The sequence below is a fragment of the Scardinius erythrophthalmus genome (genome assembly GCF_964197995.2).
Source record: "Scardinius erythrophthalmus genome assembly, chromosome: 8".
Lineage (NCBI taxonomy): Eukaryota > Metazoa > Chordata > Actinopteri > Cypriniformes > Leuciscidae > Scardinius > Scardinius erythrophthalmus.
This window is the reverse complement of record NC_138228.1, coordinates 10,769,990-10,914,168: the sequence shown is the minus strand read 5'-3', so window position 1 is coordinate 10,914,168 and position 144,179 is coordinate 10,769,990. Positions and strand designations below refer to the sequence as shown.

General features: G+C 37.8%; 5 protein-coding genes across 10 annotated transcripts; all 5 read right to left on the bottom strand.

Annotated features, from left to right (window-relative positions):
- Positions 1–44,139: 44,139 nt before the first annotated feature.
- On the bottom strand, positions 44,140–61,207 carry uacaa (uveal autoantigen with coiled-coil domains and ankyrin repeats a). 5 transcript variants are annotated; one of them, XM_081373188.1, is made up of 17 exons: positions 61,016–61,086; positions 59,416–59,525; positions 58,243–58,370; positions 55,522–55,610; positions 54,469–54,533; positions 53,693–53,750; positions 52,510–52,580; positions 52,297–52,403; positions 51,409–51,590; positions 50,812–50,849; positions 49,795–49,857; positions 49,627–49,654; positions 49,469–49,509; positions 47,705–48,898; positions 47,025–47,153; positions 45,443–45,508; positions 44,140–45,349 (listed from the first exon to the last, which is right to left on the bottom strand). In XM_081373188.1, the coding sequence occupies exons 2-17, from the start codon at positions 59,449–59,451 to the stop codon at positions 45,287–45,289; spliced, it is 2,358 nt and encodes a 785-aa protein (XP_081229314.1). In that variant the 5' UTR covers positions 59,452–59,525; positions 61,016–61,086; the 3' UTR covers positions 44,140–45,286. The 5 variants fall into 5 exon arrangements, 4 of the variants coding, with proteins under 4 accessions (XP_081229314.1, XP_081229313.1, XP_081229315.1 ...); XR_014030669.1 differs by lacking the exon at positions 61,016–61,086 and having other exon boundaries at positions 44,155–45,349; positions 47,705–47,825; positions 47,932–48,898; positions 59,416–59,581; XM_081373187.1 differs by lacking the exon at positions 61,016–61,086 and having other exon boundaries at positions 59,416–59,581.
- Positions 61,208–62,694: 1,487 nt separating this feature from the next.
- On the bottom strand, positions 62,695–69,053 carry morf4l1 (mortality factor 4 like 1). The gene is made up of 12 exons (XM_081372906.1): positions 68,872–69,053; positions 68,017–68,063; positions 67,259–67,326; positions 67,035–67,121; positions 66,762–66,842; positions 66,611–66,636; positions 66,248–66,336; positions 66,023–66,124; positions 64,194–64,282; positions 63,931–64,103; positions 63,196–63,280; positions 62,695–63,116 (listed from the first exon to the last, which is right to left on the bottom strand). The coding sequence occupies exons 1-12, from the start codon at positions 68,909–68,911 to the stop codon at positions 63,032–63,034; spliced, it is 972 nt and encodes a 323-aa protein (XP_081229032.1). The 5' UTR covers positions 68,912–69,053; the 3' UTR covers positions 62,695–63,031.
- A 2,424-nt stretch (positions 69,054–71,477) lies between these two features.
- rxfp3.3a3 (relaxin family peptide receptor 3.3a3) lies at positions 71,478–72,521 on the bottom strand (the record flags this gene model as incomplete). Its single annotated transcript, XM_081372747.1, has 1 exon — positions 71,478–72,521. One exon carries the CDS (start codon positions 72,519–72,521, stop codon positions 71,478–71,480), a length of 1,044 nt encoding a protein of 347 aa, XP_081228873.1.
- A 6,554-nt stretch (positions 72,522–79,075) lies between these two features.
- Positions 79,076–100,495, bottom strand: pias1b (protein inhibitor of activated STAT, 1b). Of its 2 annotated transcripts, XM_081372269.1 has the most exons (15): positions 100,183–100,229; positions 90,476–90,519; positions 89,937–90,381; positions 87,198–87,282; positions 86,828–86,875; positions 86,367–86,457; positions 85,832–85,966; positions 85,618–85,723; positions 84,919–84,992; positions 84,409–84,569; positions 83,591–83,721; positions 83,248–83,428; positions 82,885–83,024; positions 81,625–81,665; positions 80,407–81,448 (listed from the first exon to the last, which is right to left on the bottom strand). In XM_081372269.1, exons 3-15 carry the CDS (start codon positions 90,376–90,378, stop codon positions 81,131–81,133), a joined length of 1,953 nt encoding a protein of 650 aa, XP_081228395.1. In that variant the 5' UTR covers positions 90,379–90,381; positions 90,476–90,519; positions 100,183–100,229; the 3' UTR covers positions 80,407–81,130. The 2 variants fall into 2 exon arrangements, with proteins under 2 accessions (XP_081228394.1, XP_081228395.1); XM_081372268.1 differs by lacking the exon at positions 90,476–90,519 and having other exon boundaries at positions 79,076–81,448; positions 100,183–100,495.
- Positions 100,496–104,735: 4,240 nt separating this feature from the next.
- On the bottom strand, positions 104,736–109,672 carry skor1b (SKI family transcriptional corepressor 1b; the record flags this gene model as incomplete). The annotated part of the gene is made up of 8 exons (XM_081372140.1): positions 104,736–104,833; positions 105,101–105,166; positions 105,447–105,521; positions 106,646–106,720; positions 106,952–107,026; positions 107,107–107,217; positions 107,303–107,390; positions 107,936–109,672. The coding sequence occupies 8 exons, from the start codon at positions 109,670–109,672 to the stop codon at positions 104,736–104,738; spliced, it is 2,325 nt and encodes a 774-aa protein (XP_081228266.1).
- Between the last annotated feature and the right edge of the window lie 34,507 nt (positions 109,673–144,179).

The following is a 144,179-nucleotide window of genomic DNA, read 5'->3' as shown; positions in this document are numbered from 1 at the left end:
AGCTGAGAAATCAGATCTTACAAAGCTGGACCGTCCCCAAAGGCAGAACATGCTCAAGCACTAACGAAAGCGGCGCTTTAATTCTCGGGCACTTTCAGCGTGGCTTAAAACTCAGGCAAGCGTTAAACGTGCACTGATCGTATAGCCACAAAGTGAAGGTTAGAAGGACAGTGTGTGAGCGGCCAACTCAAGTGTTCACGAATCTCCACAGAGCTGCCTCAGACACGCATCCCGAGCTATGCTAATTCACTTGTCCCAAACCCTCTCATCAACTTGCCCTTATTTTGAGGTCACTATCGCATGCGTCACCACAAGAGCTCATCCAGGAAGCCAGAGAGTTTATAATGCGTGATTCTGGATGCACCCTCTGACAGCTGTCACTCAAGGACTCTCCACAACCCAACACTACGCTGATTTGATTGCTGATCTTTTGACCCACAGCCTCATTCTGTCTCTGCTCTAGACGTGAAGCAGCTCCCTTGAACAAGAGCTTGACTGCACTATGCTACGCTTAAGGGAGCCTCACACACTCGGTGAGATGCAAATAGCTTATTATGTAATCTTTTATATTATAACAATTTTTCATTGCCACTTGAGACGAGAGGCTGTGCAAATGAGACACGGTCAGGATGACAAGTGAAGGTAAGAGTCGCACCATACGTTTTGTGATTTCTCCATAATTGCTACGCTTCAAGCCCCTTCTTGACGTGAACACGGGGGGCACCGGGCTCCCAGAAGCCTGTAATCTGATGGCAGACACGTTGAACACTGCTAAGGGCCCCTCAGCCTGCTGCCATCCATCTTACTGGAGACAGTGACACTCTGAATCGAGAAGCCAGATAAATCTACATCACTCTCTTTTTAGCTTCAATATCAAATGAATTGCATGTGCACTGAAGAAAATGTGTCGCAGAGAATAATAGTGATCTCCTCAACTGAGAAATTCCATAAAAAGGATGTAAAAGCACCATGAGAAGTATCATCAATAACAGAACACTCACACCAAGGTCAAGGTAAAGAAATGTCAGTGAATAGCATCTTCAAAAAGCTATGGTACGTCTCCAGAGGACTTTGAACGTAGCACGACTTTTATGGTGCTTTGTCATCTTGGAAAATTCAATATACTGAAAAATAAACAGCAGCAGCATTAAAAGATTTAGTCACATTGGTTTGAAACATATGGAAGCTTGTTTCCGCCACTGAATAAAACATTTTAAAAGATAATTGCGACTTTTTATCTCACAATTGCGAGTTTACATCTCGCAATTCTGACTTTATCTCTCAGAATTGCGAGATATAAAGTTAAGGCCCGTACACACTGGGACGAATATCGGCGCGCGTTATTCGCCAGCGTTTTTCAACGCGTTTTTTGTGTTCACACCCAAGCAATTTTCGCTGACGATGAGCCGAGTGAACATGCAAATTCATTCCCTGACATTAGATGGCGCTTAATACCACTCCATAACAGTTCTCTTTTATCAAGATTTTTGTAGTCGCTGTCGCGTTTGTCATAGTTCTTTATGTTCCGACACCAACGAGACCAGCAGCTCTACATTCATCTTGCCTTGCATCTTCCTCGTCTTATTTCTTCCCGGCAGTGTTTAGACGCTACTCGGCGTATATCTTCTTCGCCGTTACGTATGTGTGCTCGGCAAGACCGTTTTGTGTTTGAGCGCCCCCAAGTTGTGTTTTACTGTAACTTCAGAAGCTCCAGACACGTGAGCAAAAGCGGCAATCTCATTGGTCGGATAGTTTTTGACGCGGCGCGTCAAACCAAAAAAACGAACCCGAGGCGTTTTTTAAAAAATGACGCTTTTACACGTGCCATTTTTCGCGTTGGTGTGCACACTCACATTGGCGCCCTTTGTTTAGTCACGAGGCGTTAAACGTCGGCGAATATCGCGCGCGAAATTCGTCCCGGTGTGAACAGGCCTTTAGAATTGCGTGAAATAAAATCGCAATTGCGTGTTATAAAGTCAGAATTGCGAGATATAAAGTCAGAATTACGAGATATAAAGTCGCAATTGCGTGAAATAAAGTCGCAATTGCGTCTTTTAAAGTCAGAATTCTGACTTTTTTTTTCGCAATAGCGACTTTATATCACGCAATTCTGACTTTATAACACATAATTTCGAGTTTATAGGTCTCGCAATTCTGACATCTTTTATAACGTCCAATTCTAAGGGGGGGAAAAAGACAGACTTTTTTTTCTTTTTTTACCTCAGAATAGTTCATATCTCACAATTCTGACTTTATAACACGCAATTGCGACTTTATATCATGCAATTCTGACCTTATATCTCGCAATTGCGTCTTATAAAGTCAGAATTGCATGATATAAAGTCGCAATTGCGAGAAAAAAAGTCAGAATTCTGACTTTATAAGACGCAATTGCGACTTTATTTCACGCAATTCTGACTTTATATCTCGCAATTCTGACTTTATAACACGCAATTGCGACTTTATTTCACGCAATTCTGACTTTATATCTCGCAAGTCTGACTTTATAACACACAATTGCGACTTTATTTCACGCAATTTTGACTTTATATCTCGCAATTCTGACTTTATTTCTTTATTTCTTTATTTTATTTCTTTATTTCAAGATGTAAACTCGCAATTGAGAGATAAAAAGTCGCAATTATCTTTTAAAATGTTTTATTCTGTGGCGGAAACAAGCTTCCATAGTAACAACATGAGGGTGAGTATATTCCTTTAATGTATAAGTCTAATAATGACCCGAGCCAATCCTGAATGTAACAGCTTTTGTCAGAAAGAATCTGTCAGTGCTTAATCCAGGCTTCCCAAACAGGAAAGTTTAGCTGTTCTGACATTATGTGAAGCTATTTGATCACTTAACATTTTCTTTTTTGTTTCAACAATGTTCTGTTTTAAACCACTATGTGTGGCAAAATGTATCTGGAATACAAAGTGGAGGTAATACAAGAGAACTGTGCATTGTTTAAACTGTCCTATGAAGCCAGGGAATGAGAGAAGGGTTTTTCCTAGTTTTTCTTTGGGGCAAAACCATCTGATGCAGTAAAAAAAAAAAAAAAAAAAAAAAAAAAAAAAAAAAACACACCATGAATTGGATTACAGGGAAAATCTTAATGTTGGCTGAAAAGTAGGTTAAGAAAAAATGCATATAAGTGCCTTGTTTCTTATTTTCCATAAAGGCTTCGAATGTCCATTTTCTGGTGATGATGTGGTCAGACCACACTGTGAAGAAATGATCCATAAAGACAAAGTGATATAACTCCTCTTTTAGCTGAGTTCCTAGAGGATTTGCTGAATTTAATATTTCATAAGGGACATTTTGTAGACTCCGGCCAAATCTAGAAACTAACGAGTTGAAACACAAATCTAAAAGACACCCTGCTCTCAGCAGCCAGTGAGGGGCCCATTAGTTTCAGTCGGTTTTTGCCGCACAGTTTAGCCTATGGGGGCCTGTTCAAGGCCTATGAAAAAGCAGCAGTGGTGTGTGAGCATGGCATGTAAACAGGCCTTTAATCAGGGAATGGTTTGGGGAGAGCTCTTTTTAATCTGTGATTATAACAGCAGATCAATGCGATTCCCGCTTCAAGCTGTGTCCAAGACAAAAAGGAGGATTTGCATCAAATATTCATAAGCAATGCTTCCTAATGGTTCTCCAGCCAGAGCCGATTTGGGGGGGTTATTATAGGATATTGTGCAGAGTCAATGAACTTACTGGAATCTTTTAATTACAGGACAGTGCACCTCTGCCGTCCCAGACGATTTCACTGGGGGTTTCTCTTGATCTGCTTGTTTCAAAGACCTGTTAATATGCAGAATGCAGTTGTGTATCGTCACAGAGGCTAAATGCAAAAGTTCATCCAAGCATTAGGAGTATAATCACACTTATAATGTGTGGATCAGGAGTGTTACTACATCATTTGGGTTAAAATATTGAATGTGTCCTTGTTATGTTTTACGTTTACGTCCTGAGTAATATAACATTATATTAATATTTTTCAGTGCCACTGCAAAATAAATCATTACCTGAGTTGTGAATGGGAGTTAGAAGTCTGTAATGAATATGGTAAATAAAACAGTGTAACAAGAAAAAAATGGCAAGAAAGATAGTTATATTGAAATGAATAGTGGAGTTAAATTCAGAAACAAATGAGTGAATCAAAAACCAGTGTAGTCCAGTAATGAGCCAGTTCTTTTTAATGAATAAAAAAGTGTAGTCCTGAATGAATTAATGAATAGATCAAAATGTTACTGGTTTGAATCAGTCTGACAACTCCTTCATTGAACTGAATCAATATCTGACTCACTTACTGAATTGATTATTCTTTTATGATCATTATTTTCAGTGATGTCCGTTTCAAATTAAGCAAATTTTGGGTCAGTGTCATTATATATGACATATCGTTCAAGATACACATTTGCATTATACTATCTTTTTTTTGATCAATTAAAGTGTGTGTGTAAATACATTGGAAAAAACACACATTGGCAAATAAAGTAAACATTCAGAGTTTACTAAAGAGTAGAGCAATTTTCCTCATAAATCTGGCAAGTCAATGGAAGAAAAAAAACCTCTTCTGCACAAATAAATTCCATTAAAATGAATTAGAAAATGGAAACAGATGTTTTTTATTGAATTATATGCCAGATGGTTTCATTTGCCTAATTAAGTCTCAAACTGTCAGTCAAGCTGAGTTGCGTGCAACAATTTGTCAATATTCTCTTATATTCAAGCATTAAAAGCTTGTGCGTGTCTATTTTTGGTTCACAAATCTACCTTGCCCAAAATCATAAATCATTTTTCAAGTACTAACTTAAAGCAACAACAAAAATCTATGATTGTCTAGCCGGGGTCGTTAAGTGCTAGAGCTAACACTTGCTCTCACTAATACAATCCACTTTAATCTTTTCAATGTTTGATTGTATTTGCTTGAAAGCAAACGCAACAAGTACATAATTATCAGACTAATTAAGCTGCCAAAACACAAACACACTGCAAGAGCACCTTCAGAACAGTGAGTGCATGATTCATTAGCATCTGCTGTAAGCCTATTAATCATCTAACAGCCAATTAGCGCACTGTTACCGTTTGCAGTGGATATGTAAATAAATTCCTGGGTTAATTTCTTCCTCTGATAATAAAGGGAACATTATGAAAATTAGCTGTGTGACTATGTAAATGATCTATGTCGTTAATTGCGTGGTGGCTGATAGTTTTTTTTTTTGTTGTTTTTTTGCCACGGACCAGAGATGCAAAGAAACATTTTCTCAGGCTGTTAGAGAAATTAAACGGGCAGCCTCATATTCCCGAGAGGCACTTGCAGCGTGCAATAATGACATTTAGCTGCCCCTCTCTCTGACTGATGATCATAATAATGCTTCTGCCTGGCAGCGAGCCAGTTATGGGGGGGGGGTGGTTGGTGAAGACCAGGTTGGACACACATTTAAAGACACAAACAGAAAATGGTGCCCTTGCACAGCTAGCCAAATTAACCGTGCCACACGTAACTAGCAGTGATTAATATTCATTAGCGACTAGTAAAAAGAGGCCCTTCCATTAGCAAATTAGCTCCATGTACAAAATACCAACACAATGTCACATGTCACCTCTGGCTGAAAGAGAAAACAGCATTAGCAACAGTCAGGTAATAGACTTTATTCAGAAGAGACACCATATTTCATTTGACGGAATCAAAAAAAATTCTGTTTGGGGGTCTTAACATCTAAAAAACATACATAACATGGCTCATAATTCATGAATACTCCAAATCTTATGAGATTACAACTCTGATTACATATCTCAATAAAGAAAAAAAAAACATTACATTGCTAATGTTTGGGTCCTCATACAGAGACATGAATAAAGGCAAATAATTTGGTCAAATTGAGCCAGGACTGAAACAAAATCACTAGAATAATTCACACCTTGTGGTAAAACAGAGACATAAAACTTCAATAATATCTGCGTACTGGGTTTTGATTTATTTCAGAGAAACTATTAAAACAATTTGAAGGGAAATAAGAGTTAATTTATCAAAATGACTATTATTATTTTATACATATATCAGTGAGGTCTCAGGAACACCAAACAGAAAAAAAACATTAAAGTCAACGTCAACAGAATATGAGGAAAGAAAACTTATGGGTTATATATTACAACTATATTTCTGCCCCTCACAGCTTCATTTTGTTTCCTGTCATATTAAATATGCCGTCTACTTTATTCTGCTCTACATAAGTCTATAAGAGAGTAACTTCTGTTATACAAAGCACAGGTTTACAATCTCTATATTCTTTAAAATCCATCACGTTTCTGTAGGTGTGGGGATCAAATGGGTTAAGATGATATTCTCTTATTTTACCTCAGCAGATTTGGTTGCTTTTCAGCCTCATGCTGTCCTATTCTCCTCCTCTCAGCCCGTGATAAATGCTGCAGGCTGCTCCTAATCATCCATGGGACAAGAAAGGAAATGAGGCCTAAGACAGAGAAGGAAAGAGAGGAGGAGGGAGGAAGAAAAAGAGAGAGACAGGGAGAACAACGGAGGATGAATGGGGCGTTTACTGCGGGTGACTTGGGTGATATTTTTTTTGCACGGCTTCCAGCTTATAGGGCCGCAAAAACATTACTAACAAGGAGTAGCACTGGATAAGCAGAAGAGTAATATCTGACTTTAGCAGTTCCCTTTGCACCCCCTGAAAACCCCCTCAGCTGAGCGCAGCCAATTGGATTATGTTTGGGATTATGCAGTGACAGGCCAGATGTTTTTTTCTGCATTTAACCGCCTAAACTGCGAATATTTCCTCTGGCTGTTTTGGCTCATTGAGCTACGATGTGAAGCCTGTCGATTGCCCCCTTGTGTCATTTCTCCCATCTGCAGGGTGATGACAAATAAGGCCAAATGTGAAAGGAGGTGTTCAGAAAAATGAAGGCAATAGTTTGTGTGGGTTTTTAGTTGTAGTCTACTGGACACTAAGTTTACATGAGGTCTTTACTTAAAATAATTAAGTTGCCAAGACTTAAAATCTTCCATCATTGTAACAATTAACGTAAGTCCATTCAACTCAAAATGGATGCCTTAAGTTTTATCAGCATAAAACCTTAAAGGGATAGTTCACTTTGAAATTAAATTTTGGTATGTTTTAGCTTACCTCAAGGGCATCCAAGATGTAGGTGTCTTTTTTTCCGCAGTAGTTTCAATTTTGATATTTCTAGGTCAAACTGTTCTTGTCTGTCAGTCGTATAATGCAGGTCTGTGGTCACTGTCTCAAAGAGCATGCACAGAGTCCAAATTAAAACAATTCCCCATCGTCCAAATTAAACAATTCCCCATCGTAAGTACACATTGATGGCCTAAGACACGAAACGAGCGGTTTGTGTGAGAAAACGAACAGTATTTATATCGTTTTTAGCTCTTATACACAGCCACGTCCAAGTGATCTGAGGGCGCGCGCGCATCCTGGTGTGTGACGTGTGCGCAGACTGGTGCATAGATGTATACACTAGATGTCGCCTTGTCTACGGCAGTTCATTGGAACGAATGTCTTTAAGGCGACATCTAGTGTATATATCTATGCACCAGTCTGGTCTGCATACACGTCACTCACCAGGATGCGCACGCGCCCTCAGATCACTTGGACGTGGCTATGTATAAGAGCTAAAAACGATATAAATACTGTTAGTTTTCTCACACAAACCACTCGTTTCGTGTCTTAGGCCATCAATGTGTACTTACGATGGGGAATTATTTAATTTGGACGATGGGGAATTGTTTTAATTTGGACTCTGTGCATGCTCTTTGAGACAGTGACCATAGACCTGCATTATACGACTGACAGACAAGAACGGTTTGACCTAAAAATATCAAAATTTAAACTACTGTGGAAAAAAAGACACCTACATCTTGGATGCCCTTGAGGTAAGCTAAAACATTCCAAAATTTTATTTCAAAGTGAACTATCCCTTTATATCATTGTTTTAAAGTGTTTTCTTTGAGAAAGTATACACATCAGAGAAAAGTGATAAGTGCATATGGTCTTATTCTGCTAAAAACATCACATAAACACTCATGAGACAATGACTATGTACATGCATTTGTCCAACCCACTACAAATACCTAAAGGAATATTTCATCCAAAACTTTTAATTCTCTCATCATTTACTCACCCTCATGCCATCCCCAATCTAGATGTTTTCCTTTCTTTAGATGAACCACAATTTTGTCAGTGTTTGGCTGCGTCTGAAATAGCATTCTTTCCTATACTATAATACAGGCGAAAAACAGTATGTCACAAAAGAAGTATGTCCGAATTCACAGTTTACTCATAAAAGAGTAGGCAAAAAGTAACAGGATGACCTACTACTTCCGATTCTAAAGTGTGTATCTACCTTTTTCCTTCACCCCATGACACGTCACGCAAATTATAGGATTAATATCCATTAAACTGTAAACAATCAGTGAAAGGCTCACTCAATGAACGCAATAATATGCTTTTTTTTTCAAAAGTGACATTATTCTCACCCTTCAACCATCAAGCATTAAAAGGGAACTGAAAATGGTAAAAGCATTAAATTAATACAAAATTAATAACCACAAAAGTTTGATTCTGTCTGCAGCAATGTATGGACAGGTTAAATATCACTGTAGTAATATTTGTCTATTTTATGTAGCATACATTGCCTTAATAAAAAATGTTCATTAACTTTAGCATTGAGTGATAATATTTCAAAGTACTTTCCGTCATTTTGACAGACAATAAATATTGTATTTCGCAGTATTTTTGCATCACTGAATCATTTTCCTGTTATCACTGTAAAGCTGCTTTGAAACAATCTGTATTGTATAAAGCGCTATATAAATAAAGGTGACTTGACTTTAAAATGAGATCCATTTCTTGCGTTTCTGCAAGAAGGATCTTTGTGAAAAATAAATAAACTTAAAATAATGACAATAATCGAGTAAATCGTGAGTTTACAGTTTTACTTTATGAGAATCGTTTTCTACAGTGTTCTGAGATGTAAATGTTACAGAGGTCCAGTCTTGAAATAGTAGCGGCACGCAGGCAGGTAGTCCATTATGGTGCTTCAGTAATTCTGATCAATTTAATCATCAAAGTAATTTTCCCTCTCTCTGTGCAGTTGATTGACCTCATTGTCACTCCGCTTGGTAACTTATTTCTCTGAAAGGTCTGCATCAGACTTCTGTGCTGAGCAGAGTCATTTCCACCTTGCTGCCGGCTTCCTCCTCCGCCGCCCAATCAATTAACATATGAGTAATACCAGAGCCATTAGAAGGCCGCCAGGATCTAAGGAGTGCTGTCATCCGCTGTCGGAACGATGGCTTAATTTAGCAGCAAGGCTCAAAGGAGCACTTACCCAGGGCACAATCCGGTAGAATCAATAACAACAGTCCAGGCTATATTGTTTCAAACAAGGAAACGGTGGGGAGACTATAAAAGCGTTCAATAGGTATGGCGGGGCCTCAGAGAGACAGCGAGAGAGAAAGACATGCTGGCTCAGCCGTAAATAACGGAGGCTGTAAAAGCTACCAGACAGCCACTGATGGGGAGATAAGCGGTGTGACCCACACAGAGGACCAGGTGAGGGGCACTATGGCACAGGACACACCATATCACTAATCTCACCTCTGCAATATCAGCTAAAATAACTTCAAAGTGGGCTGAACTCTATAGTGTCTGGTAAACTATCATAAATCAATGAGGTATGAGCAAGGATGCAACCCAATATTCAAGACTGGCGGGAGGAAATGTAAATCACACTCAATGTGTTTACAGCAAAATGCTCAAAATGTTTTGTTTTTTCTCCATTTCTGTCACCTGAAGAGTTCGAGTTCCTTGCCACTGTCGCTTCTGGCTTGCTTTAGTTGAGGACACTTAATATTCAGTGATATTATTGATTTGAATTTACAGGATGAGAAGCAAACTTTAACTGAGCTGGATGATGACACCACTCTTTTCTGCATAGCTGCTTTATAGCTGATTCGACTTTCAATAATTGATGAGTTTTGTCATTGAAGTGAATTGAATCAACACTGAACTGCCTCAAAGTGAATATCGACACTACACTGTAAAAACTAAAGGAGCCTCAAATATCCTGTCGGATACTCAAGGAACTTCAAAATGTAATTTTGGTGCCTCAAAGCTCTTTCTCCTATAGTAAGGTTACTGGAGGAGCATTGACAATCTTTGAGGTTCTTGCTGGAACTTATGGGATCCTTTAAGCACTTTGTATTTAGTTCAGAGGTTCTGGAGTCACCTTTTCATTACCATGAGACCTCGAAGTGCTTTGGGGGAAAATAGAGGAACTTGAATGCGATAAAAGGGTTATTGGAAGATCTTTTAACATTTAAGTGGTTCCTGGAAGATCTCTTATGTTAAAGCCAGCATCTGGAGGAACCCAATGGTTCAGTGAGGCCAGAATAAGATTATTATTATCCTATTATTATTATTATTAATAATATTATTATTATAGGCTATACTTAAGTTTGATTCACTATACATACCCAGGTGAAAAAAAACATAGGCCTACTATTAAATGTATTAAAAATGTACTTGAGTGTGTTTTTAGTAGACCTACAATACAAATATACTTTAATGCATTTTTAATACATTTAACAGTAGCCTACGTCTTTTTCACTTGGGTAGCTTACATTTATTTAGTATAAGCCTATTTTATTGAGTAATTTAAACCTTAAACAACAACACTAAATAACAATATTAATAATATGAAGAAGAAGAACCAGGAGGAGAGAAGTTTTATTCTGTCATGAAACTGCTGCTATTCCTCTGCTGTCGTCACTTCAGTGCTGCTCGCGCGCAACAAAGCTCAGCTGATCGACGTCATCGAGTTTGAAAGTAACGGCTCCTCTCTCATCAACGCCTGCCGCAGCTTCCGCCGCTGTTCGGCTCTTCGTTACAAGGTTTGTAAACTCGCCAAATACATATAAATACAGAGTATACTCACTATATATTCAAACACACACATATATAAACTAAATGTATTATACATTACTACGTTTTTACAGTGTTTACCACTCGTTTTGCACAGTATCTGGTATGAAGGTTTTAGCCGCGATGTTAACTACGTTGATCTAACGTTAATGAACAAATGGAAATGACTGACTTATTGTCTTAGATTGATTTAGTCATTCAGTTCAACATATTCTGTAGCCTACAACTGTGTCTTCAAATTGCTGATATAGCCTAACTCATTTATTTCGTCATTGGCGTTTGTTATGAATAACAAAAGCAAGTTTGGTCTGTTTTTGTTTAACCTAACTTTAACTTACTTACTACATGTTCCCTCATTCTCTCAAATACCATTTTAAAGCCATTTACTGGTCAATAAATATTTTGCTTTGTTCTTTTGTTTCCCCAGAACAACCATTACATTTCTAAAATAATCTGAACATTTCAGTGGCAACATTGAATTACAGTAAGTTACCTGCACCACATGCAAGTACTATGAACTTTATCTGTGTGAAATTGTTTGACTGTGTACTTGTGTTTTTTAATCAGTTATTCTCTGAAAATCTTTTCTCATGCTCTCAAATCTCATTCATGTTACTCAGAAAAATAATATCACAGGTTTGGTTCACAAATAATGCTATGCATTTTTTCTTATATCTTTATCATTTGCATTTGAATATAAGACATTTTAACTGAATTATAACTTCAAGTTTAGTCTTTTTTGACAAAAAAAAAAAAGAAAAAAAAAAGGAAAATGCTATTATATGGCCTCAGAAGACTTACAACACAACCCATAACACATGAGTTGTGAACTCATTGATTATTTTTAGGATCTTTTCTGGGACATTTTTGGAGCTTAACCATTTTTACATAAATTGTTTAATTGAATTGAACTAGACAAGTGTACATAAGAATGGTTTTTATGAATGATTTTAAAAAAAAAAATTCTGCTTGTGTTTCATGCAGTGAAATTGAATGGTGACTGGGATTGCATTATGCCTGAGATCTGCTTTTGGGTTCCACAGACAGAAAGTCAAACAGGTTTGGAACGTCACAAGGCTGAGAAATTTATTTAAATTTCACAACTATCACTTTAATAACCTTACTAACAGTACATTTTGTACTTTGCAGGGATCTCGGTAAGCTGAAATACAAGTTTGATCAAGAATAAAAATCCTCCTGTAGAGCTGAAAATCACTGAAGTGCCTGGACCATCCACCAGAGAAGAGGAAAAACAAGCGGAAACGAATCTGCTGTACCTTTTCACTTTTCTAACTCTTTAAGTACCTCACACCAACTTGGTCCCATAGTGACATTTTTGACCACAAACGAAATTGCTGATCATGTGGATTCTTGTTGAAATGACTGGAATTCACCAGTAAACATTCACAGAACAACAGATAATTTTACTACACCTTAATACTGTTTCCAGGTTGAAGCCTCTACTTCCTCTATCTTGTTTCATGAGAATACTCAACAACCATTTATGAACACTGTTGATTCAAGTCACAAATTTAAGCTTTTCAAAAGTCATAGTGTACATTACAGTCTCCAATCTCACGGCATCCCAGACTTCAACATTTTATGATTCAAAATAGCTGAATAACTAACCATCTGAGATTTCGGTATAGAGATAAAGGTTAGGATAATAATTTTCAGGAATATTACAGCACAATGAGTGTATATTAGCACTGTTTGTTTGTTTTTGGCATCTGATAGAGCTTTTGGACTTGGAAACAGTGATGTCAGACTTACCATCGGACTGAAACACAAATGTTTTAAAGTTAAATTTAAGACATTTTTAATTAGTCAAAATGTATTTTTTTACATTGATTTATTTCGTGGAACATATGTGTTTCCATGCATTTTGTTGAGATGTCATTTCTTGTTTATCTATTGTATATACATGGTTGATTATTCATGTTGCTTATGTATTATACTATTTTTTTGTGTATTCATTGATATTAATCTATAGTTAGCTTTTTTTCCCATGTGCATGGAAGTGTATGTATAAAAATTAATATCAAATATGTAATAAACAATTCTTATTTTGTATTTGGTTCAATTTGTTTATTATAATAGAAGTCAAAGGTAACCATAGTAACAACATGAAATTAAATATAAAAAAAAAAAAATGAAAATTGGTTCCTGGAGGCACCCAAAGTGGTTCCACACAGTGCCTAATATAAGAGTTCCTCAGGAAACCTGTGTGGTTCCTCAGAGAACCGGCCCTTTTTAAAGGGTGCCTAGAGGATCTTCAGACGGTTCCGCCGGTGTGGCGAAGTGAAGAACCCCAAAAGGTTCCTCCAGGCACCTTTTATTTTTACAGTGTATTGTCTTCTGCAGAGCTGCCTTTATAGCTAAATTGAACTCGTTTCATAATTGATACACTTTACACAGTTATTGAATCAAACTGAATCAACACTGAACTGACTTTTTTAGAGTTTTACAGCTGAATTGAATTTTATTTGCATCACTGATTCTATTATTTTCCTGTTTATCACCGTAAAGCTGCTTTGACGACTATCCTTTGAAACAATGACTTGACTTGTTTAAACTTTGAAATTGACTGTTTTTTCATTTAGTGTTGACATCAAAATGTTAACAGACATGCGCACATTGATAAGCTGCTAGAAAAAATAATAAAGATGTTTACAATGGTGCCGACTGGGTTTTGCTTAAACAATTAATGACCTTTATCTGACATATTGAACAGAGTTCAGGGTGTTTACATGACCTGTAATCACTCATTGATTGACCGCTTTTCTGAATATTAGAGAGAAATGTGTGCCCTGTGTGTGTTTATGATGGTTACGGGTTTAGAGATTTTTTCAGAGAGACAGCACCCTAATGGAGACACAAGAAGGGGAAAATAGACACTGACAGAGAGCAAGATATCTAACACTTTCAATGACAGACATAATAGCGGAAGAGACATTTTTTATAAACATAGTTGGCGAAAACAGTATTGACAGAACCTTATGGAACATAACAGGGGGGAGGGAGTGAACGGATGGATTTAATTTCCACAGCAATCAGTCTGACAATGGCACTCCTTAAATAAAACTAATGGTACTTTCCCTCGACAATCATGTACTAAAAAAGTTTTTTGCATGTAGGCGACAACTTTGTCAAAACGATCCCCGTCCGCGGAAAAATACTAAAATCGCTGTATTACGCTGCTAGGCCAGCAGTTGGAGATGTCACTTTGTAAAGAAAACGCCATTGTGTAAATGGTCCCTAATTTCATCGATTAAAAACAAGAGTGCAATTATGATGCCATTTGTCAGCCGTTTAATACAAGCTGCTTTTCCTTGCCAGCGTTTAACAATGACACAGCAGAGGAGGCCAGCTGAGTTAATAGCAGGACCCTTTCTCTGAGACCAATACTCAGGCACCCCCTCCAGGGCCCAGTCAATGTCACAGCTTCTCTTGTCGCATCATTTCCCTTGCCAGGAGGGGGAGAGAGGCCAAGTATTGATCAGCCTGTAATCAGACAAGCTGTTTGGAGCAGCAGGAAAAACTCCTTGCAGAAGTGCCTCTTGGCTTCACCGGAGATGGAGTGCAGTTTTTGTAGCCTTGTTGGAGGGATGAGTGGGGAGGGAGATGGCACTGATCCCCTCTGCTGACACCATCCATTAAGTCCGGCCTTGTCTGACAGCACACATCTGATCCGCCGGCTTCCACAGCAACAGAGGGAGAGAGACGAATGTGGACTTCTCTAAGGTGCATCAATGACCGCATAAGTCAAATCTACATCGCTCATCAATCACGACAATTCAAAAATAGCAAATTGAGGCCTTTACAACATGGAATGTGTCACTGCATGGAAGGATTTGTTATTAACATGCAGGATACGCATTTGTCCTGTCATTATTTAGTCATTCAGTTACCAGGCATGAAAGGTCGAGTCGAAACCTCGAGACAACAGAAAAGTTCAGGGGTCAACCAATGTTAATGTTGTCAAATGGAAATACTGCCAAAATTGTTTGTTTGGATAAAGGCTAGACAAGACGAGACAAATATGTTGTTACATCATGACTGTAATTATATGTATATGTATATATATATATATACATTCACAATGCTAATGTGGTACAGTTTCTAAAATAGGAAGTGAATAAAGAGTTTATAAATTATGAACAAGAAAACAGCAAACAATCAGAAAAAGTAGCAAATTCATTATCCTTCAACAATATTAATTCTGGAGATCAGTTTTTCACAATTAAAACGTGTTTTTGTTTATGTTAATGGATTTCTGATACATTTAAATTAATAAATGTTTACAATTTTTATAAATATTTCAAATTTACTTGACGCTTTTGTCATCATTAACTAAATAGTCAAATTTGCGGATTAAAATGATATGCCATTTCCGTCAGAGAGCGAATTGACAATTAAAAAAAATTAATATGATGAAATATTGAGTACATTTAAAGGACATTTTCATCATTTCAACAGACAAAAACTGCATATAAATGAACATGGCGTGTGTGGGGGGAAGCAACGCAATATGGAACTTTCAAAACAGCAGCACCAATACAGGAAGGCATTAACTTCCGAGTTACTGAGCCAGATTAATAGACAGAGAGAAGGATCCTATGAGTGTGAATGCATGTTTTCCTGCATGAATGCACCAGAATATGTATTTTAGTGATATATGACAGTTTCCTATGCTCCATTTGAAGAAGCGGAACAGCGTGATGTGTGTGTGTTCCTATTTAAGCACATCTGCTTTCTCGACCAGCGCTCGACCATCTGGAACTGCCTTTCTGCTAGAGTGCTTCAGTCAAGCCTCTCACGAGTTCCTTATTTTCAGTTAATGATCTGCTCAGAAACTATCAAAAACAAAGTGTTCTGCTGTCGCAGGCCCAACCAACAAATTTCTGGGCTCTGTGAACGGGCAAATAAAGCAGTCTTTACCAAATTAAGTCAGAATAGCCTCAAATTTTCCATCTGAAAATGAGTTTCACAGCTGATTGACTTTGATAAGCTCAGTATTATTCAGAGCAAATGAATACTCAACTGGTGAGAAAACGGAGAGGGAGCATCTATGGGGGTGAAAATTGACACTCAGCATGAATTGTGGTAACGGTTGTAATTAACATCACTCAGAGGCATCTATGAGGCGGCTTAAAGCTCAGGATAAATGTTCCTGACAAAACACGGAATGAGGGGGAAAGAAGGAGAGAGAGCATGAAAGAGAAAGGGACTGGACGGATGGAGACAAGGGACTAGGCACAAACTACCACATACAGCTCTGTCTCACTTTCCCAAGGTTGCAATTAATTCTTCCTCTCATCTTGTGGATCTTTGATGTGGCTACACTTCCATTTAAAGTATTAACACACACACACACTGGAGCCTAGGAAAGCCAGCGTAAATCTTACCAACTAATGACTCTTACTTATCTTAAAAACTAATGGGAGGAAATTCCCAAGGAGGTGCTCATTTTACCACAATGAATTGTTTTGTTCCAAATGAGCATTCACCACCAAAAACACAGGGTGCATTTATGGCCTCGAAATTTAAAAAAGGACATTTAACCACTATAATGGCGTAAACAAGTAACTCTTAAACTTTTCAGATAAAGTCTGATCAAATCAGACCACAAATAAATAAAACCACCATGACTATTCACATACATGGATTCGTGTAATTTGGGCTCTAATCATTAGACACACAATATAATGAAATTAGAAATAAAACATGACAAATAAAAGTAAAATATGCACTGCCCTGCCAAAAAAAAGTCACTGTTTGGATTTAAATGCTTAAGACTCTATGAGTGGATCATTATTGCAGTGATTATGTTTCTATCATGTTAAACGTTTGGCAACAGTTCTTACCCTAATTGATGGAGTGTGTAGCTTTTCATTTCTTAAACAACCATGTAGGAAGACACATCATGGCCATATTCCAGGATGATATCATTCATCAGGCTCAAATTGTGAAAGAATGGGTGGGATGTAGCGTGAAGAATCGTGTTCATACATGAATCCAGTCCAGAACTTCAATTCATTGAAAGTCTTTGGGATGTGCTGGAGGAGACTTTACAGAGTGCTGGACTCTTGCATTGTCAGTACAAGATCTTGACAAAAATTGATGCACCTCTTGATGGAAATAACATCACAAGACATGTCAGTTGCAAAACTATATAACATGCTAAACATAATAATCACTGCAATAATAATACAATCATTGACTGAAAATCATTTTTTTATTTTTTTATTAACTACTTTATACATTCCAGACCACCAGAACCACTGGTATGAGGCACATTGATGGCATCAAGGGTTTCAAGACTGCCAGAATAGTCAAGCTTATAAAAATCGAGCATGACACGTGAACGGTGGGGTCATAAAATCAGAGGAGAAATGACAGGAGCGTAAAGGCAAACAGCCGCCGAGTGTTTTCGCAGCGAGGAGGATAAGGAGGAGGAGGAGGAGTGCTGTGTGGGAATATGCAAATGAGACAGAGACAAAGAGACAGGGAGTTATAAGAGAACATAAACAAAGCTCTGTAAACAAACCTCCTCAGGTCACTCCACAGTAGGAGCGAAGGATAGGAACAGATTAAAAAAGGAGGGTGCGAATGTGTTTGTGTGTGCCTGCGATGGAGAAAGCGAGGGAGGAGAAGGAGGAGGAGGTCCGTGTGCATCACAGCTCCTCATGACTCCCCGCTAACGCACGGTACCTGCACGCGTGGTTGCCATGGAGATACAGTGCGGCGTAAGAACAGAGGGACCAACCGCTGAACCGGCTCTGGCTCTTTAACCCGTAGAGGGAAAAAAGCGCACACACCAACAAAGGGAATGATTTATTAAGTCCACTGTATACTAAGCCCCATTATCCAACCCATATAAAACCTGCAAGCGTTACAACTCATCTGATTTATGTTGAAGGCAATCTCAGAGGACACCTCCCTTTCCAAGATGCTCTCTTATTATCCTTGCCTGGCTGGGCTGAGCAGAAAAATGACATGTCATAATAATCTCGAGAACAGCAATCGGATGGAGCGGAAACACACGCTCCCCCACCTTATTTACAGGCAGAAATGTTTTTCTGTTGGGGTGAAAAAGCCAGACATAATTTCCTTATAAATAATTGACTTCTCCCATGTTAAAATCTCCTGAGAGGCTTTGGGCTTTATACACAAGAGGCCACTGCAGCATGCGCCGCAAATTAGCCTTTCACCGACGCCTCGCCTGCTCGCTGGTGAACAATGCACCGAGAGACTCTCTCTCCTCCCTTTATGCCGGTCCCCAAGTAATAACCTTCAACTAACCTTTAAACCTCAGTGAATAATTTAAATCCTATTTTCATATCAATAGGGGGTATTTTATCCGTATACTTTGCCGTCAGAGGGAGGCATAATAAAGTTTTCCCATGTGATTGGGGACGAGAAACAGGGGGTGGGGATGAGTGAAAAGCGAGCGGCTGATAGAGAGAGAGAGAGAGAGAGAGAGAGAGAGAGAGAGAGGGAGAGGGGAAGTGATGGAGGTAGAGCGAGGAGGAGGGAGGGGGTGCTGGAGATGCTATCTGAAGACATTAATGCAAGCATGAATTATTCAGTAATGACTACAAGATCTGTCATAAAAAATGCTGCTAACATCTGCAGCGTGTTGCGAGGGGGCTGTGGGGAGTGGGCAAGCCGCCGAGGAAAGGCGCTGAAGATAAACATGACAAATTGGCAGATCATCTGTTCAATTAGGACAGCGGAGCAGGTGCACCCAGCGAGCCAAGCTGTACCACACGGTGACACACTTACCAGCCAAAAACCAAGGGCATGATGGGAAATACCTTGTTTGCATGACAGTGATTTAGAGCAGTGTGCCATTGGATATCCACAGAAAGAACTAGAAAAAAAAAAGGAAAAAAAATCTGATATTCCCCTTGGTGCTCATTAAAATTCGACTGCAGCCTCCACCCTCTCTCTCTTCCTTTTTTCACTTTCTCTCTCTCCCTCCATCTTTCTGCTCTTGGCTCTCTCTTAGCTGCCTCCCTGGACCTTCCAGGATCATCTCTTATTAATTCATAAAACATACTGCTCCAGTGATTGGGCTCTGGGAGCAGCGGAGTAGCAAAACATGAGATATGGGAAAATATCACACGTGTCTGCAGCCAGGCTGCGAGTGAGGGAGCGAGAGAGAAAGAGAGAGAGAAAGTGGTGAACAGGGAACGAGGACTGTGTATATGAGACAGCAAGGGGAGGGGGGGCTGGAAGGAGGTAGGATGAGAAAGAGAGAAAGAGAGAGAGAGGGAAACATGTTTTGAAATATTAATCCATGGCTCTGGCCGTGGGCTGGTACACAGAGATGAAAAAGGCGAGAGAACCTTTGAAGCGGGAGGGGATGTTCTCTGCTGTCTCAAGGTAGACTACACAGTCGGCCATGTTGGAAAGTAGAGGAGAGGAGACATGACAGCACTCCGAATGACTAAGTTTCACCATCTGCAAAGAATGAAACGCAAGGTTTCTAGGCCTCTTAATATTTCAAAGACGCCTAATTGGTTTAGTAACGTCTGGTCCTGCTAAAAAAGATGCTGGCAACGTGCCTGAATGTACGCCAATTGCTTCAATCCAAATATTTCCTCGTGAATTTCCATCGCAAACGGATGCTCTTCAAAAACAAATTCGCTAAATCACTTCGAAAAAGAGCACATTGAGGAAAGTAATTATCATTAAGGCACACTTTGGCTAAGCATCTTGATGAACATGCTTTTCTATATCCAGAAGAATAACATTGAGAGGGCATCCTCTCTCTCTTTCTCGCTCATTTTCCACCGTGCAGCACCCTGCTGGGAAACTCTAAATTACCCACAGTCTGGCTATTCTGTACTCATAATAATGATAAAGTTTCTTTTTTCTAATTATGCAAAGAACACTCAATTAGCATAACTCGTCCTCTGTGTCACTACAAACAGCAGAACGCCCCGAGGGGCTGCCATAGTTTCATCGCACGGCTGTTGTTTTTTTTTCTCTCCCATTGTTTTTCAGTGCGGTAATGAAGATATTTGTTAATGAAGATATGAACAAGCACCAAGACCACCTCCCCCACCCCCGCCGACTCTGCAGGTAAGATGCCGCAGGGAACGGATCTGCTGGTTGTAACATCGCCCCCATTGGGTCTGCTGCGGTACTGCAGTGAGCCAGGCCTGCAGGGAAGATTAAAGATGATCATATAAGAACAGATCAAAAACAGGAAAATGTTACACCTTTGGGAGGAGGGGGTTTGTTAAAAAGCTCGCTGCACTACTCAATACCTGTTGGCGCTTCTGTTCTGGATGTGATAACGTCCATCAAAAAACACCCCGGGTTCTGAGAGCAAACAAATTTGCTCACACAAACACATGCACACACACACACACACACACACACACACACACACATGTAGGAGGGCAGATCCCTTCTCATCATGAGTGTGGATAGCAGAAGCATATGTCAATGTAAATTCAGAATCCATAGAGACATTTGCTAGGGGCGAGAGACAGACTGGAAATAATGGACAGGGAGGAAGTAAAGAAAGATGAGATTGCAGTTGAGCTTAAATAATTAGGGATGACATTGCTAATAAGTACACAATGAACCCTGTGCTGATGTGCTGGTGATCTGTCTGTGTAACTCTGTGCACACTAACAGAAAAGAGAAAATTACAGAAGAAGATGAACGCAAAAATTATCCATAAAGCCTGAGAGTAAGTGTCATTTCTGCTAAGCAGTTTTTTATGTCACGTGTCTTAATATAAAGCATAAAACATTCAACTCACAATTTTTAAAGATTGAAATCATATTTTTTAAAAAATGAATCAATCTGGTCTTTTGAAATATACAAAAAAATATTACATTTTTTTTAGAAGCAAAAAATGAAAACATTCTATCCTGTTTGATAAAATTACAAAATATGCTATGTTAATATCAAAACCTCAAAAGATTAAAAGTTAAATAAATATCAAAATGAGCCTGACACCCTATGTAAACTCATCCTTCACTGAGCAGTGGCTAACATTACCACTTTATTTCCATTCGTAATTTTTTGGTCATTGTGCACAAAATCAAATTATAATTGAAAGTTTAAGTGCATAAGCTTGACCAGCATATTTATGCAAGCCTTTTAAACCATTTCATAGAAATATTTACTTAACTGACCTCACATATTAATGTTCTGAAAGGTCCAAAATGTACAAGAACAACCTGTAAACCATAAACAGATGCTTTCTCTCTCTTCACATGCACTCAGATGGGTAGAATTAGCAGGGAGGAGCACCTGTATTCTTCCTCTTAACCAGATCACATACTGCACAGAAACAATTTGCTTACCCAACTACAATTGGCCTGTCTTCAAATTAAGTTCTTAGGAGGCCAATGTCAAGAGAAGAGCCAAACCAGAAGCAACCAAGAGACATGCAGCCCAATTACAACCCATATTCCACGTCAAGGACAGCAAGCCATTACTCAGCCTAAAGGGCACTGCGACTAATTCAGTGTAAGGACCCAAATTAGCGTCATCAAGATGCTGATTAGTGAAATCAAGTGGTTAAGAGTCTCAACACAGAGGTAAATGAAAGTTCCATAGACTAAACCCAGTCCCAAAACACCACTGTCCAGTTAGTCTGTTCTTCTAAGCCTTAGAGAAACACATCAGAGGAGATCTTTGTCACAGCTTTATCTAAGTTGAATCATGTGAGCTTTGTGAAATCCACTTTTCACCGATACCGTCGCCTCAGGCAGCATAAATATATGGATCTATAAAGACACATTGTGTGTGCATGCACCCAAGACTAAGACAGAATTGCACAAACTCCTTCATCGTTTAAACGTTGCGCTGATGCTGGAACAGGGCATGAATTATTCAGCGAGATGTCTCCTTCTTCAAACAGACAAACAGAACAGGATAATGCCTCCACAAAGCAAATGGTAAACATGACAATCAAAACAACGGAATTAATTAGGTAATTAGGGAAACAAAATAAATGTGAAATAATGATAAACTCTTCAGAGACAACAGCTGCAGCTCCGCAACTGTATGCGGATATGCAGATTTGGAAGTTGCTAATGCATAATTAGATCCCACTGTCAAGTTTGGTGGATGGTATCCAGTTTGTTCTTAAACTGCAGGGATTTAGAGAGCTCTCCGGGTCTTTGTGTTGAGATGAGATTCGAGAGATGTATTTACATAGACTTTACGGCAAAGAGGCCTTCCTCTTTCAACTCTTTAAACTGCTTTAAAGCACAAATGAATCAGATATGCGGATGCACAAGCAGTGACAGATTGTCTGCGAATGGCAGATCCAATCAAGTGGGTTATATGAGCGGCAGGTCAATCAGCACTTCTTATCAGACAGTCTCTCAACGTATCGCTAGTGCTGCATTTACGCTTACAGTTATTCAAAAATGAAAATTAGATTAGGCTCTTCACTGCGATGCGACTGCACTCCACCGGCTTGATTCGAGCACAGCCTCTGAGTAGCTTCTTCAATACAGCTCACTCCAAAAGCTCAGGGTTGAAGTCATAAGCACTGCATCAATTCGGTCAATAACTCAAAAGAAAAAACAAGGAAGGCGCATTAACCTTGGAGAGAATTGTTTGCTCCATGACTTTGAAAAGGTCAGAGTAAAGCCTTTCAGCTCGGGCAATTAAAAGGATTCGACTCAATGCCGTAAGTACAACGGGCATGGAAAGCGCACGTCTTCCTCCGTCTTTGCGCTTGACAGCCCAGTCTTAGGGCTTAGGTGAATATGAAGTATCCATTTCAAGCAGTATTTAAGTCCCTTTTCCAATTTGCAGCCCTTGAGGAGCGGTTCAGTGCAGGCGGGTGAGGCCGAAACCTAATGACGGCTTCTCCAAGGGCTTATTGAGAATGATGAATACTCAGAACGGGGAGGATTGCTCCGTGTGAATTCATGAATTTGAAACAGATTATTTAAACGGGGATCAAATTAAATTCTTGCTCTCGCACCCGATGTGGACACATTAGTTGAAGGGCAAAGACTGCAGACCAAAGCCTTCATAAAGTAGGTTCTCTGAGAAGAAGAAAAAACAAAGAAAATGTATCAAATCACTAATGTTTGAAGGTTTTAGGGTCAATGATGCATAAGGATAAATCTCTCAAAAAATTAGTTTAAATTAAAAGACTTGCAAAGATGCTAGAAATGTAATTACATTGGTTTCATATCAAACATTTTCAAGAAAAGTTTCCATTTTTAAAACAAAAAAAGAAGGATTTTCACTAAATCTTTAATATATGTATACACATCGAGCATAATTCGCAAAAAAGTCTAAATGTTTTATTAATTCATAGACACTGTAATAGTTCAATAAGTAGTTCAATAAGACAACATGTTTTCACATTGCTTAACTCATCAAAATAACTTTTATGTAATTTAAGTTGAAATGACTTAAACATTCAAGTTGATTGTACTTAAAAATTCAAGGCAGCAACTTTTTTTTTTCTTTCAGTGTATCATTTTGGGGAGTCACCACATAAGAAATTAAATATTGTTATAAACTGGACAATAGGCATCCGAGTTTGCAAAAATAAGAAGTAAAACATAGGAGGTGGGAACAGGCATGGCAGTAAAGGAGAGCGGAGAATAATCTACATAACAAATTGGGCGCTTTGAAGCAGCCTGCAGCTTTGAAGAATACATTAAAGTGCCAATGAAGATCACTTAGAGCCAATCATCAAGGAGCCTTAATTTAGATCCTCGGTGTAAGATACAAGGAAGCAAAACATATCACTAATAAATGAACATGCCATACAAAAAGATTCAAGATAACTGGGACGTTAAAATAATTCCCAGAGAACATGTGGATGTCTTCCTCAAATGGAATAGTCAATGAGGCAGAGCTGTCCTGCAGGAATGCTAGTGTTTAGCTCAGCTCTCCATTAGAGCGCATGCCAGTTGATTTGAAAATCTCATTAATGCCCTTACAGAGAAATAGAGAGAGAGAGAGAGAGAGAGAGAGAGAGGCACAGCAGGGATGAAACGTAACTTTCCCCCCTTCTTTTTAAACCCATCAATTCACCCCCCCCCACCCCACCCCCCGAATTCTCCACTATCTGAGCTTGCACTGAGCGTCTACTGGGCTCCTACACACTCTCTCATCTGTGCTTCTCTGTAGCTGCGGTAATTGGGCTCGTCTCATTGTTATTCAAAACCCCATAGAACCAATTAGCAATGGACCTCATGACCTGTCAGTTGCTATGTAATGCCACAAGCTAAAAGACTCTAAAGTGAGGAAGCTGGGAGCAAAAGGTCAAGAAATATCTTTTAGTTTCCTGATTAATAATCCTGTCAGGGATATCAGAGTCATTAAAAGGAAACGCTAGTTCCTGCTACAGCTTTTTACTGCTCCTTCGCTCATTCTGCCCCCTTTCTATTAAACCTTAATGATGGCCGGGGCACCGCAGCCCCACTGCCTTGTTTGATAAATGTACAGTTAACAGGATAATGAGGATTCTTGATCTTCTGGCAATCTGCGACAGAGAGAACCTCTGACCCCCTCCAAGGAACCGAGGAGAGAAATGGACAGATGACTGGAGGGGAGGGGAGTTTGTGAGCTGGCCAGATGGGCAGAGAGAGAGAGAGCAAGAGTACCAGAATTGTGTGAAAAAAATAGAGTGTGAAGCTGTGCAGTGGGCTTGATTTCTGAGTGACTTAAAGATGAAGTGTGTCATTTCTACACCCCTAGCGTCACTAAATGCAATTATTTCCATGTAATTGGAAAAAAACTTCCATTGGTTAGATTAAGCGATAGTCCTGCCCTAAACTTGCAGAATTGACTCAACAGCCATGTTTCCATCCAAAATTGTGAATTTAACTTTAGCGCAAAATTGGAATATCACATAAAAAATGTGCAAATAAAGCACCGTTTCCATCCAGTGAGTCGAAGAGAACAAAATTGTAACTTCCTGATAAACTTGAGCCAAATATGACTAAGAAAAATTGATGTTGCTGCAGGAGGAGAAGCCACATGGGTCTTTTTTTTGTATATAATAAATTACTTGTGCCTCAGAATGTGCAGACGAAATGCAATAAACGCGTTCATGTTATCTTGCTTTTGGAGGCGGATGCTATGCTGTTTGGGAACACAGTCGGGTAAGACAGTTCTGGGAGGTAATTATACTGAACCACTTTGGTAACAGACTTTGGCTAAGGTATTTCAGAATGACCAAAACAACATTTCAGAAGCTGTACATCGAGATCGGTCCACTGGTCATTCCAGTTATGCCGTCCCATCATGCAAAGTCACATGATTTTTTTTGATGGGCATCAAGGATTTTATTCATTAAATGGTTTTCCAGTATAGTTTATACGCATGTATTCTAATCAGATTTTAAAAAATGTAATGCGTATTTTTAGAATTTATGTGCATCTTAAGAATTGTTTTTAATGCGATATTCCAAAATTCATTTAAAATGGGTGGATGGAAACATAGCTAATGTTGCTGCATCCCGCTGGTAAACAGAGTAATATTTGGTCAATATTGGATATCTACTGTACAAGCCAATATTGGATATATTAATTGTGCATGTTTTTGCTATTATCTAAAGCTCATTTAAAGCAAATATATATATTTTTAAAAGTACAAATTTCAAAAAGAATATCCAAATTTCATACTGTATATTATAATGGTGTGATGCCTTAATTCACTTGTTGTATTCAAAATGCTTAATTTTGTTAGACAATAAAAGTATAGAATTTCATTGACTTTAATATTGATGTTGACTTAACTATATTGGTTAACTTTTTTTGTAGAAAAAATGTATCGGTTAAAAAAATGACAAATGTCAATACAATGGCCTTCCACTGTGAGGCTTATTCAATCAGAATACCTTCACAAAAAAATTTAAAAGGGGTGTGATTGACATCTCCATGATAGAGTTCATGATGAGCATGGGTTTAATGAAAACAGGAATATTGCTGCTCGCTCCGGACCCCTCACCAATAAGGACCCTTCCTGGGGTCTTTGCTAGCATAGGCCCTGTTTACAGCAGCAGCATGCACATATTAAAATGATAAATCTCTTTCATTATATGATGTCTGCTGGAGATATGTTCCCTTGTAATCTTAAGCCTGATCTTCAGACAGCTCAATAATTCATATTTCCTGATATAAAAGACTAGCCCAAGTCTCTCTTTTATTATACCGCTGTCTGATAACTGACAAAGAAAACAGAAGGCAGCCTGAGTTACATTGCCGGATATTGGAGTGGCAATTGTCTGAAGGGTTAGATTCATCTAAAAATGACTTTCGCTTTCAATAGTCACAGAGTGATAATGGTCAATGTGCACATTTAGGTAGGCCACATGGGGAATAAAGCAACATGGGCCTGAAGCTTGAATTCATAAAATACAAAGTGAGAGTCCTGATATTGCCTCCAGCCATAATGGTCCTGTAGCGGTAAAATAGAGAACAAGGGTTTCTGTTTTCTTTTGCTCTATATTTGTACTATTTTCTTTTAATCAGGGGAATTTCACATGAGAAACTTTCAGTAGAATCTGCTTTTCCTAAAACTACACAATATTAAACATCGGCCATCGGCCAGATGCCATTGCAGATGCAGTAAATTAACATTAAAGGTACACTTTGTAACTTCTGGCTCTCTAGCGGTTAAAAAACAAAACTGCCAGCAAGAATGTTGCTCTTTTTTGTGCTTCGGATATGGATTTTTCTCATAACAACAAAAAAACAAGATAGATTATCCTACTGCTCATAAAACATTCACTACTACACTTAAGAGAACCAGTTTAGATGGAAAGGATCTCAAGCTGACTAGCTGAAGACGTTACTGTAGATATACCCATTAATGGACACCGTACCTCCTTGAAATTATATTCCAGCGCGGCGCTACAACAACCGTATGAAATGACCCTTCTCAATAGATAATGCTTTAAAATGAACTCAGAGAACTACATTTGACAATTTATTTCTTCAATAAAATACCTTACTAACCTGTTGAGTAATAAAAATGCCATCTCCGCTTCACTTTTACAACATCCCTCAGCTCTTAAAGGGTTAGTTCACCCAAAAATTAAAATTCTGTCAGTAATTACTCACCCTCATGTTGTTCCAACCCCGTAAGACCTTCGTTCATCTTCGGAACACAAATTAAGATATTTTTGATGAAATCTGAGCCATGTTTCACTCCTCCATAGGCTTCCAGTGTGACCGAAACTTGCTGGCCCAGAAAAGTTATTAAAGAGATCGTTAATATAGTCCAAGTGACTCCAGTGGCTCAATCTTAAGTATATCAAGCGACGATTATACTTTTTGTGCGCAAAAACAAACAAAAATAACGACTTTATTCCACTATTCATTTCCTTCTCTCTGGATGTCTAGTTGGTTCGCGTAGTGTTTTTGCGCAGAGCGTCTGTGTTACACGTCACCACGTAGGCTCACTATTGGTCGACGCCGGTCATGTGTGTGTTGCGTGATGACGTGCAACACAGAGGCGCAGCGCAAAAACACTACGAGGCCCAGAGAGAAGGAAATGAAAAGTGGAATAAAGTCGTTATTTTTGTTTGTTTTTGCGCACAAAAAGTATTCTCGTCGCATGATAAACTTAATGTAGTGCCACTGTAGTTACTTGGACTATTTTAACGATGTTTTAATAACTATTCTGGGCCGGTGAGTTTCGGTCACACTGGAAGCCTATGGAGGAGTCAAAATTCTGTCAGATTTCATCAAAAATATCTTAATTTGTGTTCCGAAGATGAACGAAAGACTTACATGGTTGGAACAACATGAGGGTGAGTAATTACTGACAGAATTTTCATTTTTGGGTGAACTAACCCTTTAACATCTCCGAAAAGCCAAGCCAATGTTGTTTTTTATTACGTCCTCTATCGCAGTCTTTATCTGCCAGCAGACTGTTCAGTTCTCGGGTGATTCACCGGAGTTTCGAGATTTAGCACCATACACACAACAAAGTAGCTGGAACAACTTTTCTCTATTTAAAGATTTGATATGACGAGACACGCACAGGCGATTCCACCGAAAACCGTCCCAACAGGTCTGAAATATAAACTCTTATAATAGGCTTACCATAGTGAATCAGGGTAAGGCAAAAACAGGTTTTGGAAGAAAGAATTGATGATGTATTGACTGTATTGAGAATTTTTTTAACCTAGAATACCTTTAAGGACCGCCCCCACAGAAGTAGGAACATCTGTTTTATTCACGCAATTCCAGTTCTTTCTGTGTTTATTCATTTGGCACCATAAACCAATGAACCTGCACAAACAGACACTAAATAGTTTAAAGGGAAATATATTTTATTGGCATCAGAGCCAGCCTGACTCACTGGAATGAAGCAATGTGGAAATGCTTCACTGAATTCATTGCGCTAAACATACTGTATTTGCAGTTGAGAATATATAACATGATTAAATGCAAGTAGAAACATTTCACTTGAAAAATAAAACACAAATCTTACCCCATCTCCATCAAGGTAATTAACTGAAGATTAAGAGGCGTTGTCACACTTACACAAATAGGCAAACCCACACACTATGTTTCTTGGAACCAATTCAAAGAACTGTCTTTTTCTGGCGAAGACATAAACCGAGAAATTTGCATGCATGATTAAATATCCAAAGTCAACTGACAATTAATAAAAAAAAAGCAGTAATATTGGCCAGTTACCAGTATGGTATTGAAATTTTGTCCAGTCCTAACTACTAAGTTCTTCTTAAATCCAAGAATGGGCATAGGCCATCATTTACATTTACGCAATTCCTGTGTTGTCCTAATAAGGGCCGAAACATCTGTTGATCTCTTCTGCATACCGGAACGCATCGTTCATGCAGCAGGTAAAGAGCCTTTCATAAGCTCACACCTGTTTCGTGAAAAGCTTGCTGGTCGTGAGGTTTTGTTTGCATTCTTGGTGTGTAAAGTGTTTGTTTTTGATCGGACCTCTCCTGAGCCATGGCTGATGTTCCTGTGAAGAGTGCGGTTCGACAGTGCATTAAGCCAAAGAAAAAGCCCCCTCTCCAAGTTGTTGGATGGACTCGCGGCCCATCATAAATCCTTTTACAACAAACTCCATAAACCTCTTTGGTGCCTAAATATTTATGGATGCCTGTGGTTCCCCCTGAGGGCTGTTTCGTGTCAGAAACTCAACCCAGCTCTAATGCACCTGGATCCGCTCCAGGCCTCTTATCTGAGGCTCGTGGTGAAGACTTCGATCCAGCGAGGTTAGGGTGGTCCGCCGTTAGCCACTAGTATCTTCCTTGTGGAGCCAGATAGGGAACACACACGTGGCGATGAGCAATAAATTAAAGGGTTACAGTGTGGGATTCGCCATGCAGCTGTTCCCTTTCTCCGCCACAGCAGTCCTAGCCAATCCTCAGTCCTCTCCGCCACTCAGCTGGGCTCTAGTGACCTGGCAAACACAACCCACGCTGAGTGAACTCTATGGACCAAACAAACAAACAGGCTGTTCCTTGTAAAGGTTCCGCAGTCACTGCCAAGGAAAGCAGAGTAGCCTGGGGTCAATGTTTTCAGGACTGCACCGGAGGAAACATCACAGCTCTAAAAGGGCTTGGTGAAAGCCAGATGATTTCACGCTTGGACTGAATTCTCCCCAGCCCTGCCGTGATGCGAGCCGTGAAAGGCCGTCATACAAGATACAGAGATCAAATACAACACCGGAGAGAGATATTTTGTGGCATATCCCGATAAGATACATGGCATTTGGAAGAATACAAATGAAATTACAATGGCGGTCAAATTTGTTCAATTAAACATTACAACAGTTTCATTCTGTTCCGTGTGATTAATAAAACTCATTGGAAATTTTGGGGGGGAAAGTCAAACATGGGTCATTTTTACCTTAAAATTGATGGATTTATTGTAATCTATTTATTCTTATTTGATTAAAAAATTAAACCAAGAATGGATTTTCAACAACTACAGTCATTTGCACTTTATATGTAGTAAATTAGTCATCATCAAAGCTCAATAAGTACAATAATCACCTATAAGGGATTTACGGTACAAATGACGGACTGTTAATTTGACGTAATTTTCCAATTTTCCAATTTTTGTTTTTTTTTACAGGTGTTTAATTTGTATTTTGAATTTTGAACCTCATTGCGTTGTGTTTTAGGGTTAATGAAAATTATTGGATAATGTCCAGATAATAAGCTGGCTTAAAGTGTAGTTTTACTGTGTAAAATCGGATGTGTTAAACAATTGAGTTCACTAATTAAAATGACGTGAATAAATATTTTCCTATAAATTACATAAATATGTCTGACTATTTACTACTTTACTACTACTAGTTCTACTGACTAATACATTCTGACAAACCAACAGAAGTACTGGCAGTATTTTCACGCATGCAAATGCTACGGAGTGATGGAAAACACTGCAGTATGTATTGTGTTAACCAGTGGTCTATTCATCTAAGATCAATGACTGGAAACAAAACCTACGCGCTGACACCGAGAACACCTAAAATAACAAGTCGTAAAGCTCGCTGGCCTACAAGTGGATGGAGTTTATGGAACACATTCTTGAGAGCATATGGGGCAAAGCACCGCTCGTTTCTCCAAAAGGGTGTGTGTGTGAACCGAGCAACACTTCCCTTCCTGCACTACACGTTCAGCAGGCCCGTGAATCCTCTTGCCTCCTCCCAGTGCGGTGATTACTGCCGTTTACCCTCTTTAATATGTGTAATTCTCATTTTCTCTGACTGGTGAGTAAGAGGCCTCGAGGGAAACGCGCACTCTGTGGCAGACTGCCAAAGCCCTCCTTTAGAAAAGACTCCCCGCACACCCCCGTGCGTAGTCAGAACAGGCATGACAGTAAGTGACTGGCTGGATATGTTATTATGATAATTGCACTTTTTTTTTTTTCTGGGCATCGCTGATAACTTGATTACACGACGGCTATTGTTATGGCTTTCACACATCCCTCAAAGTGACATTTACAAAAAGGTTGAGGCCCTGACAGGCTAAATGGCTTTAGTTTGCAACAGGAAGAGAGACCAAAGGTCACAATGGGCATCGCATGCTGAATACTTAAGCAATTTACACAGCACGACAGAGCTGCCAAAACATACCACTGACAGACACTAAGTATAGATGTACACGGCGCATCTGTATTTGATCCACGCAGAGAGGGGCTTCTTACTGTCTCTTCAAAGGGATAGTTGAATAAACCGCTGATTGCTTCTTTCATACAAAGAGTTTTTCCATCTGCTTCTCTAAGCTGTTATGAGAAGCATGTGTTCTGAACAATAATGGTCAAACTGACCAACCACTCAGTGGGAGAATATTCCCATAACCACTCTGTGGTAAGGACCAGTGAACTGTATGTGCACGCTGGGCCGGCCTGGAAAAGATTGCTTTCAAATGAATTGTGAAATCATCAGCTCAAATGGTTTGGCTAAACATTGAGAGAGAGAGAGAGAGAGAGAGAGACACTCTAATAAGGCACCACAACAGTAGCTTGACTCATTCTGAACCACATCCAAAACCACATACATTGACACTTTACAGCAATACGCCATTGGCACGAGCGTTCCTTTAAAATGGAATCAAATCACAGCGTGGGTTTTTTAAAACAAACATGAGCGAAAGTTGATCGAAATGCCAGGAAGTGGCAGTCCCACCTTCCCTCGTGATCTGTAGTTTTCATCCAAGGTTTACATTGCCGTATACGCTGCACAGAAACAGCAGCCTGCCTGATGACAGAACCGCCAAGAATGTTGACCTTACCGCCATCGGTAATGTTTCACTGGAGTTCCCTTAATAAAGGGGTGAAATAATTTCCACCAAAAGCGGTTGGAGGTGATGACAGTTCAGATTAATGCACTCTGTAACGCCGCCAGAATAACAACTGCTCCCGCATGCATCATGAAAAAGCAGCAAGTTTGGCAGGAGACGAGAGCTGCCAGGTCCACAAACTCATGCATATTTGGGTCTGTGAACATCTGCCAGCACAAATAATTTACTGCTCTCCACACTCCCCCCAATCCCTCCTTCGCCCCCCTCCTCTCACTAACGGGTGCTAGAACCCCCTTTGACAAGCCTGTTCCAAGTTGCGAGAAAAAAACGCCTGTCACAAGGATGCATACGCAAATACCTAAACATATGGGTGCACACATGTGAAGAAAATTTCAGATGCATGCCGTTATATTGATGCTGTACACATAAAGAAACCTAAACTATTTTGTGTGTACACCTGAGATGAGTTAATGGGTGTAAACAGAACCAAATATCCTGTACACGCAAGAGCGCAAGCACTGACATATGCTCTCACAACAGGGCTGCGTTGATGAAGGACGACTGGAAACACCTAGTTCTCCTCAGCAGCAAGAGAAGAGACGATAACATTCAGCAGGGCAATTCTAGCACAATTCTAAATTGCCCTGAAATGAGTACTAGGCAACGATTAATCGCGATTAATCACATCCAAAATAAAAGTTTGTGTTTACATATTAATATATGTGTGTGTACTGTTTACAATTATTTTGTATATATAAATGCATGTATATATTTACGAAAAAATTATTTATATATAAAATATTTGTATTTATATATAACATAAATTGTCTAAATATATATACAGTATATACATGCAAATATTTCTTAAACATATGTGTATTTATATACAAAATAATTATATACAGTACACACACATATTAATATGTAAACAAACTTTTATTTTGGATGCGATTAATCGCAATTAATCGTTGCCTAGCACAAAAAAAAGATATATATATAGAGAGAGATTTTTTTTCAAGCTCATAAGTTATAACCATTCAATGGCCAATATTAGAAAACTATACTATAAAATATCTCTATAGTATAGTGTTTTAATAAATTTAAAATAAATAAAAATAAATATATATAATTATCATATACATAATACACACACACACACACACACACACACACACACACACACACACACATATATATACATGTGTGTGTGTGTGTGTGTGTGTGTGCGTGCGTGTATATTATGTATATTATAATTATATATATATATATATATATATATATATATACATATACATACACATATATGTACAACCACATCATATATTATATGTGTAATGACATTCATAGATTTTTAAGTGTAACTCCAATGTCCGAAAACTTTCTGTGGCCTAGCAGAACTAATGGCTTTGTGCCCACCGAAGAATCTGCAGAAGCCCAAAGAGAGCTATCTATCCGGAGACAGATAAAACAAACTTTGCAGGCGAGCAGGCAGACTCTGTGTTCCAGTCCAAAGGTATCAGATGATTAAACATCTTGGGGGGACTTATTATTATTCAAAACGTTCTTGGCTAACAGAAGCCGAATAAATCATTAATGCCTTCTACCCAAATACCTGCCGCTTCATTCAGATCACACATAAGCTCTGTGGCACAGAGGGCAGAAGCGCTCACAGACATGCCAGTGATCTTTCATGCCCACCTCAAGCCTGACCACAACAGATCCCGTTTTTAATAAAGGGCCCTTCCAGTGCTTGTGTTCCCTTTAATCCAGCCGGTTCAGGCCTGGGTTGAGCCTGACACTAGTCCGTTTTTGCTCAAGGGCACCTCTGTTTCTCTATTTCTCCAGCATGGCTAAGCTAGCAGCCGTTATTAGGAACATCTGGACAGTCCAATCCTGCGCTTAACGGTGGGGGATTTTACAACAATAAATTCAGCAGATGTTGCGGGGCAAGAGTAAATATTTGTAAAGACATCAGTGATTTTCCAACGTGCTCCTCTGGTGATCCGCAGGGGAGGGCACATTCCGGATTACTGCTCTCTTGCTATAACATACCTCCCGTCCAGGGCTAAACTGTTCGATAAATCCTCACCCTACTTCAACTCTCCAGCAACAGCTTTTAAACGCATCCACTATCTGTAAAACTCAAAGGAATATATACATATATATGTTGGGGATTAGTTTCTTTTAATAGTAATGCGTTACAATATTGCATTACTCCCTAAAAAGTAACTATTTGTGTTAAAAAGTAACTAAAAAGTAACTAATTGTGTTACTTTTTAAGGAAAGTAATGTGTTACGTTACTTTTACGTTATTTTTTTCTGATCTGTGGTGGGCTTGCTTGTTTTTTTATAATAAAATGTTTTTTGCAAATCTAACGGCCCTTACACAACCAAAGTGAAATGAATAGGCCTCAGGCTGAAGGAAATGCAAATTCACGCCTGTACAGTAGAGGGCGCAGCTCTAACAAACCTTTCAGCTGTGCTGCTATTCTGGATTACAGAAGAATAGGGCGGAGAGTTCTATGGCTGCGTCCGAAATCACATACTCTCTTGAGTAGGTACTTATCTTGAATTAGTAATACTCCACGACCGCTAAAAAAAAGTATGTTCTATATAGTATGAATGTGTGTAATATGTAATCTGGACATACTACATTCGCCATGCTATCATTATCATTCACTTCACTGCCATTCATAAATCCTCTCCCGTGGCCTCATGGGATAGTAAAGTGTCCATCAGATGCACACTTCGGAATCTCGCCGGAAGAAGGTCATCCGGGCACTTTTTGCCTACTCTTTTATGAGTAGGCTACTGTGAATTTGGACAAACTACTTTTGTCACATACTGTTTTTCACCTACTATCCAGTAGGGAAGTATGCGATTTCGGATACAGCCAATCATTTTAGCTTATTAATTAGTATAGTCAAAGTGGATCATCGAAGGTCTGCAGCAAAGACATTGGTCAATAAAGTGGGATTAAACACAAAGTATATACTTCACATATTAAAATATTGCAGGTTTGCGTAACATTCTGAGTTTGCATTTTACTGCTTTACATTTGGAAGAATACTGAACTTTACACGGCGCACACAACGCCTCTGCACCTCACTCCCGATTTCTCTCAACATGGGGACAGGAGAGCTGTCAGTCAATAAATGGGAAAACAAAGTAACTTGCATTACTTATTTGAAAAAGTAACTTTTTTGTAAATTTAAAAGTAATGTTACTTTACTAGTTACTTGATAAAAGTCCGTTTACATAACTTGCGTTACTTGTAATGTGTTACCCCAACATATATAATATGGGGTTACACCCCCTATTATATACATATATATACATGTGTAAAATTTTTATATTTTAACGTGTGTGTGTGTAATATATATATGTATATATAAAACACACACACGTTAAAAAATTTAATTTAATGGTCTTTAATGTTTTTGGAGAGAATCCTGCAGATGTTTGCCCTTCCTCCAAAACCACATACTTATTAATTTGTTCTTACGCTTAAAAAATATTCAGTAGATCGCAGCTGTAACCTCCGTGGAAATCTGTGGGAAAGGAACTCTGCTAACTCGCACACTGTTATCCACATTACACTTAGCCAAAGTACTAACCCTGCCTCCCCTGAGCGGCCACAGGCTGTGGGTCAATTCCAGGCCACCTCCAGCCAAACCCACAGGGAGTGGAGCCTGTCAATGTGCAAACCGACAGTGCTGAGGTTTGTGGTTTACAGGGGGGTCACAGTACTGACTCTGTCTCCACTCTTCACTGCACCTCAAATATCTACACACGTACAGAAAGCTCAACGGTACATGAACAACAGCGGTCAGGCTATTTGGGCAACTATATATTCACATGTGATATGAAGGTATTGGTAATGCTATTATGTATATTCACGTCTGAAAACATGTCTCAATGTTATCAGCCTGAACAATTTAGTTTTTAAATAAAACTTTTTGTTATTTGTCTATCATTTACCATGTAGCTAATTGACATAGGCACCTTCTTTGGAGCACTTACAATTCATCAGTCTTTGTTTAAAGCAGCAACACAAGTGCTGTAGGTTTTAAGGCTGCCATCTGCTGGGGTGATAGAAACTGACTCACTGAACAACACTGATGTCTCACTGCAATACAAGCCTGCTCTCTGCTGGAGAAAAGGAGTACAGCAGATCAAACAAATAATTATAACACACACACACACACACACACACACACACACACACACACACACACACACACACACACACACACACACACACACACACACACACACACACACACACACACACACACACACACACACACACACACACACACACACACACACACACACACACACACACACACATACACACACTCATGAATAAAAGCTGTAAAAAATAATTGCTGTTCAATATATAATAATATATAAGGGCTGTGAAACGATTAATCGCGATTAATCGCATCCAAAAAAAAGTTTGTGTTCACAGTGTGTGTACTGTGCATAATTATTTTGTATATATAAATACACACACATGCATGTATATATATATATATAAAAAGTATTTATATATAAAATATTTATATTTATATATAATACAAATTATATATATATATATATATATACAGTATATTTAAGCAAATATTTCTTAATGCATATACATGCATGTGTGTGTATTTATATATACAAAATAATTATGCACAGTACACACACATATATTATGTGAACACAAACTTTTTTTTTTGGGATGTGATTAATCGCGATTTATCGTTTCACAGCCCTTAAATTATATATATATATATATATATATATATATACCATATATAATGTATAACTAATGTAATACATACTATTACATATATACATTATATATTATATATATATATTTTTATATATATAAAATGTATAATGTATGTATGTAATAGTATATATACTATATATAATGTAGTAACTAATGTTATACATACTATTACATATATACATTATATATTATCAGACAACAAATCTAACTAAAGAATGTCTCTGTAATGGTCTGTTAAAAAAGTATGTTCTCTTCTCTATGAGTTTATGGAGTGAAGCAAAATTCATCCTCACATGTACACGCAAACAAAAACACACACACACACACACACACACACACACACACACACACACACACACACACACACACACACACACACACACACACACACACACACACACACACACACACACACACACACACACACACACACACACACACACACACACACACACACACACACACACACACACACACACACATATACTTGAATTCACAAGCATCCTATTTTTAAGGCAATTCTTCCTTGCATTTTCCAGGTGGATAATCACCTTCTCAAGCAAATTTCTTTTCCCCCCTAAAGTCACTCATCAGGGAATCTGCATTTCAATCCACCAACAAATTTGTAGCACAAAGGCTCAATCAAAGTTTCAGGATCACAGGAGGATCAGAGTGATGAAAAGTTGTAGAGGATCCGAGATGAAAGGGGCAGACGAGGCCGCTTGTAAAGGTGACATTAGAGGCTGTTTTTACCCTGTATGCAGTCTAATGAGGAGCAAAAGACAAAGAGAGACACAGAGAGAGCACTGTCAAGCATATTTTTCCTCTTCAAACACTCAGAACCGCCCATAGAGAGCTTTTACACACCCCTTTGAACTTCAAAAAGCCCAATTCTTCATTCTCCTAAAGAGGTGAGCTGGCTTATTTATAGTCTCAGTCTTCATTAAAACATCCTGATGATGCTTCATACAGCCTGTTCTTTTATGCCATTATCAATTTCATCCTTTCAACGATACACACCAGCATGTGGTAAAAAGCGTTCGGTTAGGTTTGGCTTGAAGTGCTATATATGCAACCTATGAATCTCCAAAGCACAGCATAGAGGATAACTGCTCAACAACTCTGACATCTCATTAAAGAGTCTCAGACGTAGACTAACATGCATTTCGTAATTGCTCCATGATCTATTGCAACTTGAGTGACAGCCAAATCACATAACCCCCTTAAAAGGGCAGGTAGTTTCTAGTCTGTCCTCAAATTTAGCATTTTAAAACAGTTCAAGTCAATGAATGAAGACGCAATGATGTTCCGCAAGACCCAAAGCAGCCCTTTCAATCTCAAAAACAGCGTTTCCAACTTTCCAAACAGAGCATGGCTTCTATTAGACACACAGACACCTCTCAAAACATGTCTACAATACTTTAAGAAAAAGGATTTGATGCAAGATGGGAGTTAGCGAGTATATGGGGAATCTTTGGCTGTCCACATCTCAACACTCATCCACTGCAACACTCCCATAGGAAACAGATGGCAGGCTAGACTTTTTCACTCTCTGAAGCAATTGAAAACAATTTTCAGTAAGGATTACCAAATGTGGCCATCTCTGGCTGAAACAAATGAACACAGATGTAGTTTTCCATTTAACAGCCTGTTTATATCTGGCGGATTCCTCCCTCTGGAGAAGAGCGGTTTGATCTTTGGAGTTGTAATGGATGGCGGAGACCACAGCCCCTTTTTGCGGCCAAGGCATTTTCCAATACAAATGATCAGTCAAGCACACATAAACACACTAATGAACCTGACACACACACACATTCACTGTACGTATATAAACTGTGGTCTAAAAATCTGTGACCATGATGTTTGCTTGTTTTCTCATTTTCTTCATTAAGAATTACATGTTAGATGACAGAATTACAATTGCATTAAAGAATTACATGTTAGATGACATTATAGAACGGATATAAGATGCTCTCATTTTAGTCAGGATGGTAATTTAACTGGTGTCTGCTCAAAAAATACTTAAAGGGGTGGTATAATGCCCTTTTCACAAGAAGCAACAGGACATTTCTGTATGGTTAGTTGATGAATTTTTTTATTCTGTCTTGATAATCTATAAATCGTGCTCAGGGGGCGGGGTTTATATAAATTCACCCGGAACACTAGAAACGTCCTGTTGTAACATGGATTCAACTGTAGAGACATTGATTTAGCTGTTTTAAGGTCTAAAAGGGGTTTTGTGGTGTAAACGATATGCTTAAAGGGGTGGTATAATGCCCTTTTCACAAGATGTAAAATAACTCTTTGATGCCCCCAGAGTGTGTTTTAGCTCAAAATACCCCACAGATGTTTTTATATAGCATGTTAAAATTGTCACTTTTTGAGGGTGAGCAAAAACGCACTGTTTTGTGTCTGTTCCTTTAAATGCAAATGAGCTGCTGCTCCCAGCACAAAGGGCGGAGCTTCAAGAGCTCGTGTCCTTTTACATCACACAGACATGCACTGAAAATTTCAAAAACTTTTAGCCTTTTATGTTCAAACCGGAGTCAGACAATGATGGAGAGACTAAACAAGAACATGTAGAAGCAACAGGACATTTCTGTATGGTTAGTTGATGAATTTATGTAGCTTATGTGTAGTTATCTTCTAGTCATTGATTAGCATATTCTGTCTTGATAAACTATAAATCGTGTTCCGGGGGCGGGGTTTATGTAAATTCTAGATGTCACTAACCCGGGAGGAATGTCGTGTAGTCACTACCAGCCGTTTGTTGTAGTCCTTAAAAAGGAATTTCTTTAAAAGCCAATATCTCCCTTTGCTTCGAACTTTGAGCATTGTAACTTTGCAGATGTTGCTTTTGCTCAAACAGCGACATTACATACTAACTAAAGTTAGAAAAGTGAAATCATAATCAACCACCCCTTTAAAAATCAAAACTAGGCAGTATAGGGGGAAGAGCTTATTCTAGATCTGAATATGTCCTTAAGTGCAAGATAATGTCATACTAAATGTTTCCTAGAGAAAGACTGTACGTTTTAAATCAACTTCCCCACATTTAGCAGACATGTTCTTTCCAAAATTATATATATATAAAAAAACTATCTCTTGCTCTTGACAGTTTCTAACAAGATCTCTAAGGATTTGACAGATGATTTGCATCATTATGTGGTTTATGTAATGAGAGATTTGTGGGGGAGAGTCAGATAGACACCCTGCAGTACGGGCTCAAACCTGACAACAGCCTGATGGGATGAAAACAAAGTCATCTCTCACAATCAGGACTGGAATATATCATCAACATTTCTGTCAGCAGAGTATATTACCCAGTGATGCTATAAATACATCCCATACGCCCTGTGGTTGCGACGTTTCACACACTAATGTGGGGGTATGGGGTGAAGAGCGCTCAACTCTCTTCTCCCATTACAGTGGTGCTGTAACAGATAGGGAATGTCAGCGCCTTGTGAGATGTGTGAATGTGGGATGTCTTCTCCTCCAGGCATGTGTAATTCGTGCTGGGCTGAGACAGAAGCGGAGAGAATGAGAACAGGGCCTTGATCCATTGGTGGTTAACCGTAGCTTAATGAGGGGGAAAAACAGTGACGCAACCCTCAACTCAGATGTCACAAAGCTCTAAGAAGCACTTGAATGGCCACAGCAGGACTAATTTTAACACGGTTTGCATGATCAGAGACAGACATACTGACACCATGACTGAAGAATCTTAGAGAGAGATCTGATACCACTGTGAAACACTATGCCCAATACAGACAGTTTAAAGAGGCAAATGGTTTTCTCTGATACTGCTTTCCTGGAAATTACTTGATAAGGGTTGTATTAAAACCATCTCTAAATTAAAAATGCTGAACTAAGTTCTTAATTGTATATATACATATATATTAAATTAAGTCCCCATGTGGTGAAAATCAAGCTTTTAATGTTGTTTATATGTCTATGTGGTGTTTTTATTATGCTTTAAGTATTTTCTCCTTAAAACTGCAGTGAACCAAAGACAGTCTAAAAAATGCGGTTTGAAATCGCTGGCGTTTCTGACGTCACAAACTTGTAACCAATCACGTCAATGTGTGATCGTCATGAATGGATCTCTGAGCTGGTGTGAGTGAGTGGAGGCGGGGCTAATTTGCATATTCATAGAACCGCGTATACTAAATGAGGCAAGGGTGTAGAGTTACATTCAAGCTATTTTAAGGCACAACGGGGTTTGAAAAAACTTTTAAATATGTAATTTTGGTGATCAAAGGTGAGTTTTAGGGGTTATAATGATTAACTACAGGGGACTTGAATAATTTATATAATTCCTCCAAATTCCCATTACTGTAAAATGTCAAGATGTTTTACTTTAGCTTTTTTTGTCATTTCCAATTTTCTTAATGTTGATTCCCATAAGTACATGATTTCCATAGCATAGCTTAAATTTCATTTGTTTAAATAAACTTGTGAATTTTAATGACCATCAACTATTACTATGATGTATACATTTTAAATAATAAAAATAACTTTTTTTGCCTTACAGCAATGATAATGAGTTTTTAGCACTGTGGAACGGGGAAAATGCCAAACACCCAGAAGAAAAAGGAAAAGGTGAAGCCAACTTGAGCTAAACTGCTTCATATTAGTTGAGTTAGCTACACCAAGACAAAAATGTAAGGGTACACTACAGCAAGACCAAGAATGCTTTAATGTCCAAAAGATGAACATGGTGAAATTGCAAAAAAAAAAGTAGGTTAAGACCAGTTGGATTCTGAACACTTCTTGTTTTCCAAAAGGATCTGACCAGTGCATTAAAATCAGCATTACTTACAGCGGTCAGGCCCCCTCAGAGTCCCTCAGGGGAAGAGGTGTGCCCGTCAGCAGTCAGTATTTGTTAGCAGATTGTTAAAAGCGATCACTACGATGTGATCTCTAAGCAAAGTAATATGAGACAAACCAAGGGGGCATCTGGTTTTGGTTAGTACTTTGGGAAATCTGATTAAAGGAAAAATTTCCAAGCACATTGAGAAGTATTCACTGTAATTACCGAGAACGGCTTAGGCAGATCAGACCACAAATGACAAAACATGAAACCAATGTTGTGGTTCACTCCTCTATTAAATATGAGACACAGTAATAGCTGGGAAGGGAAGTAGGTCTCAAGTGAACAAATTGAGGTGGATGGAGGGGGGTTTAGGTTTTATGTGGCGGGGCGGGGCAGGGTTCCTTCAAAGTTAATGGGGTATTATGTTCCTTTCCTGTTCAAAATCTTCAGAGGAATAAAACGTTAATGCAGCGCCAAAAAGCTCTTCTCAATGTCATGAGCTTTGATAAACTGTAGCTACAACATGAACAGCCAAGCCAAGAAACTGAATGCAACCACAATGACCACAGTCAGTTCATAGAAGAAGAAAAAAAAAGCAGGTCTGTGCAAGCGTGAGGCTCAGCCAAACCTCAGTGTAGACAATAAATCGTATTAGCACAAATAAAAGTCTTGATGGATGACTGCGTTGAGGTCAATGTTTAACAACAAGTCTCTCATTTTTTTCTGTTGAGTGCTAAAATCAAAACCATATGTTGAGTATTTGTGGAGTGTATATTAGGGTTTATTGTAAGGTCTCTTCTTGGAAAAAATGCACAACAGAGAAAATCTTTTTTTCCCCGCCAAGACCAAGGGATAGATTTCATTAAGTACACAAATCTTTCCATTTTACAGATGTCCATTCTTTCACCTTATTAATACAAACAGTTAGTAGCACTTAGTAATATGATTTTTCAGGGCATCAGAGATGGCTATGGAAGCTTGTTTCCTCCACTGAATAAAAAAAATAAGGTAATTGCAACTTACCCGGTTTCACAGACAGGGCTTAGATTAAGCCAGGTGACTATAACATTACTGATGTGCATCTTGAGACAAAACAATGCCAGTGTCATATTTTAAGATATGGCAGTGCAAGTTGCTTTCAGGGTAAACAGCTCAAACATGCATTTTAGTCTGAAACTATAGGCTTTAGCCTTATCAGTGAAACCAGGGGATACATTTCAAACTGCAAGGTATAAACTCACAAATGTGAGTTATAAAGTCTGAATTTTTATACACACACTGAAAATATCAGAACTGTGAGCCACCCCCCCCCCCTCCCTCCCCCCCTTTATATGATGTAAAGTGTGAAATATATTTATTGGGCCAATTTCAAATATTTGCATATATTCCAAAATCTATTCTGAAAATATATTTATTTTGTGTATGGGATTTTGGTTTCAAAGTCACTTGGTCAAGGAAGGGATAAAAGAAGATTGGAACTGTTGCTCTGGCGCTTCTTGTCTCTGGGCTTTTCTTCTCTTTTCGCTTATTTCCGTTGTTGGTATAAGTAGGCTAGCAGTGGGTGGTAGGCTAATAGACAAGAAATGTACAGTTTTCCACAATCATACTGATAACGTTTCTTTAGTCATTCGCAATCCTGTAGCCTTAACTAATGTAGTGAAACAACCCTTACGGGGGAATTAACAATATTATTACTCACCACTCGACACTCATTCTCACAGCAAAATATATACCCTAGAGAACACAAAATCCCCTAGCATTTTCATCAAAAGACAACCGTGTGTTCAGAACACAAGAGGGCAGTCTAAGCACAGTGCGGCTGGGTAAAAGGTCTGACTGTTCCATCGTTACAGGGATAGTTCACTCAAAAATACAAATTCTGTCATCATTTACTCACCCTCAAGTTGTTCTAAACCTGCATGAGTTTCTTTGTTCTGTTGAGTTTGTTCTGAAAAATGTTGGTTTCCAAACAGTTGCTGGCCCCCATTGACATCCATAGTACAAAAAAAAATAAAAATACTGTTAAAGTCAATGGGGGCCAGCACTGTTTGTACATCAACATTCTTCAAAATATCTATTTTTATGTTCAACAGAAGAAAGAAACTCATGCAGGTTCATAACACCTTGAGGTTGAGTAAGTGATGACAGAATTTTAATTTTTGAGTGAACTATCCCTTTAATGAACTATGCAATCTTAACATTCTAACTACTATTGACTAAAAGAAACTCTGATTAAGGAAGTAATGGCACTCAGCTGAATGTGGTAGTCCACTATTAGCTAATCAATAACTACTATTTTTTACATACCTCCCAGAGGACAATTAAGAACTACTATACAGGTTCATAATTAATGTGAACAAGGCATAATGTATAATTCATTCTAAAGTGAAGATCGTGGTAACCCACTAGTAATGACTCAAGTATTAGCATATCAAATCTTTCAGAATTAATTACGAATTATTTGGAACAGTATTCTAAAGTGAAAAGCAGGATAATTCCCTAAAAATGTGAGATTTTGTAAGGTCCTTTTGCAGTAATCCTTATATTCGAACCCTGACATGTGTTAAACGAGAATGCATGCGTTTGGCGGTAATGCATACTGTAGATGGACATTGTGAGAAAATGTGGAGAGTCGAAATAAAGAGTTGAGATTTCTTTTTACGCGTTACATTGATACATCGCATCATTAGTCATTTGATCAATATGTCAATATATCATTCATATCGATGTATTGTTACACCCCTAATAAATAACCAAAAACAAATATACACAAATTTAGACAAGTAAAACTCAAAAAGGCCTAAAAAAAGAGATTTTTTTACAGGGTATATATTTCAACATGTTTAATATTTTGTTTAATTTTGTTACAAAGAGCAAGTTAATTTGCACAAGACACTGATTAATGAAAGGGGGGCATAAATAAACCTAAATTACACCAAAGTTGATTCTTTGTTTTCTGTTAAAGATCTAGTGATTAACACCATGTCTACACCGGACACAATCGGTTTAGGGATACTAGGTTTAAGGTGAGGGTTATGGTGTGTTTGGACCTCCTAGCTCCACCGATTAGGTCCAGAAAGCTGGACCTCAATGGATTTACAATGGTCCCTTCATCATGTCCATTGTAGACACAGTGTAATGTATACATTTACTCTACATTTCAAAAGTTAAGGGTCAAAGGGTCAGCAATGTATTTTTTACAGAAATAAATGAACACTTTTATTCAGTAACAATGTGTTAAAGGTAGAGGAGGCAATTTTCAGCATGAAAGCATAAGATCCCACCCTCCATTCAGAGCACTCTACAAAGCCACGCCTCCTCCAAAAATATGAACACGTACAGAAGGGAGTAAAGCGTCACACTTCTGTTTCTGTTGCGGTGCTCTGTGACTGACGTCTGTCTAACTCTGCATAGATACATACATTTAGATACATACATTTATAAATACATTTAGACCACTTAACTTAGTGATCACTATCAGGATGTGAAAAGACTTTCATCCAGCATTACAAAAAAAATTCTGGAACTAATCACCTACCCTACCTTTAAATTGATCAAAAGTGACAGTAAAGACATTTAGAATGTTATTTCTATTCATCAATGAATCATGAAAAACATGTATCACGGTTTCCACAAAAACATTAAGCAGCACAACTGTTTTCAACATTGACAATAATAAGAAATGTTTCTTCAAATCAGCATATTAGACTGATTTCTGAAGGATCATATGACACTGAAGACTGGACTGATGATGCTGATAATTCAGCTGTGCCATTACAGAAAAATGTTGACATGTTTAAATAGAAAGCAGTTATTTTAAATTGTAAAAACATTTCACAATTGATCAAGCCATGGTTAACAGATGAGACTTCTTTAAAAAACATTACAAAAATCTTACCAACCCCAAACTTTTCAACAGTAGTGTCTATACATATATGCATATGCACAATGAATGCTCAGCACACACTCAGCACTCTCTCATCTTGGCAATCTGAAGCAGAGCCACTCTGGCCTCTTCATCCATGAAACCCTGCAAAAGAAGACCACAGCTTCTAGAACACTGCTATTCTCATGGGTTTACTTTTGAAAGCATAATAAGAAAATAAACATAATAAAATGTTACCTGTGCTGCACTGAGCAAACGTGTTCGGTATATTGAAAGCACATGTCTGTAATGCTTTTCCGAGTTCTGGCAATAAAAGTAAGAGAACAAGTTCATAACGCATTGGTTTTCACATCAGTTACAAAAGAAAAATGATTAATGCTTAAACTTGAATTTAATTTAGAAATGTACAATACATGTCAAAGTGCTGGATCACAGTAAAAGCATTGTGGGTGAGTACTTTAATGAAAGTTAACATGTCTCCTGAGAGTGATTACTCTGTGGGAGTGCAAAAATTGCTTCTATGAAGTTACCAGCACGGTGTACAGTCTCCTCTGGGGCATATGACATGGTCTATTTCCAGTGGTAAAACGTAACAAAAGTACATTTACACAAGAACTGTACTTTTCTTAAGCATTTCCATTTAATGTAACTTTATGCTTTTACTCCACATCTCAGAGACGTTTTACTCCACTACACTTGTTTGACAGCTTTAAGGCCCACGTACACTTCATTTTCTGTGTTCTGCTCCATCTCACAGTTGAGTGCACAAGCCTTTCAAAGTATACTCCTTTGGCTGTGAGCAAAAAAAGAAGCGTTCTGCGTATGCACACTATCCAGTGGACTTCGTTTTCAAGTGCTAAAGTCACTCGCACGTGCTGTTGTGCATGGACACGAAAATTGGGCTGCACACAAACCCTCCTGATGACGAAAATGACGTCATGTGGACAGTGCACGGGCCGTCGCAAAAAAAGTATACTTAGGGCTTTAGGTACTACAGTAGTTACTTTTCAGTGTACAATGTTTCATACCATTGAAAACCACGCATCTCCAAATGTGGTGATTTAATAAAATGAACGTTTATGATAAACTGAAAGATTAAGTGTTTCCTTTATGGTTTGGGAAAATTCTCCTACTTAAACTAAACCAACTATTAAACCCAGAATGAGTGCCGACAGAAGGAACCACTTATCTACCCTCTCCCTGGATGTATTATGTAATAAAATGTGTTGTTAAGTGAATTGGTTGCCTTGTTTATTTTGCACAACCAAACTTCTTTCTTGGGTTGAATTGAGCAGTTGTTGGTGTTTATTGACATTTATTTGCTGTGTGTGCTTGTGTGTGCAAGCATATAAATATGACCATAAAAGCATGCTAAAAATATGAATGCTGTAAATGTATTCTATATTATAGGAGTTTATAATATGGGAGTTATGGAAACAATCCACCTTCCCTCCAAAGTTAAACACAACTGATTAATGCTGGTTCTCCATTAACTCTCCATTAAGAAAAAATGCTAACATAAATGTAGTCAACGTAGAAATCAGTGCATATTATGCGTTAATATTTACAAAAATTGCTGCAAATAAACAAGCTGTTGCTATCTGTCCTGCTTAAACCCAATCAAACAGGTTGACAGTGTAAGTTTGTGGCGGCGAAATCCCAGTGTGTCTTTCTTTTTCAACAGCTCTGCCTATACTAAAGAATCCTATCAAAATCCAATTTGCACTAAAAGCACTGACCTCTCAAGTCTAACAAAGCTTAAACAAAGCAGACTCTCAAAAACAGCCCTAAAGAATCGAGCGACCTGTGAGTAACTAACCTCTAGCTGCTGTTGTAGGCTGTAGACCTGAGCCTGGAGGGAGCTGTCCGATTGTGATGGTTCACAGGAGCCGACGGGTTCTGATATGTTGACCTGAGCCAACCTCTGTCCCTCATGCTTCACTGATGACTGAGATAGAGAACACATGTAATTACATTTTTACAATTTCTTTAGGCTATTTGCTGATATTAGAGATATTTCAAGCTCATTTCCCATATTTTTATATTTTGATTACCTTCGCTGCCATCTAATGCTCACTTAAAGTTGATTTTTTTAAAACATTAACAATTGAATTACACTTCAATAAAATGTTATCTATGGCAAATCTCAAAATGAATATCATTTTTTTATACTGTGTACATTATAAAGTTGTGATGCCTAAATGTACTTGTAGCATTTAAAATGACGATTTTTTAGTTTTTAGTTTTTATTTCTTAATTTATTTAGACAAAAAACGCATAGAATTTGAATATCGGCCATTTATCAATCATTTGAATTCATTTTAATTTTAGTATTGGTGCATTCCAAAACATTTTAATAATGCTTGTAAAATGACAAAATTATACATTAAATGTTTATTAATAGAATCTGTATTGATATCTGGATTTTGGGACAATCTCAATGCATTGATGATCTGTGAGAAAAAAAAATAGTCATGAATTTAAGCAATAATCATTAACCTTGACAACTTGATCTGGTGATGTCCTCCCCTGGTCCTCAGTTGTGCTACTTTTGCTTTCTATTTCACTTGGCTGCACGTTTTCCGCTGCAATTCTAGTGACTTCACATTCTGCTCTGTCACTCCCTGTAGAAGAAGATACTTGGTTATGCTGTACTTGACTTGCGCACGGCTGCCTGTGTTCTTCTCTCCGAACACCCTCCTCTTTTGTGTTTGAGATGCTCACACTGGCCTGGTTTTGTCTCTTCTCCATCTCTTCAAGGGCTAGTTTGAGTCGTTCCACCTCTTTCTCCTTTTCCTCCACTAAGACAACAGGAGCAAACTTGGACTTCAGAGCCTCCTGGATTGTGTCCAGCTCTGTCTTTTGCTCTTGAAGTTCTCTCAGCAGGCTCTGGTTCTCTTCCTGGGCGCACTGGTACTTCTGTAGAGCCTCGTCAGCTTTGGTTTCAGCCTGTTGCAGTGAATTGTTCAGTGAGCTAGTTATGACTGTGTGCTCACCCTTGCTGATGTAGTTCTCCAGATCTACGGTCGGTTCGCTGGTCTCCGTGATGAGGTCAGTCATGGTGCTCTTCGCATGTGTCGGGTACCATTCTGATGGGGTCTGAGCTTCTTTACACGTCGTCTCAGCCTGCTGTGTCTCCATTCCTGCTAACCTTGTCTTCAGTGTGTTTATTTGCTCTTCTCTGCTGAGCAGCTCCTGGGAAAGCCGGCTAAGTTCCTGCATCAAGGAGCCCTGGTTCTGCTTCTGCTGCTCTACCTCCCTCCTGCTCTGGCTGAGCTCCTTCTGCATTCTCCCCAGTTCGGCTACGGCTGCCTCCCGCTGACCTTTGACTTCTTGAAGCTGGACTCTCAGCTCTTCCACCAAGTGCTCCCTGACGGCTACTAGATGAGCTTGCATCTGTCTCACTCGGGATTCTGAGCCGGCCATCCTTCTTTGCACCTCACCCAAGGCCTCCTCCAGCTCCCATGATCGGTTATGGGACGCATGCAGAGCTTGTTCGCTGCTCCTCCTCAGACTTTCGTATTCCTGACAACGCAGAGCCAGTGCCGCGTCCAGCCTGTGCACCTCCGCCTCTGCTACTTCTTGCCTCCTCCGTGCATCTCGTAGTTCTCTCCTAAGGGCCTCCACCTCACCGGGCAATAACTCCATCGGAGTAGATCTCACTGGCACAGGAGCTGACTGTGCAGGCCTGACCTGAATAATTGACAAGGGTAATGTTGAAGTAAGAAATACTCTTACGTTTGTCTATTTTAGATCAACTGCTGTAATGTTTCAGTTAGTTGAGAACGGGATGTAAATTGAGTCTGATATCAAGTGAAGTTATAACCTATTTATAATCTATTCAATTTATATTCTGTCAGAAAAAAAGTGTTCACATTATACAAATTTACTTGGTTGACTGCATTATACATAATATAATAATGGAAAGTTAATGGAAAGTTTAATTTAACTGCCTGATAAAATGACTATGAGCAAGATATCAAAGTCACATACATAATTTTTTTACCCAAAACCCTAAAAAGGTATTGATTGATTGGTTGATTGATTGATTGATTGATTGATCGATCGAATGACTGATTTTGTGGTGAAGACCTTAATGTAAAATTGAATTTAAATGGCTGATAAAAGGACAAACTGTGAGCAAGATATCAAGGTCGCATACTTCAAAACTAAGGAGTTAACTAAACCTAAAAATACTTAATGACACTGTCATAAAGCAAACTCTTCAGACACAGATCGGGTTAGGCAGGTTAGGCAGGATACCTGTGTAGAATCCAGATTATGACCTTGTTTGGCAGCTTTTCCTTCAGGGAACAGAAAATATGTTTAAAATATCAGAACCCAGACCTGGAAAGCTTTTGTGATATGACTGATTGCAATCATGATGTTCTGCCATTATATATAAACACATTCCAAGTTACCTTCAGTGGAGTGACTGCCATGTTCCTTCTGTAATTCAGACACAACCCTTTATTGATGACATTCACAACTGATCACAATCAGCTACAGGAGAGCAAAATGACTGCCTGATAGCACAGACTTCAAATGTCAATCAAATTAAATCAAATGCCATCCTCTAAGAAACTCACTGTTAGTGGCTCTGACAAAGCTTTCTCCGTCTTTACTGATCCTGCTTTGGTCCAGGGTTTAGCCTGTGCATTCAGAAAGAAAGAAAAACTTTCTATTCTTATCATCCTTCGGATGAGACGTAAAACCGAGGTCCTGACTCTCTGTGGTCATTAAAAATCCCAGGATGTCTTTCGAAAGAGTAGGGGTGTAACCCCGGCATCCTGGCCAAATTTGCCCAGTGGCCTCTGTCCATCATGGCCTCCTAATCCTCCCCATATATACTGATTGGCTTCATCACTGTCTCCTCTCCACCAGTAAGCTGGTGTGTGGTGGGCGTTCTGGCGCAATATGGCTGCCGTCGCATCATCCAAGTGGATGCTGCACATTGGTGGTGGTTGAGGAGATTCCCCCCTTCTATGTAAAGCGCTTTGAGTGTCGAGAAAAGCGCTATATAAATGTAATGAATTAATTATTATTATTATTATTATCAAAAATCTCTGATGACATGGTCTTTAGATAGAAATAAATCTATATTTCCATAATAACTTCGCTAACAATTCTTTAATAATAAATGCATCTCCCTACAGTAAATCACTGAAACATAGCCTGAAGGGTGGATCCATAATAGATGTGTTAGAAGTAAGAAACTATAGATTTCCACATGTATGGTTGAGATATTCACATGAGCATGAGAATCAGTATTCATCTCCATCGACAGCTGCAGAAGAACTAGGAATTTCATCCGACTGATTTCCATCATTGCAGAGATGGACATAGCACACCATCATCATTCTCAAGTGACCGCAGATTAGGATGGCTCTAATTAAAGTGCACTGTGATGGGCATTTAAGACTCTAGATGGCAGTAAGATCAATAAATAGATAGAGTTCACTTGAGTGCAGTGCAGCAAACTCATGACCTTATTTGTCTGCTGTTACTGCCTTTCCTGTCTTGGATTAAAAGTACTTGAACTTGACTGTGAATCCCGAATGCAAATGCGTCAAAGAGTTAAATTGTCAGCAAAAAGTCAATGTTACCTGTTGAATCTTCTGTGAAACACTGGCAGTCTCTTTGGCTGAAAACAAAAAAATGTTATAGCACGTTATAGCACATAATGCACATTTCAGACAAGATATTATTATTACTAATATTTAACATGCCATGAATGTGCGTTGATTTACATGGCAATCACTTTATTAACTAATTGTTGCATTTTAATTGTTGCATTTAATTTTAATCTGGTGATATGGCAGATATTACATGAAAAGCATCTTTCAGGGACCCAAGTGATCTTCTAATAATAAGCGGCTGATTTGCTTGGAATAAGCCTCTCTCTTTAAATAAGACAGTTCTTGGAAAAGGAATACAGTTCGGCCAACTCTAGAAACTGATGCTTTTAGTTAGAATCTGAGAAGTCTATGTGAGCACAGCTGGATCTGTATCTTTCAGACACTTCTCTTAAATTACATGACATTATCCAGTAATGACAGTGTGATTGTTGATATGGGATCTAAATTTAAATCTCGACTGACCTGCTGTCTGCATGAGCAGGTTCAGCAATTTCAACATGTAATGATAACAACACTGTCACTTTGCACTACCTTGCTGTCACAAAATGACATGGTGTTTTTTACCTTTAGTGGTTGTTTCCAAGGCATGTTGTACAAGAGTGATCAAGTCTTGATTCTGACTTAGTCTGGCATAGTGGTAAGCATCATGGCCATAAATGTCCACTGCTGAAACATCTGCCTTAGTCTTCAGAAGAATCTCCACCACTTCTTTACAGGAGTTCTCACAAGCTAATATTAGCGCAGTCCTAGACAGAACACACACATATACAGAACATAAAATATAACAAGTCAGAAAAACAGAAGATAGAAAAAATTATTGATCAGTTGGTATGGCACAACTCAAGGTCAAACAAACTTTATAATTATTTCCACAAAGCTTAAAAGATATCTTTACTTGAATGAGCTTTTTCTAAGACTCATCAAAAGCAGTTCATGAGTTATACTGAACTATATCATTGTATTATTTATTAAATAATTGTAATGCTTTTCAACATTTAATGAATCTCATGAGTTGAATTGGTTTTGGCAGCACTAAAAATGTTAAAATATTGATTAAAATTGTTTGCTGCACTTGTCATTGAATGCTGATAAATAACAAATAAAGGTATATAGTGAAGCTTCACTAGTTCTGAAAATGAATGCAACATAAGTGTGCTATGCACTTGAGCATTGTTCCTACTGCTGCTTTCTGCAGTGTACACATGCAAATGTGTGCCACTTCAATGGAAAGAAAGAAAACAGATGACTTCCTTGTAGAAGATGGATTTTCTTGCAAGTTGATTCACATTAGTGAATAAAATGAAACTGAATATAAATATATTTGAATTTAAAATGTAATCTTCCTCTTCTGGCTGATACTTTGCTCATGCATATTTGATTTTTGCAAACTCTTTGTGGATCATTATTAATGCACAAAAGAAAATAAGATCATTTTTAAATGCTTTCCCTTACTTGCTTTGCTTGTCTCGAAGAACAGTGCGTGCTCCATATTGCACAAGCAACTGGCATGCTCTTGGTTGGCTCATCTTAGCAGCAAGCAACAAAGGTGATCTACCATCCTGAAAAAGGTACATAAAATCAATATAACATCGCACTTTCTCACATCGCTTCTTATATATACACAGTGTGCAAAATTAATTGATCTTTCAAAACCATTTTACTTACTGCGTCAGTAGCATCAACAGATGCACCGCTGTCAAAGAGCATTTTGATGGTGGCTTTACAGCCTACATTTGCTGAAAAACAATAACATGACACAAGACGTTATAATTTTCCAATCAACTCTGACAGCTAGACATTATATCAGTCCTTGATGCATCCTCATGCAGCAGTTGAAGAATTCATAATGAAAGATTTGCCTGAAAAGAATGACGATAATAAATCTGACACACACACCCAAAATGCATCTGAGCATGCAACACCCAAAATTGTGGTATGTCCTCCATTAAGCTTAACAACAAGCAAGCTAGTCTGGTGTTGATGTAAAACAGTGTTGTGCAAGGTCGGAAAAGTCACTAAAATAATAATAATAATGCCCCCAAAATTCAAGATATGAATTGCCTTGCATGAGTTCTTGTATTTTGTGTTTATAACATAATAGTTAATCAATATTACAAGAGCAAGAGTGCCATTTTCTCGAATATCAGCACGATTACAAATATGACATTAATTTTATACAACAGTTCAATAAACAATAACCTGATTTTTAGACACAACATTGTAAATTTTGACCGCTTTTGCTCTATTTTGCAACAAATATAGTTCCAAACATAGCAGAAATGCAAGGTCTCCCAGCAACAGACAGCAACGTTTCGTTCTTAAAGAGATAGTTCACCAAAAATGTTTAATTCTGTCATAATTTACTCGAGTTTCTTTCTTCTGTTGAACACAAAAAAAGATTTTTTAAAGAATGTTGGTAACCAGACAGTTGACAGTAGCCATTGACTTCCATAGTAGGAAAAAAAATACTATGGAAGTCAGTGGCTACTATGAACTCTTTGGTTACCAACATTCTTTAAATGAAACATTGTTGTCGATTAGTCAGTGAAACAAAAGCAAATGTAGAATTATAAATTATGAGGGAAAAAAATTACTACATTTTAAATGGAATATTTTTTTTGTTGGCGTTTTTGCCTCTTATTGGATAGGACAGTAGCTAGACAGGAAGTGAGGTGGGAGAGAGAGGGGGGGGACGTGATCGGGAAAGGTCCACAAGCCGGAAACTCGAACTCAGGTCGCACGAAGCACAGCGGCGCTAAATGTTGGCGCACTTGCCCACGAGACTATCGGCGCAGACTTTAAATGAAATATTAATAAAATAAATTTTAAAAAAGGAAAATCCACACACCTGCATCATGCAAAGCTGTACGGCCCTGCAGGTCTGCGCTGTCAACAGGACATTTGCACTGTTGGAAAAGAAAATATTTAACAATATCATACAATCCGAGTTTTCAAATCTTCAATGATTTTTTTTACAGCTAAAGTTAATTTACATATTCCTCTGCTCAACAAGCTAAGAAAACTGAAAAAGAATGAAAGATATTGAAAAGAATGTAAATTGCACAAATGCTTATCATAAATGCAAATATATATTTAGAATTTGGCTCAATCAAAAGTAAAAAAAATTGAATGCTTTAAATTGTTCATGGTTTGAATTATTTTGCTTTTGCACTACTTTAATGCAATTGACTGCCAGTTGAAACTCATTTGCATTAATTTCCTTCATTTTCACTTGCATTTAATTATAGCTGCATTCACATCAAAGCTTTACGAAAGAAAATTCACATTTCCACACCAGATAACACACCTCGCATTCTTAACGGTGCGTTTGTGAGCAAAAGAATGGTTGCTATATAATACAAAAAAGTGGAGTAAATTGCTCCAGCCCTGCCTTCAGCGCACAGTTTCATGTGGAGATCAAAAGCAAAGGAAAGTCCAGAGAAAGTAAAAAAAAAAACAAATAAGCAAGGGCTTTAAACATAAAACAGGGTATGAAAAGAAAAGAAAGCATTGAGCGGTCTTTGGCAGAGCAATCGCTAAAGGGGTTGGTTATACGTCAACATTGTGACATTCCAATGCGGTTTCTCATTAGTCTTTCTTCCTGTGATTGTTGTTGGACAGTACCTGCAGAAGCCTCTGCACACACATGGGATGACCGCCTGCTGCAGACAGATGCAAAGCTGTTTTCCCTGCAGAGAGGAACAACATACATAATTATGTGAGGTTTAAAAGTCAGAAATGTTGTTTGCAGCACTTGAGCTGCTTGAATTTCATACGTTTGAGTTCAAACTGATCATGAGATTCAAACTTCATGATTCTGGTCATCTGTACGAAGGAATCTCATGATCAATTTCACAGATTTAATTGTTTGTTTAGCGAAAATCGAAATCCTTTCTGTTTATTTCAAGGTTTAAATAGATTTTGAATCCCAGTTTTTCAATGTGATCTCAGACCGGGGCTGATCGATTATGTCAAAAATCATAATTATGATTATTTTTTGTCAATGTCGTAATTACGATTATTTAACACAATTATGACCAAAACCTAATATGTGACCCTGGATCACAAAACCATTCACAAGTAGCACAGGTATATTTGTGGCAATAGCCAACAATACATTTTTTGGGTCAAAATTATCGATTTTTCTTTTATGCCAAAAATCATTAGGATATTAAGTTAAGATCATAGAGCTTTCCATAAATCTCTTACCGTACATATATAAAACATTTATTTTTCTGAGTGAATGCAGCACAATCACGAACATAAATGGACAACTTTAAAGGCGATTTTCTCAATGTTTCGATTTCTTTGCACCCTCAGATTCCAGATTTTCAAATAGTTGTATCTCGGCCAAATATTGTCATATAGATACCAGCGAAAATTTCTCAATTCTCGATTCCAATTTCAATACCACAGCAGAATACTAGGCTAACTAGTATTCACAAGTTCGCCTGCCCGTTCATCCTTAAAGGTTAATAGTAAACTAATTTGGCTTGCTGTCCTTGGAGGAGGCTCGAACCCGAGGCTCGGCTTGAGCTCCGAGTTAAATTAAGCTTGTCTTTAGGCTAACGCACGAACAACCGCACAACATTTAAACAAAATGTATTGGTTGATTATCAGGAGGGTCAGGTCTTCAGATAGAGGAATGAGAAATGTGATTACTTATGAAAGTCTTACCGGCAGCATCTACAGCCTTCAAGTTGACACCGTTATCCAGGAAAACATTTAGACTGTTTATGAGGCCTTTGCTAGCAGCAACATGAAACCTTAAAAAAATAAAAAATACAAGTAAATTTATTAAATATAAGCATTATATTGCATTATAAGCATTATATTGATTATTACATCAATAATAATGTTCATTAATTTCAATGTCAATAATTTTATTTTACAACAAGAATAAAGTATATTTAATGCAGATATTTGCACAGGTTAATATATAGCCTATCATACTTCCATGGAGATCAGAATATGCATTTACAACATATGTGATTCACCAGTGATTCTGATTATGTATTAAGAGCCAAGAAACATGAAAAAAAAAAAAACATGCAACAACATAGTAGCAAAGGCCTGTTTCAACAGAAAATAGGCACAACCACTCCTTGAGCCTAGTCACAAAGCAGACATGATACATTTGAGTGAATTAGATCACCAGAACTGTTGAAGCTTGTACGTTGAAATAGTTAGAGCTTAGAGGACAAAAGAAAGATCAAAGAGATGTAGGAGTGGGTATGAACATGTTTTGTAGCAGAAAATAAGAGGAGAAAAAAAATATTTTTAAAATCTATTTGAAAAAGGAATGACAATTAAATGCACAGGAGCTAAATATATAAAAAAAATGACATTTCTTTATTCCATCATGTTTACTGACAAGGTTAAAGCAAGGAAATACATATTCAATTTGCCAGAAAAACATTGGAAAGTAGGAAATATTTAACATCAACAGAACATGACTAAAATCCTGTCATGAGGCCCGACACATCTAATACAACCCCGTTTAAAAACAGCTGACCGGAAGAGATAAAAGAAGAAACGTAGGAAAATGATAGGCTACATAACACACCGCACAGCACACCATATTTAATACCCTCCCATAAACATATTATCACCAGAGCACTGCTGTGCCACACATTTATGATTTAGTTAAACACCTTTGATGTTAGAAAGCTTTATGAAGACATTTACTCTCCGGAACAACTTCTATGCTTCTCATGTTCCTGTTTCGGAACTTCTTTCATGCCTTATTTACAGTTGTGGTCAGAATTAATGGCACCCCTGGTAATTATGATCAAAGATGGCTGTAAAAATAAATCTGCATTGTTCATCCTTTTGATCTTTCATTCTAATTATTAATTATTTAATTTCACATTATGAAATAAATGTTTTTCTCCAAAACAAGTTGGCCATAATTATTGACACCCCAGAATTTTTTATGAGTAAATATCTTTGAAGTATATTCCCATTAATATTTACATATTTAGCACACCAGGGTGACTAGGAACATGACATTTTCTAGCTATGACTTCTTGTTTCACAGGAGTTTAAATATAAGGAAACACAAAGGCCAAATTCAGTTGTCAGACACGACTGGAACTTCAAAAGGGTCCTGGTTCTATGGTCAGATGAAACTAAAAAAGTGCTTTTTGGCAGCAAACCCACCAGATGTGTTTGGTGCAAACAGGGATAAACAGTACCCCATGTCCACCGTTAGATATACCGCTGGATCTTTAATGTTGTGGGCCTGTTTTTTTTTTGTTTGTTTTTTTGCTGGAGGTCCTGGACATCTTTTTCAGATACATGGTATCATGGATTCTAGCAAATACCAACAGATAAAAAAATCAAAACCTGACGGCCTCAGCTAGAAATCTTATAATTGGTTGGATCTTCCATCAGGACAACGATCCAAAACAAACATCAGAATCAACACAAAAATGTGTCACTGAGCACTGTCCCCTACCCTGAACCCTATAGAAAATGAGTGGGCTGAACTGAAGAGAAGCACCAACATGGATCTGGGAATCTGAAGGATCGGGAGAGATTCTGTATAAAGGAATGGTCTCTGATCTCTTGTCAGGTGTTCTCCAAACTCATCAGGCATTATAGGAGAAAACTCAGAGCTTTAAAAAAGATTTTTTTTTGTGTACCTAGCGTACCTTTAAACTGCTTAATCAGAAAGTATACTAATCATCTTGGAGGTTCATGTTTCAACATTTATTTTTGTGCTTAGTTTTTCCTTGTTTACACATACCAGTATTTATCATGAGAAGTGTGCTGCAGGTCCATGCAAGAAATACAAAATACAAAACCCTCCACAAAGCAAACAGGGCACTCTATGTAGCTTATCCTTTAGGGTAAAATATAAGAAGAGTAAGCCAATGCTGAAGGAAGATTTAAATAGCATTAAGGGTGAAATTGCCTCAAAATTTGTTTGAGGGCACAACAAAAATTGGGCTGTCAAAATTTCTTTCCTCCTCCCCTGGCTGGACATTTGCACTTTTATTAAAAAGCTATTTTGTGGCAAGAGACAAGTGTGATGAAATGCATACAGAAGTAAACACAGGAGTCCCAGCAGGGAGGATAGAGAACTGTTTTTGAGATTTACTTCCAATCAAAGAGCGCAAGACCACTTGATCCCAGAGCTTTTCATAGAGGGGTTCAGCTTCCACTTTAAAACATAGTGCGGGAATGAGCTCAGTAGTGCACAGAATCACAGAGGACAGTAAAATGAGTTGTCTTTGCAAAAAGTTTTTTTTTTGCATAAACATAGAATAAAATATAGATTATACTTAAGTGGAGAATTATTCTCAGTAAAATTCAAGTAAAGACAATAAAAAAAAATGCTATTTGTACATTGGATAAAAAATTTTTTAGCATCATGTTGAAAGTGCCACTTACGCAGAACGGCCCTCTGAGTCTAGTTTGGTGGGATTGGTTCCTTTCTTGAGTGTTGCTGTGAGTTTCTCTATATCTCCATTTTCGGTCGCCTTCATGAGACGCTCATCATACTTTCCCCATTCTGTACTCTGAGACAGAGGCAAATATAAGACATCGGAAAACGCAATATTCATACCATCAATTTCACAACCTACTCTCTTACAGCTCAACAGAGCCATCACTGAAACCGCCATCACTTTTATCATTGTCTGGTTTGGCTCTGCTACTGAACACTTTCTTTTTGAAAATCCTAAAACGTGCTTTATTTCCATGTCTAAGAGAAACAAATCATATTTTAATGTGAAACCTTCACTATAGTTCAGTATAGAACTAGCAATTGCCATTAACCCCTTATTTTATTAAGCAAAATTCATTTATATTTCCTCCTGAAATAACAGAGTTGCTATGCAAAAAAATAAAATAATGACTCTGCTATACTGAACAGTGATATAGTGAACATGTCCACTATATTGTTAAATACAACAGGCTGTAAAGTGTATGAACCAATCAGCATCCAAGACTAGAACCATCCTTTTTATAATGTAATTTATGGCGAGGTGATGCTGAATTATTGATTTTGATGGGCTCAGACGTTCTAAACTATCGATTATTTTCCAATAACAGCACTATAAAGTAGTTCCAGGTCTGTTGACCGCATTACAATTGCATTTCCCCAAGTTATTTCAAATAGCCTTACAGTCTTCACGGCAAAGGAACCAGAAAAATAAAGAAATTTGTCAAGCAACTAGGATGAAATTACAAAGAATATCTACAGTCTACATCTACAAAAATGTTCTACAGTTGTTTAAATTTGCAACAATACAGTAAAGTAAATAATCTTTGCTTGTCTCAATCGCTCAAGCGCAAAGTAGGCGTAGCCAGCGATAAAACTTCTAAAGATACAATCGCGAGTCAGACGCATGGTTCTTATCACTTTAGCCATAAACATAACAATTCATTCCTGGAGTACAGCAAAACAATTCAGCAACTTACAACCACGCAGACTGACCACCCACAGTCCCATTCTATTACACACACACACAAACTCGGTTTCAGGACATGTTATGGGCTTGGTCCAAAGTCTTGACAAGCTATTCGAAAGAGTAAAATTTGTATCTAGTCAATAATGTTTACCTCGTTTTTCTTAAGTCGTTGTTTAAAACTTTTCATAGTTCCAGTATAACAGTAACTAGCCCAGTGCACTTGTCCAGGTGTCCAAATGTGCGTCTCTTGTCAAAGTTTGCCTGTAAACAGTGGCGGATTTAGCAAATCGGGGGCCCAAGGCGAAGGTAGGCTATGGGCCCCTACCCATCCAATCTTTAAAAGAGAACGAAAAAATATGTACTGACTGAATGGTGGATAGGGAGGTAAAGCTAATCTACGGGTAGGTGAAGATTAGAGAGGAGAAAAAACGTCCCCTTTAAACCCTGCATAGGCTACACTTCTTTACTCCTAAACAGAAACATGTTACAATGTTTACATGGTACAATTTCTGGTCAATTTTCTTTTTTTTTTTCTTTTTTTTTGCTTGGCAAATTTCACCATTTCGATTCAATTCTTGTGATTTGATTCAATATTGACTCATTTGGATAAATATTAGGTAACGTTTCACAAGACAGGCGTTACTTTTTATCAAAAAAAAAAAATCAGCTGGTATAATTTAAGGTTAAAATAAGTAATAGGCCTATAGTACACATATTTAGCCAAATACTCTCTATAGCTCTTTTTTCTAGCCAATTAAATGGCTTTCCTGAGGTAAATGTTATGTGACGATTGTTCTCCAGCTGTTTTACCTCTTTCCGCGGTTGAAAAACACTTATTGATCGATATTATGAATAAGGAATATACATTTCGGTAAGTTATACGGTATCTTTCAACATTGTTAATTCATGTTTATTTACTATTAGGTAGAGATGATCAGTTCACGTGCCGCTAGGAATCTGTCACGTCACATTAAAAGGGCAAAACGGTATTATTTGAATTTCGTAATAGAATTGACAGAATCTGAGAGCTGAGATTTTTTTAAATATCATGATTCATAAACTGCTCAGTTTTGTCTGTCGATCTCCGTGTCCTCTTTGCTTCACGATTTTTCTGTGCGTTGGACGTTGTTGTTCCTGATCTGTATCCCCAACAGTAGCCATAAAAAAGTTTGTCATTGGCAGCGTTTCCAAATACTTATCAGCGTCTTTTCACTTTTTTTCTTTTATTTGAGCCGCTTGGGTAACTTCGAAACTTTAAATTTTCGCGTTTAGACTCGTCTTGCTCTGGGGATCAATTGCTCTATTTCCCAGTCCTCCTGTTACTGCGTGTTGTTTATCTTTCGCGCCGCGCACTTTTTCTGACTTTTTGCTTTCCTCCCGCTTCCTCCTTTTTTCAGCACCGCTTGGGTAGCTAGCTTCGCTTCATTTTTACTCTGTCTACTATGTACACTCTGTCTGTCAATCACTTCTTTTTCTCTGTCAGTTTTTTTGGCACAGCCTTGTCACTTTCACAGATGCGCAGTAAAAGTGAGATAATGGAATAGTCCAATGTAGTGAGGCGGGGGGGCCCCCTCCTGTCTGCGACACTAATGATTGATGCCATTTTTCGCAAATGGAGTTTTAGAAATATATAATTAAAAAAAAAAAAAAAAAACTTAAGCATAAGTTAATAGGGCATTTTGGGGGCCCCTAGGTAGCTCGGGGCCCAAGGCAATTGCCGACCTTTGCCTAATGGTAAAGTCCGCCCCTGCCTGTAAACTTTATTCCACCCCTTGGTTACAAGGTTCAGGCTCCATTGAGACCTGACGCACTCCCATGAACCAATCGTCAGGAAAAATGTGTAACAATGAGCCAATCGGCGTGGACAGGGAGTCTCCGTATGAAAGTCGCTCGTGGAAAAGCTGATTCACATGATTTGGTGGGCTGCAGATTCCACACACTGTAGATGCCCTCAAAAGCAGCTCGACAATGAGTGTTTGTTTTGGATATAGCTTCGAGTAATACTGTCAGCAGGCTTGTCCTGTTTGCAAACTTACACAGTTGCGTCATCAGTGGTTGGTTAGAATGCGTATTAAAAATCAAAATTTGACTTAAATGAACATGTATTTATTATAAACTGATGCACCTTTTTTAGAAACTGAATTGGTGTTAATGTAGCCATTTTATTACTTTACATGTTTATGAGATTATTCATATCATAATATGTGCAATGTTATCAGACAATTATCTGGGTCAAAGAAGTTTGGCAAAACAGAAAATGATACAAAAATAGCAACATTTTAAACACAGCTCAAGGGCCTTTGACTATATTCTCAACAATATTTTCTTTAAAATCCTGTTGTACCATGTTTTGAAGTTTGGACATTGCTCTCACAAATTAAAGGGCAATCTTTTTCCAGTTCAAGCGTTATAAATGAAAATATAAATTATATTTTTATAGCGCCACCTAGTGTCTGAAGAAAGTACGTACGTTTGAGTTGCAGTTGGTCTTTGATTTACGGTCTCTGAAGCCTAAAGAGTTTTAGGGCAGAAAAATAATGAAGAAAAAGATAAACAATTCGGTGTTTGGACCCCTAATTATGACCCTAAGCGTTTTACAGCTTTACAGATGTTATGAATCACATCCTGTGATTCGTGAATCACATCCTCTTTGTGGTATCATGTAACAGCCCTCTAAACATAAACAAAATGAGACTAATTTCTTTGTTAAGTACAAAAAAACTGAACAATAATAATGATGCTGAGGCTACTTCTGATATAAGAGCATCAAACAGGGTTGTTCTTTCTTGAGGGGTAAAGTCTGCCATTTTATGATGTTTGAATGCATCTAGCTCAAGTCTGGGAACTCGCCAAATCCAGTAGACAAACCAGTTTCAAACATGAGCCTCTTGAAAGACCTCATTCATTCCGCCTTTAAAATATGTAACAGCAGCCTCCCAAATAGAGTGTATTCATGGCCGTGTGCCAAAAGTATTTTTAAAAAAGCAGTTATACAAGTGTTTTAACTGTCATTGCTGTAATGTTATATGAAGCTGAGCTACACTTTAGACAGTGGTGATGTGTGGATTCTTAACCTTTGCAGTCTGCTGAAAAATTATATACAATCCATCTGTACAGTGTACATGATCTTTAAATTACACAATATAATATATTTAAGACCACATACTCAAGTTACAACTGCAAATCCCCTAAATCTATATTATCTTGACGCAAGCAAAGTAAAAATAGAGACTTGAACTTTGCTATTTTAATCAAACTATATTCAAATTTGACCCCAGGTCAACAGCATTTGCTTTCATGTGGTCACATATTGAATTGCTATTGCTACATAACCTTTACTGTTCTAAACATCAAGATATGATTCCGCTTTAAAGCTATTTAACTCTATGAAAATTGGCAAGAGTTTATCTGAAGTTGAATGAGACACAGCTGTGAAGGACAATTTATTGACTGACATGTTTTTCAAAAAAAAAAATTGAAAACAAATAATGCAGCATTTCAACTATACATGACCAGGATCAGTTTATCAATATTACATAAACCAAAAATATGGATCAATAAAATGAGAGCATTACCAGCAGCTTTTTAAAGAGATTTAATTTAATTCTTTATCTGGAATACCAGACATTATCCTTAAGAGTCCTGAACCAATATCGACTGATGTTGTGAGCACTAAAATCTTCCACAAGACTTATGAATGGATTTTAAATAATAAAAATAAAATGATGATCAGAACGTAGCACCAAACATCCTCGCTGGCTTCGCCCTCAGACAGCTTTGCGATGATATTCCGGAGGTGCAACCTCATAATCACTTGCACAGAACAGACATGACGAATTCTTCACCAAATACCTAAAGCAAGCACAATACATTTTACATTTCAGTCAGTAACTGCCTGCAAGTAAAAATATTAAAATCACTTTCTACTTACTTTAAAAAATCTTGCAGGTAGCTGAGAAGCAGGGCTAGACTCTTCTCATCCAGAGGTGTGTAGGCCAGCATTGCTCCAATTCTCACTGTCAAAGGACACAAAAGAGGCCATATCAACAAGGGCTACAATTAAACATGAACAAAAACCCAAAATACTGGGAAGAATATGCCATTACCAATAATGTAATTAAAACATTCTCTGTGATATGGCTCTTTCAGAACTCTATTACATGATCTTTGCTGTATTTCCATGATTACATTAAGCTTTGAGGATGAATTTATGAGCATGGCCATGGATTATTAATAGTTTGTAGCATTCAAAGCTCATATTCAACAGTTTAATTTGCCTTTAAATGGTACAATTAGGTTTCAAAACACAATTAGCATTAAAAGTTGGCATGAAATGGAAGTTGCAATAGTCTTTTCATCCCTATTGTGACGTACAGTATATCCAAGTGAAACGGCTTCCCGACCAAGAAAAAAAAATGTAGGGTGGGACTTGATTTTGTCCACTGGGAATTGATTGGATGGGTGTGGTTCGCTATTGCTGTGATCTCATGTGAGTGACAGGTTGTCCCGCCCTCATGACATCATCAGAGAAGAGATGTTTTGATTAAAGATTATGAGGGCACATGATTTTAAAAACAAAAAATACTGCAATTTTAACAATAATAAAAAAAAAAAAAAAAAAAAAAAATAATTGTCAATTTTGATTTCATGGCGACTAAGTTCATACCAAAAAGCCTCAGCAGGTGCGGCGCCCCGTAAATCTGAGACATGGACGTATCTGGATGGTTTGCTAGGATCTCTGCATACTGCGGCCTCTCAAACTTGTAGAGGAGCTGAGTGCCCAACATGACATTGAAGTACTCACGGATTCCAGCAACCACCTCATTCACGGCAAATTCCCTGAGTAAAGATCAAGTGTGTGAGTATCTCTTCAGAATCTAACTCTACAGCCTGTTTAAGAATTTCTACAAAATGGATAAGTTGTTATACTTGTTATCACAGTTTCCTCTTGATTTCTTGTAATTTGCATAGTCCTCCAGGATAGCATCCACATTCTTTTTTCCAGGCAAGTGAAAAAGCTAAACAAATAAATAAATAAATAAAAAACACATAAATATTTTTCAGTGCATATTATCTTTCAAAACTCAAATTTTAAAACCAATATGAGCAGATAACAAGGCAAACTCCAGCAAATGTGCCGTTGGTAAAACTTCAAATACCTAACTATATATTTCCTCCTCTTTGTTTAGTTGCTGCTCTAGACAGCATTCTGTAGTTTAAAGGTGCAGCAAGCGATTTCTGAGAAACGCTGTTGAAAGTGGAACGGACCGAGCGCCACAACACACTAGTAGCCAATCAGCAGTAGGGGGCGTGTCAACACATGATGGGGGAGGAGAGAAAGCGAGCAAGAAAGAGAGTTGAGGAAAGACTGTGGAAAAATAAATGGCTGAGATACATTGCAAAAGAGAAAAGTTCAGAGGAATATCAATGGAAAAAGAAGGGTCATGATCAGGCAAGAGCTTTAGGAGTCACATTAATATTAGAAAAGCTTTCCAGCACTATAGACCCAAGCGGGAAGGCCTGAAAATGGACACCGAGGTTGTGTTTCTGCTCCATATATGTTTTGCTACATTTCACAGAACCAAGATATGCTGCTGTTGTAATGTTAGCTATAGCAACAGGACAGTTTTGAGTGTCATTGTTTGTTTGGAGCTGGTATGCTCATGGCGACTACCAACTAACTCTTGCTTGTATACTCTCGAGTACTAGGGGTTGCACAGACTAGTCGATTTTAATGCTCTGTGATGACGCTTTAAGCTTGACGGCAACTAGTCACTCATCATGGCCAAAAGAGGGCGCAACAAGATAAGAAATCTTTTAAGTCCACTTTTACGCTTTGTTTCCAACAGTAAAAATGAGCGCTCACAAGCTTAATTAGACCATCTGGATGCTCAAAATTCAGCTTATTGCGTAAGTTAACACGTAAGTTAATCGCAGTTCTAAACTAATGCGCTGCTGCATTGAAACGCATATAGACAGAAGCTTAAACATCACGTGCAGATCGCGTGCACACAGAAACATTCAGTAGTGCAGAAATGTAGTCAACACTGTTCTGTGATACATCAATAAAATAGTTTAGAAACTAAAAAGTTCTAACATATATTTCTTAGTAACTAATACCTACAGCCTCACTATAAGTTGAGAGACTATGCCAGGGAGAATTAATTCACATTCAATCGCTCTCTCACTAATGCATTCATATAAATGTAATCTTTACTGTGCTACTACATCTGTTATCTGATTTAGAACGAGCAGAAATCTGTGAGAAATATAACAACCCAAAAGAACTGATACAATTAAGCGGTTATGTAGGAGCAATAGCATTGTGGGAAGCGCTGTGTTATATGCAATAGCTGTGCACAAGGCAACCCGTGTTCAAGTCTCAGCTCAAGGTTCAGGCTTATATGTTCATTAATGAAGTTATCAGCGACTAGTAGATGTGGACTCGACTTTATTCACAAATGTCGACTTTAAAAAAAATCTGAAGTCGTTCAACCCCTATTGTGTACTGCATGTTAATTTTTTGCTCTTCCTTGTCGCTCATTCGCCATCTTCACATTTTTTTTCTTATCAGTTATGATACAGAAACATCCACTCTTGCATTGCGTGTCCGTTCGTGCAGGGGTTTGTTTGGGCTGATTTCAACAGTGTTTCTCATAAATTGCTTACTGCACCTATAATCATTATGCAATGTATCTGAATGATTGAAGAGCACTGCAGGAGGATTAGGGTGAGCATGGGATGACATTTGTAGTTACCTGCTTCTGTCTAGTGATCAGGTCCCAGTCATCTACCAGCCACGGTTTTAACTCTTCAGGAATTTTTACCTTTACTTCTACTCTGTTAATGAAAGTCTCCTCCTGCACACAAAACCAGTTTGGGTGTCAAAAACAGCCTTACTCTTTACTTATGTAAAAAACACCAGTTCAAAGAGACTCTTAACATTGGCCTATTTGTTTTAAACAGACTTTGAACTGACATACACTCTCCACAGTTGGGTCAACACGTGCCCTCTTCTTGCGTGGGGGGTGAGGCATGTCCCCAGTGCTAGTGCCCTCTCCAGACCCTGGCGCTGAGAAGTTAACAAGGTAGAGGTTTTTTTATCTTTATTTTTTTTAATCAGTAATAATAAATAATCAATGGCCCCAAGCCACATTTAATAATTTCCTGAATAGTATTGCATCTGCAACTATTAAACTTCTGACAAATACTAATGGGAGAACAGCATGACAGATTTGTATACAATCTGTGAAACTCTTTCAATGGCTTTTTAATTACATTAACACAATCAAACAGCTTCAATAAGTCAAAATACATCAGCATTTGCATAGGGAAATGAAACTTACTCTTTTGCTTGTTCTTCTTTGTTTTTCTAGTGAAATAGAAAGCCCATGGTTAAATATGCACCAGTAAGCATAAGTTCGCAGTTCTGATAGATAAATGTTGAAGTGCCCATAAATGCACTTTGCTTCTTGCCTCAAGCAAAGTAATACTCACACATCTACATTTTTTTGCTGCACAGCAGCGATTTTCTTGCTCGGTGCGACACCCCTCATCCTTCCCTCAACATAATGGTCTCTGGAAAACAGTATGTTTCTGCAATAAATCCTTCATGCAGATTGTATAAACAATGACGGATATAAAAAAAAAAACGGATATGGAAGTGTTGTGCACATTAAATTGGCTTTAATTAATTTATTAGGTAAAGGTAATTTCTTTGAAAGATATGTTTATGTCAACAGGCACTTGTTTCCAAACTTTATTACTCACTGGTTTGCCTTCTGAAGCTCTTTCTGTTTTTGCAGGTTACTGTCCACATATTTGAGCACACGGCTTTCAGGAACCCATTCGTCCCAACTAGAAACACATTAAACACACATTTTTAGAATTAACTGACCAAACCGTAAAAAAAAAAAAAAAAATGGAAATTACAAAAACATAGGGATGTTAAAGGTGTCCAAAAAAGCACTGAATTTTTTAACACTCAAACTTACTTCTTATTCCATCCACTGTAATGAATAAAGTATTTCACTTGTTTGTCCTTGATATTGATTTTCACACACTGTGAAGAGAGAGATAAAATAGGTTTATACTTCCAAATTATCTTTCAGAGGAAAACATTTCAAAAGGTATTTGATAACTAACACGTTTGAAATAATTTGTAACATTAAAATTACATTCATACAACACAACCAGGGAAAAGGCCTCTTCATGAGAAAACACACCAGGATAACAAAACATCTTATGACAAATTTTGTCATTACTTACTACTCACCCTCAAGTTGTTCCAAACCTGCATGAGTTTCTTCTGTTGAACACAAAAGAAGATATTTGAAAGAATGTTGGTAATCAAATAGTTGAAGGCACAAAGTATGAAAAAGTCAATGGGTGCCGTCAACTGTCTGGTTACCAACATCCTTCAAAATGCCTTCTTTTGTGTTCAACAGAACAAAGAAACTCATACAGGTTTGGAACGACTTCAGGGTGAGTAAATGATGGCAAAATGTTCACTTTTATGTGAACTATCGCTTTAAGCCCTGACATTTTAAAATAATTGATAAATGGCTACTGTGTCCATTAAGCGCTTTCACTGAATGTATACAACTATCAAAAGCATAACCCTGATCTACAAAACCACTACATCAAACACAACATTTACACTAAAAAAGGAAATTCCCTTCCTGTTACTACTACCAAAAATATATATCAATCAGGCTTTTGAAGGATGCATAATGGCATGAATGATTCAAACCTTAGCTTCGTATAGCAATGGCCCATGAAAGCACAGCACTCGTTCACCTGAAATACATCAGAAACATTAACGTGTAATGGCGTCCACTGGTAGGCTAACAAATAAAGGAGAAGCATTTAATTAAAACGTGTATGAGCACAGGAGCAAATGTTAATTATACATATTTTAATAAATGCATTCAGAACAAGTCACAACACACATGATACATGTTAAAGTATATATGGGTTCATTCATTGCATTTTTTTTTTTTTTCAATTTCAGTTTAATAATTGACGTGACGTGAAGGTCAACTATGGTAACCAGATCAGTGATGGTAACCCATGCTCGGAGCAGTGAGTATTACAGCCTGAATCAGCTCATTAAAACAAATGTACCGGTACTTAGAACCTAATTCATTTAATTAAATGAATAAAACGAAACAATTCAACAACACTCCTAACATTATGTTAAGAATAACGATAAATAATAATTCCCGCCAGGAGGACTTCAACGCTATAACTAGAGCTTCCTGTAAACAAGGCCTGCTGGAAGCTAATGGGCTAACATAGACAAGAGCTAATGTTTTGTTACAGAAACGCGGGGCGCGTGCATGTATAGGGGCTGTTACATATAACGGAAAGCATTAACGTGCAATTATGTATGCACTTGATTGCTTATAAACAATTCTGCACATTTTAAAACAGGCAATTAGAAGTGCTCAGCTAAAAAAACTGCTTTTCTATAGACATCTCGCTGTGTGCACGCGCCATTGTGCAGTGGCAGCGCCCGCTTCCTTTGCGCGGCTGAATGAGAGGATACACCGAACAACTGATGACTCCATTAGAGGATACAAAGCTATCCTATAGGGTATCTTACCTTCTTGAAATTTAGGTTTAGGGTCCTGTTTAGGCGCCATTCACAGATTAAACAATAAAAATAGCTGGAAAATCAAATCCAGGCATTGCCAGCTCCGATTTAATTCACACAGGGTGAAGGCGTCGCGCTGCGTTTCTATGACGCACTTTTTTGGCGCCCCTGTCAGGTGACTAGAGCATCACAATTTCTTCCTCTTCTTCTTTTTCTTTTTTTATTGGCAGCTCGCATTTTTGCATCACATTTTGTTCACTGTATTAAAAGAGAATTAAAATGTTTTTATTTTTAGATGTTAAGATGTATTTTCTATAACTTATATTGAAATTTGCAATGCAAAAAATAAATGCTTACAGTTGTAATAAAGTAGATTATTGGTATTTTTATTGTAATTTTGTTTATATGGTGCTGTAAAAAACGGGCATGAGTGTTTTTGCTCTCTCAATTACACTATGTATGACTATGAGATGAATAATTTTGTTACTAAACACTTCCGATATATATATAAAAGAAATATTTCTAACCTGGAAAACTCTGAATGTGTTTTCATCTTTATTATTGTTTGCTCATGTAATGCAGGGATTCCCAAACTTTTTGTCAGACAAACCCATTTGACCTAAAATATTTACTTATTTAAATTTTTCCATAATTTAACCCTTTTGTGCATAAATTATGAAAACCTCCAGTAAGGATTTTTCTTCTTCTTATGTGTTTTTATTGCTCTTAGGGCATGAAAAACAAGATTTTAACTTTTATTTTTTTACACACATTTTTTCAGATGTCAACTTGAGTGGACAGTGCATTCTTGGTTTTAACTGAGATGATGTATTAAACATAATACAGCAATAACAACACTATTGTGTGTATTTAACAAACCAATGAATAAAATGAATCACATTACTTTTTTTGATGTAACTGCAAATTACATTCTAATAACACAAATACATTTATTTACAGCCAAAAAAGTTACTGCAGATGAAGTATATTATCAATAACAACAGTCACAGTACTAGTATGAATTGTAGCTGAAATATAGCAGGTGATGCATGATGTCCAATTTAGTGGAAAGATGATTAATCAGAATTTGGTCCCAATCTAAAATCAGTACATGGAAAAATGACCTGCTAGAGTCTCTTAGGATAAAAGGAATGAAGAATGGATATTCCAGAGGCATTTCTGACTGGCTCTCGGCAATCTTGGTTTGGAGAAAAAAACAAAAACAAAACTTGTATAGGCAATGTATAGGATGATGCATTGTCCACTGTATAGGATGATGTGCAACTATGCCATCAAAACCCATGCATATAAGAAAATGCTTTTAGAACAGCTGTCCACTGTAGGGACCTCTATGTGTGCATTAAGGGTTAATAACACACATATATTCACAGTTCTCTGATGTCGGATAATGGTCATTGACATGCAGGTGAGCAAATCAAATATTAATATTTTTAGTGTTCAGTCGTTTATGTTGATTGTTTTTATTTTCAAATAATTTATTCATTTTATTCTGACATTTTTTATGATTTAATTCATCTTTATCTTTTCATCAACTCAATCCACCTGCAGTTTTTTTTTTTTTTTTTGAGAAATAGATTGAGGAAATCCTGGCATAATGTAATGCTTAAAGGATTAGTTCACCCAAACATTATCCCATAATTTACTCCCCATTAAGCCATCCTAGGTATATGACTTTCTTATTTCAGCCCAACACATTCGGAGTTATATTAAAATATCCTGGCTCTTCCAGGCTTTATAATGAGAGTGAATGGTACCATAGATTTTGAAGCCCAAAAACCCCCGCATCCATCCATCATGAGTAATCCATTTGGCTCCAGAGTTTTAATAAAGCCAGAACTAGACTCAAGTACAGCCGTTACCGGACGCCAGTGATTAGAGAATATATATTTGAATGAGATTACTGTGTACCATATATTTATATGGTATTGTGTACCATATATATTTATATGGTACACAATAATCTCATTCAAATCTAAGTGATACGAGTTAGGTCAAAAGTAATCAAAAAGTAGTCAGAGTACATCACCTAAAATGAGTAGCTTAATCTAGATTACTTACTACAATTTTCGTCATGTCATTTGTAAACCGTACGGAAACTGAAATTGTGGTCAGAAGTGTACTGTTTACATCAATAATGATTTATTCATATTATGCCAACCTTAATCACAATGATTTAATATTTTTAAATACAGACTGTTGGTGTTTTAATAGTCATATTTAATCATGCATGCATTTTTTAACAGTTTAGCAAAGGGTGACATTGTTTAAATTACAGATATCAATCATCAATATGAACATTTTATAAACCAATATTCACTTTTCATCTTAATCGATATTGTTTTAATAGCAATACATTCAGTGTGGTCTCTAAAAAATATCACCCAACAATAATTATTATGTTCAACTAAATTAATAATAATATATTATTGGTAATATTAATAATAATTATAATAGGTTAATATTGCATCGTTTTATGATAATGATTTTACTATAATTTTGTCAATTAAACATTAAAAATGAAACATTGCTTCAGCATAAAATATTATTAGTCGATATGCAATTTTAATGTCCATGCATTTGTGCCGCATCTCGGTTCACACAGCCCTCCTAGATTTCTGAAGAGACCTTTTTAATAACCAAGGGAAAATATTTGATAGACAATTTTTCAGTTTCTTTCTCAATGCCCTTCTCGTAAGACAATATATAAAAGGATTTAAGGAACTATTAGTATGAGCTAAGCAAACAGTAACAGGGAATACATAAGTATGGACAATATAATAAGCCTCATCCCAGTGAATCACGTTCAGCTTGACCAGCACACCCCAAAATGTAATTGCGTGGTTCGGCATCCAGCAAAGAAAGAATGAAAGAACCACAACTGTGACAGATTTGGTAACATGAATCTTGCGTTTTGAATGAGTGTTATTCAGATTTCGTTTTCTCACAAATCTCAGAAGCAACAAATAGGACACGGAAATGATCAGCATGGGAAGAATAAAAACAATCATAATTTTTTGCAAATGATAAAATGCTAGCCAGTAGTGCCCGGCTGGAAACTTTAGTAAACAGAGCTTCTCTCCAGCCACGTTTGTCACAGTGGAGAAAATGGATGTTGGCGCGGTGGCGACTGTAGCAACGACCCACAAAAACGCGCAAACCCATTTGACTGAGCATGATGCTGGTGGCCGGACTCTGTTCTTGGTGGCTGAAGCAACGGAGTAGTATCGAGTGATGCTCATAGCAGTGAGGAAGAAGACGCTGGCGTACATGTTCATCACAGTGACGGATAGTATGATCTTGCACATGGCGTTTCCAAACGGCCAGCTGAAATCCAGAGCGGTATCCACCGCCCAAAACGGTAATGTCAGAACGAACTGGATGTCTGTGACAGCTAAGTTAATGATGAACACATTAATGGTGGTCCTCTGTTTGCAGTGTTTCACCCTCATGATGAGAAGGACGAGCGAATTCCCAACTAAACCTATTGCGCACACGAGAATGTACACCACGGAGATCATGATCCTCAAGACCGGGCTCCTGTCCGCAGTCACGTCAATGTCCTCCAGATTTCCAAATGTGACATGACCCTGAAGGGTTAGGTTAAACACCCTGCTGCTGCTGTTGAAAGGGTCACCCATAGTTAAGCATCCAATGGCGCGTCCCACCTGCGACATGCACGCGCAATGCGCTCAGCCAGTGTTCAGAACTACTTTAGTTGTGTTGAAGAGGTTCTCTCAGCGGTTTGCCCATCATCAGCCGTGAGCTTCTATATCCACATGTACACGCGCATTAGCATTACCCGCCTATGCGGGGCAAAGATTGGCTAGAGGCATGTAGCCTATGACTGCAGTCACCCAGGGGGAGAATGGTTGGGGTTTGATCCCTTGGTAACGCGGGAATCGCGAATGTCAAAAGTTCTTCATTTTTATAGAAACCGACGTTTGGTTGCAACTTGCAAGCCATTCAACATACTTGGGGATGATTAGTCTACTATGAAAGCATGAATTTGATGTAAACAATAGGTCTACATAATATTCACATAGCCTTTGCAGTTCATATAGGGGACATAATAATGTTTTAGCCCTGTATTTACATTTTTAACATTTACATAACATTTTGAACAACATATAACAATTCTGACTTTTTTTCTAGCAATTGCGAGTTCATATCTCCCAATTCTTATGTTAAATGTTCCTGAGAAATACAGTCATAGCTAGGCTACTCCTCGCAGTCAAAAATGACCGCATTGGAAACGAATGGGATTGGGAAACGAATTTCATCTAATGGAAGCATTTGGAACTGCGCCCAAAATCTTACTAAAAGCTAATTTTTTTAGATATTATTCCCAAAAGTTTTGGGACTGACATCCCATTCTTAATCCATAGGGTTTAATATGGAGTTGGCCCACCCTTTGCAGCTATAACAGCTTCAACTCTTCTGGGAAGGCTTTCCACAAGGTTTAGGAGTGCTTGTGGAAATTTTTGACAATTCTTAGAAGCGCATTTGTGAGGTCAGGCACTGATGTTGGATGAGAAGGCCTGGCGCACAGTCTCCGCTCTAATTCATCCCAAAGGTGTTCTATTGGGTTGAGGTCAGAATTCTGTGCAGGCCAGTCAAGTTCCTCCACACCAAACTCGCTCATCCATGTCTTTACAGACCTTGCTTTGTCCACTGGTGCGCAGTCATGTTGGAACAGGAAGGGGACATCCCCAAACTTTTCCCACAAAGTTGGGAGCATGAAATTGTGCAAAACGTCTCGGTATGCTGAAGCATTAAGTCTTTTACTGGACCTAAGGGGCCAAGCCTAACCCCTGAAAAACAACCCCACACCATAATCCCCCCTCCAACAAACTTTATACTTGGCACAATGCAGTCAGGCAAGTTCCGTTCTCCTGGCAACCACCAAACCCAGACTCGTCCATCGGATTGCCAGACAGAGAAGTGTGATTCGTCACTCCACTGAGAACACGTCTCCACTGCTCTAGAGTCCAGTGGTGGTGTGCTTTACACCACTGAATCCGACGCTTTGCATTGCATTTGGTGATGCGAGGCTTGGATGCAGCTGCTCGGCCATGGAAACCCATTCCATGAAGCTCTCTACGCACTGTTCTTGAGCTAATCTAAAGGCCACACGAAGTTTGCAGGTCTGTAGCTATTGACTCTGCAGAAAGTTGGCGACTTCTACGCACTGTGCGCCTGCCACTTCGTGGCTGAGTTGCTGTTGTTCCCAATTGCTTCCACTTTGTTATAATACCACTAACAGTTGACCGTGGAATATTTAGTAGTGAGGAAATTTCATGAATGGACTTATTGCACAGGTGGCAACCTATCACAGTACCACGCTTGAATTCATTGAGCTCCTGAAAGCGACCCATTCTTTCACAAATGTTTTTTGAAGCAGTCTGCATGCCTAAGTGGCCTACTTGATTTTATACAATTGTGGCCATGGAAATGATAGAAACACCAGAATTCACTGATTTGGAGGGGTGTCCCAATACTTTTGGCAATATAGTATATTGCATATAAAATTTGAGAATAGAATTTTGTGGAAGTAGCATGATTGTGAAAGTAATTTATGTTTCAAGTTGAAGAATAGTGTATTTTAAAGTCCACATGAAATCAAAATTTACCTTATTTACTTTGTTTGCCTAAATTGATCGTTTTGTGGTGAACAATTTATCCATGCAAGTCAATCCACACAAAAAAAAATGTTTTGGCTTCGTAATCTTTAATCAAAATCTGAAAATGCCCCTCCCCTCGGCATTGGAGGACCTTGCCTATAATGCAGTACTTTAAAAAGTAAACAAAAATGCCTTTTAGGCATTTGTATCCGAAAACGAAAAATGTAAAATGATGTGTTTGTGAGAAAGTACAATTCATACACGATATTTATACTTATATAATATTAATATTATATATTTATATATTAAAGGGACAAAGGTACATGAGTTGTCTAAGATAATGTTCACAGCCCATAAATTATAAAGTATTTGAAACTGTTGTTCATTTGTCCCTATAGGGTGGACATTTTTGAAATTATTTTGTTTAATAAATTGTTAAATCCATTACCCGAGCTTAAACAAAAAGATTTTTTCAAATGTTTTAGGGCCTACATCTATTGTCACCAAGTGTCACACAGACAGACAACGAAGAAGGATAAAGTTAAAAACACGAGTCTTAGTCTTCCACAGCATAACACAGAACAAAAGGAAGTTGCATATATGCGGCTGCTGTTTCTGTTGCGGTGCTCTGTGACTGACGTCTGTCTAACTCTGTGTAGCATGAAGGGTTTTTATGGTCCTACACCTTCCACAGATATGTTTACGTCCATATAAATGCATTTAGACCATTTAACGTATTGATTGCTATAAGGATGTTAAGAGACTTTCAACCAACATAACAAAAAATGTTTCTGCAACAAATAACCTACCCTGCCTTTAATCCATAAACTGTATTTTGTGCATTCACTTGTGATAAAAAACACTTGAAATAAATGATATCAATAATAATATTAGACCAGGGGGGTATTCCAGAAAGCAGGTTATGTGACATACCCGGGTAAGTTTAAGGGTAAGTTAGTGGATAACCTCAACTTTCGGTTCCATAAACGGAGGTAACTTTCTGGGTATGTAACCATAGGAACTTACTCTCTGAAGATAACCTGCTCGGTAGCAGGTTATGTTCCAGGGTTAGTTTGTTTCAGAAGGTTACTGAGCATGGCGTGCCGTTTTAAAGACGATCCAGTGGATGTGGAAGCACAGATAATACGAATTCTTTTCCGCCGTGAGAGGGTGATACGACCACGTATCAATGTGTTTTCGTATCCAAATGAATATTTGCGGGAGCATTGCCGTTTTTCAAAAGAATCGTTAATTTATTAAACGAAGATAATGGAGTTAAAAATTTAACTCCATTTATTTAACTTTTTTGCGACGGTGAGTTTTTTTTTTTTGTATACAATAGGCGATGCAGAGCATGTGGGAAAGGCAACTGTGTGTAGGGCTGTTCGTACAGTATGCATTGCACTCAAACGGTTCCTACACACTTTTGTGCAGTTCCCTGGCCATAAACCACTGAGGGTCATTAAAGAGGAATTCCACAGAGTGGTGGGTTTGTCCATTATATGATATTCTATGAAAGACCATTTTAGTTACATAGCACTATACTTAATCTATTCATACTGTATACAGTGACAGTCACAATAATTTTAAAAGTTTCTAATTATATAACTTTCAGTTTCAGGGTTCCCAAATGTGATTGGTTGCATTGATGGAACCCACATTCCCATTAAAGCTCCTGCAGTCAATTAAGGAGACTATGTTAATAGGAAGTCAATAGCATCAATGTGCAGGTGACAATAGATTTTTTGGGTGCTAAATGTTTGGGTGTTTAAATCACCCTCATTACTGGTCCCCACTAACTAGGTAATATGTGATGCAACCCACCTCATCACTAATGTTGAAGCCAAATGGCCAGGGTCTGTACATGATGCCAGAATGTTTAGGGAGTGATCATTGTGCCACAAATTTCAACAGGGTATGTTTTGCCTTACACAAGGTTTTTTTTTTTTATGCAATTATACACTTTAACTACCTTTATATGACACTTCAATGGTTACTTGCTGGGGGACAGAGGGTACCCCTGTCTGCCCTATATGATGACACCCTACCCTGAACCTGAGCCTGGACCACAGGCACAATTCAACCTGGCCCACAGCAGAACATGGACCATAGGCATCCTGAAGGCAAGGTTTCAGTGCCTGCGTGGGCTCAGGGTCATCCCAGAAAGGTCATGTGATATCACAGCTGTTTGTGTTGTTCTTCACAACATTGCCACACTGAGAGGTGAGAGGGCCCCCCCTTCTCTTGAAGATGGCCAAGAGGAACCCCCAGTGAACCCAGTAGACCAAAGAGATGGCAGGGTGGTACGAGACATGATTTGCCAAAATCACTTTAATTAAAACCAGTTAACAGTCAAGTGTTGTTCATTGTTTCTTTATTTCCTGTAACAAAAGACATTTGTATTTATTGCTTTAGATTTCATTCATCAACCAATGACAGATTAATGTTCACATACTGTTTCCCACCTTAAGCTGGTGCTCCAGCAATTCAAGTCTGGCCTTTTTTAGGTTAAGCCTTTTCTCCTCCATTTGAAGCTGTATAAGGTCCATCTCCATGTCACTTTTTCTGATTTGCTTTTGAAGGTGGACCTTATACAGCTCTTTGGCAGGCAACTAGAAAGACAGAATAATTAAACATGACTGATAAAGTCTGTAATACAAACACAGACCAAATATTTAAATGAGGAAGGAGAACTGCAGAACATTTCTTACAATGCTAAGATTCTGTGTGGAGGTAGATGGACCCTCATCTGTATTCAAATCTCCTGCCATATTCTGTAAAATGACAATGACAATTTATTTATTCTCTTATGCAAAAAAGGGGGAATTTTATGCATCATACCTCTATGGGCCACCCCACATTTTCTGTTTCTGTCACAGCAGAAGTGGTCTCTTCATCGTCATCCAACAGTGAAAATAAGGAAGGATGCTTGGTCTAGCAAACAGAAACCTAAAGACAATAATCACTTCCAACTGTGACAGAGTGTGGTGTTGCAGGAGGATCCAACAATACAATGTGGCCATCAGCAACTGCAAGATAATTAAACCAATAAGATAATCATGCATATTCAATACTCAATGTATATTCTTAAACAAATACAACTAATAAAGAAGGACATTAGGAACATCTAAGAGTACTAGTAATAAGATTACATACAGCATGCATGCAGTCAAAGCAGCATGCATACTGCACAAGTGAATCAATGACTGTAAAATGCATTCAAAATAAAATGGTGACAAAGTTGATGATTTTCTTTATTAAAACACTGACAAAAACAGTGAAAACATCAATAAATCATAAGTATTAATATGGTACACCTACATTTTACTAAGCCACTTGTCTTGGTAGCTGAGTTCGATGAACTGCCCCTGGAATCCCATCGACCACAGGTCGCCCTTTATTAAGGGACAGTGCCAGCTCCTCAGCTGAGGGAAGGTGGAGGTGGACCCCCACCTGTTTTACGGGCCTCAGCCTTCTTTCTATTGGCTACATAGAAAACTAAATTACATGGCGTCAGTAACAAGTTTAGAAAATATTACCTTGCTGAAGAATGTTTTTGTTTCATTTTGACTTGGCTCACACTTCTTCTGGCTCCACCTAAGAAGAAGCCAACATATTACTAGCCAATTATGTGCATTACTACTGTAATATTAAGAAATGTATGGAGGCCAACAAGTAAATACTTGTCTATTTTTACTACATACCCCAAATAATTTTTGCGTCACAATGAAAGGGGAAAATAGCCCATTTATAATTTTATAAACTCGTGCATTTACTCTGTCCGTTATTTTTTGCCAAGCCAACTCTCTTTCTTTTGCTGATGCAGCAGTATTGTTTTTTTATTTATTTATATTTTTTTTATAATGGGCTTATAGTCTTCATAAGCAAGCATTAAAACCTCCAACTCAGTTTCACCTAAGTATGTAGCTCGCTTTTTTTCTCCCTGGGTTTCCATGGTGACTCCTGAAATCGGCGATCCATTGAAAATGTCTTTATGTACTCACCGTGCGCGCGCATTAACTCTGGGTAACCAGTAGGAGGTTGATTAAACTAACTCTTCTCGTGTGTTTTGAGATGGTCCTCAATGCAGAGCATAAAATCCAGGGGGAGGAGTTGGATAAAATCCAACTCCTCCCACCTTACATATACCTAAACCTACCCGTCTCCACCCCCTGATCCCTAAACCCACCCCTAAACCTACCCATCTCCACCCCTAAACCTACCAATCTCCACCCCTTATATAAGATCCGACTCCTCCCCTCGGATCTTGTGTACTGCATTGAGGTGCTACTGGGTGTTTTGGAACCGACATACTCATGGTATGCGGGTTTGGGGTAAATCAACCCAGAGGTTATGATTTACCAAATGGTAAGTTAACCAAGCTTTCTGGAATACCCCCCAGCTCTTTGTAAATCAAATTATAAAACAAAAATGAAGTTTAACTCTTTTTGTGTTGTTGTTGCTGCTCTGTAATAAAAAATAGATACAATTTCTAGTCACCTCATGAGTGTGATATAGGGATTTAGCATTCTGAAACCAGAGGTCAAATAAAGACCAAAATACAGATAAGACAGAAATAGAAAAGATTTAATGTATTTGTTTTATTACAGCTAAACCGCTCTCTACATAAACAAGTAACATTCATTAAGTAAACAATGTATCCCAATTCAAATAATAAATAATTCATATAATATTTTGTACAAACTGGTATTGGTTTCCTGTACATAATGGTTTCTCTCATAGCGTACCATACAGTAAGAGAAGAACTTAAGGCAGAGAGTTCATACTTGCCAGTTATTGGTACAGCTATAACAGACTGACTGTCTAGTGGTTTACTTCAAGGACGTAGCGGTTCAGTGGGCACGTGAAATGTATGATTTCAGTGCGATGTCAAATGGGAGATTTGTGTAGAATGATGGCCGTCTCAATTTTGTGTGCTATTATGTAACTCAGTGCAAATGTAAAAAATATATAAATTAAACAAGCATGGGTTCATCAATCCAATTGTTAATTTTCAACACTTTGAATACAAAAAAAAAAAATCACTCATTCAGAAAGGTTAGCGGACTGTGCACTGGCTGTCATCGAGTGATTAAAAGTATGTGCTAACGTTCATCCAGGTCCAAAATGAGCTGTTCCACAACCTTTTTTTTTAATGCAGGACAATCAATGACAAATCAAAAACAGCTGTCACTTCACAACTAAGCCAGAGGGTGTGCACACAGCTGGCTTTTATCCTTTAAACGGTTTCATTTCAACCAAAGTTGAATCTGACACAGCAAGTACGATTGTGGAATTAATGCCTCAGAAGTCTCATATAGTACAAATATGAGAGAAGAAGAGACAAGGACACGTAATTAGCTACTTGTACGATGCAAAGCAAGTGTTAAGAGCTCTTGAAATAATTACGAAATAAATGCATGATCAAACAAATAGTAAAAATATAATATATAGATAAAATAAATAAATTCAGTTTTACACAGATGAAAATAGACAGCACAGATTATGTTGCAATTCGGTCACCTTCCAAGCACACTTTCAAAAGCTATAAAGCTAGAATTAGATAATGGTTGCATTGGAACGGTTGGTTCCAATTTTAATAGTAGCCCAAACCACACAGACCTCGAGAAAATGGTGTTCTCGACCTTTAAAATGGGCCACTTGAAATGGCAAGTGCGTTTAGACATTTTTACAGAAAGCTGTCAATTGCCATTTGATAGGTTTGCTAGAATGGGAAATTACATGTCTTGAGGAAATAATTACTCGTCTGCAACATCCTTCTGGTTATTTTTCAGTCATCTAAAATGAGGTATACTAAAGTGTCTGATACCCTCAGCGCTGTTTTTGCAAACCTCACCTCATCTTTTGAGGTTTGGTTCAGAAAAAAAAAATCAAAGGATATAAGATTGTGAATAAAAGTACAAGAGTTTACTAACCAGCAAATCTGGGCACTGTCGTCTTTAAACTCCGCTTCTTACATAATTAATGTGGTGATGAAAGAGAAAGAGTGTGCAACTGGAATAAGATGTGACCTCTGTCGCCTGTTCAAGCATGTCGTGGCTAGATTCTGTATTGGCATAAGGGAATGCTTCTGTACAGCATACATCCTACATAACTTAAAGCAATAATAAATTACCTGCACAGGATAATGGCATTAAATAATGTGATGTTCCCTCACTGATCAAACAATGGCTGAGGGAAAGAGTCTTAGAAATAAAAATGATGAAGATGACTGCCATTCTATTACTGTGACTAAAATAATTATCTGAAGTGAAATAAAATAGCAAAAAAGTATAAAAGGTACAGAATAAGATAATCAAGGAACAACACACAGAGCAGTGAAAAACATCTTCAGTATCCATGGAGAAAATACCAACTGAAGTCACTCACTGGGTAGGCAGCGTCCTATTGTTTATATACAAAAGTAAAACTGAAAATAGATTTTTCTTCTCTGTACACAGCAATTTTATTCTTCTCTTTACAAAAGTCTTTGTTCTCTTTTTTTTCCCCTCCAAACTTTCGATCCCATTCATGTCTAAATCCCATCACGAGCGCACAAAGCTCCTCCTCCGCCCTCCAGCTGTTTGTGATAAAAGCGTGTCCGTTTGCAGGGCGCCCCAGTGTGGTCAGTCCAGTGATATGACATCGGGGATGGAGCCGTATATTACGGAGGCGGCGGCGTCGGAGCGCGAGCGCGAGGCGCTGGTGTGTGTGTGGCTGTCTCTCAGACTGCTGGAGGACACCAGACTGCTGCTGCTTCCGCTGCTGCTCCCCCCGCTGCCGTTGGCAGGCACTAGCGAGCTGTTCGCCGACGTCCCCGACTGCTCCAGGAAGAGCTGTGACGAACCATAGGGCATGAAACGGTTCAGCAGCAGCTCGTGGTCTTCTGATGCTGACGCAGAGGCTGAGGCGGCGGCTGCAGCGGCCATGACCATGTTATAATGCTGCAACAACAAAAACTTTAGATTATGTTGATGTTTAATAATAAAAAAGTTTGTATTTTAATTCTCTCTCAGTCAGCTCTGGGTCCTCAATCCATGTAATTTGGCACCAGACGTTTGTTTAAGAACAATGCCGCCCTCTAGCTGTGATGTGCTGCTGTTTCAGAGAGTTAACCTACCTGGTGATTGTCCCCTTGTAAAAATGAGAAGAAATTCAGATCTGTAGAACAAGAAAAAAAGTTGCTTGGGATAAATTTGCCTAGAAATATATTTTACATTTTAAGACAACATATTTTAAAATTCTAAATTTCGCTTTGTTCGTGGATTAAATAAAAAGAAATCCCAGATTTAATGTACATACAGATTATTTTGCTAAACTATATTTATAATTAGAGATGCGCGATTAATCATTAAAAGATCACAATCTCAATTCGGAAACAATGCAATCTCATTCCTAAATGACAACGATTCGCCTGTATCTACTAAACCTTTGTTCACAGTGAACATTCAGATTTGTCATGTATATGTATGAAAAGGCTTCACAAACAGTCTTTTCAACTACACAGTATCTTGCAATAATACAAAAATCACAGAAGTACTGGGATAAAAGTTTTCAGTTCGGATGTAAACTACAGTAGTGATGATCTAAATAGAGTAAATCATCTTTGGAAAATAACTTGAAGCATCAAATTGTGTCAATTACATCATTACACCAAAAATGTATATCATTGAATCATTCATTCAAGAGATTCATTCAAAAATGCTGATTCATCCAATAATGAAACAAGTGAAGTCTTTTAGATCAAGTCATTGAATTATTCATTCAAACAGTTAAAAAAACAATTCAAATTAATTAAATATTTTTAAGAGACTGCAGCAATTAACCTTTTTTAAGAACCTCTAGAAAATTACGTTATTTTGTTAAGTTGTCTGCTCAGAATCATGGGAGAATCATCATCTCTATTTTAAACAAAAAAATGTTGATTCTCAAAATCCAGAATCATGAAGCTCTATTTGAAATGTAATAAAATTTTGATTTCAAATGCATGCTGCTCTTCTGAACTTTCTTTTCATCAAATAAACTTGAAAAAATTATCACGGTTTACACACAAATTTTATGATAATAATAAATGTTTCTTGAGCACAAAATCAGCATATTAGAATGATTTCTGCCATCACAGAAATTAATTACATCTTAAAATATATTCAAATAGAAAAGAATTGTTTTTAAGTTTTTCGCAATATTACTGTTTTTACTGTATTTTTGAACTTTTCAAATCTTCCTGACCCCAAATCTTTGAACAGAGGTGTAGCTAAATGACAACCAATTCAACGGAGCACGAACAAACGAGGAGGTCAAGACGAACTGTGGCGTTTGAGCTAGTAGGCACACTCATATTAAAAATGAAAAATACTATATCAGTGGAATGAAGCGGTACCTGACAGGTCATTGGCTGTGTGGTAATAGTGACGATAATCCTGAATGAGAGGAGGAGGGGGAGGGATGTAGTTTGTCTCCATTGCCGGCATGCTGGGAGCCCGTGCCAGAGGAGACGTCTGATGATGTAGATTTAACACTCTACAGCAAAAAATACATTTAAAGTAACATACAGAGGTTTTAAAATGATCCACATTTAAACCACATTTCAATATGTCTGAACATCTTTGCATTATATGACAAAGTATGAATCCATTTGTAAGAAATAACACACTTTTCAAAAAATGTTTTAAGACATTTCACAAAAACATTTGTTGGGTTTTAAATGATAAATCAATAGACATGCTGAAATATAAATTCTCACCCTTTGTTGGCAGTTGGGGAGGTGGGAGACAGAGATGGACAGGGTCTTTTAGGTGGAGGCTCGTCGTTATCATCTTCATCATCATCTGAGGAGCTGTCCAGCGTCAAGTCAATTACCTCCACTTTCTTACTGCTATGGGACGAACTGTTTCTGTGGTCCGATACAACCGACCGACACGAGTCTACAAGAGAGTAAGTAATCTTTAAAAAGCAAGTCAAGACTATCTCATTTTATGTTTAATACGGTACCCTGCAAATATCTACACATTTTACTACAGGACTAAGACACAACTGTCTATTGTCTCCATAACTCATAACATATATAACAGTCTTTGTGGTAATACCATCAATGCCGTTTGACGATGCTGACACTTCCTGTACCACTCTCTTGGATCTCATAGGAGCCCAATTGCCATCTTCTTTAAACTGAATCTCATCACAGTCCACACAACTGCTCAGAATCTCCATGAACAACCTGTACAACAACAAAAAAAACTTTAAAAAACGTAAAATACGGAAAAACAACAACATTGCAGAGACTTCAATAATGACAGCACACACTGCTGTTCAAAAACTTAGGGTCAGTAAGATTTCTTTTTTGAAGAAGAAGAAGAAAAAGAAGAAGAAGAAAATAATACTTTCATAAAGCAATGGCACATTGATCAAAAGTGGCAGTAAAGATATTTAGGATGTTGCAAAAGAGTTTCTATTCATCAAAATATTCCTGAAAAAATTTGTTTCCACGAAAATAAGAAGTTAAACTGTTTTCAACATTAAAAATTATAAATGTTTCTTGAGCAGCAAATCAGCATATAAGAATGATTTCTGAAGGATCATGTGACACTGAAGACTAGAGTAATGGCTGCTAGAAAAAAAGAATCACAGAAATAAATTACATTTTAAAATATATTAAAAATAGAAAAGTTATTTTAAATTATAATAACATTTTACTGTATTTTTGACCAAATAAAACTTTCAAAGACTTTTAAAAACTATTATCAGAACTATTACCAGCCTTTAACAGTTTTTGAACAGCCTTTTGAACAGTTGTGTATGCTCATGCACATTAGGCAATGACTGGTATATTAAAGCAAAACAAAGATTTTTTGTAGATTTCAGATGGCCCACTATCACAGGTGTGAAACGTGAGACCAGTACTGACCCGTCAATAATAAGGTGCTCGTATGGAGCTTTCTTGTCGCAGACCGGACACACCCAAGTGGGTTTCTTCTCATTCATTTGGATGTAGAGCGTAGCATCAAAGCACTGTAGGTGCGAGCAGGTGAGCGCTCGACAGGGAATCGTCAACCGCATCTTTCCGAGCTGTTCATTTACACACAGATGGACACACATTATGTTAGAATACATTAAATGGCCACATATTGCTTTCAAACTTCATAACTGAATTATGATTATACAGTTCTATCTAGTTCCTAAACTGCTGGCTAGTGGTTTATTCTCCAACACTCAAAATTATTAAAATGAAAACGAAAACTATGTGGAAAGTCAGAGAGTCATAAGCAGGGCTTGGTGGTCTTGGTGAAAAGAAGCAGAGTTTCCTTATTCTGACAAAATGGTTAATGCAATTGTGTCCAAAGGAATGTCACAAGGTTCACCAGAATCCCTTAAGAAGAATAAAAACTTTATTGAGGGTTGAGGGTCCATTACATACCGGACAGAGTAAGGAGACTCGCAGGCTGGTGGTGGCAATCTCACTGTCAGGGTCAGCGGTAAGCTTTTCTTTGACTGAAGAGAGGGCACAGAACACAAAACCAATCAGTCTTTTTACAGGCAATATTCTCTTACAGTGAACAGGCAGCTTAAATAACACTTTTAACTTTGTAAGTTATTGGGGGGGAAAAAACACTTTATTTTGGTCATCACTGTATTAAAACAATAGTTGCCAATGTTAAATGGGAGCATTGGTAGGTGAATGTCGGAAAATCCAAAGAAAACATGCCAAAAATGTGCATTTGTGTGTAATATTCAGAATGTAAAGGTTTAATAGGCTTTATCTCGAATGTCACAAGAACAAACAGGAATTATTGCATCCGCCTGTCTGAGAAAGTGTTACACCAATTTGAACTGACAACTACATCTATGGACTTTTAAGGTAATCAGGTAAATTAGGTAAATTAACTAGTTATTTTTATTGTTGCGTTTTATTTGATTTTGAAAAAAAAAATTGAATCTGCATATGCGATGGACATCTTTGGTAGCTCCTCTGAAGGCATCTTGAGGAAAACATCTCTATATTTAATGAAGCACATACAAAAGACCTGAACCAGAAGCGATGCAACCTGTTTTTAAAAATACGGAAGTTTGTTGCGCATAACTCGAATTCAACCATCTGGGTTCAGAGTAAACTTACTGAGTGCTCTTGAGTGGTCTGGGTTTCTAATGCCTTTTGATCGTAGTCTCTGTAGCAAAACTGAGGAGGACTGCTGTCGGACCAAGTACACTGCCATGGAGTAGCTCTGTATGGACAACACAGCTTTTAGAAACACATTCTGAGCAACATAACAGTGGTGTTTCAATTTCAGACCAATCACGAAACAATTTCAAACAGATTTCACTTTCATTACCCTTCCGATTTCTGACGTCCATGACACAACAATGGTGTTGGGAACTGTTGTAGACAACCTAACCAGGGAGGTAATGTTGATGGGTCTGCTCGGTCGCTTTGGCTCCACTCCATTTTTGGTTGGAGGAAGATATCCCTGAGGACAACCACAAAAAGACATTCAGTTAAACAGCCTGCACAAAAAATTGTATATGAAACATTCATTTGTTATAAGAGCTTGTTATAAGAGATGTTAAAGAAGTAAAAAATATATCTTTAAAAAAATATATGTAATCTTTGTATTTGTGTTGGTTTTATGATCTCCTTTTGAATGTTTTTAAGTGTCAGTTTTGAGTTAACAGACATTCAATGGATGGACAGAAATCTCTCAGATTTCATTTAAAATATCTATTTGTGTTCTGAAGATCAATATAAATATTATGGGTTTAGAACAACATGAGGGTTACTTGTTAATATACATGTGTTAATCATTGTTTCAAACAATTGTTTCTGAACGATTCTTGCTGATTTGTGACCAAACATAAAGCCAGACTCACAGGGAGGTTACAGGGTTTTCCATTCACTTTTACACAAAGGTTGGGTGGGAAATGATCTTCCTGAGGACAACTTGTCTCTGATAAGCAAAACCTGAAAAATATGTTTTGAGATTCTTTTAGGAATGTGTGGGAAAGATTTCCAAGACTCTCTCAGAAATCCAAACAAAAGCTCTGAAGATGGGGGTATGTTAGCCTCAAAAGAGAGAATCAAAAAGTAGACATCACATTAAAATACACAATCTTCAACTGCACAGCACTTTAAACAGCAAAGAATTTGCTATTTTAGATGTGAAATACAACAATTTACATTATCATAAGATTTTGTGATAACACAAAACATTAACAAACAATAGCGGCAAGAAAAATGACACTAAGTCATTATTTAGCAGCATGTTTCCAGTTTGTCAAAAAGATCTAGTTGAGTTTTATAGATCTTTAGTTGGAAACTTGTTTTATCATACCTTAGCTGTACTTGCACGGTGAAGTCACATTTGGTCCCAGAAATGTCCCTGTCGAGACAAGAGGGTGGGAGTAAAGGAATGTGTGATAGAGCGTAGGAGAGAAAAGCATACCAAACATTCTACGGGACCGCTCGCTTGGCACGTCTGATAAGCACTATCGCCGGCTATGTAACTACAAGATGAAGATATCTAACAAGACTAGGTAAACGGCACAACCGCTGTTTTAAATTCAACTGGTTTTCAGTTCTGGCTGAAATAACTATTTAAAATTTATTAGAAGCACAAAATTAGTTGAGGCATTTCAAACACTTGAACCACGTTATCTTGTCTGACAATGTAATTTGATATCCCCCTCCACACACACACTTACATTGAGCTGCTGATCTGTTGAACTTGCTGAGGCGTTAGTGCAAACGCAAAACATGTTTCCTGAAACCTCTGACTGCTGTCTGAGGCTGTAAAACAATAAGAGAGGAGACGATGGAGAAACCACCACAATCACCATTGATAAAAAGACAGGGAAGACACTTAATTTAAACAAAAATAAAAATAAAAATAATACTATTGATACTAGGGCTGCACAATATATCGAAACTATCAAAATATCGCAAATGTATGTATCGCAATATGCATATCGCAACAGCTTGCAATAACTGGGGTCATGAACAAAAGACAGAGAAAATAGGTCACTGCTCTTGGCTGAATAACTTTTGTGGCTTTAATAAGAATCAGTATTTATATTTAACTCATACAGTGAAAACTAAGCAGTGTTTTATTTTTACATTTGATTATTCAGTTTCTGTTGTTAAATAAACCTAATGTAGGCCTTCCTGAAACCCTAAACCTCGTGGTTTACACTGATGTTAAAACAACACTTCTTTTGCTACAGTAAAACACTGCTGTTCACTTTCAGAAGTTGAAGGGATGTTTTCTTGTCACAAAAAGACACACGCATGTAGGTTATATAATTTTAGATATATTTAAGATAATTTAAGTTAATTTTACAGACTAAGCATTATCGTATCGCATATCGCATTATGTAATGAGTTATCACATTTTTCTTCAATATCGTGCAGCCCTAATTGATACAAATTTTATATATATTTCTACAATTAAATTATTTTATAACAAAAATACATAATATATAAGGAATTTAATCACGTTTACCATTCAAATATGACTCTCTATTACAAAACAGCACAGTTAAGGCAACACAAAGAATAGTCCATTTTATCCATTTAACATTGATTTTGATAAAAATACACGTTTTAGAGTATTTTGTGCTTCCGAGTTAGTAAACGTTTGGAGAGGGCCTTTTCTGTATCATAGAGTCCATAAACCACTTTTAAACACTGGTGCAGTTTAGTTCAAAGCCAAACTCTACACAACAGATCCAAAAATAACCCGGGTTACATAACCCAATCTCCTTAAATGAAGCAAGGGTTTCAGAAGCAAGAGAGAGTGAGAAAGATAAGAGGAAGCTCTATCAGCACCTTTACAGGCACACATAGGTGGCTGAACTCAATGAGAGAGACTGAAATGAGAGGTGTGCTTTACTTGAGCAGTCATGTGAAGAGGAAAATCTATTCCAATTGAAGTGGAGAGAGTTTAACAGTGAGATGCTGGCAGATTAATCTGTTCTCAGTTCTCGGCCGTGTTAAAGCTCCATCAACACTGGTTGCACTCTCAGCTCAAACAACTCAAAATTCATCACAAGAAAGAATGTTCAGTCCGAGGGGCTTCAACTCAATATGGAAGGACCATCTTGTTTCCTGGAAGTTGCTTGAGAAGCAATTTAATGTTACAGGGTCCTTTGCATTGCATAGCAAAAATCAGTTATTATTTAGCAATTTGCACTCAAACTGAACTCTATAAGAGTCCTTGTAAGAAAATTAAACTTGAAATAAGGTAGCATGCTTCCGCACTCCAAAATGAGCAGTTAAGCACTGGTTAAGGACCTAGATTTCAAGCTGCCACCTGCTCAATTCAATTTTTGATGGAGTTTGGCCTGACTGGCTCCATAGATTGATTTTGAGGACCCACTTTGGCAGTAATTTCCATTGAAAGAATACAATGACAGGCTTGTATTTGAAAGATCCCCGAAGTGAGATCCCAAAGGCTAGTTATCGAAACATCTCAAAGACTAAAACCAGAGAAAAACATAGCCTAACACCTAAACTATCAAAAGGACAAAGGCAGTAACACAGCCTTCGGGCTTAATGACACTTCCTTTCCATATTGGCCTTTTATTCTTAGCATGAGCTGGATGACTAAATATAGCACAGGTGGCCTCTGTCCAATCTGATAAGCCATAAATCACTTGAAGAGCACCTTTATGTTTGTATCAATGGGGGAGGAGAAGTCTTCAAGAGAGGCCCATACATCCCATAAGAGATGTACAAATCTAAAGATATTCAAAATCGATTAGTCAGTGGGTTGTCCGAATGTCTAGTTAGTCTTAAGGCAGCATCATGTCCACAAGCACCGAACAGATGCTTTTCTTAGCAATATACTGATGCAAACATAAATATAAAGTGAATTATTGAAATCAAAACTATGTTGTTGTTTTTAAAATATAATAATTAAGATAACACTTTATTTAAGGTAACGTTGTTACACGTAACGTTACATGTACTTACTATAGTAATAACAATAAATTATGCATAATTACAAGTAACTGACCCAAAACCAAACCCTAAGTAACCCTATAAGTGAATGCAGTTAATTAATATTAGTCAGTACTTATTTGTGTAATTACACTGTAACAATGTAACCTTAAAGCATAACCATAAAAAATATTTCTTCTTTTTTAGTTTATATTTTAGGGGTGCACCATATTTGTGGGTTATTCTTGGATCCAGAAAGTTTAAAACCCCTGGGCTAAATAACTTAAAACGGCTGCAGTAGAAATGGCACAAAACTGTTTATGTGCAACCAGGACGAAGAATTATGTTTCAGAAGAGATGAATTTAGAGAAAATTCTTGGAAAGGGCTTTAATGTGCAAAACACTGTCTGACTCCATTTCTAAATTCATTCCTGTAGAAGCACAATTCAACCTAAATCAACTAGTTCCTTATACTTATATATATAATAATTCCTTATACTCACCTAAACTGGTGGGTTTGATAAGCTCATCAAGTAGATCGTAGAAGGGCAGCCTCTGTAGTTTGACGTCTGGATGGACTGGGTGAAGGGCGGAGGGCAAGTGGGGCAGGCCCAGCTCGTGCTTTGGCCCAAGCAGTGCGACAGGTAGTAGAGACGGTGAACCGTGCCCATCAAATCCCAGCTGTGTTAGGCTGGTGGGCAGGCCTGCGTGAGCTCCTCCAGAGGTGGAGTGTATGCCAGGGAGGGATAGGTCTGTCGGGGACACCATCTTTGTGGGGAAGCGGCGGCGGTAGAGCTCCTTGATCTTCATCTGCACGGCAGGGCTGCAGCCGGCTTTCAACAAATGTAATGCTTTGGTCAAGAGTTCGTGCTTCCTTCCATGTTTGTTGCGGCCTGCATATCCCAGAAGAACCTGAAGCTCTGAGACACGGAGGCTCATCACCATTTGCTGTTTTTAAAAGAGAGGAAACAGCAGAGAAATTATGCAATTGCCAAAACAAATAATTCAGAGAGCATTTAACAAGGTTAAAGGAATAGTTCACCCCAAAATGATGATCAATGAAGACAGCATACACGTTTGTACAGCCTAAGGTTGAGTAAATAAATGAAATAAACTATTAAACTTTTAAAATTCAAACAATGCGCTTAAGAATTGAAATTGTAATAATACATAGTTAAAACACACTACCATTCAAACTTTGGGGTTGTTAGTACAATTTTTAAATTGTTTTTAAAAAAAGTCTCAGTAAAATACAGTAAAAACAGTGTGAAATATTACAAATACAATTAAGTTTTCTATTTTAATATATCTATAATATATTTATATTAAAATATATTATTAAAATATATATTTTTAATAATATATTTTAAAATGCAATATTTATTCCTGTGATGGCAAAGCTGAATTTTCAGCTGTCAAACATTTCTTATTATTATCAATGTTGAAAATGGTTGTGCTTAGGGCTGGGCGATATGGCCAAAAAATCATATCTCGGTATTTTTGGGTTAAATGGCGATATACGATATATATCTCGGTACTTTCTACATTTTTCCATTTGGATAAAGAAAATCTGTATTTATTTAAAAAAACATGCCATTTTCATCCTGCCCAATGATATCCTACAAACAATGTTGATATTGGAGGATATGGAAACAAATATAGTGAATGTAATGTAGGCTATGCAATATATTATGTGCAAAAAGGTGGTTAAAATCACATTACATTCTAACAAAAATAATGCTTTTGTTTTTAAATTGACTAAAGGCTAAACTAAAAATGAAAATAAAAACAAAAGAACTTAAACTATTAGCCTGCGTTTGATTACCCCGTTATAATGGTCACTTTCATAAAAATATACTTGTAGGTTTAAAATTCCCCATATGGCATATTTATTGTTTCCAACAACAAATATTTTAGCAATATGTATATTTTAGTCAGAATTATTGCGCTACTATTCTATTGTGCTCCGTCTGTTTGGCGCGCATGCGCGCGGCGTCGCTCATTCACGGAAGCTTGAATATTAGCGGAGATTCAATTGCAGAAGCTCGTCCTCTCCTGACAGTGAAATGGACATATTTGTTTGACTTTCTAACATTTACAGATGGAGAATATACCTGTGAAATGTAAGTTAAGCACTGAGGAAAGCAACACATCTCAAACGCATTAAACAGCGCAAGTATTTATCTGTCAGTCAGCAACAGTATCTGTCAGTAAGCATCTGACAGGGCAAGCTGCTTTAAATTTGTTAACTATATCTTACCAGTTATTTTGAAGCCCTTAATATAAGCTTGTGTCATGTTTAGGACAAATTGTACTATGTACTTTCACTGCGGCAGCTCACACTGCGTCTTCCGCGTTTTTCAGATGTGCTCGTATCAAACTACTGTATCGAAACGGTATTGCCTCATTCCATATCGTTTCAAAAAAATATATCGATATATCGTACAAACTCGATATACCGCCCAGCCCTAGTTGTGCTGCATAATATTTTTGTGGAAACTGTGATTTTTTTTTCTTTCAGGATTCTTTGATAAACAGAAAGTTACAAAGAACAGCACATATTTGAAATAGAAAAAACGTATAACATTATACACGTCTTTTTATCAATTAATATCGTTTACTTACTATTTAAACATTAGTCAACCTAACTCAGGTTAACTAGTGTTTAGGTGCCTCACTTTTAATGAGGGTGGTTTAAAATGGTTATCCAGTGTGTATGGTAAGAGCTATGATTTATATGTCTTACACATACACTTACATGTAGGCCGGCTGGGACTAAATTAGCTTCAGGCTCAGTCTTGGACAAGCATTCATTATAAGCCATAAGTCATAGGCTACATTGTTATGTTGGCCAAAAGGCCTGTCAGTGAGAATACAATCAGTTTGGTTTGCCAAACGCAGATCATATCAGATTTTTAGGCTGTAACGTCTGTATTGTGTTGTTTAGTTTCTGATACAGACATGTAATTGTGATGACCCATGTACGAAGTTTGAGCACATGTGCAAATGTTAACACCTACACGTGTGGGATCAAAGCCACTTCTCATGTGCAGAACAGCAGACTTTTCCCCTGTCATTCTTGGATATTCTGAGACTATAAAGGGCTGTGTTGGTGGTACCGGCATTCGGATTCTATTAAAATCTATGGGCAGGCAGAGTGGTGAAGAGGCCGAGATAGTGGGGGAAGGGAAAATCAAGCCTAAGCCTGGGCCAGTGAGTTTTCATAACAAAAGCAGTGGAGAACAGCTCCAGGGAAAACAAGAGAACCACAGACCAGCGAAAGCTCATATTTCTTCACCTCGGAGAGACCACAGTCCCCTCCCCAGTTTACTGCCAAGTGCCAACTGGACTGTTCACACAAATACTTACACAAACACTCTTTATTAATTTCCACCCACCCCACCGCCCAACACAAATAAACGGCTTCACTGCCGGTATAGCCAGATGATGAGACTCTTGCTCGTCCTATAGTAGTGAGGAACGACCCCCAATGTAAACCTAGAGCGATCAGAAGATAGTTTGGTGATTCAAAAAGAACCCATGGGAAAGCCTGAACTTTCTGGTAAATCATATAGCTAGTCAGCATGGTTTCAGAAAGTGTTTTTCCTTTTATACTTCTAAGATCAAATGAACATCCCTAAAAGTATACTCTTGTAGGGTTGTCATTACACCATAAAAATGTCTTACAATACTATACCAGCTGAAGTATCACGATACAAAGTAGTATTGTGCTACCATGTGCTACAATCTTTCATAATACATAGATGTAAATGAAAACAGACCAGATTTTCCATTGAATACTTCATTAATGAGAATTAATAACTGGCTATTGTTACCAATCAAATTAAATCAGTGTAAACGAAACTAATCTAGGCAAAGAAGCTGTATGAAGTGACATTCAGCATCCCCTGATAAACGGCAGCGCGAACACAAAGTGCAACTTTATCTCATTGCAAAATGAACTGAAGCATCGGGAAACACACAATAAGGCGCTAATTCTACACTGCATTTACCAACAGTACAAAAAAAAAAAAAACTCTGTCGTCAATGTTTTTCCAGGCATTTGTGTTCAAATGAACTTTTAAATAGTGTACCTGCCGCACATACAATATTCCATACTGTACTACCGTATTGAAGATACTACCGTTTAAAAAACACAATGGTGTCGCCAGTATTTTGAAGCTTTAGTATTGGAATATTACCATAGTACCGGTATACCGTGCAACCCTACACTCTTTGTCAAGTTGAACAGTTGAACTCCTCATACCCCTTTTCCACCAAGGCAGAGCTGGTGCTGGTTCGGAGCCAGAGCCTAGTTTCAAATCGGTTCTTTGTTTTTCCACCGCCAAAGCACCAGCTCCGAACCAGTAAAACTGGTTCTTAAGTAGCACCAAATCATTGCAGGGTCTAGAACGGAGCCAAGAAAGAACCGCTTGCGTCAGGGGCTGGGGGCGGGGTTACCGTGACCAACAAGACGAATAGAAACTTGTGACCGCCATTTTTAAATAGCAGCTAGTCGAGCTAATAGCAGCTCGATTATAATATTCGTCTATGTAAGTTACGGCGAGCTGCACGAACGCGTTGGATTCCGATGTATTTTTGCAAACCCATGAGCATCCATAGTATTGCAACGTCCGTTATTGTTGATGGCTTGTTCGAGATGCATCGGAGCGGCAAGGACCGATCGGAGCTGCGGGAGTGTTTGGAGAGCATACGATTCCTTGTGCTTTTAGATCGCTATCGCAGTGCTTTGATGTCATGCGGCGATCGATCTGCGAGAAGCCGATGCATCTCGAACAAGCCTGCCGTGTTTGTGTTTGGCGCTACCGCACTAGCGGTTGCTGGGCAACATGAGACGTATACAGTGACGTAAGATCTGGCTCTGTTGTGGCTCTCTAGCCGGTGGAAAGGCAAACCGGTTCTTAGTAAGCTCGTCAGTCGAACCAACTCTGAACCAGCTCTGGCTCTGGCTCTGAACCAGCACCCGGTTCTTGTTGGTGGAAAAGGGGTATGAGTCAACAGCCAGCAGAGAGAGCAGAGTGAAGGGAGTAAACACTCCTAGTTTAAACTGTTATTAGGATTAGCTCATCCTCCTGAGGGCCCTATAACCCTGTGACGACAAAGGAATAAGTGGACCTTGAGCTGTGTAAAAACTAGGGGTGTAACAGCTCTCAGTAAAAAAAAAAAATAATAATAATATTAATAAAATACCTGATTAATCTTAGTTCTAACACATATGGATTATCTGTTTTGCAAAGAAAACAAAGCATTAAATAGACATTCGGAGAGACAACATCAGCTAATGTTGCCCATCTCGTTCTTCAAGGACACGACCACACTGCTAGATGGCGGAGTCGGCTACAGGAACAAAGCGTACCAGAAGACGATGCTTGTTTATCTCTGTACATACACCCAGTTGGAGAAGCGGCAGCAATGTTAACGAAAATTCTGATGTTTATCATACTTTTTTAATTTTCTAGTACCGGTACTTTAAGAATGGCAGAGTTTTAATAAAAGCAATATTTACTGATTTGCATCGTTGTGTGTGACGGCATGCAGCGCTCTGCAAAAAATGAGAAGTCTCTTATCCTCACCCAGGCTGCATTTATTTGATCAAAAATAGTCAAAACAGTAATACTGTGAAATATTAGGCTATAATTTAGAATAACTGTCAGTAGCTCTTCAGTCCAGTGTAACATGATCCTTCAGGAATCACTCTAATATGCTCAAGAAACATTTTTTATTATTAAAAATAACATTGAAAACAGCTGTGCTACTTAACTATATATATATATATATATATATAAAATATTTTGATAAATATAAAGTCCAAAAGAACAGTATTTAATTGGAAAAAAAAATTATTTTGTAACAAATGTCTTCACTGTTACTTTTGGTCAAATTGATTAATTTCTTTTAAAACTGACCCCATAAAGTAATCTCTTAATGACACTGATACGCTATGGGAAATGGGCTCTTGTGTCTGTAAGCGCACACATTTAATAAATATACCTCTGAAAACCGCAGGATGCTGCACAAAGGTTATCTACACAAGCTAGATGAACAAGCAGCAAGACTACAGGTGATGAAAAAAGCCCTCCTATTACTATATAGCTGTACAAACTGTATTGTATAAAGTTCATATTTAAAGGTGACTTGACTTCACATGACCTTTGTCATGACATGGCTTTTTTCTATTATTTTACTTTGTTCCTTGAGGTTCATTTATGATGTTAGTTTTTGTTTTTTTCGCAAAAAAAGCAAATATATGTGGAAAAATGATTATTTTCAACCCTCATTCTAACCCTCTCTCTGAAATGATTGGTTATTAAGGGGAGGCTCCTTTAAGGCTTGTCAGCAAATGGCCACTGTAATGAAATGATCACCACCCAACACTGTTGCAAGCGACTAGCCTAAGTGTTTTGAAAATATTAACCCTTTAAAACCATAATTTACAGACAAAGCATTAACAAATAGTTACTTATGGTTTACTTATGGTAAAACTTTTAACAAAATTTTCTTTGCAAACTCTCAAATATACTGTGCCTCATTTACAAAACAATCTGCAAATCAAATGCTCTGAACAAACATCTAATCCTCCGACCCGATCTGGGACGCCATTAAAAATAAACCATCCACTTCTTTATGATGCTGGCATCCTTCCGAAGTCCGTACAGAGACTCAAACAAGCTGTTTAAACGCAAGACTTGTCAAAGCAAATGTTCTTTTATTCTCCAATTTGTCCTGTTGTCAGCAGACTCAAGCACAATGGGGTACATCAGAAATTGAACAGGCCAGGCATTTGTATACTGTAGACAGCTTCAGTGATTATAATGGGTTCTATTTGCTTTTGACATGAGGCCCGTTAAGAGACTGAACGCCAATGGCCTTGTTTGTTGATGTCATGCTCTTGTGGCAGTCATATGCAAATGTGTCATTTGCCTGTGTGACGTCACAGGTCCCACATCATCTAAACAAACCGTTTTTGAAGCTTGGTTACATAAATGCTTTTTAATAAACTTTCAACCCTAAATAATGTTGTTTCAATGGTAAAAAATACCCTTATATGTCCAAATTTTTGATTTCTCATGTCATCACCCTTTTAAGATTTTATTAGCATTTCCAAGAATAGAAATCACAAAAGTTTCCTGCTATTTCATGGCTTTACATGACCCAGGAAACTCTGCAGGTTGCAGGTTTCCAGCTATTTAAAGCGTAACTCTCGCCAAAATGCAACTAAGGGTCTTTTTGTTAATCTACCTGAGGCAAACTTTCGTTTAAAAGCATAATTAGAATAGAAACGCCACTTTTAAATTTGACCGTATTTTCGTTTTCGGTCAAATTGCCTTTTGAATGGGAGTGCTAGGGGCACGACTATGATAGCATCAAGTATCACCAGGGCCTCTACACATGAACTCGAGCATTGAGAACATTGTTTGTGTACACAGTGTTTACTAAAAAGAAAGATTTTGAACAACTCACTGTAGCTGTTGTTGTTTCCGTCCGCCGGCATTTTGTCAGTCAAAAATAGTCGATCTCCGAATGCGAACTGACTCTGAATTTTAGTATTGTTTCTTATAAGAGGATCCTTTTTCAAATACAAGGTCAATATTGATTTTCACTAACGACAAAACAACAAATTATCTGTAAATTTATATGGAACTAAGCTTTAAGAGCTTTCCATCTTTACTCTCCTCCCTGTTACGTTGCATTCGGAGATCGACTATTTTTGACTGACAAAATCCCGGCGGACGGAAACAACAACAGCTACAGTGAGTTGTTCAAAATCTTTCTTTTTAGTAAACTCTGTATACACAAACTATTTTCTCAATGCTCGAGTTCAAGTGAAGATCCCTTGGTGATACTTCGAGCAAAGTTTTATGTTGTGTCGAGCCTTCTTAGTGTTTGGGTGGCAGTGGTTCAGTGGTTCATGTAGGTTGTCTACAAACCGAAAGGTTGGTGGTTCAATCCCCGGTTCCACTTGTCGAGGTGTCCATGAGCAAGACACCTAACCCCAGCTGCTCCCGACGAGCTGGATGGCGCCTTGCATGGCTGACACTGCCGTCGGTATATGAATGAGTGAGTGAATGGGTGAATGTGAGGCTATGCGCTTTGGTGGCCAATGGGTGAATGTGAGGCTAAGCGCTTTGGTGGCCATAGGTCTGTGAAAGCGCTATATAAATGCAGTCCATTTACCATTTACCATTTTAAAAATAGCGATTTTGATGCTATCATAGTCGTGCCCCAGCACTCCCATTCAAAAGGCAATTTGACCGAAAACGAAAATACGGTCAAACTTAAAAGTGGCATTTCCATTCTAATTATGCTTTTAAATGAAAGTTTGCCTCGGGTAGATTAACAAAAAGACCCTAGGTTTCATTTTGGCGAGAGTTAGCCTACGCTTTAAGCTTGAAAGCTTCAGCACACATTTATTATGACTGGGTGGAAAATGAGCGACCATCGCAGACTTCAGAATTTCTCTTTTTAAAAAGAAAAACTGCATACAGGTTTAGAACAACATAAGGGCGAGTAAATGATGACAGATCATCTCTTTAGGCCCTCAGATAACTCCAGCACTACTTCCAAAAACATCAAAGCAAGACAATAATAGGCTCTGTTCTATGGTCTGATCTCCTTGCAAAGAACAGAGAACAGAATAGCAGGCTATACTTCTTCACAGAAAAAAGTGCATTTAATAAAACAACTGCTTGAATCAACAATGAGGTTCCTGATTTAGTTTATTTCATTAAAATGAGTGTGGTTATTATCATAAGCCTTGACTCATTTATGACAAAGACATAATCTAAAGGAAGCACTTCTCTGAAAGGATGTCATTTTGGTAACTGCGTTTGGTAAAGCAAGCTTCCGATCTGCATAACCCACAAATGCGTTGATGCTCAATAACATTAAAAAAACAAATTATAATTGATAAATTAAAATTAGGTTGAATTCTTGATAATAAACTACCACCCCGTCCACAATAAATTACACAAACAATAGAAGAAACAAGATTTTTAATTTATGTTTTAAAACCACCAGGAAGTGGTGTAAATCATGAACCTTTTGTTTTGACAGATACCCTAAACATTATGATGCAGGTCTCCAATGCAAGTGTCAAAGCTAGAATTAAAATTTCACAGTAACGTATTATATTAGAAGTATTGCAACAAGTGTGCGTTTTATCATTAAATCCTTAAACAACTCAAAATTGGATTTCATTTTATGTGTTATTTCAGATGGTGAACGTTGAAAGTGAAAGCAAATAAAACACTCGATTTCAATCAGCGATGAAGAGAGACAACTATTTCTTTTTAAGCTTTCTGGTTTAAATATGTACAACATTGGCAAGACGAACAGTGTTATAGGATTCTAGAAGTTAAAAGACTGTCCAGGATTTATTATTTTTTTAAAGAAGAAAAAAGACAGAATAATTCATATCAACTGAATTGAAATTCAAAACTAGGCCTAATTATATTCAGTTAATGCTAATACTGCCTGTTACCGTTAAATATTTGCGTTTTAGCAGCAAATTGTCCTTTTTCTAATGTAGCAAGATTTCCTCCAAATACATTTTTGTCTTAAATGGTAAAACCCCAGGAAATGCTTCCTCTACTGACACACACCTAAAATATACAGCTTAAATCTACTTTAATAAACATAAAACATAATGATAATGCTTATCGTCCTGTTTTGCTCCATGCAAAATTACCTACTATGTTTTTTTTAATTGCCAACAAGAGTATCAAGGTACAATGTGCTATTGCCAAATAAAGCTTTTGTGAAGGAAACTTCTACTAAACAGTACACAAAGGCCCATGTTATGTGTTTCGGAAAACCTTAAAAATAACCAACAACTACTTTTTACAGTATTTTGTCCAAGTCACAGTCAGATAAGAACTCTCTATATATATGAACTCTAAACAGCTATGGGTCAGGTCACTAGCAATCCATATCGTGATTAAAACAAGTCTGCACAGGTGGGGCAGACAATAACATCAAAATTAACAACAATAACAATGACAGAAAGCACAATTAAAACGTCTTCATGTCTTATCTCAAACCTAAGACATCACTCATGTAAGCACCAGTTAAACATACACGAACGTCCTACTAAAACATACAGAAACTAAAAGTAACAGGCCATGGTCGATGGTTGCGTCTCAAAATCTGGTATTCTGCAAACACACAGAGCATTTCTGGGACGTCACAGACTCAACACAAATGTTCAAACGTTTCTATGATGCCCAAAAATTCAGTCTTGCTTGTCAGCTATCTATGTTATGAGACTGAGCAGTGATTCTGTTCTTATAAATGCAGCGGGTTAACAGAAGTCCTAACTGTCAAAGTACCGAATCTCCAGCCTGTTAGTGTTAGCAGCCTACGCACCACCCACATGCTGCTTCACACTTACGGCCGACTCCTCTGACGGCCCATGGATTATTTTACACCTCATTTAAACGTTAAAAGAACAATTAACCGTATTAATATATCAATTCAGAAGGAAGGGAGGTAATTTCACACTAGCAGACAGACAGCTGTGCGGGTTAGCAGGCAGCTAGCTGGATCCATCACAACAATAACACTGTTCCTTTAACCGGGCTCAAAACTGCTCATAAAGCGCTTTTTAAATCAAATACGGAACGACGCCTCGTACAAAAGTCAATCACAGGAACAGGTCAGACGGAAAGCATCGCCGAACAGGTATTTTATAAAGGCTTAATTGACAGTAATTCGTGGGTTACACTTTACCTTCAATTCCGCACTCTCCGCCATCTTGTTTCTCTGGCGCAAGCGTGATCTGAGCCTTGGCACGTGACCAGAACGTGTGTTTGTTCTAATGCTGAGGAATCCCTCTGTAGTTTAAAAATTAGCGCGAGGATTACGCGATTTCACGCTGCTTGAATGGAATACATGGCAATGGCATCACACATCAGCGACAAGATCTCCTGGAACGAAACGCACTCGCTGGATTGATTTATCAATCAATACAATTCGTAAATGTGCTTATTGATTGAACAAAACGGTATATAGCAGTACGTTTCCCAGAAAATCTGTCAGCTGTTGAGTCATTTCCAAGAATCGGTTCTTTTGAACAATTTGTTTCAATGAATAAGAGTAAACAAATCAGATTGTGTCATGCGTTCGCGTTTTTACATTTGCAATTACGTCCATGCTGTAAACGTTTTTAGTGGTGTAATTGCATAGCTATGTCGTGTCTAGATGTTGCAGCCATGATTCACCTTGCAATGTCGAGCCCAAATATAATTATCATTTACATTAAACGATGCTTAAATCTTTTATGGAATGAAAGTATGTCGTATGTCGAAAAATCAATACGTAGGCCTAACATAGGCAAGAACGTTATTCGTAACGGTTCTGCTATTGGCTATTTAATTTTACTTAATTCTTATCCCATTTCATCCCATTACTTTTCATTGTCAATTGTGCGATTTTTTATAAACTGGCTCAACTGAGTTATTCGATGAAAAGATCCGACGACTCAAACTATTTTCTCACCAAAATTGTTACAGTGTTTATATATTTAAATACTCAGTAATATTAACAGCATATGGTTAGGGTTTGGTTGAGGGTTAGCTACTTGTAATTAAGCATAATTTACATGTACATACATGTAGGCTGATATATGAAACAAGTACACTGTAAAATAAAGTGTTACCAATATCTGTCTCTCTCAGGCAGTGTATAACATGAACAAAACTAGGCACTCATTACAAATAGGCTATGAAAAAGGTGTCCACTAGATGGCAGACTCGCACCTTTTTTTGCAACTCCGTCTCTTTTAGTGGACGATTTCTTTATTTTTTCTTTCTTTCATTCTTGTAGTAAATTGCAGAAAATTTGGGAGGGAATTTATTATTTTACGTCGCTTCTTTTGTAAGTTTTATCATTATTAAATAGTTTTACTTTTTTTTTTTATTGTGTAGTTTTTTATTTTAATTAAGGTCATAATTATATGGGCACCTAATAATTCTGCTCATCTGTGCTGGATAATTGCAAAAAACAATTACTGATAAACCACTAAAGATGGAAATAGGTTATTTTGGGGGGAACACTGGGTTCAATAGACTTCCTACAAAACAGGTTGGCTTGAGAAATGTGAACTGACTTGAACACTAGCATAATAGGCATGGCTGCTCAAATCAATTTATGTGACCTATCAACATCCTGATGAGTTAAAAATAGTAAGGTTCTAGAAACCTTTAATATTGAGTAGCTTACAACTGACTATAAAATAATTATGAAGGCAGAACATGTATTATTACCATTACTAACATGTGGGGCCGCCACATTTCTTGAAGTAGGCTACATGTTTTATGAAGTTGATGGGCTAAGAGAAAAGAATCAAACAGCATCTCATCTCCAAGGTTGTTTTCAGACCCTTCACAAGCCAGCTGAACCAAAACATAGAGATAAAAACTAAAAGAGCATGTGGTGCTTCATTGACCTTCATCACCAGTTGGCCTTTAGTGACACAGTGAAGCACACTCACAAACACTGCTTAAAAAAAAGCATAAAATAATGAGAACTAAAACCTGTTTCTACTCTAAAAGTAGCTAATAATTGTGAATGTATACAAATCAATAATACGGGTCATCCGGGTACTTTTGTTTTTCGAATACTATGAATTCGTACATACTACTCTGCTCGCGTACTGTTTTTCGCATACTATATAGTAGGGAAGTATTCGATTTCGGACGCATCTTAAGTGTATGTATGAGTATTGCAATTACCTCGATACCTACCAAATATAAAGCCCAACAAAAAGCATGAAGAAATGCAAAAGCTGATGAACTAGTGATTATATAATCATTTTTGTAAGTAACTCAAAGTCTTAATAGCATGGAGCATGCAACAGCAATGGTTTCGATGGATATCAAGAACTGATTAATATATTTATATTCTAAACGTAGGCTATGTTAAATGTAAACATCACCAACACTCAAAATGTAGTGATTTTGGTTGCTATTACTCAAAAACCCACAAAAAAAGTTAAACTTAAAATTCTAAGGCAAAACGAACACTTACTTTTATTTATTTTTAATGATATTAGTAGTGATTGTAATGTAATTTTAAGTTGTGAAAACTAACTGCAGCAGTATTTTTTTTTTACAGTGAATAAACCAAAATGAAAGGGAATAAAAGGAAGATAATCGTAAATCCACCCCAATGAATACAGTATGTACAAAATATGTAGTAAATTGTAGAAATTAATAAAGGCATAATGATATTAGTGGTTGTATTGCTTTCCTCAAAACCCTGAATTTCAGAATATAGTTTCTAAAACTTTTGGATTTTTGCAATGATCAAAACTTTCATAATGATAAATATTAAGGAATATTCAAAATATGATTTTGGTATCATTATAATGTTGTTCTTTGTGACTCACACATATGCAAATGTAGCTCATTGTTATGGAAATAAATGAAATAAAGACAAACTCAAACAAGATCATTTAATCCACATTTCAGGGCTGCCAATTTAAAGTGCTTTACATCAATAATATACAAATATGCAGATGAGAATAAACAACCGACATGGACTTGGAATAAATAATATATATAAAAACATTAATTATCGTTGCATCTAATTTAACAAAATGTCCTAACCAATCACTAACAAAAAAAAAAAAAAAAGGTATCACAGGATACATAACAAATATATGCATTGCACATAGCCACTTATTACCAGTGATTTCTACAGCTGATGATAATAATGTTTAAGTGGGATGACATTTTTTTTTAATAATGCAATTTTCTAGAACTTTATATAAATTATACAGTACATACAGTGACTCTGAAAACACTCCTTTGCAAATGAAAATGACTTCATTACAGTGTATAGTACGGTGGCCGAGAGAGCTCAACGCGCTGCAAATGAATAAAACACATGCAAACAGAAAAAAACGCATGCAAACAGAAAAAAACACATGCAAATAGAAAAAAAACACCAGCGAATAAGAAAACATCTTCATCAGTTTTACAACTCACGTGCGTCCCAATACTCACAACACAACGCGCTGCAATTACAGAAACGCGCTGCAAAAGTTCACAACAAAACCAAATATAGAAACGCGCTGCAAATAGAACAGAACACAACGGAAATGTTTCCGGGGAACCTAATAAGTGACGGACGGACGGCTCGCAAGCTTTACCAGAGAGACGCGGGCTCTGGCTTTACCTATGCCCTAACGTTACTCTCTTAAAAGGGCAGAGCCCTTGAATTGGGCACTTTGGAGTGAGCGGGGCACTTGTGTGCCATTATGTTGATGAAGGGAGCAACGAAAGACAACGTAATTTCCTCATTATTTTCACCTGGGATGTTCCCATGACAACGCAGCGCGTGTCCATCAGCTGAATAGCTGTTCTTACCAGAAATATAGTATTAATGCTGTTAACATAACTGTTGCAAATAAATATACATTTTATACAACAAAGTTTTTAAAATATGTGTTATATCTTTGTGTGAGTGTCTCAACTTTAAAACTTGCCGTCTCATATTTGGACCTATAGCTACATTCTAACATTTCTCATGAAACTTATGAAAAATTTCAAAATGTGTTCAATGTAACTGATGTATAGATTAATGTCTTTTCCTCGTTCTTTTTCTCTATCTTTTTTATTTATTTATTTATTTTAGTCTTCAGCTCATTGTTCTTTTTAGTATTCTTATGACATTGAACATATCGCAAATACATTTTGTATATTGTATAACGTTACAAAGTTGTATGTCATAAACGTGTCATCTTTGTATGTTTTGCAAAAAAATAATAAAAATAAATAAATAAAAGTAGACAGCTGTAAGCATGTCCTAGCCGTCCGTCCGTCACTTATTGGGTTCCCCGGAAACATTTCCGTTGTGTTCTGTTCTATTTGCAGCGCGTTTCTGTATTTGGTTTTGTTGTGAACTTTTGCAGCGCGTTTCTGTAATTGCAGCGCGTTTCCGTATTTGGTTGTGTTGTGAGTATTGGGACGCACGTGAGTTGTAAAACTGATGAAGATGTTTTCTTATTCGCTGGTGTTTTTTTTTCTATTTGCATGTGTTTTTTTCTGTTTGCATGCGTTTTTTTCTGTTTGCATGCGTTTTTTTCTGTTTGCATGTGTTTTATTCATTTGCAGCGCGTTGAGCTCTCTCGGCCACCGTAGTATAGGCTAAAATACTACAATACACACTTGCTTATTCCAGGTCTAAAGGTTGACAGTGTTTTGCAGAGGAAGAAAAGTAAAGTTTTATTTGACACAGCGGTATTTCTAAAGAACGTGTATGTCTCGAATAGGTGTCCATCAAGGTGGTAGAAGAGGAGACTTGAAGGTGCAGGTCCCAGTGCAGTGACGGGGAGTCAGCATCTTACACGAGAAATGGTGTAGTGCGTCGTGAGCTTCTGGGAAAAAAGTGAATCAATCGTTTAAAATAAAAGCGGCATACCATTATGTGTTGGTGTGTGTGTGTGTGTGTGTGTGTGTGTGTGTATAGAGAGGAAATCATGTGCTCTACGACAATAATTGCTACAAAATACGGCTCAAATCTGAAATCATATATAAACGGTCTACAAATGAACAATCAAGTTCGCACTTCTGAATATGGTCACACTGTGCCTTCCTAGGAGTCTTCTGAACGCTATTTGCTCGCCTTTGCCAGAATCGGTTACCTTTCAACTTCTGCTGAATAGCATATTGTGTCTTTCTCTCATGGTCCAACTCGCTGCACAAAGTGTCTGCGCAGGAGACACAAAGGATATCTCAGGTGTGGATTTTCCCCCTCTCATCTAAACTGGTTCAGTTTTAGGCATGGCCTTTTCTGGCATCCAAAGCTGACAAAAACCACCAGTTTCCTGTCTATGCAACTCCCTTACGCAAGGAAAAACTGCTTAAACATCCTCTCTGCTTGAACAAACTCTTGTGAACTCCAAAATCAGTGATCAGTTCTGATCGAAACAGTTTTAGTGTTTTGTTGTTTCATTAAATACAGTACAACGTGTGAAGTCGAACGCTTACCTCGAACAATCTGGAGTTGCTGCACCATTTCCTCTCTGTAGGAAAGCTCTCTTTTCATTTGGTCTTGAAAACTGTCTAAGAAGAAAAAGTGACCAAAATTAAATATCAAAATACATATCGCTATGTATACACAAAATTAAAAATTACACAGTGCTTTTGTCTGATTTACCCTGCATTTTATTTATTATTGATTTATATGTGTACATACTTATATGTGAAGCTGTTTTATGTATTTTATTTCTTTCAAAAAATACACAAAAATACATGTTTCTGTACAGTCATGACATCTTTTGGGGTAATAACATTTAACAGCATGCATTTTCCCCTGCGTTTAAATCATTGTCATTCTAAACTTAATCATGAGCTTCAGTATTTTGTTTCTGTTGCAATATTTCAGTGTTTTCTATACCATTCATTCTCAATTTTTAAAAGATGCTCAGTTTGTGCTGATGGAAAGCCATCCAACAGCAAGAATTATTCACAATTATTCAACCAACTGACCACAAAATCTTTTCAACGTCATGAATTTTGTCAGAATTTTCAGTGTAATGCAGAACTCTTCTTACTGAGCTTTGATGGACTCTTTGATGCATCTCTTGATAGCCTCCCTACACATAACAAAATGATTCGTTAACTGTGAGGTTTTTTATATAATTCTAGCTATTTAATTTCAAATGGACAACTAATCAGCATTTTAAAGGTAATTCGTAATCCATAGTTGTTAAAAATTAATTATATTCAAATATAGTATTTTTTTATTGGTCACAAAGTTACAGTTCTTATATAGCACTGTATAGGCTACAATAAAATTCCATAAGTTAAGATTAGTTAATGCAATAACTAACAATGAGCAAGACATTTGTTCCAGCGCTCATTAATCATTAATGTTAAACATTAGTTAATAAAAATACAACTGCTCATTGTTAGTTCTCATTAGCTCAGGTCTATTAAAATATAAACAGATATTACTTTTGATTGTAATAATGTTGAAATTAACATTATATACAAATGCTTTAGAAATATCTTTCATTATTAGTTCATGTTAACTAATGCAGTTAACTAATGATAACAAATAAAGTGTTACCTTATATAGTAGCTAATTGTAGCTTATTTGACCAACTTGATCTGATCTTATTTTTGATAGCCTTGTATATGTTTAAGAAAGATTACATAAGAAAGGAAATGAACATAAAACCTACCTTTTAGATTCTGGAATTCCCGTTCCAACTTTTTCCTAAGCTCCACTTGTTCCACAAGTTGTTTCTGCAATTCCTCTGTTAAAATAAATAAAAGAAGCAGCTTATTTAAATGTTTGAAAATGACTTTGAATTACAAAATAATAACCATAATAAAAAACCCATGCTCTATCATGAAAACAATATTTCCAGAAACAACAAATTAAGGTTCTATTTAGTGCCATAATTTTCCACGTGATTTTCTCATCAGTTCTGCTAAATGTGTAGACTAGTGGTAATGTTCAGTCATGTATTGTTTTGTTCTGTTACCTTTGGCCATGTTCTCTATGTTTTTCTCAATCAAGGAGCCCCTGCTGCCAGTGTCATTGCGCATTGCTTCCTCGTCTGAACACATGACAAATACAGCATGAAGAAAATCAACAGACTGGTGTTGAATATCAGGAGGTCCAGTAAACGGTACGCACCATCATTTGGTTCCTTCAAGCGCTCCTCGTTGATGTTGGTTTGATCCTGTTGAGTTTTGGGTTCAGTCTCCTCCACTGTAGATGAAGGTTCTTCTTCGTGCACGTCTTTAACTAAAAGTAAATATATTTATACCACGCGTTATCTTTTTGTTTTTAAAAAATGAAGAAAAATCCACAGGAATGAAAATAGGCCTACCACTCTGTTCGCGTTGATAAGCGGTCGTTGAACCAAAATAAGATGTGCTCATTTGATGCACGTGCTCGTCTCTTTCACGCGCATAGACCTGTAAAATTGAGCAGACAATTATTGGCAATTTTTCACATTTTCTTTCTGAATGTGAGTGGAACATTGCTATTTGTAGCCTAATCACATTTTTAACGAGCTAAGATTACGAAGAGCCATACCACTCAACAAATTACCAGACTTCATTATTACGTTTAAAAAGCATCGCGACAATTTGGATGCATTCACTTTGTTCACAAATTCGATTACGTTAACAACAATTACCCGAATAATGTAAATTAGATTAAAATGAAAATACAATTTATAAAATTAGAAATAAATCGAAAAGATTTACTGAAGAGAAAAAGAAAAAATAGCCTATTAAAATTAGATTAGTGTTTTTCTGCCAATTTGATCCTTTATCTTATATGTTTTTATCTTAAAAACAACAGGGAATTATAATTATTAATGTGAATAGCCTATAATCATGAATAAATTCATAAAAACAACCTGTTTAGTAGGCCGCCTTGCTTTTTAAATTAATGAGAGAATTTAAATAAAAAACTAAAATACGCGGTCCTGTAGTTCACTATCTAGGCTACTCACTTCAAAGCGCGTCGTGTGTTTATCACCGTTGCTCTCCAAATCAGACGGCCGCGTTTCACTTGAATTTGTCGAGTGTAGATCATTTATAGTGTGGATCTGGCTAGTCTCTTGGTCTTGACCTTTAACCCCGTCACTCTGCGCTACGGCCGAACTGTGGGGACTCCGCCGGTCATCCACAGACAGCTGCACACACTCCTCATCCTCGTGCGCCTTATGTGACTCCACATCCACATCCGGATCGTCCACGCTGTCCACGTCCGGAGACACCGACCTATAACTAGAACTTTCACTCAAGAAATCTGGTGACATATAGCCGGATCGAGGACCAGAATACGGACCCCTATTGCCGTAAAGTTTCGCGATGCTCTCAACATCTTTAACAACCGGCCTGAATGCAGATATGTAGCTTATTTTTCTGGTGGCGGCTGACATTCCTTCTATAGACCTGCTCTCATCCCCAGATTTATCCTCCTCGTTCCGGGTAGACTGAGTGCTGGAACACCGTTCGTTATCAAGTAAACTGTCTTTAGGGGTGCTTGTGCTTCGGTCACTTTGCTCTGACGCGTCTAGATCACCATGTCTGGTGCATAACACGTCAGAAGGAGGTTTAGGTTGGGCATGGTGGTACGTTGGCATGGCCAAGCTGCCCGTCGTAGGCCAAAACATCGGAAAGGAGGGATACGCGCTGTCCTTAGCGCTCGGCCAGAACACACCTGACAGGTTTGTCTTGTTTGGCTCTCCCATCACCACACCGTCATCCTTCTTTTGACACAATCCAAAAGCCGGGAAACCGTATGGATGTGGAAAGAGCGGTGGTGGGATTTTCTGTAACATCCCAAAACTCTTACTGGGCACCGGGATGACAGGGTAACTGCGGATGCTGCTCGGCATGGCCACGTTCCCCCTGTCATCCTCGCATCGGAGAGTTTTGTGGGGCACCTCAGACGGTTCCCCCTGGGTCTGACCTCCCGCTCGTTGTGTACTAAGCGAGGACGAACTTTCAGAGCCACCGATTGGCAGCGTCCTCTTGCGGCTGCCACCGTTAAACATGGCTTTGACATCTTCCCAGGCATGGGCCACGTCGTCTGGTGAGTTTTTATCGCTCAGTTTTAAGTGTCTTCTCCACGAGTTGAAGTTTGCTGCGTCGGGTTGCGTGTATTTGGACTCCGGCGTGCGATGAGAGTGAAATATGAACTTGTTTGGAGAGAAATACATGTTGCAGAACGAACACTTAATGCACTTCGCTCTCGAGCTATTGTATCTGGCTGGGATGAAATTGCCCCTGCTGCCCCACGCGCATTCGTGCGATACGTCAAAAGCGAAATTTTCTGGTAGTTTCGGCGGGCTGTGTGCGCCCAGGAACGACTTGCAGAGCCTCTCGGCCTCTCTCTTTGTAATCATCCCGCAGCGTCTCGAGGAAATGGGCATTGCCCCCGCGCGCCTGAGAATCTCCAGCTGGACCGGGGTGCACTGCACACATGTGATGCCCAGGGCCACGCGCCGGTTGTGGATTTCGTTATAGCTGTAGTGCTTCAGAAGGGTGTTGGATATTTGGGCTAGGCAGAGTCTCTCTTGACCGTCTATGACTAGTGAAACGATCGGTATTCCGTATAAAGAGGTCTCACTGACTTGGTTCGGCTTGAGCGTTGGACCAGAGTAAGACTGCAAGTCTTGTTTGGAGTTCGGCGAACAGCTGGAGTCTCTTCCAGCCGGCAGCTGATTTGGGATAGATTCCATTCCTGGAAATCTGCGAAGAGGGACAAAAAGAATATTTTAGGGACACTGTATTACAAACGGGGGGTAAAACTAAAACAACAACAACAACAACAACAACAACGATGTAGGCCTATTATTGTCTTTATTTCACAGAATTCTATACCGATCAAAAATATAAGCAAATAGTAATAATGATAATAATAATAATGAGAAGGAGAGAAGAATAAAATTATCCCATGCTGAAAATTCAAAAGACTGCTACTTATGCCTCTATGGCCGCCAGGTTTAATTTATCCATATGCAAATAATTTATCTGTCTTAAAATCTTATCGAGATTATCATTTTAAGAGTATTACATTTGAAGCTCTTTTATTGCATCGAAATTCTGGACGTTCATCATATTTAGCCAATTTTTTATTTAAGTTTGTTTAGGATACAAGTTTACTTTTTGTGTGCAATACAATAGACCGTTTTGAAAATCCACTGAAAAATTCAAATTGAAAAATTTACTGTCAACACCAGAAAGACATTCCTTGAGCTTTGAACAAAGGTGTAAGAAGCTTTACGCCAATTTTATTGTAATTATACTAAAAGATGAGCTTTACGTCTTGGATCTGTTGTTAAAACCAAGTGAACTAGCCCATAATTAAGACTGACTCCTAGTTTGCATTCTAACCTTTTCTTCCATTTACAATTTCAGTACATTTAAAAATGCGCTTTTTTATTTTACAAATTGACAAATACATTTGATTTTATATGTGGCTAGCCTATATATTTCAATAGATTTTACATATTTATATAGCCTGTTTTATTATCCTACGCATGCAGTTCACTTACAGTGTTCAACACACAAAGCAGTAGCCTATTATTAAGTAGCCTAGCCTACGCTTTTAGATAAAACTGGATAAAGACACAAACAGCGCAGTTCTTCGCGGTTATTTCCGCCTCTGAACAATCAAAGAAACAACAATTTACATTGCAAACATGGACAAATCTCACCTTTTTTTCCAGAAGAACGCGAAGTGCCTTTTATATGTGGATGAAAATGCGTATTCGATAATGCGTCTTGGAGTCCTTTGGATAAATGCGCTGTCCTCTATAAGAGCGTTCTGGTAATCAGACGCCTTGGAATCCCGCCGAGCTGATATAAAATGTCCACGAGCGCTTGTTTAGCGGTTTTCTTACAGGCCTATTAGAGCGCGTGGACTTGCATCGTACTCGGCTCTCCCGCGACTACTGTAGAGGTGCGCGCGGTGGGTGACCACATGCTAGTGCGGACCACAACGACACAACCACTGAAGACATTCGACAGCGCTCAAGTGACAGCTAAACTAATGGCGAGGCACTCCCACTTAGCGCCAGCATATTTACATTAACTATTTGCCTTCGGGACCAATGGGGACGACAGTCAGTGCTGTCACTGAGGCCTGGAGACGTTTAAAGTTCACCACGTGATCTTTTAACACATGAAAGTGATTGCTTGTCTGCCAGTGTGCGCGGGGGCGTGCGTGGCATTTAGGAAGACTTTAGATTAGTCAACCCTAGTAGTCGTCTAAATGCTGTATGTAGGCTATAGGAAAAGGTTTGTTTAATGTGAAATACCACTATGATGCGTTCTGAGAAAACGGGTAGCCTATATATGTGTTGTTGTAGTAGGCTACGTTTTTTTTTTAAAATAAAATATTTTCTCACATGTATCTGCATAACGGTCAATATTTTTGCTGTCGCGTGATTCTTTTTAAATCGCACCAAAACCTAATAGGCTACATAAAAATACAAAATAAGAAAAGAAAGAAAAGAGTAGCCTAGCCTATAAAAAAATTGAAGCAAGTGTCATCTGACGAAGTCTCTTGGATTATATCGTTTACAAAACAAAAAGGCAGAAAGGATTCACTGATTTGTTTTAATGTCTTTTACTATGTAGACGGACAGACACACACACACACACACACACACACACACACACACACACACACACACACACACACACACACACACACACACACACACACACACACACACACACACACACACACACACACACACACACACACACACACACACACACACACACACAGACACACAGACACCATTTTTACAATTTCAAAAGTCTCTTAGTATGATTTATATGCTGTATTCCTCTTGGGGACCAATACATAAATAAATTCAGCACAAGGACAAGGATTTCGGATATTGCCATATTTGTGGACATTATGATTTAAGAGGCTACACACACACACACACACACACACACACACACACACACACATACATACATGCACGCAGGAAGTTCTAGATAAAAATAAATCATTTATTTTGTGCATAATTCACGATTTAGGCTACTTTGTTATGAAATGGAACGTGTTATGGGAATTATATGAAAAAGAATAAAGTAAAAGAGTGCATAAACAAAAACAAAAAAGGGGATGGCCTCGAGCCTTTTCATCTATATTCAGTGTCTTAAAAAAACAAAAAAAAACTATACTACTGTTATTGAAACTGCATGGTGCCGGGGGACTTATAGGTTAAGCAATGATTGTCTCCGGGGGCTATTTGGATCGGTGTGGGTTAGGGGTGTGCTGTTGCCCGCATATGTTTAAGTTCCCACGGGTTAGTTTAACTTTTAAGAGCAATCATTCTTATGAAGACAAAGCGCAATTTACAACGTTACGCTTTAAAGCCAGTTTAAAAGCCGTGTCTGTATTAAATGTTTCAGATATAACGCAAAATCAAGTGGATTCTATCTTATGCAGAAGCAATAATTAATAGGATAGCCTATACTAATAAAAAAATATCACAATAAGATAAACCCTAATAAACTCTTAAATTGCGACTACAAAATTAAAATCGGGGTCCCCCAGTTACTTTAGAAATGCTTGTCACAAATGACTGTCAATCAAATAAATCAAATGAAACCAACATATCTTATTTTTAATGTTTTTTAAGCTATTCCATGATTAAGTGAAGAGTGACTTTTATCTATATTTCCAGCTTTTAACCTCGCTAAGTTCATGATAGTCTCTCCAGAACTCTTGTGATGTTAAAGAAAGCGCTAGCTTTCTGCAATATTGATAGCGGAGGGAGGTCCTGGGGAGGGAGTTTGGAGTAATGCGACCCAGCCCAGCGCTATTGACTTTCACAGGCAAGAGACTTTCTTTCTCGCCAACAATAATTACCATTTTGGACTGTAATTATTCACTTCTTTTAAATTATTCAGGGACCAAGCTGAATGCCATATTGTTATCCATCCATTATGTCTTTTACTCACCCATCATGGTTAAATTCAGGGCAGGTACGGAAATCCGACACCTCACACGATATTTAATTTAGCCCTTTTGTTAATCCTTAAGAAATTAGAGACCCCATTCTAGGACAAAGAACACTTCATATGTCAGACTTAGGCTATATCTCTGATAAATATTTTAAAAACTGCTTAAAATACAACGTTAATTGCAATTAAATTAATAGTAGCCTAATCAAACAAAATAAATCAACAACAATATATTAATAATAATGATTCAATTAATAGCCTATTATTTATTAATATTATTTAAAATGGAAAATAACTGAGAAGTTCTTATAGGTTATTGAATGTCATTAACTAGATAATGGAAGGGAAATAGTTTATTACAGTTTCTCTATTTAGCATTTCAATAGGCCTATAAAAGTTGCAGTCAGTTTTAATGACAGATATAGGCGAGATTAATAGAGCATTAGCCTAAACACGCAAATTCGTGTCCTTCCAAAATAGCTATTTAAACTTAGATTTGCCTAAATTACTAAAAGTCGAAGACGATCAAGAATATCAATAACGTATACATTCACAAAAGTCAAAGAATTAATAAGCCTTAGGCTAAATATCAATCTAAAAATATTTAGGCCGTTTAAAATTAAAATGTTCAAATTTATGATTTTTTTTTCTTTTCTCAAAATATCGGAGAAGGCTACAATGCAAAAAAAAAAAAAAAAAAAAAAAAAAAAAAGATAAAAAGCCCGAAAAAGCCAAACGCAATATTTCAAGCTTAATTACTATTGGATTGCACGTGCTGGCATATCGACAGATTAGAACAAGAACACGGAGCAACCGTGTTGTGTTGCTGTATAAAGCGGCAGGGAGTTTCCAGTGACCCCTATTCATTCCTGTTAGACAGCTCGTTTGGACAAGTTAATGGCCTTTGAAATAAAAGTGGACAAAATAAAACTTTCTTTAAAAGTTACATACCAAAACATATAAAATAACCATTAAATAAAATTCGCCTCAGAAGGGAGCTTGGGAGTAAACACTATTTCTACAAGGTATCAGCATAAAACCATGACCCCACTAAATTTAATTTTAGGGACAAATCAATCCTCTTCTCCTTTATCGATCGGAACACTTGGGCTGCGTTTCAACGCCTTTTTGTTTCACTTCGAAATAGCATTTCGATTAGATCCTTTATTAAGAGCGGATTGCTCCAAAAGGATCGGTGTGGCCAGAAAATTAAATGGTGACATTTTAATTACTGGACATTGTTAAAAGCGGACGGTAGCCTAATAGTTGTGCACGAGGACGCTGTTTTCAACCCAGGTGGACTGAAAAGTGAAGGCTGTGCTTGTGCAGAACAGACCGCACAATACAAACGAGAAAACGCGCAACAGCTGCACTACAAATGAGCGAATGAAAAGGCTGTGTGCCTGTGAATATAGCCAAGCAGTCAGAGACTCAGTTCGAGTTAATTATTTATATAGTAGCCTAATAAATTGGATTTTTTAAAAAGTGGATATTCATTTTACAAATATGTTAGGCCTATGTATGCTATATGTGTTTCAACATCATTTCAGTAACCACAGAAATTATATTAGGCCTACAGGTTTGCCAGAATTTGCTAAATACGCTCGTGAACAGAAGTCGCCTTTGATTGGTTACAATCGCTAAAAGTCGTCTATTGGAAGGTTATCGACAAAATAGTAGGCTGCTGTCATTAGTTGCACATATATAAGACTAATATAGCTAAATAAATAAATTATTCATTAAAAAGTTTCTACCTTAAATTTTTTAAGTATCGACAATCAATTTGGATGTTTAAGTCATTTCAACTTAAATTACATTAAACTGACTTGAATGAGCTGAATCTTGTAAAACTTGTGAAAAAAAGTTGAAAATTGCTTAACTTATTTTGATGAGTTAAAGCAATGTAAAAACATATGTTGTCATAACTTATCGATCATACATAGTGAATATATAGATATATATAAAAATAATAACAAAAACCTTGAGTTGTGCCTAAAAAAAAATACAAACTAACAAAAGGTTGACCCTCCTGAATGTCACTGGCTGAAAAATTCTTCATAGAAAATTAAGAAAGTTAATGGAATGAATAAATGCACACAAAAATAAGATTGTATGCTGCTTTGTGTCTATAAGGGTCAGGATAGGGTCACCTGATGATGTAGTGAGGCTGCCCATTTGTGACTGGCAGCTGCGGTAATTTTACTTGTCAACTCAGAAAATTAGGTACAAAACAAACAAGGCTTTTAAAATGAACTTGTCACTCTTGGTTCCCTTGACACAGGGTCACTGTGCTTAGACTCCACTAGAAGATTTTAAATTGCAGAGAATAAAAAAAAACTACAAGAATACAAAAATAAAACCCAGCAAGGGTAATAGTAACTTGGTTCACTAATTGGGTTGGTCAATAGTATCAGTATCAAAACAGAAATAAACAAATTAGTAAATGAGGAATGGAGTAGTCTCATTCTTAACATTAACAAACACGTTAGTGTTGAATAATGAACTTAAATTGAATTATTAAATTAAAAGCTTTTTGGACAGAAAACTGAACTTTCAATACATTTTAAAGGAAAATCTACACTAGCTCAAAAAAGCCAGCCTCTATTATTACACAACGACAGCAAGAAAAAGAGAACGTTATTAAGAGATGAAACAGGAGGGTCATTATGTGGATCATGCTTACCTTTACAAGACTGAAGGAAAGAAAAACTCATTTAAGTGTTCCTACATTAATCACAGCCTGCACATCAAACTGCGATAATCACCTGAACACTCCATTAAAATAAAACTGCCAGCCCTAGGGAAATCTCACCTTACTCTTTAATTGTTTTGAGGCTTTGATCGGCTTTTTAATCCAAGATTAATTTATGCATTTTTAAATAACTCTACATATGATTAATAAGCTTGAAAATTAAAAGGAGTCTGAAGCAATTATAACAAGTGGTTGGTCATCACCTCATTAGATGGTGTTGGGAGAAAAAAAGCGTGTGTTTGTGTGTGCGTGTCTGGAAGAGAAAGGCACGTAGATTTACATAAGACTGTCCGTACTCATATATTACAAACCGGAAGAATAGCAATGCAGCTGTTTATGTGCATTGCATAATGCATTATGGGGCTGGATGAATTATGATATGACATGCACTCCATGAATGGCACAAGCGGTGCTAAGTGTTGAAATAGAAGAGAGAGTAGATTGGCAGAATGAGAGTGGTAGCTAAAAGGGTCAGTATAATAATGGGGACTTTACAGATTTACATACTAATAGTTTTATTCCCAAGAAAGTAAAACGCAGCACAGAGCTCCCAGACTGCCGGCCATGGCCAATTTCAGTTCCACAGCACTGGCTCGATTATTTTGGGAATAATGTCTCTATAACTAATTGTGCTGTGGAGTAGCTTCTCCAAGTGTAGATTTACACCAGCCCTTCAAAAGCCATACAGTCTGTCAAGGTCATACAGGAGACCAGTGAAGCTTCGGCCATGTGTGTGTATGTGTGTATGAGTGTCACGCTTGAAAGAAACAGCAGCAGACAGGGATGTTAGGGAAATCTCTAGAGTGTGATGGAGTGAGAGAGTGAGTTTTGAGAGTAAAAGCAGGGGTTTCTTCAACCTGCTAATGTGTAAACAAGACATCACTCCACTCCTTGCCTGATGCTCATCTTCTTCTATAAAAAACCTTCCTTGCGCAGCTCTCAAACACACACCTGCTGCAAATAATAACACGTTATCTGCTGCTTGCTATAAAGCACGTCGCTTTATCTTGCTGTGGGAGTCATTGTGTCATTTTGTAAAACGCGTTTGTAGCATGCATTTATCTCGCCAAATATGAATTGATTTTTGAATGTATAGCCCGTATAGAAGTGGGAGGCATTATAGAGGTTATCCGCGACGTGCGTATGCGTGTCTGAGCTGTTCACGACAGCCAAGAGCACAAGAACCCTTTTGTCACAAACGGGCCTCATCTGTCACAGCGGAGACCTGTTCTCAGGAGAGAAGATGGGAACAAAGGTGCTAAAAGGCAGTGTGACAGTGAGGGCATCCTGAGGAAAGGGGAACCCTTTCACACACAACCACAGCTGTCAATCATTCTTCAAATCACAAACATGCGCACAGCACGCTCTCGCCAGAGTCCAGCCCGGATTGACTGACAAAGCTGACAATAAGAAGCGTTTTACAACAGCTACAAAGAGGGGTTTCACAGCAATGCCATAGAAGAACCATTTTGGGTTCTCCAAAGAACCTTTTAGTGAACAGTTCTTGAGAATATTGAATATGGCAGTGGTTATTTATTTATTAATCTGCCCTCCTAATCTTTAATCAAAATGACTTCCCCTCCCTCTTGCAGCGACATCTCTTCTCTTCTCTGATGATGTGTTTACTGGGATGTGTCTGGGACAACCTGTCACTCACACGACATCACAGCAATCATCAATCCAATCAATTCATGATGGACAAAATCAAGTCCCGCCCTACATTTCTTCTTGTTTGAGAAGCAGTTTCACTCAAATACGTCACACTAGACGATCCATTTCATGTCAACCTTAAAAGAAAAATGTTTTTCAATTTGATAATGTGAAGAGCCTTTTATGCAATGGAAAGGTTCCATGCATGTTAAAGATTCTTCATGGAACCATATATGCCAATAAAGAACCTTTATTTTTGGAGTGGAGTGTAGAAGTTAAAGAGGAAAGAAAGTACCGCCTGACCTCATTTCGACCGACTTTTGCAGGCCGCAGAAAATGCTCATTACATTTGAAAAAAGAGCATCACCTCAAAAAGGCAGTTCCATCACCTCAGCGTGTTAGCCAATAGTGCCAATCACAGACCGAGCCTCAGCCTGTGATAATGGGAATTATAGTAATGAAATCCGGCGCCTGGGCCCGTACGCCACCTGAGGCGCTGGTATACTATAGCGGGGCATTAACATAAAGATGCGACTTGCTTGTTTTGCAAGGTCTATCAGAGGGATAGTCCACAGAGATAATAACTATTAGTAAAAGGACAGTGCTTTGCTGGATTCCAGCTGTGGAGGCTACATTTCCATACAGATGGAAAGGCTCTAGGGGGGTTATATGTATGCAGAAAGGAGCAACTGTGTGGGGTGATGCCATCGGCTATCTTCACCGAGAGCCTTGATCTGATCTCCATCCTCATCATCTTTCTCTGTAGGAGTAGCAGTGAATTAACTCCTGCTATTAGAACAGTAAAAGTCCTGCTGAAAGAGGTGGGATTGAAGATGTGTGTATATTTGGGGCTCTTTGGGGCCGATGTCCGAAGTGCTGAATTCAATACTCTCAGAGGTATCAAGTGCAAACAGCTTGAGCGATCTAGGTGTGACCATCTGCTTGACATCTCTAACAGGTTGGAAATGTGAGAAGCAAAGTCAAAGTCAAAGTTCTCTAACTTGTGGCAAAGGGAAAGCACTATAAATTAAAATACAGTCATCATTTACTCACCTTCATGTAATTCCAAACTTGTATGACTGTCTTTCTTCTGAGGAACACAAAAGAAGACATTTTAAAGAATGTTTCAGCTTTTTGTCCATACAGTGAAAGTAAATAGTGTCCAAAGCATAACATCAGACATTTTTTAATATTTTTCTTTCTAACAGTGTGCCATATGTGCTGAGCCAGTATTTTATGTAATCAACACACAAACACTTCATACTAATTATTCATGAAACACAAAACGCTGACTGTAGCATGTATGGATCTTGAATCTTTTTATCACTGACCCTGATAAAAGGGTAATGTGATATGACGAAGAATAGAGGATGAGATTTTAGGGTATATCCTGTTAGCATTTGATTAATTATGCATGCGAGGGCTACACTATAAATAGCTCTGGAGAGATGGGTATTGGTCCTCTAATGATTAGGCCAATGTCATGCTTAAGGCAAGCAGTTTGTGTAAATAAGGCCAGCACTCTACAAACAGCAGATGTTTCACATGCACACAATGACCTTCTTTGGTGTCTCACATTCCCCTGATGTCTAAGTTCTAGTAATAAATTAATGTACACCAATCTTTTTTTTTAAACCATACTTTCAGTCCTCTCTTCTCATTCCACATTCATTAGAGCAAAATTCATCTCTTAACAGGTGGGTGACAGAAACCAATAATGGCAGTATTTAGATTTGCCCTTGATTAAGAGCTTAGAGTTAGTCAGAAACCATTATGTCCCTTCTGGGTTATAATCACAGTCTACATAATGTTTTTTTTTTTCAGCACCTGAACCCCCTTTGTTACTTGCAGACAATGGATGTAAAGTGTGCTACTGTAGAGAACAGAAGACAGCCAGACCGATTCCATCAGGACTATTCTGTGTTTAAGAGGCCTTTCCGCCAAAGAAGAACCATTTCAAAACCAAAGCATGATCAACCTTTGCATATGCACTGTATAAAGTCCTAAAGGGATATTCATCCAAAATTGAACATCATTTACTAACCGTCATGTTGTTACAAACATGACTTTGTTTCTTCCGTGGAACACAAAAGGAGATATGTTAAAAAAGTCCATATAAATGTAAAAAATCAAAGGAGTCCAATGTCATACAGAAATAAAGAAACTTATACAGGTTTAGAATGACATGAGGGTGTGTAAATGATAGAATTTGAATACAAGTTAAGAACTGAAATCACCATGGTTACCAAACAGATAAGATTCTAGACGAAGGATGTTTCTGTAATTGAAAAATAATTTAATAATTAACATCCAGTTCCTTGCAAGTCATATCATGTTAATGATATTTGAAAATATCAATTTTCAAAAACGTGTAGGTGAAGCAATGCACTCAGGCTTCCATGAACATGATTCTTACTAATCAGTGTTGTGGGTAATTGTTTAGTAGTAGTTATGTAATCAGATTACATTTTCAAGTAATTAGTAAAGTAACACATTGCTTTTAAATTTACAACAAAATATCCGAGTAACTTTTTCAAATAGGAAACGCAAGTTACTTTGTTTTCCTATGTATTGACTGACAGCTCTCCAGTCCAAATGTAGAGAGAAATTGGGAGTGAGGGTGTGTGTGAGCATGTATTTACTCATCTCACTTGCACAAAAACAGGTTCAGTAATCCTCAAAATGAATAAAAACAGTGAAATGCAAACTCACTGAATATTACGCAAACCTGCAATAATTAAATGTTAAATAATAAAAAAAATACTTTACTTAATCTCACTTTATTAAGCAATGTCTTTGCCGCTGACATTCGATGATCAAATTCAAGCATATTAATAAGTAAAACATTACTTTAGATAAACATCACATTTGTGTTACTTTTTTGTTGTTTTTTTGCTTAAGTAAGAGTATTGAACTTTCTTCTTATGTGTCTTATTCTTCTGTGATTCAGAATGGCAGCAACGTTTAGTTACTGTACAGGCGTGAATTTGCATTTCGTTTTGCATTTGCATATTTGGTTTGAAAGGGCCTTTACATTGGCCAAAAATAGAACTATTTAAAACAAAAAAGCCTAGCACATGTGAGAAAAAGTAACACAAAAGTAACATAACATTACTTTCCATAAAAAGTAACTTTTACAATTAGTTACTTTTTTAGGAGTAATGCGATAACTCGTTACTTTTAAAAGTAACTTTCCCCAACACTGTTAGTAATTAAAAGAAAACATCTGATCTGAGGTCGTCTAGAGCAAACAACTCGCCTTCCAATTCAAAGCAAATTACGACCGTGGCAGAGAGAGCCGTTCAATTCTGCTGTAGCGAATACAGCGAGAATTCACCCGTGACATCAATCTCATTCATGTTACATACCAAAACAATCCAGGAGATGCTGTGAACAAAGCAACAATCACAACAACACAAGCGAAACACAGGGGCAATAAGTGCAAGCTATCAACCCTCACATGCGCAATCTAATTGAAGCTCACCAAACACCTCTTGGCTGCTTTGCCTCAGCCCCAGTAACCTGCCATAATGCATTCGGCCATTTAAATTAACTCACAACATTTCTCCTCTTTTTTTTTTTTTTAAGGTGAGAGGGGGTGGAAAAGCTGTGGCTGCTCAGATGAGCAATGTATCATTATCCAGAGTCCTGCATCCCCTCGTAACTGCAGCACCGCAGGCTAGGCAGTCTTGCGTGAGCTCCATCTACTGAGCCAGGCAATCTGGCCAGCAGACATGCATGTATTCATAATGGCAGCAGCCTTTCATGTAGCAGAGAGAAATCGAGAGCGGGATGAAAGCTCTTTTGGAGGACACTAATGCTCATCATTACTAAATGCTACACACATAACAGCTTATCCCACCCACAGAATGTGACTAGTAAATACATATTACTACAGCGGTTCAATTGGATTTAAAGCAAAGAGGCTAAGAAGTAATTACTGTAAAGATGGTTAAATGCAAGATACTTGTAATGTTTCCTCATTATTTGTTGTCTGTGTCATGACAGACAAAAGGAGAAGTGGATAAACGCAGGGACCGACGCCTGACCTGCAACATATTTAAAAAGTTTTTGGCTGAACATAATTTGATTTCACAGATTGTTTTTCTTCACATTTGAATACTGCACTGAATACTGAATACTGATTTGGTACACTTTATTTTAAGGTGGCCATGTTATACATTTAATGACTGAGTAATAATAATTAACTACTTATAGGGTTAGGATTAGGTTTTTATTTAGGGTTAGTTGCATGTAATTATGCATCATTTTTAGTTTCCACTACAGTAATTGCATGAGGACAATGTAAAATTAAGTGTTACCAATTAATATTTGTTTCAGTACAATTATCTAAACATTCTTAAATCAAGATGCATTCATTTTAGAAGCAAATTGACATAAGATATTAAGTTTTGTTTTCTGAAAAAATGTATCAAAAATTAGTGAGTTTATGCTTAAAACAAGGAAAGATATCTTCCAATGAGGTACACCGTAGAAAATTATATGATCAGTAAGTTGTGACAACATGTTTTCATATTGCTTTAACTCATCAAAATAAGTTAAGCAATTTTTAAGCAACTTGTTTTAGATTCAACTCATTTTTTCACACAAGTCATAAGTCAGTTTAATATATTTTAAGTTGATTGTACTTAAAAATTTAAGACAGCAACCTTTTTTTTTTACAGTGTTCAATACTTAATATCTTATGTCACTTAGCTTTTAAAGTAATTGCATCTTGATTTAAGAATGATTATATACGGTATTCTATTTATACATGCAGGAAAAACACTGTGGGTAAGTACATCTTGCTCAAAAATACATAAAATAATTTCTCTCTTCATCCAGTCCCATGCAAAATATGCTGAGAAATGAAAATAATACTTTAACGTCAACAATTTTTTTTTTTACGTATTCCCAATAAGAATGTATTAGGGATGCACAATATATCGCTACCATATAATAATACTAATAATTTGATTACATCTTTTATACAAACGTATTTTTACGAACTTAACAAACGTATTAAAAAATTGTTTACATGATCTCTTTAAGTAAACAGAAGCTGCAGAAATCATTTTGAGTGTAACTGTTCTGCGTGACTCACCTCACACATTCATGCTTACATTTTTCTCTTTTGTCTCTTTTTTTTCCCTGTCTTCGTACCAGAGAGTAAAAGCTGAACAGGATTATGACAGGAAGCTGTTCAGTGGGATTTAGAGGCTTTTCATTCTCAGTGGAACTGAGAGTTTTAATTCATTCCAGACCCATATTAGGCCGCTGGTCAGCTGAATATAGATGCTGAAATAGGTGTTCTCTAGCCAAGGGGGAAAGAGAGGGGCGGCGGCGCAGCGACTGATTTTGAACGATGCCTCTGCCGTCTGAGTAATGAACAGGTCAGAGAGGTCAACCCATTACAAGTGCAGCTACTTAATTATTAATTACACACTTCTATAAAGCAAAGGACAACTTCACTATGTTGTGTGTGTGTCGTGTAACCAGGGCCGTCGCTTGCGGGGCGAAAGGTTGGTGACGATTCTATGGGCCCCAGAACAGGGGGCCCGCAGCAACAACCTGCACTGGGGCCCCAGATACCCCAGCGTGTAACCTCAAACACACATGCAGTGGGGTCCAAATGAGACCACAATAAAAATCTGCGATTCAAATCCTAATAGGGTTTTGAAACATTTAAAATGAGGAATCATTATGATATACAATGATATATTTAAATTCTGCGCTATTTCTAGGTCACTAATTATCAAATAAGCAAATTAGTGAAATTGATCATGTGACTCTTTGTACAGAAGGTCAGATGATCTTGCTGAAATGGGAGCAAGATCATCTGACCTTCTGTACAAAAAGTCACATGATCAAAATAGAAGTATTGTTAATGCATGCAAAAGTGTGCACACAAGTTTACTTGTTTTCCAACTCTTTCATATGCATTCACAGAAACTACCAGCAGATTTTAGTAACACCATGTAGAAATGTTTCATGTTCAACAAGAGCTACATGAGAAGAGATGGATTTAACTTAATAATTACACGTGGTGACGGAAAACCACACTTGGCTCACACAGTTACTGTATGCAATTAAAATATTATTCATTACCTTTTAAATACAACACTGGTGCCGGAATCCCATTAAATTTGGGATAATTGAGTGTGTTTAATTATCAGCTGTGGCATGAAGTTAGTTTAGGAGAAAGTCTGTAAGAGAGAGAGAGAGAGAGAGAAACACGAGTGAATGGTGACCTAGTTAATGTCAGAAACATTGTGTTTTAAAAATGACCTTGCTCTTGAAGCTGGGCTCAGAATAACTCAGAATAACTCTTCTCTTAGACACTCGGGGCATATGAGAGTAATAATGTTCAAATGCTGTATCTTTTTTCTCTCACCTAGCAAAATTGCATATTGCAATAATATTATCGTCTCAGGGCAGGCCACGGACTGTCTTTTCTGTAAGTGTTGCACTGCATGAAATGTCGCTGAGTAAAAGCTTTTTTTTTGGCTCATAACTGAGAATTATTTTTCATGGAGATGACTTATGAGCTGTAAACTAAGCTTTGAGGGGTCACAACCCAAGAAAGAGGGTCGCAGGTCTGTTGGAATTGAAAAAAAAAAACACACAATAAAATACAACTAACCATGTAATAAAACAGAGTTAACTTTTAAAAGGAAGGTGAAAACACTTCCCGTATCCTTCTTTGTCAAACTTTCGGCACAACTTCGTCACATGGAAAAAGCCAACCAAATCAGGTAGATCCCAACATGGACAAGCAGCGTGACATCCTTGAGAAAAACTGCAAAAAATACACAATATAAAAGAGAATGACTCAGCTTCCATTAAACACTTGCAAATTGTAGGATCAATATTGGTCCTAAAGCAAAACCAGCTGAGAACCACCGCTGCATGTAATGACCAATTCATAAAATCAGCTGTTAAATATGTACGTTAAGCCACAAATGAAAGATTCTACCTATTTGTCTGCAATCTGCATGTTCTGTCTTGTCTGAAAGTGCCTCCGGGTAACATGCTGGGTACTGCCAGCCGAGCTCCCCTTCTCCTTAGGCCGGCTGTGCGGTTCTGCCTGGCCTGCCCGGTTCAAGCTCAGAGCAGGATGGCTGGGGGCAGTTGAGTCTGGTGTTACTGAGCGAGATGGAGTCGCTCTGCCTGCAACTCCACCGTGCTTCATTAGGAAACAAAATATAAGCTTTCCACTCCATTACCAATGACTTTAGGAGTGAAAGCACATAAGACGGCGACTCACCTCATCAGCAATGCATTGCAATAAACGCGCAGGCTTGAACAGGCTACAGAGACAAGGAGAGAGAGAGAGAGAGAGAGAGAGAGAGAGAGAGAGGAGGGAGAGCGGGGGCACAAAACAGCATTAGCCTACATATGATGTCTTTACAGTGGAACAGCGAGGAAAAATCATTAATGCAATAAAATGTGCCCAGATTAATCAAACGCATCAAACTCTTATGAAAATATCACAGGGGTAGAAATGTTCTATTACGTCTAATGGTGTCTAATCTAATACAGGCAGTTAAGGGCTTGGGTATTTCTTCATTGTGAAATGCAATTTGGGAAGTTTAAAGGGAGCCAGTGAAGCGTGGGTCTCGCACTGCCGACAGGAACATGGGGCATGATGATATATTTTTTTTCCCCTCTCTCTCTCTTTCTCTCTCTCTCTCTCTTCCCCTTTCCTTCAAACTCATAAAAGCTCACTATTAAAGATCCCTGGATGGAGTGAATTTGAAGAGCTGGAAAAAAAACTGAGAAAAGATGAGAGGCAATATGTAATTAGCATGTCATAATCAAAACGACTCATTCGGACACATTATGATCACAGGGAGGAAATTATTGCATCGCTAGTGGCAATCTGTGGGCATGTGTTAACACCATTTCCATAATGAAAATACACAAATGTTAATAGCCCGCGCCTTGATTTGGAGGGGGAATACGGAAAAGAACGTTAATTTCACACCGCACTTTCACTAGCCCTTAGGTTGTTGGAGAATTGCAGGGTTGAAGAAACACACATATAGGCTCAAACCATTCGCAAATGTTGTTTTTCCCGATTTCTCTCTTACGACAACGTTCTTCTCGGGCAAAAAAAAAAAAAAAAAACAGCGTCGCTCCCATGCCACACTTTTCCAGAGAGGCCCTACACAAAAATTCTCATTTTCAATTAAAAGCTCATTTAATTTGAAGTTGACATGAAACCATAAATGGGAATTAGCATATCTAGGAGCGTGCCGAAGTGTATGTTGTTTATTTTACTTTAAAAATTGATTTTTAGCTCTATCCATTTACTTCAGAATGGCAATGATTGATGAGAACGCATATTTCTTTCTCGACACAAACAAAAAGTAACAAGTCCTGGCAGTTTTTTTTTAGGATTGAACAACTTAAATTCACAACATTTGCATGTCCAATGATCATGCTCAAATGGAGTATCAAGGCAAAATGAGACAGACTGAGGAAAGAGTGCAAAAGCAATAACACAATGACATGTTTCCTCAGGGTTAAAAGACACAAAAAAATGAGAAGATGACTATATCCAATTTGTTTTTTCCTCAAAGAATAGATATGGTTAAATTAACAACATATTACCTTTATGAAGTCAAGGTTTGCGCATGCTGAATTACTCTGCCCTCTACTTTGTATAGGCTAGGACTATGTATGAAAAAAATGTCTATGAAAGAAAGTTAAGGACATGTCAAAATCTTCAAAACATTCGGTAATAATAAATTAAATATATATATATATATATATCTCACACAAAAGACTACACATCAGACAGGAGTCAGAAGACACATTAAACATTAATGGGAGAAATTAGCGATAAGCGCATTTACTAATAAATTGTCCTTAGTATGTATAAAACAAACATAAAAGCTGAAAATCAGCGAGCCAGCAGAAGACGAGCTGTCCTTTTGCCAACCGCCAATGAGATCTAAGAACACTGAGAGCAATCGACTTTGTTCGATTACGTAATAATACAGAAAACAACTTTCAATAGAGTTATAAAGGGTAGGATTCAGAAACTTTTCTTGTGTCTTGACTCAATTTATCAGAGGACAGGCCTGAGACACCACAGAGTGCCCTCTCTCCCCGATTGTGGCTCTCTTCAATGGCCTATTTCCGGGACGGGACACAGTAAATTACTTGCTCATTTTACAGGGCCTCTTTGACAAATCCACAATGCATTTATTGATTCATTCTCTAAATCAAATAAGCCCCCCCGCCCCCTCCCTGCGTTAATACCTAGAGACCCCCTACCTGACACAATATCCATTCTGCTGCTGGAAAATGAAGTATCAGTCGACATGGATAATGAATTCATCCTGCATTGCTAAAATAACTCTAATTGCCAACCACATGCCGGAGCAATTGGAAAATAATATTAATGCGCATTTGCTAGGTGTATTATCCATTTGTCCAAGTCAATAAGAACTGTCATTAAAAGCGGCAATAAAACTCACATTTCGCCCGCTTATTTATCTCACAGGGAATTCAAACTTGCATTTAGCACATTTTGCAGACTGATTACTTATCACATTACAATGCTTTTTCATGTTAAAATTCAAATGAGATGTTTCTGGAATGAATGGTACAGTTTAATTTGCATATTTATTATCTTTATGGGTAAGGTTCCAGAGTAGAGTTTGAAAGTAATCATAAAAGCGCATATTTCCTCCTCGTCGCACCATTTCTCATCAGCCGTATTGGCCCATTTCGACACTTTGGTTCTAATAAATGATTCTTTGCATTATTTTTGTGAGCTGCATGTAAAAAGTTATAAATACATTACGTTTAGCAACTCTACAATGTGTGTCAGGCAGGCCCGAAGTTGAAAAAACAACAGATGTTGTCTTGGGTCCCTTTCAAGTAATCCACAAACAACCCTCCAAAATAGACAACTTCAAGACCCATCTAGATGACAGACCTTGGGGTTTCTGAAAAAAAGGGCGACTACCTGTGATCAACAGGAGCCCCTAATTCACTTCAGAAGAGAATAAGCTGAAGGAGGACGTTGGGTGCTGAGCAAGGGCATTTGGCTTTGGTCTCCATGGAGATAAGAGTAAAGGAGGATGTAAGATGAGAGAGGGGGAGAGGAAAGCCCTCCGTGTCTCTCTTCACTCTGCCTCATTGTTATCAAAATGACAGTCCTGTGGGTGAAATGAAATCCAGGCGAGTTAGCTCCGTCTGGACAGAGGTTAGCACTCTGTTCATCTGTATGGGAATTATAGGCCGGCCCGGTGCCGGCGGCACATGGGTTTAGCTGTGACCTCAGACACGGCCTCTCTCAGCAGAGGACACATTTATTATCACACCCACTTTCCGAGGACCCTACCCGAAACCCCAGTTTCTGGCACACACACACACACACAGTCAAATGCCAAGACACAAACACACACACACCCGTATCAACAAATGCTGTCTAGTTCTTAAAGAACAGATAGACCACTTAATGTAATTATAACCACTAAACAGTATTTTGGCTGTGAAATACTGTCCTTCATATCACACGTCTTTCAGGGCAAAACAATTACATGAGTTTAAATGAACATTTTAGTCAAACACACAGATAAAATGATAATATGGAGGTGTCCCTGAGAGCATGAGTGTTTGTGCTTTGTAGAATAGATCTTGCTGAAATGAATGTATTAACACATTTCTGAATAAAACGCAGTCTTTATATGAAGAGTTCAGATGCAAAAGCCTCTAAGTGTCATCTGAAATTTTATTCTAGAATGATCTTTTTATCAAGCTCGTATATTTAAATTCAATAATTTCACTTAAATGGCAATGAAGATTACCTATTCATTGTCATTTAAGTGAAATTACTGAACTTAAATATACGAGCTTGATAAAAATGATCATTCTATAAGAAAATTTCAGATGGCACTTAGAGGCTTTTGCATCTGAACTCTTCATATTTTAATGTCATTTAGCTGAGAATCAGGCCTCGTTACTAAGTGCAACTTGCATTCAATGAAAAAATTAGGGGCCTTATTGGGATAAATATGGATATGAAATTTTAAATGAACGTTTTTTTCCCCCCGTGAAAATAAAAAGACTGTTAAGACAGCTATATAGCAAAGTGGTTGCATGAGACAATCAATTAAAACTTTAGTGAACATTATACAAAAATATACAAGTACATCTGAGAAAGGGGCTAGTTGTCACAAGGGGAGGATGTTACACAAATACTTTTAATTTAAAATTATTTAAAAACTTTTAAATCAGCAAAGATGCATTTATATAGATCAGTGACATTTACAAAGTCACAAAATATTTCTATTTCAAATAAATGCGGTTCAGGTGAACTTTCAAATTCATCAAAGAATCCTGAAAAAAGTACAGCATTTTCGACATCAATAACAATAAGAAATGTTTCTTGAGCACCAAATCAGCATATTAGAATGATTTCTGAAGGATCATATGACACTGAAGACTGGAGTAAAATATATTTAAAAAAATATTATTTTAAATTGTAATAATATTCCACAATATTACTGTTCTTTTTCCTGTATTTTCCATTTTCTTGTAGCCTTCGTGAGCATTATATATACACACACACGCACACACACATAACTGCAGACAAGTGTTGAACTTCCTGTTTTCAGCTCATCCAGATGGTTTACATACAACATATATAAAAGGTGTCACTCTTTCCAAACACATCTTCATATTTATACATCATATATGCAACATCAAAACAATATTGGTATATGCAGATAGCACGCGCATATCGCTCTCAAAGTTGTATCGTACTATGACAAATACTTTCAAACATAAAGAAAAAAAAAATGAGGGAGAAGAGGAAAAGGCAAAGAGAGAACGCGAAAGAAACAATCAATCAGAAGGCAATTCGCTGGCGGCTGCATATGCATCAGATCATGTCTCATGTCTTCAAGGATTTTCAGAGCGAATCGTAAAACAAAACTCCATTACCTCCTGCCAGAGCATGCAAATGAATCACACCATGGGGTGAGAGGGAATTAAAGAGCCTTCTCTAATCAATGACAAGCCAGGATGAAACCCTCCCATCCATTCCTCTACTCTCCAGTAACAAAGAAAAGCTTCCCACATCTTCCCTATGTATCCGTCCCTCTGCCACAGGGCACACAAACACACACTGAGCCTCAGCTCCAGTGCAACATGCCTGTGTCACCTGACAAACAGGGTGCAGGGGCAACATAGCTCAAACCGTCCTCTCTCCTGACCCCTGACGTTTCAGAATCTGCCGTACTCAACCGTACGTTTACGCCATGTGTGAGTGTGTTTGCGCACAGGGGAGGCCGGTCGGTACACACGCAGATGTATAAATGACAGGCTGGGCCTGAGGACGTCTGTTGGCGTTTCCCTCTCCAGCCTGTCTTCTCCTCTCCGCTCTTTTCCGGTCCTCTCCACCCGCTTCCCACTGCCAGCCTGCCACAGCCCGCAGGTGAGGAGTCTGTGGCGCCATATGGAGCGAGGAAAATTAACAACGAGGAGAAAATCTCCACAGCAGCAGGAGGCCTCTATACCCTCTCTCACGCTTTGGCTCTCTGCTCTACCTCTCCTCCAAACAAAATTCAAAGATGTAGAGAGAGAGAGAGAGAGAGAGAGAGAGAGAGAGAGAGAAAGGAGGGGGGGTGATAAAATTAATGGGGTTCAACACTTTAACACAACACCGGCGGCAATATTTGCTCAGAATGAAAAAAAAGAAAAAAAAAAAACGAAAGAGAGAGATTTCTTCTTACAGTTCGGTCATATTGTGGTATTATAAATCAGACCCTGGCTTAAGTATTTTACGCCCCTGTTTTATAAATGTACATTAACCCCATTTGCCCCCCTCTACCTCCGGTAGATAGTCCTGAACGCAGGCAGATCATGCTGAGGGAGATTCCATTGTCCCTGGTGTGTCCTCATGTTTGATACCATCATGGAGGAAAAGTCCCCCATGGAGCCTCTCCCGGTCTGGGTCATTGATTACAAAGAGCCTCCTGGTTTTGTCTGACAGATGTGAATCTGTGCTATTTAATTTGGAGCGTTCCCCTCAAAGGGAGACCATTAGCCCATCCAATAGGAGCACAAATAGGATTCCATTAACAACTAGTGTTTCCGTAGAGCCAAGAAATGGGGGAAAAAGCTGCACTTTATGCTCTCGGATAGAGGAGGAGGCCATTTGCGTGGGGCGACCTGCATAAAGTGCGTAAACAATATAAAGCGTAATCTGTGTAAAACATGACGTCGGGCGACTGACAAACGGCCTCTCATCAAGGGGGTACGACTGCCACGTGTTGGTGGGGAGAGTGTCCTTGTTTGGCACCGGAGGAAGGTGGGGTTGCTAGTTAAAATGTTAATAAGTGTGATACAATTTTAATTTAACAGCCTTCTGCATTTCTAATTAGATCAGTGTCTGTGACTAAATGAGAAATAGAGAGAATCTTTGGCTTCTTACACTCAAGCTACAGTTTGTTATGCTTCGGTTTGTTGTTTAGAACTCTGTTCACTGGTAAACTTTTAAATGCCAACGACCCCTAAATATGATGATCCCACTTTAACATGCATGTTATTATAAATACAAGTTGATTCCAAAATTAAATGATTGACTTTTACTTTTGAGAATACTTAAGCCAAAACAAATTAGAATCATTTTTCTACACAATATTAGGAATTTTTTTATTTAGATTTTTTGTGAAGTGCACTTTTACATAGCACATAATAGATGAATATTTATACTTTAATTAATAAATATATAATAAATATATTTGTTTCCCACCAGAGTTATTGATTTCACTGATTTCTCAGCACAATAAAAGACACGCTTTAAAATTAAAGTTAGCTCTGTCCACAATTAAACCGAGTGATAAAAACAGGCATTTTCCTACATGTTTCTGCAGTAGAGAAGCAACTCTGTGTGTAGCCTTGCAATAAAAGTGTGCATAAATTACTTTATGTAATCATACAATGTAGATTAGCATGATAATGGCGGTGTTAATAGATGCTGGGAAGCAGGGAGTGACAGCACTCTGAAACGAGACATGCCGGGGGCAGAGCGCACACGTACACACACGTACACACACATACACACATGCACACAGACACACCGCGACTGGGAATAGCCAGTCGCACAGGCCTCAACGCCATCTCTATGACTATGAGTGACAGAGTGTGGAGCCACTTCATCTGTTTTCCCTGAGGCAGGCACAGTGCTTTCTCTCCGCCACAGGCTACGGGCCGCAGGGGAGAAGATGTTAATGTGGGCAAGTCAACAACTATCACTTATTCATTCAGGATGGAAGGTATTCAGTGGCAACATTGCCACAGAATACCTTCTGAATAAGCTACCCACTGAGTTTTTTAAGGTAAAGATTAAAGTCGACATGATACAGAAGTTGCGATAATCTTTTTTACCTTATTGTCACGTATATTCAAGGCTTCTCAAACAAGAAAAAACGTAGGGCAGGAATTTTTTGTCGTTCGATATTGCTGCGAATCTCATGTGAGTGACAGGTTATCCCATCAAAACTTGTCATCAGAGAAGAGAACAAGTATCGCTGCAAGTGGGAGGAAGTTATTTTGATTAAAGATTACGAGATCCCATGTATTTGCACGTGATGCACGGATAAATCATTTATAATAAATACTGCAATATTCTTTAAAAAAACAAGATGGTGACTTGAAATGACACAGAAGACCTCATCCTGGTTATATTTGCATGCTTAATTGTGATATCTGATTTCGGATTGAACGGACCATGCCTTCTCTGCTCTTGGAAGGACTTAAAGTCCCCATGAAATTAAAAAAGTTTTTTTGCTTTTAGTATGAGTATGAGTTCTATTATCTATAAGCTAGTGTGCTCCACAACAATGACGGAATTCGCATTTAGAAGATAAGCATTAAAAACTTAGTCTCTCACTTCCGCCAATATGGATAAATGATTTTGATGACATCACTCTGCACTTCAGTTTCTCATCAGATTTTCTGTCCAATCAAATGCTCTTTAGAATCTAAAGCGCCCCGCCCCCTATTAAAATCTGCCACTTGTTCACACATTTACTATTTTCTTAGTAAATGGCATATAGTGCACTATATAGGGGGATAGGGAATGATTGAGTGTAAATATATATATAAAAAACAAAACAAATTTGAAAACCTTCAGTAACCATTGACTAAGTCGGCAGGTGTATGATGCCTTGTGTTTTCAAATCTGTTCCGATTTGAAGTCATGTAGTGTATTCCAGCCTTTCCTCAGCTCTGATGATTTCGTGATCTTGCACGTCAGCTTCCCATTCTGGGAGGTATGATGGTGTTGACCATTCTCTATTGGGTGTCAGGCTACCTGCTGCTGGGCAGACTGGCTCAGAGACATGAAGAAGGACAGCTGGTTTAATCTTCTAATAGGCGTCCAATGGCTTTGAAGAGACCTCTGCTCCCACGACCGGATTTCTCTTCTTAAAGCACCACCACCATTAGTTAATCACCTTTTTATGGCCTCCTGCGGTGTGACTCAACGCAGTGACTACAATGAGCATTGGTCGAGCACTACATATATTAAAGCTAACATGAGCAACGGACCACTTCAGAGACAACATACAGTTCAAGCCCTGTTTCATCCTACAAAGACCCAGCAGGCCATTTCAGTCTATCAAACACCCAAACAGCATGAAGGACAAAAGACTTACTCACCAAGAGGATCCACTTCTCCACTTCCTGGGGCTTAATCTGAGTCGGTCAAAGTTCAAGACCACTGCAATTTTGTGAGTCTCACGATCTGGCTTATCCACAGATGTCTAGGAATCAAAGTAGACACAAATGTGGCCAATAGGAACGCAGCTTAATCAGTGCAAAATCAAGCCATGTGGAATTTTTTACTCAAATGGTTCTAACAATTACCAATAAAATCAAGATTATGTCCCAAACTATCAATAAAAGGAGACGGGAGGGATGCAAAGCCATTTGCGGTGGCCACAGGAAGTCCGTAGAACAGATGTAGAATCAATAGTCTTAATCAGCTCAACACGGCTGCCATTTTGAAGTGTAAAACGAGACTGTTATTTCAAAAATGGACTGCGGTGATGATCATGTACCTGCATTGAAACACACATTCACTGACGCTAAAGACAATACGCAGTCTCAAGGGGTGGTTTCTTAAAACGGAGAACCAGAACCAGCCCTTTTGACAGCCGTGGATGGTTCCTTTCAAACTGAGATGTGGGGGTCTGCATCACTGAAACATCAGGAGATAGACGAATGAAAATTAATTAAAGTTGGTGCGTGTAGTGAATGACGTGTGGCTCGGGCAGCACTGGTGCATTCAGAAAGAAGGCAGCTCTGCCCCGTGTCCCTGGTGCAAACAGCCCCCTCTACGCCCAGGCTATTGTGTGCCAGCCCGCCACTTGCCCAGCCAACAACAGCATATCAATGAAGCCGCTCTCTTGTTTGTGCTAATGGTAATTACAACATGGGCAGTTTTGTGCTGAGAGACAATGGGTGTGTGGCCATGAGGGAAAGCAGGGTGATGCAGTGTGGAGTCTTAATGACTGCAGGACTGATGGGACCACAGAGGGCAGGGAAAAGAATAGAGAGGAAGGTCTCTCGGTGAGCTAGAATGGGAGGATGTGCAGTAATGCTGTAAGAACAAGGCGTTACTAATCCTAACCGTACCAAATAATAACTCAAACCTTGCTACACTTATAATTAAGCAGTAAGGCGATTGTCAGGGGTTTGTGAGTTCTTGTTTGGTTTTGTTCCTGTTTTCCTTTTCCCATTCATCATTAAGTTTCCTAGATGACTGATTATGCCCTAGTTTGTTGCCATAGTTACTGATTAGTTTCACCTGCTTTTCATTAGCTCCCTTTGTTTGCTCAGTGTAATTTAATCCCTATGTTTCTGTTACTCCTTGTCGGTTCTCGTTAATGCATGGTGTCATTTTAGTTTCTGAGATTATTAGCGTTTGTTCTGAGTTTAATAAAGTTTAATTAAGACTGTTATTGTTCTCTCCTTCGTCTTCATCGTGGGCTAAAATGTGACACTAAATGTGAAAGTGATACTATATTATGAGTACAATCCTGGCGTGCAACCCCTTCAGCAATGAATATTGAGAATTGATTTTATGAAATGTCTAATATAAATAAATAAATATAAACAAAAATAATATTTAGATGTATACAGTACAGTAGATCTCTCTCTCTCTCTATATATATATATATATATGATTTTATACATATACATACATATGATTTTATACATTATATATATATATATATATATATATATTTATATATATTAGTGCTGTCAAATCGATTAATCGCATATAACATAAAGTTTGTGTATATATATATATATATATACAGTGAGGAAAATAAGTATTTGAACACCCTGCTATTTTGCAAGTTCTCCCACTTAGAAATCATGGAGGGGTCTGAAATTGTCATCGTAGGTGCATGTCCACTGTGAGAGACATAATCTAAAAAAAAAAATCCAGAAATCACAATGTATGATTTTTTAACTATTTATTTGTATGATACAGCTGCAAATAAGTATTTGAACACCTGAGAAAATCAATGTTAATATTTGGCACAGTAGCCTTTGTTTGCAATTACAGAGGTCAAACGTTTCCTGTAGTTTTTCACCAGGTTTGCACACACTGCAGGAGGGATTTTGGCCCACTCCTCCACACAGATCTTCTCTAGATCAGTCAGGTTTCTGGACTGTCGCTGAGAAACACTCAGTTTGAGCTCCCTCCAAAGATTCTCTATTGGGTTTAGGTCTGGAGACTGGCTAGGCCATGCCAGAGCCTTGATATGCTTCTTACAGAGCCACTCCTTGGTTATCCTGGCTGTGTGCTTCGGGTCATTGTCATGTTGGAAGACCCAGCCCTCGACCCATCTTCAATGCTCTAACTGAGGGAAGGAGGTTGTTCCCCAAAATCTCGCAATACATGGCCCCGGTCATCCTCTCCTTAACACAGTGCAGTCACCCTGTCCCATGTGCAGAAAAACACCCCCAAAGCATGATGCTACCACCCCCATGCTTCACAGTAGGGATGGTGTTCTTGGGATGGTACTCATCATTCTTCTTCCTCCAAACACGTTTAGTGGAATTATGACCAAAAAGTTCTATTTTGGTCTCATCTGACCACATGACTTTCTCCCATGACTCCTCTGGATCATCCAAATGGTCATTGGCAAACTTAAGACGGGCCTTGACATGTGCTGGTTTAAGCAGGGGAACCTTCCGTGCCATGCATGATTTCAAACCATAACATCTAGTGTATTACCAACAGTAACCTTGGAAACGGTGGTCCCAGCTCTTTTCAGGTCATTGACCAGCTCCTCCCGTGTAGTTCTGGGCTGATGTCTCACCTTTCTTAGGATCATTGAGACCCCACGAGGTGAGATCTTGCATGGAGCCCCAGTCCGAGGGAGATTGACAGTCATGTTTAGCTTCTTCCATTTTCTAATGATTGCTCCAACAGTGGACCTTTTTTCACCAAGCTGCTTGGCAATTTCCCCGTAGCCCTTTCCAGCCTTGTGGAATTGTACAATTTTGTCTCTAGTGTCTTTGGACAGCTCTTTGGTCTTGGCCATGTTAGTAGTTGGATTCTTACTGATTGTATGGGGTGGACAGGTGTCTTTATGCATCTAACGACCTCAAACAGGTGCATCTAATTTAGGATAATAAATGGAGTGGAGGTGGACATTTTAAAGGCAGACTAACAGGTCTTTGAGGCTCAGAATTCTAGCTGATAGACAGGTGTTCAAATACTTATTTGCAGCTGTATCATACAAATAAATAGTTAAAAAATCATATATTATGATTTCTGGATTTTTGTTTTTTAGATTATGTCTCTCACAGTGGACATGCACCTACGATGACAATTTCAGACCCCTCCATGATTTCCAAGTGGGAGAACTTGCAAAATAGCAGGGTGTTCAAATACTTATTTTCCTCACTGTATATATATATATATATATATATATATATATATATATATATATATATATATATATATATATATATATATATATATATATATATATATTCCAATTCAACCCAGGGTCCATGCACAGCCTGGTTAGGTGCAGGTAGATTGCAGGAACGAACTTGAATGAATATATATATATATATATATATGTGTGTGTGTGTGTGTGTGTGTGTGTGTGTGTGTGTGTGTGTATACACAAACATATGCATTTGACAGCACTACAGTTTTTTATACTATTAATTATTATTATTAATACTACTACTACTACTACTACTACTACTACTTTTAAACATGGCGTAACTAATCATAACCTACCAAATAATAACTCAGACCTTAAAAGTTTTAATTAATCAATTAGACGATAATAGATTATGATTATTGACAATAATATTTTTTATATTATTAATGATTATTATTACCATACTACTATTACTACAACTACTAATACTAACACTAACAATAATGAAACACAGATGGAATGCTGTTTTGACCAATCAGAAGCCTGGGACTAGACTTTAACTATCCAATTTATAATTTCCAATAGTATGATAGTTCACTATACAAAGTCAACATTGTTGCTACGACTGTGAGAGCCATTAGCATTTACTGGTTTTACACCACTTCAGTTAATGCAAACATCATATTCTTCAGAAAAGAACAGAGGAGAGAGGTGTCAGAGGTCTTAAGCAGTCTTTATAGATGAAGAGTCAGACAATGCATTAGTAAGGCAAAAAGGCAATTTGGTTGCACTCAAAAATGTGCAACTATTAAGTCACTGTCAGGAGCCACAGGGGACTAAATGATCCCAGCATTTCTCGATGTTAACTACTGCCATTCCCCTGGTTCCCCACTCATTAAAAGCAGACTGCATCTGCCCATGTAGCTTTTAACACACACAAACTGACCAACAGTACATCTAACAGCTCTTAACACAGACATGTTCAAGCCGAGAGGTGTGAATGGATGGATGCCTGTGGATTTGTTAAGCTGTTTCACATTTAGACTGGCCTTATCCTTGCACTAAAGGAAACTCCTTTTACTAAAGGCAAAAATCAAAGAAAAAGAGATTTAAAAAGGCAGAAAGAAAAGTTAAATGCACACAAAAGCTGTCAGATGGCTTGGAAGTACCTTGCTTGATAATACTATTTAATTAAAGGGTTAGTTCACCCAAAAATGAAATTACTCACCCTCGTGTTATTCCAACCCCGTAAGACCTTCGTTCATCTTCGGAACACAAATTAAGATATTTTTGATTAAATCTGAGAGCTGGATCACTCCTCCATAGGCTTCTAAGGCATTATAACTTGCTGGCCCAGAAAATGTATTAAAGACATCGTTAATATAGTCCAAGTGACTACAGTGGCTCAATCTTAAGTTTATAAAGCGATGAGAATACTTTTTGTGCGCAAAAACCCCCCAAAATAACTACTTTATTCCACTATTCATTTCCTTCTCTCTGGGCCTTGAGTCTTTTCATGTAGTATAACTGCGCAACGCATCTGTGTTGTACATCACACTCATCACACATATGACCAGCGTTGGCCAATAGTGAGCCTACGTGTGACGTACAACACAGATGCGTTGCGCAGTTATACTACGTGAAAAGACTTGAGGCCTTTGTGTTCCGAAAATGAACGAAGGTCTTACGGGGTTGGAACAACATGAGGGTGAGTAATTACAGACAGAATTTTCACTTTTGGGTGAACTAACCCTTTAATAACCATAAAGTAAAAAAATATTTAGGACTGACCTTGTGAAATACTTAGGCTTGATATTATATTTCATGCAGACATCTCCAGATAGAGGTAAAAAAAACTTAATACAAGAGACAAACTTTCTCTCATTGGAGTTCACTCTACAGGAGAAGACGTCCTGTCTACCTGTTGATTGGTCAAATCTCGCATGACGGTTCGTGTGGGATTACAGTCAACAGGTAGACAGGACGAGATGGGTTCAATTGTATAGTTAAGACTAAACAGGTGAGGTCCAACATCATGAAACACAGCATAAAAAAGATTAAAAAAACTGTATTTTTTAAACTGTTATTTTGAATTGCAATTATATTTCACAATATTACGGTTTTACTGTATTTTTGATAAATGCAGCCTTGGTGAGTATAAGAGACCTCTTCAAAACCATCTTACCGACCCCCAACCTTTAAATTGTATATTACAAAGCCATAATCCTTATTGATATACTTTTTTATGGTTTTGGAAAGTAAGCATAATAAATTGTATAAATAAATTAGTATGATACTGTATGTACATTTTTATAGAAAAGACTGCAACACTCATTTGTATGCAATATAGGCCTACAACAAGGGATACCGGCTCAGTCTATGTATACTAAGGGGTCCTTGGCCCGAAAAGGTAAATGTGAACTATCTCAGCACCATGGACAGCACAACAAGCAGAGTAGGAGTAGGAGAAACAATTGGACAGAGACAGAGAGAGAAAGACAGTAAGGTACAGAGGTCATTCTAGGGACAAAATAGCTCTCTCAGCTCAATACCAACAGTTAAACAGTTCAATTACAAAATGTGCCTTTTGTGCTCACCTAACAATTAGAGAAGGACAATTACAATCCCCCCACTGAACACGGTCATTCATCACCCACCCTCTGCTGTATCTCTCTCCCCCAGTGGACCACACGTCACCAGGGGCACGAATCACGATGACCATCACTGGCCACTACAACCTCGCAGAGCTGACTCGGCTCTCATGCGGTACAACTGATGCTTTCGCCTAGGCTATAGAATATCCGCGGAAGTGTTGCTAGTATCTCATTCCACAGATAGTTTGTTTATGTTTTGTTTCTATATAAAAATGTCGATACAAGTTAAAGTATTTGCCTTGGCTCTTGTTTTAAATTATTTTGTTCCGTTATTATTCTTGTTGTTATCGTCTGTTGACGTTGTTTGTACAAGCAGAATGTGGTGGTTGGTCGGTGTTGTATTTGTCCCGCCCCTCCTACACTGTGATTGGACAGCTGGGTAAAAAGTAACAGTGATGAGCGTTGCATTTTGAACAAAGTTGAACATTCTTCAACTCTCGGCGACCGGTAAAAAAAAAAACTAAAACGGAAATAAAAAACAAATTAAAGCCAAATATTAGGGCTGTCAAAAGATTAATCGCGATTAATCGCATCCAAAATAAAAGTTTGTGTTTAAATAATATATGTGTGTGTACTGTGTATAATTAAATTTGTATATATAAATACACACACATGCTTGTATATATTTAAGAAAAATGTGTAATTTATATATAAAAAAATTATATTTATATATAATATAAATTATATATAAATATATACACTATATGTATGCAAATATTTCTTAAATATATACATGCATGTGTGTGTATTATATATACAAAATAATTATACAGGGTACACACACATATATTATGTAAACATATATATATATATATATATAAAAATCAGAAAAAAAAAAATCTGTCACATACTGTATATCAAAATTACTCAAACTTAAACTAAAATTAAAATAATAATAACTGAATAATAAATGAATACAATATAAGATATTTGTGTATGATTTGACTACATAATACACAAGTTTGTGTTACTTTATTATTCTAGCAACATTTTGAAAAAGTAATCATCAAAAATGAATAGATGTGTCCAAGCTTTTTACTGGTAATGTAGTATATGACATTGCAGACTTATTCCAGCCAGACAGCTTAAGAGAATGAATGTGAGTGAGCAGCAGTAAATAAGGCAGTAAATAAAGGTGCTCCAGCAGTAAGTAAGCCTCACGGTTCAGAGATGTTCAGATAAGCACTGGTCGGGTGTTAGGTGGGCCAGCTTGGGTCTATGGGCAAGCTTCGCTGATCTATTCAGAGGGCAACATGGGCCCATCAGTTTGTCAGCACACGGGCCTCACTCAGTGTACTCTTACAAGATCCCAGAGTGCATCAGGTTACACGCCGATTAAAAGAGAGGGGCGGATGATTAAATTATAATGCTGGCTCATTCAGACTCAGAGATCAGATATCTGATAGAGTACAAAGAGTGACACACAGAGGGAGAGAGAGAGAGGGAGAAACACTACACAGACATTTACAGAATCCATGATGATCATTTAACATTTAACAAGCACTGGGGAGAGGAATACACCAGACAGGACATCATATTGCTCTTACAAAAAAACGTTATTATTGACACATCAGTAAAGTCCCAACTATCCCTGCATTCAAAGATGGCATTTCCTCAGACAACTGTGATTAAAAGAATAGCTCAAACACTGACAATTCTGTCATCATTTGCATCATTATTCAAATTACACTGGCTACTCTTTTCTATAAAATGAAAGTGAATTAGAACTTGACATGAAAATGGTGCACATGACTTGCACTGTAAACCCAAATAATGTGGCAAAACTATTATTTTTTTTTTTTTTGTATTTACAAGTTACATCAACATTTTTTAGTTAAGAAATTCAAAGTTTAAGTAGGCAGAACTGGCAGATTTGTATTTTATACTCATAAATTTGAATGACTAAACTTGAAATATTTGATAGGCTAATTCATATAAATATATATGTATATATATTAAAATGATCATGCAATCTCAACAAATATTTTTGTAGTGGAAACTTGGCTAACTTTTACTAACTGATTCAGTAAGCTAATTGGTAACACAATGCTTTGATAGCATTAGCATAGCAAAGCAATTGCTGAATGAATATGGCAATATAAAATACTTAAAAATCTGTTCTGAAACCAAGCTCATACTCCACTCGTCACCATGATGGTAACCCCCAAAAACCCCACATGACAGAAACTCTTCTAAATTGGCATAGCAAAACATTGAACTCTACTAAATCTCACACTTAACATTAATCTTGCACAAAAAAAAACCCATTATAACACTTATTTTAGCATTTACTCTCCCTTTCGAGTGTCATGGCAAAGCATGCTGGGAAATAGAAATCCCAGCCCAGTTTCAGTTAAATTTAAGTTTGTCTGAATTAAACGAAACAAGTTCATAAAACTCAAAACAATGAAACAATTCAGATGACATAAAATAAGTCAGTTTTGTGAACTCAAAATAACTAAACGTTCTACATACTCATAAAAGTTCATTTGATTGAACTACTTTAATTAATTAGAGTCAGGTAAACTTAAATTAAACAATTATTTTGAGCATTAGGGTTCACAGTGTGTGCATTAAAGTCTTCTGAAACTACATGATATGTTTGTATGAGGAACAGAATGAAATATAAATGGTTATTCAGTGAAAAACATCCCCTCCAGTGAGCTGTTACAGTGAGCTTGTGAGTTGAACTCAAGAACCAGATCAGTCAAATTTGTGAACGAATCATTCCGACTGGTTTTGTAAACTGGGTTCATTGAAAATATCAGATTTAAAAGAATTTTCACAAAAAGTTTATACTTCTTTTATAAACTTGAACGCACCTAGGAGAGCTAGTTTATGTCAACTTAAATTTTGGTCTGTTTTTCACACAGAACTATAACACCCTGAATAAATAAATACATTAATTAATACATTCTTTACAAAACCAAAATTAATTAAATCTTTATTTTTTAAATGGTGAGTATAAGGACTGAATAAAGAAGAAGAAAAAAGATTCAGTAAATACCTGGCATACATTTAAAGACCGTTTAAAAAGTTAGTTAATAACGGTGTTATAAACAAGAATGTCCACTTTTGACTGGTAATGTATAACTTCAATTTCTGTGTATTTCTCACACAACTATCATACGGCTGTAGAGAACTTTATACCCCTTTATGACACATTTTGGAGCTTGACAGCCCCAGTCCTCATTCACTTTCATTATACAGAAAAGAGTGGCCAGGATACTCTTCAAAAATTCCTACGGGGTTTAAACGGCATGAGGGTAAGTAAATAATAGCATAAGTTTCATTTTTGGGTGAACTATCACTTTAAAGTGGTCATGTATGAGACCCCTATCAGATCTATTCACCTGATTCTATTGAGCAGAAGGCAGGGAGAGCATCAGTGATGAAAGCTGTCAGTGTGAGGTTAGGTTTACCTCCACCTCTCACAGGGCTCTCTGCATTATCTCTTGAACTTCTAGTCAAGGGCCTTTTAGCACTGATGGGTTACATTTCCTATGAGCCACAATCAATACCTGTTAAGCAACACTTTCATTTCTTAATTAAATGAAGAGAGAGATATTAATTTTGAAGCGTAAGGAGCCTTATGGTGTCTGACAGTTTATAGTGATTACCCTCTTCCATGTATGCAAGCACAAAGGTAATTAGACTTCTGTCAGCACAAGATGTTTTTCCTGAGCAAAACCGATACAGCCTTTGAGCAACTGCGCCGTTAAACGCTTCCGCGTCTCTACGATGGCCTTCTGACACTTTTTCGCAGTTAGTATTGCAATCTTGTTGCCGGATATGGATTTTCTCAATTTCTCTCCACCATCATATGGCACGTGTGAGCACTTTACTTTCTGTATCGACAGAGTTATTCAAAGCAATGTATAATAACTACGAGTCAAAGGACACGGATGCAATTTAAAAAAAAATGTCTTTCATCCAACCTTTCTGGTTAAATAGACCCATCTTCTTATTAAATCCAAAGAAAATAACCCATGCCGCTGTGTATACCTGGTAACCTTGGGGAATGAATGGAAGATTTGACTGACAGCTCCTACCTACCCAGACTCGTCTGACCCCTGCGACGGCGCTCCACTATCCTGGTCTTCCTGTATCTTATTTACAATCTAGTCTGGCCTGTAATGAAAGCTTGGCCATGCACTATTCATTGTCCACTCTAAAAGACCCTTTGCTGCACTCTGAAAGGCTCAGAGAAAGAGTGAGAGAGGCAGATCAGCTCACCATCAGGGTATGATACCATTTGGCCTCGGGTATCAAATCGGCCACCACGCTCAGGTCACAGCACGGCTCTGAATCTACAGTTATATATAAAGTATTCAGTGTGAGGTAGTTTTCATGAGCACTCCAAAGACAATAGGCACGGAGGAACATCCACAGTTTCAATTACAGCAAGGCCATAATGTTGGCTACGTCTAAATGCTTCTTTCCTTTTACCTTTTCAAAGCTTCTCTTGGGCTTTAATTACAGAGTTAGAAAGTGATTAAACAACCACATCACCAACAATGGAAGTGTCAGGTTTCAAAATATCTTCGTCTCGAGCAGGTGGTGCGCAAAAAAAGTCGTTTTTAGTAGATAGTAGTGTGTATGTGCTTGTCAAAGTAAAAGAAGAAAAAAAACCCCACTTGTTATGGCCTTGTAATGACACGGGCTGGGAAAAATGCAGGTTTAAAGCCCCATAGACCAGTGGGTTGAATTATATTCCAAAAAGGCAATATAGGGCCATATCCCAGATGCCCTATTCTGATACAAATAACTGCATGCAAGCACCATCAGAGTGCTTTGTGTTTTACATCACAGGCAACAAGCACTGGGGTACAAAAACAAATTATAGCCCAGTCAAATGGCAACAGGGGTGAGCTCAGCCAGCGTCATAGAAAATACAGTACATCTGGCTCCATGTCAAGGTCTGACCTACTCAGGTATGCCACTCTCTGGAGGATCGAATGAATACAGAAAACTCACACACAGTCAAAGAAAACGGTTATGATCTTACGGAATTATTATACACTTATGATAACATTAAAATATAATTAATATACAGTTATAGTAATATTAAAGGGATAGTCATTCCAAACCACTATGCATTTCTGTCCTCTGAAGAATGTTGGCAATCCAACAGTTTCGGGTCCCGTTGACTTCCATTGTATTTTTTGTCCATACAATTAAAGTCAATGGAAACCAAAACTGTTTGGTTAGCAACTTTCTTCAAAATATCTTCTTTCATGTTCCACAGAAGAAA

Excerpts from the sequence above, each read along its gene's own strand:
- uacaa (XM_081373188.1), bottom strand. The coding sequence starts at position 59,451 with ATGAAAAGTTTTAAACAACGACTTAAGAAAAACGAG. Across the intron at positions 52,404-52,509 it reads CTGTTGATGCTACTGACGCA|GATGGTAGATCACCTTTGTT; the intron begins GTAAGTAAAATG and ends TACCTTTTTCAG. Across the intron at positions 45,350-45,442 it reads GTTTGCTCAGTGCAGCACAG|GGTTTCATGGATGAAGAGGC; the intron begins GTAACATTTTAT and ends CTTCTTTTGCAG.
- morf4l1 (XM_081372906.1), bottom strand. The coding sequence starts at position 68,911 with ATGGCGCCTAAACAGGACCCTAAACCTAAATTTCAAGAAG. Across the intron at positions 66,637-66,761 it reads CAGCAAAAAAATGTAGATGT|AAAAACAAAGAAGAACAAGC; the intron begins GTGAGTATTACT and ends CTATTTCACTAG. Across the intron at positions 66,337-66,610 it reads AAAGAAGAACAAGCAAAAGA|CGCCAGGGTCTGGAGAGGGC; the intron begins GTAAGTTTCATT and ends TTAACTTCTCAG.
- pias1b (XM_081372268.1), bottom strand. The coding sequence starts at position 100,206 with ATGGCGGAGAGTGCGGAATTGAAG. Across the intron at positions 86,458-86,827 it reads ACCGTGCAAGTACAGCTAAG|GTTTTGCTTATCAGAGACAA; the intron begins GTATGATAAAAC and ends CATATTTTTCAG. Across the intron at positions 84,993-85,617 it reads AGACCACTCAAGAGCACTCA|TCAAAGAAAAGCTTACCGCT; the intron begins GTAAGTTTACTC and ends CCCTCTCTTCAG.